The sequence below is a fragment of the Phlebotomus papatasi genome, chromosome 2 (assembly GCF_024763615.1).
Source record: "Phlebotomus papatasi isolate M1 chromosome 2, Ppap_2.1, whole genome shotgun sequence".
Taxonomy (NCBI): domain Eukaryota; kingdom Metazoa; phylum Arthropoda; class Insecta; order Diptera; family Psychodidae; genus Phlebotomus; species Phlebotomus papatasi.
Genome location: NC_077223.1, coordinates 44,015,712 through 44,154,623, shown reverse-complemented (window position 1 = coordinate 44,154,623; position 138,912 = coordinate 44,015,712). Strand labels below are relative to the sequence as shown.

Genomic DNA, 138,912 nt, shown 5'->3' with positions numbered 1-138,912 from the left:
CGAGTTGAACAATGGTAAAATTTGGACAGGGCTTTTTTTCTTGATAAATTTAGTACTTCATCTTTATTTGTATACTTTTAATGCTTTAGTTTTATAATTTGGTTCCTTGTGCTTAAAAACAAATTTTTTACTGTATTTATCAAGAAAAAGTCATGTCCAACTTGTACCGGCGATTTGATCAACTTGTAATACTATGTCCAACTTATATCACTTTACCCTAGCTGAAAGGGAAATCTTCTGTGTTTTAAGAAATTATTCTAAACATTTTCCTCCATATAATTTCATCCCTTTGAGGATTTTGAAAATTCGGGATTTTGGCTTTCGGGATTTTGGCCCTTTCGGGATTTTGGCGTTCGGGATTTTGGCTTAATTTAATAGGTAATTTAATGTAGGATTTAAATTTCATTTAAAAAAAATCTACCGTTAAAGTACGAGTTTAACTCATCAGCTAACAGGAAATATTTAGTTTTTTTGATTTAAGATGAATACACTCTAAGAAATCTTGTCCATAGAAAACATGCTTTTTTTCAAAATAAATTTCCGAAAATCAGGACCAGAAAATTTCAGAAAATATAGTTTAAATGTTGTAATTTTATATGATTAAAAACTTAAATTAAAATAAAAATCTTGTAAGGTGAGGTGGGGCTACTTTGAGCTTTGGAGCTAGATTGTTATATGATTTTTTTGCATATTTCTAAGTGAAGCTTTGCATTACAATTATTTTATTTAGATCCACAATTCTTTTGTCTATACAAATTATATCATTTTAAAACCCTGTTTTCTTCAGAAATATGAGAAAAATTGTATAACAATCTAGCCCCACAGCTCAAAGCAGCCCCACCTCCCCCTATGTCGAAAAAATATTAGAGAACACATGATATTTTGTAGTCTTTTTGACCCACACAACACCTTACTCTGAGAAGTTAGAAACCGTCCTCTAACGTTAGATTCTTCAGGTAACGTTAATCTAAAATCTAAAGTGATCTGTGTTACAAGTTAGCTAACGGATTATTAAATAATTCTAAGTTGGTAATAACATTCCTAAAGCTATCGAATATATAGTACAAAAGTAATACAATTCGTCTTTCTAACAAGTAAGAATTAGTATACTATAATGGCGTTAGGGTCGGAGGAACGTCTGTTCGACAGGGAACCCCTATTGACACTTTTGTCAAAATGTTGAAAATTATTTAATGTATCTAGTAAAATATAAGTAATATAACGTTTTTTCTGTAATATACCTTTTACTATAAGAAGAGATGTTCAAATTTCATATGCCAAATGGCATAGAGTAGGGTGTCAATAGGTGCTGACACGAGTTCTTAAAGTGTCAATAGATGTTCCTTTCACCCAAGGTATTATTTAAAAACAAAGAAACCATTTATGGATTTTTTTTAAATTCCTTAAATTAAGAAAATCTTGATTAATTACAGTCGAAAAACAAATAATAAAAAAATGACTTTTAAGTTTGAAAAACTCAAAAAAAAATAAATAGAAACTTTTAATGCATAGTGGACTGTCGCCAAAATAGGATAAAACATTTTTAGTAAGTACATTAATACATTTGGTAAGTTAAAAAATCAATTTTGGTAAGTAAAATATGAAAATGGATGATTAACTGCTTAGTTTTTTTGCCAATAACATGTATTAGGTGAGATTCTTAACAATCTCACCTACTATAATCCTAACAAAATTTCATGTCCTCCGATCGCGCTCAAACTTGGCCAAAATGTGTTTCGCCACTTCCTGATCACGAATATATGGGGGGCTAAGTTACGTTCCCGGCCGGCCGTCCGGCCGCTCTTTGGAGCTTAATAGCTCCTAAACTAAAAAAGATATCGACTTGCGGTTTTCGGCAAAGGTTAAATATCGTATGAAAATTGCAACATGGTGCATTGACCCCCCACCCCCCACCCCTCCTTCCGCCATTTTGAAGACCCCCCTTTTTTTGTTTTCTCAATAGCTCCGCCCCTATGGCATCGAGCGGGCTCAAATTTTAGTATGTTATAGCTGGGCCTTAGAGCTTTCCATCAATACCAAACTTAAGGTCCCCCGACCCCCCTGACCCGAGCTATAAGGGTCCAAAAAAAATTTCTTAAAATGGCCATAACTCCGGTTCTAATTGTCAGAATTTAAAAAATGAGGGCTTTTTGGAAAGCTCTCGTGAAATGCCACTTCCTCTTCTAACATCGCAAGTTCATAAAACCACCGCTAGGGGCGCTATTATTAAAAAGAAAATTTTTAAATCTTAAAAGTTAAATAACTCAAAAATTCCTTATGCAATCGGGCTGAAATTTTAGTATGTTGTAGCCCTTGATTATACCTATCAAACAAAAAAAACCTTAAGTCGATCCATAACCCCTGACCCGAGCTATAAGGGGTCAAAGTTCGAATATTGACCGGCCTCTATCTCCGGTTCTAATTAACATATCGACCTAAATTTTACCTTTTTGGTTTCGTCTCGATGAGCACTTTCAGATGGAAGTTCAAAAAGTCACCACAGGTGGCGCTGTGATAGCGTCAAAATTCATCGAAATTCAAAGACATTTTTCTCAAAAACGGCATTGTGCAAGTTAATGAAATTTTAGTATGTTGTAGTCTAGTCTAGGACGTTTCCAAAATGGTGCGTAAGTGCGCTGTGGTTAAAACAGAACCGGAGATATGAGGGGTCAAAGTTCACGAAATTCAAAAAATCATATCTCCGGTTTTATGTGACCGATTTTGATGAATGAGGGCTTAAACGAAAGGTCTCACCAAATGCTACAACTTTCTAGAATATTTGAACTTCGTGGGACCAACACCAGGGGCGCCACAGTCGAAAAACCAATTTCAATATCACATAACCTCAATTATCTCGACTGTCGCTGAACCGATTTTGATGATTACTTCGACATAATTGTAGAGGACATTTGTCTCTACATTTCGTCCATACATCATTTTCCACTCAGACTACGCTATCACTCCGATTTTGCCGTTTAAGTGTGAAAAAATTGATTTTCCCATAATAACGCTTTGAAATCACTCAGATGCCAATTTGACTGCCTCTACTCCACCAAGACACTTAAAATAGGGTTTTAAATTGAAAGTCCCACAAAATACAACAATTCTTTGATATAGTTGAAGTTCAACAAATGACTACTTGGGGCACTCTGGATGAAAAAACAAGTTAAGAAACAAAAAACCTCGATTATCTTGGCTTCTGAGTAATCGATGAGATCATGTTCTATGGAAAAATTATAGAGAACAGTCTGGTCTACATTTCACCCATATAACACTTTTCTGTCAGTTCATCCAAATCCTTGATATTTTGGTTTAAATACAAAATTTGTATAATTTCACGAATTTTATTCAAAATAACTGAATGGCGTCTCCCAACTTCAGCTCCAAATCGAATTTGCATGCACTCCGAGTTAGCTCACGTTAAGAATCTCACCTACATAAGCCGGTTAGGATTATCTGTCCCTTTCAAAACTTACTGACAATTGCTTTAATAACTTACTAATCCACTGGAGATAGTATGCATAGGCATAATTTGCCAAGAACTGGAAAATAAGTGAAGATCAGATTCAAAACCGTTCTTAATCCTGTTATTTTAAAGTGTCCCGAGTAGTACATATGTGCGATATTTCATTTATTTATGTTTATTATGAGTAAATTCAAAACATTTTAATTCAAAATATTCCTGTTTCGAAAAATTAAGTTAAAGATTAGATCGAATATCAACGAAGACTTATTTAAATACCTTTGATACGGGTTGATACCGTTGATACGGGTGACTGCAGTCCGGGGGCGACTTGCCACTCTACTGTTTGTAAGCTTTACTTTAATTCTAGCATTTAAGTATGGTCTTCACCGATCCAATGTACCAGAACCGAGTTACTTTTTAGCCGAGACAGAATATCAGATTTACAAAATTGTACAGGTCGACTAGCTATTGATGTTGATTCATTTTTAAATGAACGAACTCTACCTGGAAAGAAACATCCATAATCTTTCGAATTCGGTAATATAAATTTCGACACATCTTCAGGAATCTGACGATTTCTGCAAACCTTTCTATTGACTTTCGTATTTTGGTCAACAGCGTCGTGCTATGTTCTTAAAAGTTGTCTTGGCGGTTTATATACTACAATGCTCTTGAATTATTCCTACGGTTTTCAAGATATTTAAAACAACTTTAAAGAACGTTTTTCTTAACCGATATAAGTTAATATGGACTCATTTAAAAGTCGTCTCTGGCAAGTGTGAACTGGTTTAAACAAGTAATTGCCTGGTATTGGACCAGTTGTGATGCTATAATTACTTTTTCCTGAAATAAAATTATGTGTTAAATTTAAGTTTTAGTGGCCAGTTTTTTGGGTTAACTATAGGTTTAGGGTTAGGAACTTAAAAAAAAATATGGTTGAAGACTGTTTGAACCGGTAAAAACAGTCTTGATTTCTCGATTAATGGAAATTGTCAACACCAAGCACTTTTACTCATCAAGTACTTCCAGCTATCTCCTAAGCACTTAGTTTCTTCTAAATTTTTAATTTGCAAGATTTTGGAAAAAATCTTTTGTTAAAAACGGCTGGTGTATATTCGACATATTATATTTCTTCACTCCGAAAAATTTTACTATCAAATTGTGTATAATGAAATTATCCTTCATTTGTGTACCTTGGTGATTATACTTCGATTTATTTTTCCAATTTAAATTATCTTTTAATTAAATCAGTATTTATTTTATAAACTCCAAGTAAATAAATATATAAAATTACCTTATGATGTCTTAATTAAAATGTTATAATACATTGGTATGTTGTTTAAATTAGAAACAAAAATAATTCGTATGGCTTTTCGATTGTTCCATAAAAATCTTTTCTTGTGGATGCATGGGAAAAGCATTAAATCTTACATACAATGTTAATTCAATTTATCTTCTGTCACTTGGTCATCCACCTCTTTTAATTGCAGTGTATTTTTATACGAATGAAATAAATGCAAATTTTTCTGTGAATTTTCGTGAGGGCATCGTTATCATAAAAATTGAATTTTTCAGCAATAACTCGTGAGCGAGTGCATCTCAGAGGACACTCCCTTACTGCCCGTGTGTCCCCCTGGCCCCCAGGGTACGGGGTTCTGTGGTCATCCTTCTCGTGAATCGGACGCCTTCTGCAAATGGAGCAGCCGGCGGCGTTGGCGGTGCAAACAAGATTTTTCATTTCGCATCAGTCACTTCTTTCTCATTCGCCTCTGACCTCGAGCATTTCTCGTCCCAACCCAACTGACCAAAGGAGGGGGTTTTCTTGGTACCCAGCAGATGCACTTTTAGCCAAGGATGTTTACAACAAAGCGGTATGGGGTTCTCTTCCGAAGGAATATGTAACTCTTTTTTTGTGAAGGATTTTTCATGTGCAATTTTGAAAATTAGTTTTGTTCCTTTTTGCAAATTTCCCGCCAAATTTAGTACTTTTGAGATCCTGATTCGACTCTGATCGAGGAGCCTCTTACACATCATGGCAGCCAGGAGGGAAATTCATTTATCTGCAGAGCAGCATATAAACATGAAGCAACAGCATGAATATGTTGGGTATTAGCCCTGAAACCATGCACAAGATACTTTTTAATAAAATATATAGCAGTGCACACAATAAGAGATATTTTTATGAGATGCATCATCAAGTTCGCCTCAAGATGCTTTGGGGCGAACTCTCTCTCACAAACTCTCTCGATGAATCTTCAGTTAAATTCCTCATCTTTTCCTCGTTTTAGCCCACCATCGTCCGTCTGTTCCCAACCAACATCCAAATCTCCACAGCAAGTCAGAAAACAATATTCTCAAGTTAATGAAGGATTTTCCCTGACTCAAATAAACCCATAAAATCACCCACTTTCACCGCATCTTTGCACCTCGATTAACACCTTATGGTCAGAACGATCGCGATCGATATACCCATTTATTACTTCTCTTATATGATTTCCACAGGGCTTAGAAAGAGATCCCTTCATTATTCTAATTTCAATCTATTGTGCATTCCCATGGCAAATGCGATACTGTGGAGTGAGAGAGAATGTCCATAAAAATATGGAATTTACCCAAAAGAGCTCCAGGCCAATTCATGATTCAGTCTGATGCATCAGACTATTTGGCCAGAGGGTATTCCACTGAGCTTGGCAGGTGCCTCCAGCCAGAGACCAAATCGCATCCATACATCTTGGAAAATATCCATGCCTGAGAGTATCTTTCTCTCATTTCACTCCACTATAAACTTCTTCCTCAATTGTACATTATACTCTGTGTGCATCATTAATCAAAAATCGACACATAAAGCTTTTGAAGAATTCCAATTTATCGGCTCTCTCTGGACTGAAGTCTTTTTATCTATCCCTAACACACCTTACCGATGCAAAATATTCCCTCTTATTGTTCTTAACATAATGGTACATTTGAAGAAATTAGATCCACTTACGGATCTATTGAGGTATTTGCAAAAGATTTGCATATTGATAGGAAAGTGTATGATTGTACTGGGTACTCGTATATTTCCTATAACCAGATATTGAGCATACTTTCTTACAACATGTGCAAAATGTTTGATTTTACTGAAATGCGTAAGAATGGGAAAAAGGATATCTTAAAACTAAAAAAAAAACAAGTAATTAATTACTTTCTGTAGAAATATTGTATTTTTTAAAATAAAGATTCAAAAGATGTTTCATGTAAATAGACTTTATATATATGAAAGTTGAAAATCCGAAACTATAATTTTTGGAACTAATTCATAATCATCGGGACATCGATACTTTGATAGTAAGCTTACGTTCATTTTGATTTATACTATATATACATACTTCGACTCCTTATCCCCTAAGAGTCATATTTTAATAGAATTTTTAAAATATAATGTTTAGTTTTTTGCTGTTTGTCCATCTCTCCATTCGCTTTTCTGTTCGTCTATGGATGTCATCAGAAATAGAGGTCAAACTGTTAGGTAATTGGGACCTTCAGAGACCCCGCCATAAGTCGCCACAAGAACCCTTTACATACTACTCATTTTCAACTCACCCCCTCCCTTTCCCCTACAAAACCATGTTTTTTGGGATTTCTCGAAAGCGTGTAGTGCATTTTTTCACTTTTGGATTATTATTATATAGGGTGAATGGTGGAAAGCGAGACACTTAAGAAAAATTCAATTTCAAATGCATTTTTAAACTGACTAAATAATTATTTTTTAACTTTTTTTGTATCATGGGATTCTTTGACAAATGTTTTAAAAGAATATTAACAGTTTTTATTAGAATTTTCAATCAATTAATTAGAATATTCAATCAAATTATAAAACAACACATTTTGAAAAGATGGACAAAATTTTGGAAAGTTGGACAAAAACTTTTGGAAAATTGGACATAGTGATATTAGTGACAAAATATCATGCAAAATATGTAGAAAATCAAATGTTGAAGGTTTTCTCTGTATATACATGCACATTTGATGGTTATGCTAATCCTTCTTTTATGTCCAGGTAACAGTTGAGGAACGCTAATTACCAAAACTTCCTGGACGTCCAACCAAAAAGAGGTTCTGTAAATTTCACAGACGCCTCGCGCTGTCCAGCAGTTATAGCTTTCAAGCGGATGCAATTTTCTAGCACATTTAAATTCCCCATCCGCCCAAATCCTTTTCCACTTGCTTTGGAAGTTCTGTAGAAGCTCCTATTTGTCTTTCTCCAAGTGTTTTTGCGATATTTACTTCCCACTCTATCAGAAAAAATGGTCCTCGGAATCTGGAAATCCTAGCTGCCTTTTCCAGGAGATTTTCTCCTTATCAGCTGCTAACTGCTGTTGCAACTATTTCTCCGGATACTTAAGGATCTTTGACGTCCTTGTTATCATGATTTCACTGCACAGAACCACCAAATTCATTCACAAAATCAACGTGTCCAAGATTTCATAAAACTTGTTTTGAAAGTAACACGAAATGAAATCACTTTTCTATCCTTTTTAAATGTAATATTTCACAAATATTTTTTATTCACCTTTTAAATGGATGTATGTCCTTCGATTCTCACTACGGACTTAATAATATTTCACAAATTATGCCGAAAAATCAAACAAAACACTTTGATATTTTCCTAGCAACTTCCATAGGAAACAGAGAAAATGACAACTACCGTGTCAAGGTTATGAATATCACGCATGCAATAAATTTTTTTAATTTCTTCTTGCAAGTCAACCTTTGATTGTTTTATAACGATTTTTGCATTTTTAACTTCTGAGATAATCATAAAATTAAGTTTAATAATCTTTTTATCGAAAATTTAAATATTTAATTGATTTATTATCAAGTTTTTAAGGAGGTGTCTCACATTCCACACTGTTTTGTCCAACTTTCCAAACTGTCTCGCTTTAGGCACATGACCATATATCGGAATCAAGCGCCTGGCAAGTTGGCCTTTTTATATGGAGCTATTTGAAGCCAATTCCTAAATTAATCTCGGACTCAGCTCACAGTGCTCCAAGGAAAAAAATTATTTAAACAAAAATATAGTATATTTATCCCTCCATACGGAAAAGTATCTTATAATACGGAAAAACTTCTCACTTTTTAAATATTTAGCATAACGATCACAAGTGCAGAAAAATTCCCATACGCATTTGTATGTGAAAGTAAGAAATTGGCTTCAACTTTGAAGGCCACTCGCCGGGGACTAGATCGGGATATATTTTTTTTACAATTTAGTCATGCTGCAGAGTCGTACATCTCGTGTTGAAAGAATGTGTTAAGTCCATTGTAGACCGCCCAGGATCGTCTTCCCCGTGATGTGTATGCTTCTTCCGTGACCCCGGAGTTTTTAGTAGAGGTGGTGCACTCCATTACGCTTTATTCCATGTGAAAACGTCTTTTTCTAAACTTTTAGTTGTTTGCATCAGGCGGGACTCGAACTTACAACTGTGAGTTTATATATAATTATTTTCGGCCAATGAAATAGTTTTTAAGAAGTGAAAACACGGGATATTGACCTTTGATCAATTGATTGAGCTTTGGTTCAGAAGATCAAAGGTCAAAATCCTGTGTCTTCACTTCTTACAACTGTGAGAGTTGAGTCAGAGATCTCATCCGCCCAAGGCTCAACGGTCTTCCTTATTGCGCCACTGAGATCCCCTCACTTTTGGATATATTTTATAGACTGCATAGGCGGGCATTTCTTCCATATTCAGAAATACTGTTCAATCACTAGTATGAATTTTCTAGGTCAAAGGTCAGAATGGCTCTAGAAAATGTATAACTCAAATGTAGAGGTTCCTATGAAGGCCTGTTAGAAAAATTTTGAAATTTCTAACCAATCACTTCACAACTAAACTATTCCAAGCAATTCTGAACCAGTCATTAATCAGTTATGAACCAACATCTAATATTTATCCGAAAATCAATTGAATTACTCCTAAGCCATTTTGGTTCAAAAATCGATTGTGAACTAGAAAATGGTTAAATGGGGTAAATTATGCGAAAGTATTTTTCGAGTTCGTACTTTCGCAAATCATATGACGGTTTTTCAGCCCTTTCAAGATTGTTGGTTTTGATTAACCTTAGTTGAAAGGGCCAATACTGTGTCAGTTGACTGGTGCATAATAATAATAATAATGGTGGTGGACGACGTTCCATAGAAGAACTTAGACCTTTCAACGTTGACGGTTTTCTTCAATGATTATGTCAGGTATATTTGCGGCATAAGTCGCCGGGATCACATTACTCCATATAGAAATGTTTTCATTGGTTGTGATTTGATAGGGGAGACAGGGGTAGAATTAGCCAGCAAATGAAGCTTTTTTTTCGCGCATGATTTGTGAAAAAATGATAAAGTTTGTCTAATGTTTTTATGTTTCATAAGTAGCATTAAGATATTGGCTGTATAAAGCCGTATAGTTCAGAACTCTCAAATCCTTGGCTTTTTCTAGAGAGGATAATGAAAAAAGTATGACACATTGGCTACACCTGCCCCGGCCTGGGTAGATTTAGCCACTTTCGGGGTGCTATTTGCCACCAGTTTTCCAGACGAAATTTTAAAACTGGAAATACCAAGTGTTATTTCACTTGATCCACTGAAGCCCACTGATACTAAATATGTAACTTAAACCTAATGAAAAAGACTTTAGCCGACTTTTTTATGACATTTTTGTAATTGCGGCAAAATTGATGAAAATATCCTGAAAAAATCTATTTCACAAATTTTTCATCCGAATGGCAATATTGCTTGGAATATCAATAGTACCCTTTCATCTAACAATTATCCATGTATTAGTGAAAAATCATTGATAGTTTTATCCGGCCACGGAAGAGTGGCTACAACTGCCCCGAGGGCTGTTTTAGTGTTTTTCATCTTATATAAAAAATTGAATTAAATATTACCCAAGTGAAAAATATTTTTTAATTAGGTTTATGAAACCAGAAACGAGGTAAAACTATGAAATCTTGACTACAAACTCATAAAACCAAATGCTGGTCCAAAAACTGAAACATCAAAACTGCAGTTTTATACCCATTTTATAAAAATGCTTCTAAATTGTAAGATAACAGGATCAGACTTATAAATATTTCTGGGAATATGGGGATGTGTTCCTACTTTCATTAAAAAATACTTTGCTCAAGGTACATTTTAAGGGAATCGAGAAAAATCCACTGTCTACTTCTGCCCCTGGCTAATTGTACCCCGGTCTCCCCTATCCCTTTTGAAGATGAGAGCTGTTCTATTCTTGTTTCATCTGTTGATTTCTGGATGTTCCGAGTACCTGTTGAGTCTTCTGGTCAGTGGGAGCTCAGTCAGGGTTCGGAGACTACTGGTGCCTAAAGCAAACAGTGACTGTCTTTACAGGACTCTGTTCGTTAAGGGCGTTACTGCTTTTATTAGCGTTCCGAATGACAGTCTGTAGCTGCCATTCGAATTTTTTTTTCTCAAATTGAATCCCGAGAAGCTTAGGATTTTTTTCCTTTTATTTTTCATTATACTTTTAAATTTATGCTCTGTGTATTTATTAACTTTTTCTTTTTGAATTTCATTTCTTTTTTTTATTTTCACAAATAGTAAAAGGGATGACCTTATTTTTGTGAATAAATATATTATTATTATAATATTATTATTTATAAACTAATATTTATTATTATTATTATTATTTTTAGAGGAGAGTGGGGCAGTTTTACGCAGATGAACTTTTTTTCAGGATTCATTTGCTTCATTTTCCGCAACAATGTTCAAATTAACTATGTTTCGTTAGTTTCTCTTGAGTACACTGAGAGAAATTCGAAAAAGTCAAAATAACATTCCGGAAGTGTTAATTTTACCCTAGTAGTATTGATCTGAACACGGTGTAAATATTACCTTTTTTAGGTGTATTATGGGTTAAAGTAACCCTTTTTCATGTTGATCTTACCCTCAAAAGGTGTAAAATTAACATTAAAAAATGTTGATATATTTTTACACCCGGAAAGTGTTAAAATTATGATGAAAAAAAGTTAATCGTAGCCTCTTTTTTTCTCGGTGTATTAACTATGTGAAAATATACAGGGCAATTCCTAAATAATTATATTTCGTCCTAAAAATCTTTATTCTCGAAAGTAATGCATCAGCATCTGTAAATCTATTCCACTCCCCCTTTTAAGGTATAGCTCCTAAGTCAAAAGTTCGAGCATTTCGCAAAGTCTTTAGTATGATAGTCGTGATATGAGTGTGAAAACGTCATATGAAAAATTTGAGCCACATCTAACGATGTTGATTTTCAACTCAGACCACAAAAGCTGAAGTTGTAAAAATCTGCTCATTTCAACTTCAATCACTCTAAACACACCCGGTTGTAATTGATTGTTTTATTTTCTTTTAAACTTCTTTAATGGTGCTTTTAATGTGTTGTTGAGCTTTCAGAATGACCCTTTGTCGTTGTTTTACAGCACTGAAAACTTCTAAATGGTCAATTTCAATTTTTGTGCAAGAAATCAAAAGAGTGAAAGAGAAAGGGAGTGGAAAAGTGAATCAAAAGATGTGCCCAAGGGATTTGTGTATGTTGCTTGTAATATTACAAGCATGTACTGCAAAAATAGGGGGAAAGAGCCATGGAGTGTGCGGGGGAAACTGGCGAGCGGGTGAAAAGCAAAAGCTTTCCAACTGCCCCCAGCCATGACGAGATATGGCAACTCGTCGAGTGCCGGCAGGTGTTATTAACCCAACTTTGGCCTCGAAAAGCTCACACTGTGTGCGATTTTGCAGTCACACAAATGAGTGTACAACACAAAGCGCTATGCCTGGGGCTGAATTTTGGTCAACGTGGGATGAAAATTCGCCGACCCCCCCATTTCACTCCCGACCCCATAAACCGACCTGGAACCATGGCAAGTTGAGGGGGTTTTGGGAGACACTCCAGTGGCACGTTGAGTTGATTTTTAGTAGAGCTCTGTGTCACTGGATTACGTTGGCGAGAGCACAACTTTGCATATTTGCACCATGTCGCCATCCTCACGGTGTTTTTGCAGGAACAAAAGGCATGTGATGCAGTCATGGAAAGGGATCAATATCCACGCAATAGGAATCCTTATACGTTTTCAGTACTTGTATTATAATTTCTTTTTCTTAAATTCAAATTACACATGAATTTTGAATGAAACACTGCGTATTTGATACTCCTTGTTAATTATATAGAAATATTTAATTAATTTAATTATATTGCTTGAAATCTATCAATGAAAATTTGGAGACATTAACATTTCTTACAGAATTTGCAAAAACACCAGAAATACACTTCTAGGATTGAATAAAATAATTGGAGAGTCATCGAACTAAGTACAGTAGAGTCCCGCTATAGGCCATCGCTCTATAGTTTACAATTTATGGACCGTTGATTTCAAAACACTGATTTTAAGTTAGGTTATGTATTTTAGTACGCAATATGAAATGTTTTCATAATCATTTTAATATTTTTGGCAAACTTAATTGAGTATAGTTGTGATAATTGTGATCCAGAATGAAGAGAGCGAGGACAAGTACCACAATCGCAAAGAAAGTGGAAGCCGTCGAGCAATTTCAATACTAAAAGTCGTTGATCATGTTAACAAATAACATGGACTATAGTGCGGCCCAATTATTGTCAAATCTGGAGCCAAATATGGATATATTGAAGTTGAAGTAGAATTATTTTGAAGTAATATGCTAGATTCAAGAGGTCTAATTTTTGCCATTTTTTATTTCCAAAATTATTATTATTCATATTATTATTTATATATTTTGATGTGCCGGGCTCCTTTTGCCATTTTGTACAACAGAATAGTTTACAATTTTTTCAGTTTACAAAGAGAGTAGGGTAGAATAAGTACTTTTCGCCACCATTAAGCTTTAGGGGCCTCGTAAGGTGTGATATTTTTGTCAGACTAAAATAAATTTTTGTATAATGATACTTTGAAGCAATAACTATCTATATATCTAGGATACATCTCGAGAATTTTAGAGAATCTCATTGAAAAATATGCATTTTCCCCAATTATGCCTGTTTCAGTACTTTTCGCCACCTGTTTTAAAACGAATTTCAATTAATTAAGAGACGTAATAACGTATTGGGATATTAGAACAGAACATATTATGAGTGTTGAAATGCTACTTATTCTTAAATGTCTTAAATAAGTTGTTTTATATTAGGTGGCGAAATAGTGCTTACATGGCGAAAAGGGCTGACTCTACCCTATATAATAAATAATTATTATCTTTAAGGTGCTTCAAGCATTTGCACAGGGCGGCACTCGAACTAGCAACTGTGACAGTCACGTCGGCGGTCTCGTGGCCCAAGAGCCAAACGCTCTCATCAATTGCAACATTGATTTCCTGTGTACCTAAACTAGTTTCATAATATTCTTCTAAATTAATTATGTTATTTAGTGAAATTGAGAAAACCGGTATACGAGCTTGCAAATGTTTAAAAGTATCACTTACCAAATGAAATTCTAATTACTCCGAATGACAGAAAAACTTTCATTAGTATTGAACAGCTATTGACCTTGAAAACGCCTTATTAGCAATGATTCAACGACATGTCCATGTCCACCTAAGAAATCTTTAAAATCCCAAAAAAATGCGTTACTTATTTTCGAACTTTTCGAACAGTTATGAAAAATATTGTTTGGAAAAATATTGTTTTGGGAAGTTTTGTTACTTATGAAGGGGTCCTTCTAAAGTCCCAAGTTGTTATTTCTGATCCTCTGGCCTCTAGGTGTAGTAACGACCACGCGAACGGACAAATATTTAAACAGCGTAGCGTCTTTTCTCGGAAATCGTCTTAAATGCAATGACATAGGGGAGACTGGGGCAAAATTTGTCAAAACGAAAGTTTCAATATTCACTATTTTCTAAAATAAAAGAGGCTGAGGCTTGAAATTTTTATTATAGATAGCCTTCATGAACCTTCTTAAACTTACAAAGTTTCAAGGGTTTCCAGGAAGGATTATGTAAAATAAAAAAATAATGAAATTTTGAGCCATATTTTTGGAATATTTGGCTTACAGAAAATATCAATACTGATTAGCTCAATTTAAGTACATTTCTCGTTAGGATAGAGAAAAATTATCTTCGACAAAGTTGTAGATGAATAAATTTCCTATAAAAATATGACTATTTGATATTTTTAACGTTTGCGAGAGTAAAACGTCACAAATTATCCGAAGACTGACAAAATTTGCCCCAGCAATTTTGAGAATCTCCAGAAAATCGACTTTTAGAAGATGATTCGAAAATCGCATTTCTTTCGAGATAAAGGAAAATAGTCTTCTGCAATGTTGTAGAGCAGTAAATTTCCTATAAGAATATGCTGATTATAAAACGTTTAAGCTTTCTGAGAACTCGTGAAAGAATTAATTATGCGTTTTGAAAAGTTTTTCCCCAGTCTCCCCTACTCTTTATAAATATTTTCCTTGGGGGAGGGGGGGGGGGGCGTGCAAGATGGAAATGTTGCGAAGCCAAAACAACCATATTATTTGTATATCCGGCGCCCCGGTCTGTCAAACCCTGTCAGGTCTTAACCAGACCAAAAGTGGCCAAATTATTAAAGACAACGACTACTTACTTTTTCCCCGTTATAGGGGAAAGAGCCCTACCTTCGGACGACTCAAGCTTCGAACAATTCATTCTTTTGAATATGTTTTTAATGATATTCACCAATTATAATATTATATTGTAATAGTTAGTCTGATGCTTTAAATTTCCTGAAAAAGCCATGGGTCAAATCCATTAGGAACATAGAGAAGAGATTGAGTTGTTCGAAGCTTGAGTCATCCGAAGGTAGCGCGCTTTCCCCTACCCCTTTTATATTCCACTTATTATTTTTTGTTTGAAAAGTTGTTAGGGTTTTGAAAGCATATTTATCAAATGTAGAACATTTTCGGTAAGATATCCGTAACTTATGATAGGATAAATGTAATAATTTAAAACCATTTCTAGACGCTTTAACTTTGATAGAAGATTCTACACATTAAGATTAAGTATAAGTACATATTTTTTCTGAAGAAAATTACATGAATTTGCTCCTTGACTCTTCTAGAATGTTATTTTTTAGTAAAAATTCTTTAGATATAATTTGAAAACTTCTTAAATACAAGAAAAATACGCGAGCGTAAAAAAGCGACAAGGGAAAGTTTCTAATTGGAGACAAACAGTGTAAGTGAAACCGCGACGAAAGGCTTCCAAAACCTTGTTGAGTTGCTCTTGAGCGCAAGATTTGTTCTTATTCCTGGTCTTTTCTCCTTTCCCATCTAAAACAATAAGAAAATCTCTTAAAAGAATCATATTTCCGGGGTTTTCTATTGAAGCATTTGCACACACTTCAGAAAAACCCTTTTTGTCCACGAAATAGGTAATTATTTCATTTGAAAACTTCACGTACCGTTAACAATAAAGATTAGCACTTAAATTAACTACACAGAGAAAAATATGCCACTAAAAACAAGAAAAATCACTCTAAAAATAGGCTAAATTTTGCTCCAAGCAACTAACTTTCTTATTTTTAGAAATATTTCTCAAAATTTCCTAAAATGACACTACTTAATTTAAGAAAATATTTCTTAAAACTTTCTAAAACTACTTCCTGAATTCTAGTTCAATCGGGATTGATTTTAGAAATTTTTCGATTGATTTTAGAAGTTTTGTAAGATCAATTCTAGAAACTTTCTGGTTGACTTTAGAAACTAAATACTTACCTCTAGAAATTTTCAGATTGATTTTAGAAATGTTGTGAGATCAGTTATAGAAACCTTCTGGGTTGATTTTAGAAACTAAATACTTACTTTTAGAAATTTTCGGGTTGATTTTAGAAAATTCGTAGGATCAATTCCAGAAACCTCTTGGGTTGAATTTAGAAACTATATACTTACTTTAAGAAATTTTCAGGTTGATTTTAGAAAATTCGTAGGATCAATTCCAGAAACCTCTTGGGTTGAATTTAGAAACTATATACTTATTTTCAGAAATTTTCGGGTTGATTTTAGAAATTTCATGGGATCGATTCGAGAAACCTCCTGGGTTGAATTTAGAAACTAATACTTATTTTCAGAAATTTTTACATTGATTTTAGAAATTGCATGGGATCAATTTTAGAAATCTCCTGGGTTGTATTTAGAAACTATTATACTTATTTTTAGAAATTTTAGGATTGATTTTAGAAATAGCATGGGATCAATTCTAGAACCCTCTCGGGTTGAATTTAGAAACTACATACTTATTTTTAGAAATTTTCGGATTGATTTTAGAAATTACATAGGATCAATTCTAGAACTCTCTCGGGTTGAACTTAGAAACTACATACTTATTTTTAGAAATTTTCGGATTGATTTTAGAAATTACATAGGATCAATTCTAGAACTCTCTCGGGTTGAACTTAGAAACTACATACTTATTTTTAGAAATTTTAGGATTGATTTTAGAAAATACATAGAATCAATTCTAGAACTCTCTCGGGTTGAACTTAGAAACTACATACTTATTTTTAGAAATTTTCGGATTGATTTTAGAAATTACATAGGATCAATTCTAGAAGCCTCCCGGATTGAATATAGAAACTATATACTTATTTTCAGAAATTTTCGGATTGATTTTAGAAATTGTATAGGATCAATTTTAGAAACCTTTCGGGTTGAATTTAGAAACTATATACTTATTTTTAGAAATTTTCGGATTGATTTTAGAAATTATATGGAATCATTTCAAAAAGTTTTGAATTTAGAAACTGTTCACTTATTTTTAGAAATTTTCGGATTGATTTTATTAATTTATTTGGATCAATTTATAAATTTTCCAAAATCAATTCAAGATTGCTTTAAGTTGATTTTATTAACAGAATATTTAATTTTCATAATTCTCGGATTGATTTTAGAGATTTTGCAGTATCAATTCTTAGAAATCTGCTCGGTTTGTTTTAGAAACTGAAAACTAAATTTTAGGATTTTCTAGAATAATCACAAAACATTAAAGGATAAATTTTAGGGCATTGAATAAACGAGCAGTAAAAAGTCAAATATGGTCAGCAAAAAAATCGAAATGATATGTAAAATTTAAAGAAATCGTCAGTAAAAAATTAAAAAAAGGGCTGTAAAAAGTAAAAAAAGGCAGTGAAAAATTTAAAAAAGAGCAGTTTTATTAAAAGCGGTCAGCAAAAAATGAGAAAAGTGGTTAATAAAAAGTAAAACGTGATCAGTGAAATGTAAAAGATGATCAGTAAGAAATTAAAAAAAAAAACAGTAAAAAAATTAAAAACGAGCAGTAAAATATTAAAAATGAGCAGAAAAAATATTCAAATTGATCAGTAAAAAATTACAAATGAGCAACAAAAGACTTAAAAAAAATACAGCAAAAAATTAAAAATGAATAGTAGAAAATAAAAACTGATGAGAAAGAAATTCAAAATGAGCAGTAGAAATATTCTAGTTGATCAGTGAAAAATTAAAAAAAAGTTAATTAAAAATAGAAAATGAAAAGTTATTAGTAAAAACTAAAAACTGGCCAGTAAAAATGAAGTGGTCAGTAAAATAATTAAGTATGACCAGTAAAAAATAAGAAACGATCAACTAAAATTGAAAAATGAGCAGCAAATATTACAAATGGACAGAAAAAATATTCATTCTGGTCAGTAATAAATTAAACTGGTCAGTAAAAAAAATTGGTCAGTAAAAAAAAGCAAAAAAAAATAAAATGAGCAGTAGAAAATAAATGTCGTCAGTAAAAGGAGCCAATGATAAGCCTAATCAGCTTATTGAGGTGCGATTTCTTGATTACTGACCACTTTTAATTTTTTTTGCTGACCACTTTTTATTTGTTGCTGACCACATTTTATTTTTTACTGCACACTTTTATTTTTTTATTGACCACTTTTTATTTTCTAGTGCTCATTTTTGAATTTTCGCTGATCACTGTTTAGTTTTTCACTGATAATTTCGAATATTTCTACTGATCAGGTTTAATTTTTTGCTGAACACTTTTTAATTTTGACTGCTTAGTTTTAATTTTTTGCTGATCAACTCGGATATTTCTACTGCTCATTTTTATTTTTTTTTCTGATCATATTTTCTTTTCACTGACCACTTTTAAGTTTTTGCTAATCATTCAGTATTTTTTACTGTTTAACTCGAATATTTCTACTGATCGATCCGAAGATTTAACTGACCAAATTTAACTTTTTACTGACAAAATTTTACTTTTTATTGACAAAATTTTATATTTTTATTGATCATTTCGAATTTTTGTTTTGATTAAATTTAATTTTGTACTGATCACTTTCAACTTTTTACTGCTCATTTATTTTTTCTCAATTTTTAGTAGCAATATTAATTTGATCTCAGAAGTTTTGGTGGTAGGCGTCTGCCCTTTTCTATCAGTATCTTTCTTTGTAGCTTGTTTTTCTTCTTTTCGAACTTCAATTGATCAAAAGATTTAATTCTTTGGTAATGTATTGATATTATTTTTATTAATTCACTGTATTAATTCATGTAAGAACACAATATTTTCGCCGGAACATTTAACTCAATAACTGTCTATGATGATTACCATGCTTTCCTAACAGTCTTTGATTGTACATTTGAATAACTTGCCTTCCTCCATATCCTGGTCTGGTTTAAGCAATCCATGGAAAAGCAGTATGAAATTGCAGTTTTTCATATCTGGAATATATTGAGATAATGTCATAATAATATTTGACTTTTAGGGAAATGGGAATTATTTTGCACAGCTTTTTAACCCTTTAAGGACGATTGGGTCACCGGTGACCCAAAAATGAAATTTTTCCTACGGCCTTCTAAAGCTATGTTCTGCTCTAAAAAGTGGAAAAAGTGATTTTTCTGACCCCCGATTTTAAACGTTCTCGTCCTTAAAGGGTTAAAGCGAAATTTGATATTAAATTTACTAAAATTATATAATTATTTTAGAGTATTTGAATAATAATGCCAAAAATATTATACGTTTCCTATAGATTCGTTTTATTAAATATTCGGATCTATTATTAAAATAATAGCAGATTTTTATAGTGCAATTATACAAGGGGTAACTCATTTCGGGGAACTCGAGCCAATCTGGCTGGGGAACCCATGCATTTTTTTCAGGAAACCAGGGGAACCCATACATTTCTTTGGGAACTCGAGCCAATCTGATTGATTATGAGTTACCCCTTGCAATTATATCATAAAACTGCTCCACCTTATTCTATCAATATACTGTCCATGTCCACTTCCTAGAAATGCTGCTTGAAAATTTTAAAATTTTTTAACTTTGTCCCTTAAGGGGTAAGTGAGTCACGAAAATTCTAAAACAACAGATTTTCTCTAAATTACTTTTTTAACATAATAAAAAATTTATTTAATTGAAGATCTCAGACATATAAAAGTAAATCATTTAAACAATAGTTATTTTCTAAAAATGTCTTTTTAGCTTTGTTTTTTTTTTTAATTCATTTGATGGAACATGTTTTTCAGAGAACTTTTCTAATAAAACATTTTTTTCTTCAATATTTACTGGATCCTAAGTAATTTGAACTGATATAGCATTAAATACCCAAAATATTGCCAAGCATACTCCAAAATATTCCAAAATTTTTTTTTAGAAGTTACATAACTAAAGTTAAGATCATCTAGCTCCATGTTTGAATAAAAACCATTTGTAGCGTCTTAGATATTGCCTAAATATAAAATCAAAAGGCAATATATCAAAACAAAAGTTTGTGATAATGTAGTGGTATTATCGTACGTGGACGAAATATTCATCTACTCAACCTCACAACAACAACGTAAGAAACCACACAATGCGTTTCCGAACAAACCCAAAAAGCATAGTTTTGGGGATTACAGTGAGCCGGAAGGTGGGATTGAAGGTCATGTTAGCGATGTGAAGATCGACTAATCCAAAAGGGTCAAAGTCACTGTTTTACCGCTGTGAAGTGTTCAAGTTCAAGTGCAACTAGTAAAACTCTCCAGATATTTATACTAAGTTGTAAAAGGCTACTTACCAGGATACTCGTCTCTGCAATGCCACGATGTATTACGAGATAGTCACGGAAACTCTTTCTCCATAATTTTAATTCCATTTTAAATTGTATGCGCAATTTATTAGGTGCATTTATTAAGATAGCGCATCCAAATCATACATATGCAGTAGCTCGTCTATTTCGATGTCATTTTCTATAAACAAGTAAGTGGAATACTATATTATTAAATCTTAAATAATCATAAAATCATAAAATCATATTTAAAACAAATATTAAGGGAGTCATCTTAGTTAGAAAAAATGTATAAGTAAACGATACAAAATACAAAAAAATATTGAATTATTTCCGACTATTGAATTTATTTATAGCTTATATTTTATTTTTTTTTTTTCAAAAAAACTAATAACAGAAAATCTGAATAATTTTGAATACAGTTTGAATTAAAATCTTTTTACTCTACTAGAGTCTTTCAAATCTGAATCCTCAAATTCGAACGACGGCGGTTGAACTCAAAATCACAAATGCGAATTTAATTTGAAAAAACTTTTGTTGTGAATGATTGAGAACCATATTTCTTTCCTGGTTCCTTAATATATAACCATATTAATCGTATAAAATGAAAAAATAAATATATCTCTACGACGAATTTGGGAAGTGAGAAATGTCATTAATACTTCCCTCGTATATTGAAATTTGAAAGATTATACTATGTAGGGTACGTGTACCAAATTTCGGTCAGCTTGCAATTCCGGCCACTTTTTTGTTCCTCGAATTTCCATGAATTTTTAGTTTTTGCGTACTCTAGAGGTTATACAATTCAAAAAAATAACAAAAACTGTCGCTCCGACAAACGAGATAATATGAAAAAGACATTGGAAGAATTCTGGAAGAGCAAATAATTATAGGAATGAAGGTGGCCGAAATAGGCCGCGAAAGCTATGTCTACATTTTTATTCATTTTAAAAAGATAAAGAATGATTTTAGAGAAACTAAAGACGATAATTTGTCTACAAAGTTCCAAGCAACACTCCTTAAAAAGAAGTAATAAAAAATCAATTTCTATTAAAAATGTTACATTTCAAACTTGAGACTTTGGCGCCTGCATGCAAATATGCCGAAATTTGGCACACTTACCCTATGTAAAACAATGTCTGAAAAGAATTTCACAAAAGTGTAAAGAAAATAATTAGTATTGTTTACAACATTGTTTGGTTAAAGAGCAGCACATCAATTTTTTCTGATGTTTTGAAATAATATTAATAAATGTTTTCAGTAAAATCGCTTCTATAGATCAAAAAAGATTTTATAGTACAAAGCTTGCTGCAAAGTTCACCTAAAATTGGTCGGTTTTGTACAAAACTCCGCCAAAATTGAAATTTTGAATTCTTCAAAACTTTCTCATTAATTCCTGATCTATATTCACGCTGTTAAATAAAAATATTTGGATTCTAGATTTATGATGAACTTATCTATTTGACATTAATTTATTACAAATTCAAATGTACAGATAGGGGGAGGCTTTGATCGTTCGCACATACGCTACCTTCAGACACTTCATATTTCTCCCATATTCCTTTATGAATCTCACATATGGCTATATATTGTAATAGCTAACCTTAAATCCCATCTTTCCTGAAAAAATTGAGAGTCTAATCCTTTTTTCCTAGTTTCAGGAAACAAAAAATAAAAACAGGTCCAAAACTGTAATTTTGCTGTGCAATATTTCATACGATTGTGCAGAATTAATATCACTTTTCTGAAAAACTACTATCACAAAGGGTAGAAGGGTTATTAGGAATCAGATTTATGTAAAAATCTTTTAGGCTGAACAGGCACTTTTTGTGGGTGGAACAAAATTCACAAACTTGACTCAGATTCATCGATCGCACATAGAAGACTGCTTCTTTCAGATATTTTCCAGGAAACTTCATTTTAGATACGATCCCTCATATTCACATCTATTGTAATCTACCGATTTGATCCACCACTAAAAAGGAAAACTTAAAAATCGTAAAGTTGATAAACAAGAAGTAATTTGACTCAAATAGGCTGCAGTTGAGTAATTATTAAGCAATTTTGCATTTCTTTGATATAAAAATATTTTTCAAGCTTGCACAAACTGAATGTGCAATGAAAGAATCACATCTGCAATAAGCTCATACAGTTTACAACTGGTTTTTTGACAATCTTTGACATAACCTCACTATTGTGTTGTTTTGCATGACAAAGAAAAGAAATTGTCCGTGAGAAGATGTTTTGTGAAAATTTTAGCTTGTTCACCTGCTGAAGCTCAATATCTGTGCTAAATCCCGATTCCTGCAGCTGCAGGAACAGAGAAATCTTCAATGATGCGCATTCAAACGTTTTTGTGCATATCCGGCTCCGTGGAGGAATGGTGGAATCTTGTGTGGTCTTCTCGCTTGCAGAGTTTTAGTCAATTTTTAGCTTTAAAAACTTATTGATTCGTGTAAATTTGGTGATATTTGGACTTTTTAAGAAAGTATTCATCAGATTTAACCGTTTCCGGAGTGAAATTCTCGTAGAACCAATCAAAAAAATGGTTTTTAATGTCAATAAAACATCTCTCAGAAAAGTTCCAAAAAAGTGATATTAAAATGTTTTATTCTATATAAAAATGGTTTAATCAAGTAGATTAGAGTTCCCTTTAAACAATGATGTGCAACTTTTAGTGTCCGGTGCAAAATTTACGGTGAAAATGGGGTGTTCAATGATGGCGTGAATCGTGTGCGATAATAGAAACTTGATTCATCTATCGGATAAATCGCCATTAAATTTTCATTTTCCTCTGGAGGAAAATCTAAGGATTTCCTGGAATTTTGTTTGGTGGGATTATAAACCTTATAAGTAAGACATTTTTTTTGGCATAGTTGGAGAATCCATACAGTTTGCATGGTAATCAGAAAAAATCACTGAACTTGAACATCATTTTTGTATGCGAAAGTTCAAAGCCTCCCCCTATAGTTAAATAGATAATTAATAGATCAGCAAAAATACAAGAACCATTCCAAACAGTATTTTGAAACTAAAAATACTATTTCGACTAAATATGGAGCACATTTCTTAATATTTCGATCCGTGGTGCTCTTTCCTTACATTCACCTGTTAATTGATAATATTTGAGTTTTTGATTTAGGATGAATTTATCAAAAATTATACTAACTATCGCAAATTTAGATTTTTCAAAGAGGTTCATAAAAGTCAGGTCTCCGAAACGGAATTTTAAAAATGTTTTAACAAATATTTTAAAAAGATTTTTTTTTAATGTAGCTTACTTAAGAACATGAATGCAATAATTCTTATGACACTTTTAATAATAATAATAATAAATAATAATAATAATAATGTATTTATTCACAATAATAGGATCATCCCTTTTACAATTGTGAAAGAAAAAAAAAGATAATAATTAAAAAACTAAAATTTTTGAAAATCTTGGAAATTTGAAATCTTGAAATTTAAACTTTTGAAAATCATGGAAAACATTCTAAATTATTGCTTTCGAAACCCTTGTAATCTCGTAATGTATATATTTTCTATTATTTTTCAATGTTTAAGAAAAATTTTACAGAAAACAAAATCGAACCACGAATTTTTAAGGTTCCAAGCATTACTTGTAACAAGACATTGTTAAAACAAACTTTAATTTGCAATTAAAATATTTATTTTTGCAATTAAATATTTAGATTTTCAAGTCAATCTGTATCCAATTTTATCTTTTTACCATATTAAAAAATCTCTTTTTGTACATTACGTACCTGTCAAAAGGTCAATGAAAAAGATGTCCAACTTTGGGGGATTGCTTGTTCCACGGGCTGCTTGCTGTTGTCTGGAGCTCAAATGAGAGGCACTTCCACCACCTGCATCATCACCAGTGCTACCTACACTGATATTCCCGAATTTTGCAGGAAATCCTTGAAGAAACTGGCCCAAATTGTTCGATGAAGTTGTGCTGAAGGAGATTGTAGAAGGAGCTCCTGTGTTTGGAGGAAAAAAAATTTTTTAGTGCTTGGTGGGTCTGGTCAATTTCTTCAGGATGAATAATTATTTTCCGCGTTATTATTTATTTCCCAGAGCCTTACCAAATAAAAGATCCTAAAGCATTAATCTTAATAAGGAAAGAATTACTATTCTGGAAAACCAAAAAAAAATCTCTATTTGTCATATTTGCCCGCCAACTCCCCCTCCACGCCCCTTTTCACAGACGCCAAGAAGATTATAATTTATATTCTTTTTACGGACCTACTGCAACCCTCTCTGCCAAAAAATCTAGTCAACTATTAGAACAACCACCTTACATTTCTACGACAAGTCCTCCACATTCTCATATTACTGAAGCCCCCAAAAGAGCCCCACAATAGCCTCTACATTTGGAAAGATGGCGTCAAGCAATGCGCGTGAATTTTCATCCTCGCTCAATATACTAGACAAACATCAGATTTTTCACTTACCTAACGATAAAAAGAACATTTCCTCAGGATACACTCACTTCCTTACAAGAATCCTTGACGAAATCACTAGGGAAACCACTTTTTAAATAGATTTTCACTGAATTTAAGCTGATCGAGCACACTCTTTAATAGCTGAAAAAACTGGCACATCATGACATGACATGTCACAAAACTGGCACAACCCGGCTGTTCACACATTCACAGACTGTGTACATACGCTCGACCGAAAGTTATGCGTTTTTGGTGAATTGTGCCAGCATTTTATTGTGAAATAAATGTTTATTTTCAATGAAATATTCAATTGCAGGTTATAAAACATTTCATTATTAATGAAAAATGTGTTTTTTCCTTTGCGAGAAGCTTTTTTTTTCAATTTTTGGCTTTTAAGTGTTGAGATTTGAGAAAACATGTGCTGAGCCAGACAATTACGTAATTTCTCATAAAGCACGTCACAACTATTGTAATAGCTTTTGGAACAGGACTTTTCTAGTTTTTTTCTGCTTATTTATGTAAAATATCGGTGTAGATGCATTAAAAAAAATTATCTGTAAAAGTGTGGATCCCACCACTACCATTTATTGAGTTCACTGATGCTTATAAGAACATCACTAAAAATTTTGTCTAGTAAAATAGGGTCTCGGTCAAAATCCCGAATGTCATAATGCCGTACGTATGGGTCGAAATCTTGAATATCCAAAATCTCGGAAATCACGGAAAACTCGAAAAGATGACTATCTCAGGCATTTTTTTCTAGGTTTCATCCTTCACATTTGTTCAGGACCATGATAGAACTGATCAGATCCTACTTCCTCTGAGATATGAGATAACTGTCTCACTGGAGATGAATTTTATGAAATTTTCAAGAAATTATGGTTTTTCTGGTTTTACTCAACTTATCTGAAAACCGCCATCATCATAAAATCGACTTTAAATTTCAATAACATACTGATGAAAATTTCATGAAATTTTGGACATTTTGGAAATTTTCATGAAATTTTGCAAAATCACCTACGTCATTTGAAAAGTCGAAAAAAGACATTAAATTATATAAACATTAAAACAAACCTACAACATAAAATCGACTTCAAATTTCAAGAAAAGTATAATGAAATTTTCAAGAAATTTTGGAAATTTTCATGAAATTTTTCAAAATTACTTTTGTTGTTTGAAAAGTCGAAAAAAGACATTCACTATGTATTGAAAATTTCGTGAAATTCTCATCAAATTTTCATGAAATTTTAGATTTCCGTAATTCTCTCATATCACCCAAGTACAAACCTTTAACATAAAAGAGAATTTAAATTTCAATATAAAAACTGTTTTAAAATTTCATGAAATATTGGAAATTTTAGAAATTTTCATGACGTTATCCGAAATCGCCTCGAAATACGACATCGTATCGAATATTTCATGAAATTTTCATTAAGTTTCCATGAAATTTTGGATTTCCATGTTTCTCTCATCTCACCCAAAAACAACTGTGTACAACATTAAGTGGACTTTAACGTTTTTCAAATACTTCTATGCATTTCTTATTCATTTTTACTGATTCTCAAGTAAAATTTCGAACATCTCAAGCCTAAAGGAGGCTCTTAACGTATGTAAAGTTTGATGCCTCTATATCTCTTATTTTCTGAAATATTCTGCTTTAAAGTTTTCAGATATTCTTGTGCATTTCTCATACGATTTACAACATTTTCAAGTGAAATTCCGCACATCTTACGCTTAAAGAGAAACAATGAATTTCCTCAAAGCCAAATGAGTATTTAAAAAAAATTTCGATACTTTTTGAATGCTCTTTTTCGGTTTTTTAATGACATAGAGAATTTTGAAAATTTCATGAAAATTTCCAAAATTTCAGTGAATTTTTATTACACTTCTCCTCAAATTTGAAGTCGATTTTATGTTGTAGGTTTGTTTTAGGGTGAGATGAGAGAATTATGAAAATTCAAAACTTCATGAAAACTTAATGAAAATTTCACGAAATTTACAATACATCGTCGGTTGCATCGACCACTGTGGTCGATGCTTTTGTGTCAGCATTTCACGCATGAGGCGACGTCTGTATTGTAGCTTGGAGAAAATGCAGATTCAAAACAAACGCAGATACGACAACGGTCGATGCAACCGACGGCATATTGAATGGCTTTGTTCAACTATTTAAATGACATAAGTGATTTTGGAAAATTTCATGAAAATTCCCAAAATTTCCAAAATTTCATGAAATTTTCATTATACTTTTCTTGAATTTTAAAGTCGATTTCATATTGTAGCATTGTTTTAGGGTGAGATAAGAGAATTATGAAAATTCAAAACTTCATAAAAATTTGATGAGAATTTCACGAAATTTTCAATAAATATTGAATGACTTTGTTCAACTTTTCAAATGACAGGTGATTTTGAAAAATTTCATGAAAATTTCCAAAATTTCATGAAAGTTTCATCATACTTTTCTTGAAATTTGAATTCGATTTTATGTTGTAGGTTTGTTTTAGGATAAAATGAGACAGACATAGAGATTCAAAATTTCATGAAAACTGAAAATTTCACGAAATTTTTGATAGTTATTTAATGTTTTTTTTCGACTTTTCAAATGACGTAGGTGATTTTGCAAAATTTCATGAAAATTTCCAAAATGTCCAAAATTTCATGAAATTTTCATCAGTATGTTATTGAAATTTAAAGTCGATTTTATGATGATGGCGGTTTTCAGATAAGTTGAGTAAAACCAGAAAAACCATAATTTCTTGAAAATTTCATAAAATTCATCTCCAGTGAGACAGTTATCTCATATCTCAGAGGAAGTAGGATCTGATCAGTTCTATCATGGTCCTGAACAAATGTGAAGGATGAAACCTAGAAAAAAATGCCTGAGATAGTCATCTTTTCGAGTTTTCCGTGATTTCCGAGATTTTGGATATTCAAGATTTCGACCCATACGTACGGCATTATGACATTCGGGATTTTGACCGAGACCCTATTTTACTAGACAAAATTTTTAGTGATGTTCTTATAAGCATCAGTGAACTCAATAAATGGTAGTGGTGGGATCCACACTTTTACAGATAATTTTTTTTAATGCATCTACACCGATATTTTACATAAATAAGCAGAAAAAACTAGAAAAGTCCTGTTCCAAAAGCTATTACAATAGTTGTGACGTGCTTTATGAGAAATTACGTAATTGTCTGGCTCAGCACATGTTTTCTCAAATCTCAACACTTAAAAGCCAAAAATTGAAAAAAAAAATGCTTCTCGCAAAGGAAAAAACACATTTTTCATTAATAATGAAATGTTTTATAACCTGCAATTGAATATTTCATTGAAAATAAACATTTATTTCACAATAAAATGCTGGCACAATTCACCAAAAACGCATAACTTTCGGTCGAGCGTATGTACACAGTCTGTGAATGTGTGAACAGCCGGGTTGTGCCAGTTTTGTGACATGTCATGTCATGATGTGCCAGTTTTTTCAGCTAGTAAAGAGTGTGCTCGATCAGCTTAAATTCAGTGAAAATCTATTTAAAAAGTGGTTTCCCTAGTGATTTCGTCAAGGATTCTTGTAAGGAAGTGAGTGCATCCTGAGGAAATGTTCTTTTTTTTATCAAGCGGAGGTAAAAATTTACGAACATTGCTTGACGCCATCTTTCCAATTGCTTTAGAAAATAAAGGTTACTGCGGGACTTCACAGGAGTTCTTTTGGGAGCTTCAGGAATATGGGGAGCATGTGAACGATTTGCTGTACAAAATTAGAGTAGCTGTTTCAAGTAGTTACAATGCTGCAGGAGTTCCGCGAAAAGAATCCAAATCACAAACTTCTTGACGTCTGTGAAAAGGGATGGGGGAAAGGAATTCAGCTGGCGGTTTTTCAGAATGGTATCCTTCTCATCAAAATTAATGCTTTAGGATCTTTTGTTTGGTAAGGCTCTGGGAAATAAATAATAACGCGGAAAATAATTATTCATCCTGAAGAAATTGACCAGACCCACCAAGCACTAAAAAATTTTTTTTCCTCCAAACACAGGAGCTCCTTCTACAATCTCCTTCAGCACAACTTCATCGAACAATTTGGGCCAGTTTCTTCAAGGATTTCCTGCAAAATTCGGGAATATCAGTGTAGGTAGCACTGGTGATGATGCAGGTGGTGGAAGTGCCTCTCATTTGAGCTCCAGACAACAGCAAGCAGCCCGTGGAACAAGCAATCCCCCAAAGTTGGACATCTTTTTCATTGACCTTTTGGCAGGTACGTAGTTGCACAAAAGAAAGATATAAAATTTGAGACAGGATACATAATAAGGGCCATTTTCGGAACGCGCAATATTTCAACTGCAAGTTTAAATTTGTTAAAACAATTTCTTGGTACAAGTAATGTTTGGAACCTTAAAAATTTGTTTTTCGTCTTTGTTATTAAGTATAGCACATTTAAAAAAAATGCTGTTTAAAATACCTATTCATTAAAAGATTTTCAAAATTTTGTTTTGGAGACCTCATTTTTAAAAACTTTGGAAAATCTAATTTTGAGGTAATCAACATTAATTTTGATAAGATTATCCTAAATAAAAAATCTAAATATTTTCAGTTAACAGGTGAATTAGATCAAGAACGTAATTAATAAGATGAACAAGATGTGAATAAGTGATTATTGTACAAATCAAAATTTAGATTTTCGGTAGTATTATAGAATACAGTCCGATATTAGGTAAAGGTAATCTTCTTTAATCTATAGAAGCAATCATACTGAGAAATATTAATCAAAGTTATTTCAAAATATTAATAGAAGATTGTTTGTGCTCCTCTTGTGCTTAGCGCACAATAAATTTTATTTTGTAAACATGTTTTTGACATTTCAGTGAGAGTGAATGAGACCTAGATATAGTCGTCTCTCTCATTCTCATGGGAAATTTTGAAAACATGTTTACAAACAAAAGTTATTGTGAGTTGGGCATTAAACTAAATTATATTGAAAACAATACGTTTTCATTTCTTTACATTTTTCGTCAAACTTTTCAGAATGAGGTCTCATAAAACAAATTAAAATTCAAGCTGTATAGGATACAGTTAGTTGAAAAAGTTAGCGTTTTAGCATATTTTTGCTAAGTCGATTTGCAAAAATATGCTAAACAAAAAGTGCTAACCAAATATATGGAAATATATGGTAGCAGAATTCAGCTGAAAATATATATATTTTCAGCTCAATTGAAATAGATTAGCATTTGGTGCTGTCTGGGTATTTAATAAATATGTTAAAAATAATTCTAATTATATTTGAAATATTGAAAACAATCTATTTTTAAATTCCCTATTAAAAAAATATATTTTACCGTTGGTCAGTAAGATCGAATACTTTGTTCCCTGAAAAAGAGAGCTTCCGTATTTGCGTTTAATTTTCCTTAAAAATAATTACAATTTTATATCACTTTTTAATTAAATAAAACCAGTTAAACTTAAAGCTCTATTTTCATTCAAAGTTATTTCATAATACCTACATAGAGCAATTAAAAAATCAAATTTTTTGGAACTTGCGTTATTGTAAAAAAAAATGTTCTAATTAAAACGAAATGTGTTACTTAACTAAAATACAATTTTAAGACATATTTGTTAAAAATGTTTTTGTGTTATCCTTTCCTTTTTCAAAAACAAAAATTGATTTTTTTCTTGGAAAATCAAAGTTTTAATTAATTTTTAGAAAATGTTGTAAAATTTTATTAGTAAAAAAATTAAATAAAACAGTGGAAGCTGTCCTTTTCAGTGAATATAATACTCAAAGTTACTGAACAAGACTGTGGTTTTTAGAATTTCTCTTTTCATTTTCTCAAAAAAGTTCAGAAGACTGTTACAAAAAAGACTTGAGATTGAGATGGATTAGCGGTATTTGTAGAGAAACACGATTTATTAAATTTTCGTCGATATTTCAATTTTCTTATATAAATTTAATTACAATGTCTCCATGTCTCAATATATATATATATGCGGAAAATATTTTATGTTCTATATTTTGTCTCCCTGCTCACCAATTTAACTTTTAAAAATTTTAATCCTTCTAAGTCGTTAAAAAGTGACACAATTTTACCATTTATTTTCAGTTAGTAATATATTTTATGAAGATTTTTTGAGTAGTCATATTTTGATAGGTTTTAAAATTAACTTTTTTATATACTTACCTTTGTGATATTAATGGAACTTTTGTATAATCTAATCACTTTTATAAATGACTCGTGTTTTGTATTATTGACAGATATTGAAACAGAAGATGACACGGATCTACTAGTGGTTTCAGTAAAATGTTCAGGAAACAGGAAAAATCGCCACAGATACATAAAATATGTTTAATTTAGTATTCGACTTCTAGATTCCTACCGAAAAAAACAGCATGTAAGAGAAACTTGAGTAATATGTATAATTGTGAGGTAATTTCAATTTGCCACCAAAAAAAATTATTAACAGTGTTTGAAAAAAAACTTATTTAAAAACTGTTTTCGTTATAATATTTAAGAGCATAAATACACCAAACGGGGTAGGTCTGAAACGAGAAAATTATTTACGAGAATTGTTTTTTATAATAATTTTGCATAAGCTGCTGGTGAGGGTGGTTTAATTAAGTAATTTTGCTAGGAAATCTTGATCTATTGTCGGGAGGGGGGTTATAGAAGATCAAAAGATTATATCTTGTGTCGTTTTTAAGAATAAATTTTTAATTGCAGAAAATTTTCATGCAAGTTTGAATTACACAAGTATTTTTAGTCTTTAATGCCCAGCGCACAATAACTTTTGTTTGAAAAAAAATGTTTTCAAAATTGTCAATAAGAGTGAGCGGAATGACTAGATCTATGTTTCATTTACTCTTACTGAAAAGTTAGAAACATGTTTACAAAACAAAATTTATTGTGTGCTGGGTATAACTCAGAAACGTTAATCTTTAATTTTGATAATTATTATTTAACTTAAATCTTTAAGCGTTTTTACATCAGAAGTGAAAAATAAATTGACTAAAAGTGCTAATCTTCTACAAAAGAAATAGAAGAAATCACAGCTAAATCGAAAAAGGGGTGGTAATAGTGTTTCAGCTTTGTGAAGAGCTTGGAGAAAAACCATAATATTCGCGAGTTTATCGATCTTACAATTCTTTTTTCATTAATCACGATTTGTTTTTGGGTTCACCGGTTCACAACCAATTTTAACCAAGTTATAAAGAAAAATCGATTTGAAACCCATTTGTATTTGTTATGACTTCCAATACCTTTCTAACAAGTTTAAACTTGACACTATTCGGTTGACAAGTGATTACTTTTTCACTTAGGGTCTTGAGAGACCTGAGGATTAGCCGAGAGACGGCTTAGTGTAATTATATTAGAAATAATGGTCAAACAACATTTCCATCATTTTCCACTAAGTCGTCTCTCGGCTTAAGTCGTTAGTGTGTCTAGGGCATTAGTTTCCCTAAATATGAATTTTTAAAGTTTGTTTTCGAACTGATTTCATTTATATATTGTAATTATCTATAAATATTGCTTTACAGGAATTTGTGATACAATCCAAGTGTGGTTTATGTTCTTACAGATATTGAACAGCTGATGAACTAATTCAATCACTCTGATGCCCAAAACTTTTATGAGTACATACAGGAGAATTGCTTCAAAAAAATTTACAGCGTTGAGATAAAAAACACCAGAATAGCAACCACAGAAATGTTAATGACTGGAATCTGCCCTTTTATTCCTCAGCACTGCCTGAAGCAAAGCCTATGTGAAACTATTTACTAAAACTATTGAGATTCTGTTATAAAAATTCTTCACATTTGCATCAGATGTCATTTTTACTGGACCACGTCTTCGACAAATTTTCCTCGTTATACAAGTTTAGAAAAAATATGCAAGGAAAGCGTATTTTTGAAACCCCAAAATATTTCTCAATCAATAATGAGTTTGTTAATAAAAATAGGTGTTATAATGTCAATAATATTCTAACTAATTGAATATTTTGAGTTCCACAAGAAACCACTATTTTCACTGTATCGAGAGAAATATGGAGTCATTAATTAATTTCATTAATTTCATAAATTTTCCATCAAGCGAGTTGTGAAAAAAGAAGTTTAATCATCTTGGAGACTGAATTGTTTTTCCGATCTTTCTGTATTTTGACGACTTTGAGGTGAATAATCCGTTAGGGCCTTATTCGTCAAGCATGTGTATATCATATTGTCACATCCGTTTTACCCGAAGCGAATTTGTCTCAACTTCAGCACTTCAATCTGCAGCATTCTTTAAGGCAAGCGATCATAAGGATCACGGAAATGAATTTTGTTGTATGAGTTAATAGACGCATAAGACAATTTTTATAGATATAATTATATTAGATATAAAGTTACATTCAATTAATTGATGTCTTGATGTAGTTATAAAGACACAAACAAGAAAATTTTTAAGTATATATTCTGTGTTTTATTCCTTAACCTACAGCAATACACCCTAAGACAATTATTACTAAAAGACGACCTTTCCACCAATTGTATTCCAATTTCATCGCATCAAAAGAATTCCACAATGCTTACTGATTGATTCTAAAAAATTCTAAAATCAGGTTCGGAAACTTCTAATAGTAAGTTTTATGTTTCTAAAACAAGAAAAATCAAAAATAAGTATTTAGTTTCTAAATTCAACCCAGAGAGTTTCTACGAATAAACTTTAAGTAAACTTCTAAAATCAATCTGAAAAATTCTAAAATTAAGTATACTGTTTCTAAAATCCACCCACATGGTTTCTATAAATAATTAATCCTACAAAACTTCTAAATTAATCTGAAATTTTCTAAAATTAAGTATTTAGTTTCTAAAATCAACCCAGTGAGTTTCTAAGAATGGTCCTTTGAAATACTTCTAAAATCAATCTGAAAATTTCTAAAATTAAGTACTCAGTTTCTAAAATCAACCCAGATGGTTTCTATAATTAATTCTACAAATCTTATAAATCTAACTAAAAATTTCTAAAATTAAGTATTTAGTTTCTAAAATTAACCCAGAGAGTTTCTAGGAATGAATTTTTGGAACACTTCTAAAATCAACCTGAAAATTTCTAAAATTAAGTACTCAGTTTCTAAAATCAATCCAGATGGTTTCTATATTTAATCCTACAAATCTTCGAAATTAATCTGAAAATTTCTAGAATTAAGTATTTAATTTCTAAAATCAACCCAGATAGTTTCTAAGAAAGGTCTTTTGGAAAACTTCTAAAATCAATCTGAAAATTTCTAAAATTAAGTACTCGGTTTCTAAAATTAACCCAGATGGTTTCTATAATTAATCCTACAAATCTTCTAAATTAATCTGAAAATTTCTAGAATTAAGTATTTAGTTTCTAAAATCAACCCACAGAGTTTCTAAGAATGGATTTTTGAAAAACTTCTAAAATCAATCTGAAAATTTCTAAAATTAAGTACTTACGGTTTCTAAAATTAACCCAGATGGTTTCTATAATTAATCACGCAAAATTTCTAAATTAATCTGAAAATTTCTAAAATTAAGTATTTAGTTTCTAAAATCAACCCCGAAAGTTTCTAAGAATGGTCCTTTGAAAAACTTCTGAAATCAATCTAAATATTTCTAAAATTAAGTACTCAGTTTCTAAAATTAACCCAGATGGTTTCTATAATTAATCCCACAAATCTTCTAAATTAGACTGAAAATTTCTGGAATTAAGTATTTAGTTTCTAAAATCAACCCAGAAAGTTTCTAAGAAAGGTCTTTTGGAAAACTTCTAAAATCAATCTGAACATTTCTAAAATTAAGTACTCAGTTTCTAAAATTAACCCAGATGGTTTCTATAATTAATCCTACAAATCTTCTAAATTAATCTGAAAATTTCTAGAATTAAGTATTTAGTTTCTATAATCAACCCACAGAGTTTCTAAGAATGGATTTTTGGAAAACTTCTAAAATCAATTTAAAAGTATCTAAAATTAAGTACTGTGTTCTAAAATCAACCCAGATGATTTCTATATTTAATCCTGCAAAATTTCTAAGTCAATCTGAAAATTTCTAAAATTAAGTGTTTAGTTTCTAAAATCAATCCAGATAATTTCTAAGAATGGACTTTAGTAATATTTCTAAGATCAATCTGAAAATTTCTAAAATTAAGTACTGTGTTGCTAATAACAACCCAAATGGTTTCTATAATTAATCCTGCAAAATTTCTAAATCAGTCTGAAAATTTCCAAAATTAGGTATTTAGTTTCTAAAATCAACCCATAGAGTTTCTAGTAATGGTCTTTCGGAAAACTTCTAAAATCAATCTGAAAATTTCTAAAATCAAGTACTCTGTTTCTAATATCAACCTGAATGGTTTCTATAATTAATCCCATGAAAATTCTAAAATCAATCCGGAAATTCTAAAAATAAGATTAGAACTCTGTTATTGACCCTACTTGGAGATAAAATCAAGAATTAATTTCTAAAAACTCTTTTAAGAAATTTTTATCCTCATATTTTCTAAAATCAAACCCATAATTTTCTAAATTTAATCAATTTTGTTTCTATATTCAATCCTATTTAGGATAGATTTGGGGTTTTAGAAGTGAAAATTTCTAAAAATAAGTGAAATAGGGTAAATCTGCTCTTATCCACAGTAGGATTGATTTTAGAAACCATTTCTTGAATAAAAATTTTTCTCTGTGTAAAATTATCCAGAAATATGACATGAAATGTTAAACAAAACGAATCAACAACAGTCACCTCATTGTGTTTTTCATTGAAAAACATGGTCAATCGATGAAAAATTTGGTGGTGAAAAGGTACACTATTAATTTTTCTGAGAAATTAACAAATTAAAATTTTTTGAATATGAATGGATTTTTGCTTTATTTGGAGCAAAATTAACTAAATAATGAAACTGTGGTATAGAAAATTATATTAATAATAATTTAGTACTGTATTTATCATGGAAAAAATGACGTTTCCATTTGGAGTAGCGAAAAGTTTCCATTTGGAGCAGGTTTTGAATTAGCTTAATTTACCCTAGTTTTTTATATCGATTTCTTTTGAATTATTTTTGTTTCCAATTTTACGGATGGTAAATACGAAAAAAAAAAACGAAATAGACTTATTCTTCGAAAGAAATAATTTGAAACTATTTTAAAAGGCATGCATTTGAAAACGCTAACTCAAGCATTCTGCGAAATAGAAGAGTTTAGTTAACTGTTTGATGATTTTGCCAAATCTATATAATTGAAATTAGAGAATAAAAAGGAAAAATGTATTATTATTAGTTATCTCATAATTCCCTGAAAATATTTCTAGGACCCTCAAGAATTCTTAGATTATTTCCTAAATCTGCGAAAATTATCATAATGCCTTTTGTGAAATATATTCAATCGACCTAGAAGTACCTTTAGAATACGGCGAACTATCATACAAACTCCCATTTCTATGGAGGTTGAATTTTCAATTAAATGCCTCCTTTTCAATGTGGATGGAGAAGTCTCAGCGGAAAAGCCTCGGAGCTCCAAGACTTTCCCACCAAAATCCTTCGCATAGAGCTTTGTGATTATAATATTCTTTGACTGGGCTAAATAATACATTTAATATCCCAGCGCGCCGGTATCGGAAATGCCCGCCGGCTCCTTCTGCGTAGGTGGAAACTGGCGTTCCTAATGAATACCCCTCGAGCGTTCTTGGGGAAGAAATTGACTTGGGCGGATGGAGACCTCACTTCTTCCCCTTCGAGCGCTGTTATTTTGCGATTTACAAGGAAAAAGGAGTGAATTTGGCAGAAGGGGAAGGTGGACTGAGGTCGAGGGGGGAAATACACTCGAGGTTACCAATATCAGAGGAAATTAGAATAGCAAAAGAAGCTTTATAATTGATTGGTTAGCAGAGAAATATAAAGTGTATTCTTTAAAAGCATTCCCAAATATGTACTCAAACAAAATAAGAATTATTATAAGTTTGAAATAAGAGGAGAAGGTGGTAAATTGTTTGGAAATTCATTTTTCCGAAATATTTTTGTTCATTTATTTCAAATGCTATATTTATTTAATTACCACATAGATTGAAATAAATAAAAGATTTAATTCTACGTGAAAAGCTTATGGAAAATACAGAAAATACAATACTCCACTAACGTTAGGGGGCTATGGGGCAAAATTGCGACAAATAAATAATTTCAAAAATCAATATTTCTTATGTTAACGGAGCTCGAGACTTTTAATTTTGTCTAAAAGAACATCCATAAATGTCTTAAGAGTTTTGAAGAGTTCGATCAAGAAATATAGTATCGGCCAAAAGTTTCTTGACAAAGTTATATTCGAGAAATCAGGTGGAAAAATTATAGAAAAAAATAATTTTTCAAATTCTCTTTTTGCAAGTAAATTACCTGTAATCCATAGATGTTATTTATTTTTATTTTGTATCAAAAATAATTATTTTCCAAAGGTTGATAATGTTTTGTCAGTCAAAAGTTTCTTGATACATGTGAAAAATTCAAAATGTGACGGGATATTATAATTTTGGACGCACGTATTTGATAATTTGAGTAACTTTTTCAAATATGTCAAAAGGCTATTGACCAATAAAAATGATAAACCTTTGGAAAACAATTTTTTTTTATATGAAATATATATATTTTTTTTAAATACATAAATAACATCTTTGAATTACAAGCAACTAATTTGCAAAAAGAAAAAGTTAAAAAATAATTTTTTCTGCAATTTTCCATTCGATTTATCGAATATAACTTTCTCGAGAGAGTAGCTGTCTATACACTAGGAGAAAATTTCATCAATATTTTCAATCAATATTTAATATTGATGAAAATTGCCTACACATTAGTAAAACATATGGACATAAATTTGGATTATTGAAGAAAATTTGTCTAATGTGGAGGCAATTTCTTCAATATTCGTTTCAATATGGATGACTTTTCTTCCATATTGTCTTTCAATATTGTTTACCCCTCCACATTGAGACAAATATCATCAATATTATTCTTCCATAATATTATTGAAGTGGAATATGGAAGAAATGGTCGATATCAAATTCATTAGATATTTTCTTCAATATATTATTAATTTTCGTTTTCACGCAAGTTCGAATATTTTGTGTTGCAGAATATTCGAAAAATATTATTTGTCGATTTTGGTGCAAGTTAAAAAAGAAAAAAGTGTGTTTCAGGGAATGTAACTTCCTAGTGGAATTCACCCCAGTTTTAGTGAAAGTTTTTGTACAGATATAAATTGGGAGTAATTTGTGCATCTGGACATGGATTGAGGCTTCTGAGACAAAGCAGATCTCAATCCCAGCATCCAGCTGGAGAACAGATCAAGGTAAGGAATTGAATTGGGATGGAAGTGAGACATTCTATTGCATTAGCAGGTCCCGTGTTTTTTTTTAGTTGGAACACAACCCGTGGATCTCTTCAATATAAACCTAAACACTGGCTGACAGACAAGGAAAATATCAAGGAATAGATAAGGCGCGAGATCTTCTCAAGCAAAGACACTGGGAGCCACAGTTGAAGTGCCACAATATTGGCAAAAAGAAAGAGATTTTGTTGATTTTATTTTTTTTAAATAAAATTAAATAAAAAAAGTGTTTGCAATTTTATACATACATTAATTTTTTGTTTCTATATTTGATATTTTTCTTTACATCGGGAGCGGAATCGTATCCATAATCTGTCTGCAACTCCCTTCCTGTGAATCTCTGGAAGAGCTGCTGAGTGTATCCATGAACCTTTTGGCAGCAGAAGCACTTACAAGTCAGAACAGTCCCTGATGCTTGTGAATATCTGTAATCCAACAGCCGGATATGAGAGTCCCTCACCTTCTAAATGTAGAGGACTAGCTTATGGGAAGCCCCCTTTGCCATTTCCAGATTCTTGAACTCCATCATTTGCTCGTGGAATGTTTATTGGATGTGGATCTAAAGCCATCCGGATGTATTTAAACCACCAGCAGATTTTGCATCCCACTGGCATTTTCTATAGTGTTATCAGGGAAAACTTCGGAGTTTTTGCATAAACAGTGCGATCAGGCTAACTTCTCAGCCGAGGCTGGACTCACAGCAGCCACCTGTCCGACAGCTGCCTTATCAGGGAAAAACTTCGCGGTTTTTTCATCATCAGGGCGATGTGGGCTAACTTCTCAGCCGACACTGGACTCGCAGTATCCACCCGTCCGACTGCTGCCGTCAGATTGTTGCCCCCTTCGGTTTTCAGCACCACAATATGTACCTCCATCGAGGAAACTGAGCATAGCCAGCAAATCCCTCAGTCAGCGATTCAAAAGCCAGAGTTTTTGTATCACTGTGCTAGAACGACACATCCCACTGAGGGTTTTCACTCTTCTGGATAACAGGATTCTTCTGCTGCTGAACACTTTTCTGAAAACTATTTTTTTGCACAAACGCATCACAAATTATTTATCAAAGCAAATTTTGAGGTTATGTTTCAATGTTTTAAGTTCTGAAACACTTTATTATCGCCCGGATACGTGTCGGATCATTTTGGAAATTGAAATATGGTATTAAGCAACTTTTCAGTGATGCACAGAAGGGATTACTACCAATAATTAAAAAAAAAACGAGTGAAAACTTCTAGTAAAACTTGGTTGAATCCCACTACAAAAAACATCTCTAGAAAACACTTCTCCTTCGCACTTTTGGTAAATTTTCCACTAATATTCACTAAAAACTATCCTAATGAACTTCAATAAACACTTTCCACGCTTTTCCAGCAGCCAAATAATAAATTTTCACGAAAAATAATCTCAAGCCCCAAGAAAACTTGAGAGATGACACGAAGTGTCAATATTGAAACGTATTAGCTCCTGTGTGGAGGCATTTTCTTCAATAATTCTCTTCAATAATTGAAGCTTTTTATCAATAGTATTATTGAAGAGCCACTCATCCATATTTTTCCTAATGTATAGACAGCTTAATGTATAGACAGCTTTATGGACGATACTGTATGTAAAATAAAATGATATTGAAATTATAAATCTTCTTTTTAAAATACTTTTCTTTCGAATGGACCTTATCGCGGGTTGCATTGATGAATTAAAAAAAATTGTCAATACTTTCTGTTTTATAAAAAAAATCACGCTTGAATGGGAAAAAACCTTTTCAATATGGACATAAATTTCTTTGGTGTTGTATAAAGACCATAAACCAGGGAAAACCATGATTTTCAATATATTGGAAAACACACATTAAATCATATAATGTTCTATTCAGATGAGGAACACTTGGTTGAGAAATTATATAAAATTTGCGAATGAATCAAAACCTGAAGAAAGAGCTTAACTAATTTACATAAAATTATATTCAAAATTTTCACTGTATCCGAATTTTCAAAATAAATTTTCACATTATAATAATTTTGAAATTATCTCATAAGAAGCTGTTAAAAGAATTACTAAACGTACTAAACAATTTTGAGAGAAATTATTATGAATCGGGAATATTATGAGCGTCATTCCTATGTTTTCTCTTACAACTAAGAGAAGATTGAGCCTCGAAATACATCGAAATTCGAACAGGAAGTATTTCAGTCACATGCGAATTAAATGATAAATAAAAATATCTCTCGGCTTTCAAAGCCTATCTTTGAATTTTAAAATTAAAATTATGAATGAAGCAATTGACTCTGTTTTCATCCTTTCGAAAAGACAAAGCTACTCCAGCTCCAACGTCAAGCTAAACATATTCGAAAATCGACATGAAGTCTAAAGTGCAAGTTCACAAATTCGTTGCTTTAGTACCAGCTACAAAAGTGAATATTTGTGAAGATTTGTGGATATCAAGATGTTAGAACGTTTCAATTTCAATTTCCTTAAAACAATCCGTCGATTTAAATTTTCGAACTCTCAACAGGTTTTTAGATTTCAACTAGAGAAAGCTCTCAAATCTGAAAGGTTATTGTAATGTCTGAATCGAATGAATCTTGTGAATCGATAATAAAATTAAACTCCCAGGATCAAGAGCATTTAGCAAAATCTTTTTGACTCAAACACACATTTGTTAATTTAAAAGTGAATGATTCAAATTTTTTTTGAACCTTAAAAAATATTTTCGAAATACATTTTTGCAAGTTACCATAATAATAATTTTATATAATTTTCAGTGAATGGAAGAAGACGAAGTAGAAGCTTTCTGTCGACTTGTGGAAAAGCGAAAAAGCTCTAAAATTGAACCCACCCTCGCCTTAGGGGGAATGAGGTGAAAGATGTATGGCGTTGGTGTGTATTCACTAAGCTTGAGGCACTGTTAAGTTGTTTATAATGAAAAAAGGGGAAAGTGGAGGCAACTTTCTGTTCATAATTAGTGGTTTCTCCAGCAAAAAGCGCTGAATGTACGAAAGAGATGGGTGGTACTACGCCCCAAAAGATGGAAAATGAGTGGGAAAATTTTCGAGACGTGGTCCTAAGCCTTAGGCATCAAAGCTCGCTCTCTCTTTCATTTTCTCCCTCGAATTTGATTAATTAAAATTACATTTTATTTTTGTTTCATTTATTTTCGACATCGATGGTTGCCAATCGTTTTAATTAAACACAACTCAACCAAACCCCTGAACCTGTATGACGATTCTCTTTCATCGCGTGGGCGCGATATTTTGGGTGGTAGTTGCCTTTTAATTGCATTTTAAAAGCACATTTCGATAATCAGATGGTATTTTCTGGCCTATCCACGTCTATCCTCTTACCCTCTTACCCTCAGGATGCACCGAGAGGACAAACAGATCGACCATTCCCATCTAGCGGGTGGTATCAGCAAAAAGTCCACATGCAACCCCTAAAGCTTCCAGCTAAATATAAACTCAACTCCAGTAAATAACAATATAGGAATGCACCACTATTAAAATGAGCGCTCTCTCTGTAAGCTGGAGGCCCTTCATTTATTCCACCCAGTGCATAATAATTTCCATAAATGTGCCCCTGGCCACTTGCTCCAAAGCAAATAAATTTCTACCACTCATACAAATAATGTTTCTATATACATTTGAGTGTCTCCCACGCGGAGAATTAAATATTTTTTGGTAATATATATACATTTGCCAGCACAATGCATTTTACCCGGATGAAACGCAGATATTGGCGACGAAGAGTAAAAAATCCTTATAATTAACGAAATACTGAAAGAAAATTTTTCTGGTATAATGCTAAATGTTTGTTGAAGTTATTAATATGTAATAAATTAACTGGGAATAAGTTCGGTCAGTTAGTTCTACTGGATGAGGATTTAAACACTGATTATGACCTGCGTATGAAGTATAAATTGAATAAATCCAAACCCAGATCATGATCCGTGTTTAAATCCTCATCTAATAAATTAGCAAAAACAATTTTTTCCGCTATAATATCTTAGGCTACAGAAAAATAATAAAGCAACAGCAATTCTAAGTTAAATGCATGTCTCTTATTTCCGTGGTGTACAGTAAAGGAATTCAGTTTCTTTTGTAAGGCTTGTAAAATCAAATGAATACTGTTCCGTCGCAACAGAGTTCCTATCAGTTCATTATCAGTTTATAACTGGTTAGAAACGGTTTAGATTTGTTAGATATTTCGAGTCTTTTAGGGTACTATCACACTAAGATTTTCACAATTTAATTTTAAATTCAATTCAGCATTATAATATTTCTAGAATTTACCAACAACTTCGCACAGCCAGGACACATTTTGCAAGAAATTTGCTTCATTTTAAATAGTGCCGCTAGATTTTTGATTATGTATAACTCCGGAAAATGTGTTATTGAGCTTAGAATGTCTCATAACTCACTTATCTGTTATGAAGAAGGATCCCCAAAGCCAGAAGAAAGAGTTATGGGCAAAGGGGCTCACGAAGCGACTCTGATACAGTCTTGCGGAAAATCTGTATGAAGCTAGGATGATTAACTAACGGATGGAGCATTTTAATTCACAAATGGTATATTTTTCTTAAATTCTTTATAATTTTTAAGCTTTAGATCGTTTAGATCCCACAAAAATAAACATAACACGAAATGGTAGCCACATATACAGAAAATATATTTTTATTGAATTTAAAATTTTACTGGTGTTACAGATAAAAAAAATTTTCAGAAAAATTCAAAAAATTGCGAATTTTACGTCTTTTTCATAAAGGTTTTAGGGACTATTATCCTCGTGCAATCATTGTAAATTTAGTGCTAATAACATAACATTAGATACTCTTTCATTTGGTAAAAGTTTTAAAATAATTGCATTTGGTTTTATACCAAAACTAAAAAACACCTAAAAAAATATACCACATTTTTGTACGGAAAATGTATGAGAATGCTCTGCCCTGGTATGAAGTCATTCCAACTGAGGTTTCTTGACACAACAATTTCCTTCAAATGACTTTGAAGGAATTTACAAAATTACTCCCGAAGCTTCACTTCCTCTAAGTTTCTCACTGAATCACTATATTTATTTTAATTTTTGGCTACAAAATTATTGATTATGAGTGAGATAATTTATTAAGAACAATTTGATTCGAAAGAATACTTGTTTAAGTGCAATAAAATTGAAATTAATGAGCAATTTTAACATTTTAATTTGCTGAATTCAAATTTAATTGAGCAACCACATTTATGCTATTTTAGCATGTTTAAACATGTTTTGACGGGCCAAGTATTAGTCTAATCAATAAATAAGCGAAAATCTATCAATTCAAATGAAAACAATTCATCTTAAAATTAACTTGAATTTACAAATTGAAAAAAAATCCTAGTGTGATAGCATGATAACATATCCAAAAATTACCCTATTCTACTGAGAAATACGCTCTCTAGAAACTTTAATCCACGACCTTAAAAAATCGATATTGGAAACGATTCAACGATTCAAAAAGAAAGATTTAGGGTAAATTAAGGTAATTCAAAACCTGCTCCAAATGGAAATTTTTCGGTACTCCAAATGGAAACGTCACTGTTTTCACGATAAATACAGTACTAAATTATTATATTTATATATTTTCTATACCACAGTTTCATTATTTAATTAATTTTGCTCCAAATAAAGCGAAAAGCCAAAAACACAATAAGGTGACGGTTGTTTATTCATTTTGTTTAATATTTATGTCATATTTCTGGCTAATTTTAGTTAAATTAAGTGCTAATCTTTATTGTTAACTGTACGTGAAGTTTTCAAATGAAATAATTACCTATTTCGTGAACAAAAAGGGTTTTTCTGAAGTGTCTTCATATGTTTTAATAGGAAAGCCCGGAAATATGATTTTTTTGTAAAGATTTTCTTATTGTTTTAGATGGGAAAAGAGAAAAGACCAAGAATAAGAACAAATCCTGCACTCAGGAGCGACTCAGTTTTGGTCCTTTCGCTACGGTTTCATTTACACTCTTTGTCTCCAATTAGCAACTTTCCCTTGTCTCCATTTGGATTAATTTGTTTTCAATAGAAGCATTTTGCACTCGTGTATTTTTCTTGTATTTAAGAAGTTTTCAAATTATATTTTATGAATTTTTACTAAACAGTAACCTTCTATAGAAGAGCCAAGGAGTAAATTTATGTAATTCTCTTCAGAAAAAATATGAACTTAATGTGTTGAATCTTCTGTCAAAGTTAAAGCACCTGGAAATGGTTTTGAATTAGGACATTTACCTTATTTTCTGACAAACAAAAAAAAATGACTCTGAATATACCGAATTGCGTCAAGCAAACCCGATACCTCTTGGAAAGTATTTAAGCTACCATGTCGCATCTGAATTAATCACTTCCCACTGTTTATTTTGAATAGTTTGAGAAAGACAAAAATTAGAAAAAGTTCCTGGTTTTAAGAAACGAGACTGGCAGATCTAAGCGAAATCGACAGGAGATCCGTAGATCGGCGTAAGATCGGAAAATCGGAACAATTTATACAAAAGTTCTGCAGACTAGCGCTTAAGTGAACCATAACCGGTACAGTTATCAACCCCTTGAATCAAAGTCCTCGCATGAGTATAACCATGCACCAAAAGCTCGCACGCCTTGTTATTAGGTGAGATTCTTAACAATCTCACCTACTATAATCCTAACAAAATTTCATGTCGTCCGATCGACCTCAAATTTGGCCAAAATGTGTTTCGCCACTTCCTGATTCCGAATATATATGTGGCTAAGTTACGTTCCCGGCCGGCCGCTCTTTGGAGCTTAATAGCTCCTAAACTAAAAAAGATATCGACTTGCGGTTTTCGGCAAAGGTTATATATCGGGTGAAAATTGCAACTTGGTGCATAGACCCCCCACCCCCCACCCCTCCTTCCGCCATTTTGAAGACCCCCCTTTTTTTGTTTTCTCAATAGCTCCGCCCCTATGGCATTCAGCGGACTCAAATTTTAGTATGTTATAGCTGGGCCTTAGAGCTTTCCATAAATACCAAACTTAAGGTCCCCCGACCCCCCTGACCCGAGCTATAAGGGTCCAAAAAAAATTTCTTAAAATGGCCATAACTCCGGTTCTAATTGTCAGAATTTAAAAAGTGAGGGCTTTTTGGAAAGCTCTCGTGAAATGCCACTTCCCCTTCTAACATCGCAAGTTCATAAAACCACCGCTAGGGGCGCTTTTTTTAAAAAGAAAATTTTTAAATCTTAAAAGTTAAATAACTCAAAAATTCCATTGTGCATCGGGCTGAAAATTTAATATGTTGTAGCCGTTGATTATACCTATCAAACAAAAAAAACCTTAAGTCGATCCATAACCCCTGACCCGAGCTATAAGGGGTCAAAGTTCGAACATTGACCGGCCTCTATCTCCGGTTCTAATTAACATAGCGACCTAAATTTTACCTTTTTGGTTTCGTCTCGATGAGCACTTTCAGATGGAAGTTCAAAAAGTCACCACAGGTGGCGCTGTGATAGCGTCAAAATTCATCGAAATTCAAAGTCACTTTTCTCAAAAACGGCATTGTGCAAGTTAATGAAATTTTAGTATGTTGTAGTCCAGTCTAGGACGTTTCCAAAATGGTGCGTATGCGCGCTGTGGTTTTAATAGAACCGGAGATATGAGGGGTCAAAGTTCACGAAATTCAAAAAATCATATCTCCGGTTCTATGTGACCGATTTTGATGAATGAGGGCTTAAACGAAAGATCTCACCAAATGCTACAACTTTCTAGAATATTTGAACTTCGTGGGACCAACACCAGGGGCGCCACAGTCAAGAAACTAATTTCAATATCACATAACCTCAATTATCTCGAATGTCGCTGAACCGATTTTGATGATTACTTCAACATAATTGTAGAGCACATTTGTCTCTACATTTCGTCCATACATCATTTTCCACTCAGACTACGCTATCACTCCGATTTTGCCGTTTAAGTGTGAAAAAATTGATTTTTCCAATAATAACGCTTTGAAATCACTCAGATGCCAATTTGACTGCCTCTACTCCACCAAGACACTTAAAATAGGGGTTTAAATGGAAAGTCCCGCAAAATACAACAATTCTTTGATATAGTTGAAGTTCAACAAATGACTACTTGGGGCACTCTGGATGAAAAAACGAGTTAAGAAACAAAAAACCTCGCTTATCTTGGCTTCTGAGTAATCGATGAGTTCAAGTTCTACGGCAAAATTATAGAGAACATTCTGGTCTACATTTCACCCATATAACACTTTTCTGTCAGTTCATCCAAATCCTTGATATTTTGGTTTAAATACAAAATTTGTATAATTTCACGAATTTGATTCAAGATAACTGAATGGCGTCTCCCAACTTCAGCTCCAAATCGAATTTGCATGCACTCCGAGTTAGCTCACGTTAAGAATCTCACCTACATAAGCCGGTTAGGATTATCTGTCCCTTTACAAAATGTATAAAAAAAATGTAAACTAAACAGTTTAATTACTGTTTCTTAACATAAACTTACGTATAATGATCCGAATTTCAAAAATTACAATTTTAATTTCAATCCCGTTTATAGATTAATAGAAATTATTAGAATTTGGAATATCTATATGAAACTAAAATATGAAACATTTTATCAAAGTTTCCTTACGATATTTAGTCGTGTGATCCATAAAGTAATTTGCAATTCATGTCATCCAGAAAAGTTCCTAGAATTGCAAAAGTTGTGATTTATAATTGAAATCCACTGAGGATTTTATATGCATTCATCCGTGCTGAAAGAAATGAAGAAATCTTTCTTGAGAAGAACTATTTCCGAGAATGACAATTATGTTTTCATTGGAAAAGAAATTGTCCGCAAACACGGAGAAATCTTTGGGAGAGGATATGGAGTTGGATACAGTGGGGGTGTTGTAGACTACCTTTCAGTAGTCGATGAGTGTGCGAAAAATACAGTGAATCTCTGAGAAAAAAAATCTTGGAGTAAATACCTTTGGGGGATGTTGAGACTCATACTATAAGAGTTTCTCAGCTGCGAGATTCTTCGATTTCTTGGCTCCTTCTTTGTCACTTCTACTCCCACGACGTCGATGGAAACTTTGTCCACACTTTCAGCGCTTTTCCGTGCAATTATACCTCCTTGCCATCTATCCTGCAGATTTATTGCAAATCGGAGCTCTTTTTTTTTTGAAGGTTGGGTTTGTTGTTCCCATGCGATGAATTCCCTGTAGTCTTTTGGGAGATTAAAAAGTTGAACAATTTCATACAAAATGACGCTATAGAAGTTCTCCACCTTCTCTGGATTCATGATAAGAAAATTTGTTTTTCATGTGCCCAGAGAGAAACCGAGGCAGAGTGAGGGGGGTACAGAGGGTAGATGTGTGGGAGTGAGTGGAAATAATTCAAGGAGTGGATCCCCAAAGAGACGGCGCCCGAGGCCATCAGAACGATAGACTATATCCAAGAGAGAGAGCACGAATATTCTCGGTGACCCCAGAGGCAGTTACTCGCCGTGGGCAACATTTGGGATCTTGTGAGCTCAAGCAGAGTTTTCCTTCTCTCATATCAAAGCCTCAGGCACAGCAGTGGATGAAATGATAGAGAACGACTAACTTAGGGGGCTCTCATACGCTCCATTTTTTGCCCCATTTGCCTTCCAGTGGAATTTTCTTCAGCACAAGTTCAACAGTTCATGCTCTATGGGTGTGAGTCACTGGAGATAAGGAGATGCCGCACCAAATCAATCTTGTGCTCCCTACAACAATCTTATAATTCCAATTAATAATATCTTACATAATTCTCGGTGCATTCACTGATGAGATTGGATTTTTTTTAGCGAACTAATGCGCTGTTGTTTTGTGACAAGGCGATAACGATCTTTATACTTGGTGTACTGTCACTTTTTATTTTTTTGTTTAACTTTATTTGAACTGTTTTATTAATTGATTAAAAACACCTAAATATATACTTATTTCTTCAAATTTTTTTTAACTTGAATTTTCATTGAGTATATCCAAGTATTCTGATGATAGGGATTTATTACCACGAGCCTTCCTCATTCCCGCAATCAGAACCCACTTCCTTATGATAAGAGATTTTTACGTAGGGGAAGGCTTTCAGGCATAGCACACACTCTGGCTTCGAACACTTCATATTTTTCTCATATTCCTTCAATGAATCTAACCTAACTATTGCGATATATTTTAATAGCTAGACTTCTTAAGTCACATATATGTTCTGAAAAATCTTGAAATTTTCTGAAATATGGAAAAATATGACATGTTCGAAACCAGAGTGTGTGCGAAGCCTTTAAGCCTGTAACTGCATGAAATACAGAGCGCGTGATCTATTCGACAATCGTTAGCCCAGTCAAAAACTGAGCTTTTTAATCCTACTCTTTCGCTCATGACACAAATAATCCCTCTACCCTTAAGCGGGTGCTGAAGGTCGTTAATGTGTTTCTTATTGAAGAAACTGCTATGTACCTCAATGGATCCGTTCAGTAATAACCTTTCGAAGAGACAAAGCTAACCCAAAGCCAAGCCAAACCCATTCGAAAATCTACCGGAAGCCTAAAGTGCAAGTTCATGTACTCGCCGCTTTAGCGCTGATTGTTCTGCAATTTCGAATTTCGATATTTTTGACACTTCAATCATCAACAATGTCAACAACAGTGTACAAAAGTTTGCTGCAAAAAGTGAATTTTGTGTATTTTTGTGGAATTTCCGGATGGCAGAACATTTTAATTGCAATTTTATTAAGATAAACGTCCATTTCATGAACTTACTCACTTTTGTGTAACTCGTTGGTTTAAACATTCGAACTTCCAACGGGTTTTTAGGTAAGTTCTCTCTGATATACCTTCGAATTGGTAAAGGAAAAATCTCAACCGGAGAGAGTTTTCAAATCGGGAAGGTTATTACTGAACGAGAGGAATAAGTCCAATATATCAATCACCCTGGAGAGTTTAACTCTGACACAATTGAAAGATGGTTGTTATCTTAAGTTCCCTTCTCTTATAATTCTTATAACTTGTCAAACATTAAATGAATCCCATCAGGAATAATATTAGAATGGACATATTTTGACACTGAGATGATCTCTCTTATCATAATCAATAGAAGCTTTTTAAGCTGTAAAAAACACTCCATAAAACTTTTAATAAAAGTGCACCACATGCAGCGAATTAACCAACCTTGTCACTAAAATAATATGTGATAATATATGCTTTTCATTTTGCAATTTCTCGCGTGATAATTTTATTGAAAGTATAAAGTACAAATGACGAATTTCATAGGAATTGATAAAGTCAAAGGTGGCAAAGGGTAAAAATAGAATCCTTTTGCCCTCCTTTGGTAAAAGTCTTTGAGAGCAAGGGGTAAGGCAATGGGTGAATAATGTACATAAAGACGACAATGGTCGGTTGCCATAGGAAAATGAAGAATGATGGCTACATGCTGGCGGGTGTATTATGTATAAAACATACAAAACTCTATGGCTCAATAGACGGGAGTTGAAATCCCAGGCATAGCCCCTCTGAAAAGGAGTGTTGGAAGGCTTTTCTCTGTAAGAGGAAACGAACACTGCCGTTGGGCAATTGGAGTGCGGAATGAAATGAAAATGACGATAATGGATTGGGTTTGAATTCCCTTTCTTTACCACACATCAATTCTTCCCTTTCATTTTCCCAAAGACAGAATTTCCCACCAAAAAGTCCTTCCTTTTCTACTCTATCATACACATTTCAATACTCATGCGGAAGATGCTGTCCCTGCGGAGGAGAGGCACTGATTGACCCAAAATTAGCCTATTTGACGATAATTTCGCCATTTGGCGGCTGTCTTCGTCATTGCCCCAATTCAGTCACATTGAACTTGACATTCTCTCCTCTTTTGTCGTTGTTCTGTTTCCACAAAAGCCCAATTGAAATTATATTCTGGCATCAACGGGCATCTCACTAACAGAATATTTAAACATTTTGGGAATTTAAATAGAATTTTGAAGAATCTATTGGTATCCACACACTACATACCTAAAAGAAGAATCCTTTGAAAGATCGCTGTTTTGACACCTAATTAACTCCGGAATAAACGAATCAAAACAATGAAAAAAACCATTTTTGATTTTCGCTCAAATGAGATAAGTATGATACAAGAGATACGAATGAACTTTTCAAAGGATCAAATATGATCCATTTTTTCTAAAAAAAAAAAAAACAATTTCACTTTTTATATTTACCAGTGAAGAGAAATTAAACATAAACTTCTCATAATATGTAAAGGGTATAAGAGTCACTCACTCAGAGAATATAACATAACGTATTAAATTACATACGAAGGTCAACACATCCTAATGTTCCATACTTTCTTTTATCTCTTTCCCAAATGTTCAAATCAAACGGTAAAAGATATTTTTGTTTATTAAAAAATTTTAATTACCAGTAATTCAATTATTATTATTTACCGATGAGCATTTTAAAATTTCAAAACCTTTTAAAGATATTTAAGTTTGACCAAATCGACTGAGAATAACCCAATAGAAAAGTTTAATTTCGATCTTGAACAAACTAAATGACGCTTTTTCGTTTATTGAAATTCAAACAATGTCATATGAAAACTGTAAAAGTTTTTCAATGGTAAAATCGGCAAAAGTATTGGAAAATGGGATTCATATGAATCACTCAGAGCTTCATAGATTTCTTTGGAATGGCTATTCAATGCTGTAGACCTGCTTTCGAGTTTTACCACGAAAATTTGTCATATGATATTGTCATGCTGTTACAGAATTTTGCCTATACAGAACAAGATACTCAAGTTACTTTATATGTTTTCTTTCATGTCATAGATATTTCTAGACTTGCTCTGAATCTAGAAATAAGTGGAATCATTACAAATGCAAATTAATAGTAATAACACACTTATATGCTAAAAAGGCTCGTAAGCCTCTTCGTAACTCGTAAATATCTTTCTTTATAAATATAATAAACAAATTTCACAATAGTATTTTATTTAATTCAATGACAAATCGCTGAGAATAAGTTTCACATGAGTGGTCATTAAGAGGATTCAATTAAAAAAGAATAGTATTGAACACAAGAGTTGAACTCTTCAACACAAATATAGCTATATTTCGTCGGTTGCGGTTACCTCTGTCGTATCTGCATTTCATTTGTGTCAGCATTTCATGCAAGTGGGGACGTCTGTATTGTAGCTTACTCCGAATGCAGATACAAAACAAATGCAGATACGACAGAGGTAGACGCAACCGACGATTTTTCTTTTAAAAAGAGAGATGGCAAAGCGTTTCAGCTTTGCGGAGTGCTCAAACTCACGAGAAAGAGCTATCCATATATTATCTTTTCGCATGCTTTTAAGGTACATACCGCTTTACCACCGATTAAATTGATTGATAAATTAAGAAAATATGTTTCGAAATAAGAAAATGTTTAAGAAAAGTAGGTTTAAAATATTTTAGCAGGAGTGACAAGCATATGAACAAATGAAAAACTAAATCCAAGAAAATTAATCATTTACAAATTCACTGCCGATTAAGTTCAAGGCAGTCGGGTTGGAAATTTCAAGATCTTTCAAAAAAATCCAAATTTAAGCAAATCCGTTGAAAATAGGCCCTTCAAGGTGTTTAAACTTAGATGTTCGAAAATTCGATATCGAAATGTTTTTTCGAATATAGGTGTCCAAACAAGAAGAAAAAAGAAATAAAGACTGTCCTAGATAATGTTGACTTATGGGGGGGGGGGTCGTCGAAGACCGGAAGTCGATATATCTTCTCGTTTGGCCTCTAGCCGTGTCCCAAGTTGAAAAAAGTGGATTATATAACTGCTCTCTCTTTGAGTTCGAGCAGTAAAGTAGAGGAAAGATGTTTTTTGACCTCAGTAAGCCCTTAAATAAATATCTTTTCATATTTCTGTACAAAAAAATATTTGTTATTTGAATATTTCCTGTGTATTGAACAATGAAGTTGGAAAGTTGTACACGATGTATGATACGACAATAGCGTATTGTGGTTATTTTCGTCAAAATAAAGCATTTTGACATATTTTGACGTAATTTGATGATCGATTTTGTTGAAAATTGCAAATTATAGGACTTAACATTTTTTCTCGTATAGAGCTATCAGGTTTCCAAGCTATCAAGTTCGAATCAAGTATGAAGATTACTGAATATCCGAAATTGATATCTCTAACAATTTTTTTTCAGAATTCTGCACAATCTGATTAAAAGACTGATCGCACTTGTGTCATACGGAAACATGTCAAATTTGAATATATTTTTGGTTAAGTTTAAAGCTTAACGTTTTGTCTGTATTCCGTGTTACAAAAAACTAAAATTCTGGAACTTATTTGCCCCTTATATTACACCATTTAAGCCAATGTTGCGTCTAAATTTTTGAGAGGAATCAGCTGGTGAGGAGAAACGATCCAATGAAATGTACTGCCCTCTGACCTGGCGAAAAATTAAATCACAGTGTCACATTGAGGGGATTGCAAGTAGAGTCAGTTGACCAATTTGGCGTCAATTTTAATATAAAACCCATTCACTTAATTCAATTCATCTTTTGCGCGAATTTTCTTCCTCCTTATCAGAACCTCGTGATTGTCTCACTTGGAGAATTGTGTCAACAACTGCGTGTTTACAAACATTAAAACAATTTTGTTATTTATTAAAAAAAAATGTCACAGATAGTCGAAAATAGAAGGGGAAATCATACACAAATTTTGCAGATTCGCTATTGCCAAAATATTTTTTTGAAGACTTGCTCATGCCATCTTCTGTTGAAGTTATATATGCAAATATTTTTTAATGTTGATTACAAATAAAATGTAGCACAAAAAATTCCTCAGTTGACCTTCACATTTTAATCAATAGAGTTTGAACTTATGTGAATTCAGAGAATTCATTCGTCTCAAATTATAAAGTGAATTCGGAAGCTGGAATAAACATTCATCTAACAATTTATCAGTCACTGTACGAGTGAAAACATGAGAAATCACTAAATGATTATAACTTTAGTGTAAATTACTGGGTCAGTTGAATGTAAATAAAACGATCAAACGATATGGATTAAAATTTTTATGTACGTCCATCAATGTTGAGAAAGCAATAATTTCTCTTTAAATATTTTCTGGAAAATTAAAGATTCCTCATTCTGAAGTAGTTACAAATAATTTTTTTTAAAAGGTTATTTGTATAAATGAATATTTTAACTTGAGAAGACGAAATCCTTGACGAAATCCTTTGTCAAATATGAAGGTTTACATCATAGTTTTGGTCCAGATTTATTGAGACATTTTGGTTTTACAGTACAATCTAATCAATAAATTATGTAATAAATGTATAAAAGAGATTTAGTGCTGACATCCCTCGAATCGGCCCTCCGTTTTGTACTCGAAAGAATCATTCTGTGGATCACATTAGATCAGGACACAGCAGACCTGACCCGGACAGTCAGTTGATGTTCGTTGCAGGCTATGATGACATCGATCCATGCATTCGCCCAGATGATTCTTGCACGTTGTGATGCGGTATTTCACTATTCATTAATCGATTAGAAAGATCTTCAGTAATTTTATATTTTAAATTAAAATTTTCTTACATTTGTAGCAGCATTCGACGCCATAACGCTTGTTGGAAGGACATAGGCCTGTAGTTGATGTCACATGATCGCAATCATCCTTGTGAACGCAGAGTCCTCCAACCATGGCACATTCTCGTTCAATCTCCCAAAGTTTTATGTCTCCATCTTCTGCAATTTGCGAAATAAAATTTATATAAAATTTAATTGTATTATTTATGACGTTTTTTTTTTTATTATGAAATTCAGAAGTAATTCAGATTAATCTTAATATCATTACTAATTTTTGAATTTAACTTTTAAAGGGCCTCTACGCGTTGTGAGAAATTATAATTATACTATAATTCAATATTTTCTTTTAATATTTCAAAATATAATATTTTGACGTAAATTTCTTACAATGTATAGGCTTAGGCTCTTACCTTTTTAATCTCTTGCTTTAAAATAATTAAAGCTTAAGAAGATTTAGTATTTATGAATGATAAAATTTAAAATTTCTACTTAGCTAGGGATTAATAAATCGGCTTACCGCAAAATTCTGTATGACAATTTACAATATTTTAAAAATAATATGGGTGCCCAAGTGAATAGCACTTTACAAATTACCCGAACTCTTGAGGAAGATATATATGTCTTTACTATTGATATTGCATTAATTGTTTAGATGAACAAAGTTATTAAAGGATTCAAATCAAAGAGCAAAGTATCATGGTCGTAAGTTTTAAATTTCAACAATTTGTCAAGCGGTACTCTTTTATTCCTGAAAGTTAAATATAGTCGAATTAGGGTAAGTGTGCCAAATTCCGGCCAGCTTGCAATTCCGGCCACCTTTTTTGTTCCTCGAATTTCCATGATTTTTTTTGTTTTTACATACTCTATGGATTATACAATGCAAAAGAATAACAAAAAATGTAGGTTCGACAAACGAGATGACATGAAAAAGACATTGAAAGAATTCCCTAAGGGCAAAGAACTATGAGAATGAAGGTGGCCGAAATAGGGCACCAGAGCTATGTCTATATTTTTATTCATTTTAAAATGTATTAAGAATGATTTTAGAGTAAATAAAGATGATAAACGGTTAACAAGGTTCCAAGCAACACTCTTTAAGAAGAAGGAATAAAAAAAAATCAATTTTTATTAAAAATATTACATTTCAAACTTGAGACTTTGGCGCTTGCATGCAACTATGCCGAAATTTGGCACACTTACCCTATCATTTATTAAAAAATAAAAACTATAGAAGAGGAAATCATGGTTTTGAGGTTTCTTAACTCTATAACAAGTAAAATTTATCAAGTGTAAGACTAATCGGTTCCGCGGCTAAAGTCTCTGCCGTTATTCTGAATTCCCTAAAGACTGATTGGGTTCACAATGTGCATTGTCCCTCTGAGGTGAAGGGTGTAACATCTTTAGCACACAGAGAGAATGGGGCTTTCGATGGTATTATACTCTCTCTGAGCTGGCAGTTCATTCTGAGTTGTCTTATAAACTACTACCTTAACAAAAGTTACCTTGTTGGGCGTTGGGCCACCCCTACCAGTGTTACATTGCGCGATTTCCGAGTCTGCGGATTAATTCTTCTCACAAAAGAAATTTTGAATTAAAATAAAAAATTAAGCGACATTTTAAGATTATAATGTATTAACTTTCCTTCCATTCTTAAAAGGTAAAAATAATATTAATCGTGGTAAATCTCTACTCCAAAACTCGCATTTTAAACCTAGATTATCCTAAAGACTGTTCTAATCCATAACGATTGAACATATTTATCAGACTAAAGCCACGTCCCATATTATATTCAAACTAAGGCTTGTTTTAAGCCTCAAATAGGGTTTTCTTCACTTACTAAATAAATATTTTTTCATACATCTTAAATTACATTTTAATTTAAGTAGTTATAAAACTAGAACTCGTTATTGCCGCAATTAAAGCAATTTTAGAATAAGTTGTATGGAATATAAAAAACAACTTTAACAACTTTTACATTATAAAACATACACAATTTAAATGTGAATTTAGACTACATAGAAATGGTTTAAAATTGACACTTTAAAACTAAAACCATTTATCGAAGCATTTCATAAATCATTGACTCTTATAGACGTTTTATAAATTTTATATTTGGACTGAATATTTCAAATTCTATAATGTATTGTAATTTTTAGCACCATTTCATATTCAAATCATAATATCTCTTAAAAATTAAACAAAAAGTATTCAGAGTAATGACCAACGCACAATAACTTTTGTTTAGTAAAGATGTTATTGGCATTTCGATGAGAGTGAGCGAGATCTAGATCTAGTCATCTCGCTCATTCTCATGGGAAATTTTGAAAACATGTTTACAAACAAAAATTATTGTGCGTTGGGCATTATGATCAGCGCACAATAACTTTTGCTTGTAAACATGTTTTCGAAATTTCCCGTGAGAGTGAGCGACATGACTATAGATCTATGTTTCATTCACTCTCATTGAAATATCAAAACATGTTTACAAAACAAAAATTATTGTGCTTTGGGCATAATAGAGATAAAAATGAACTAGTACTTCATTTAGTAACAAATAAATAAAAAGCACAAATTTAAAGAATTAAAAAAAAGCTTTTAATTTCGCTCCCGTCCTTCTATTTATCAAAATTGCAAGTATGTTTTACTTGCTAGAACTTTAGACAATAGTGAACATTTTTAAGAGACACTTATTGAATTATTCCAATGTTTTAAAAAGATACCTTTCGAGAAGATTTAATTGGACTAATTTCCATTAAAAAATCAAATCAAATATCTTGACAGAAATAAATGAAATTTACAAATTATTTCATAGTCGAATTAAAAGCATAGAAGAAAGTTATAAATCTCTTATAGAAAGTTCTTTTGATTTTTTTTTTAAATTTCCACAGTAAGTGAATAATATCTAGTATACCGTAACCTAATAAGGGACATATAAATTCACTCATTTATTTTCAACAGCTTGTCGCTATCGACCCACGGGCTAGGAACATAAAATGGATATAGTTATATTTTTAATAAGTAAATAAATAAAATAAACATTTGTAATCAAAATTAAATATTTCCACATCAATGCCCAAGGATAATAAATGTTTCATGTTTTACAATCTCAATATTTTAATCTATTCACTAAATCCAAATTGTAAAATATCTTTGATTGGCATATTAAAAGTTTCAACTAATTTTATAAATGCTATAGCAGATTGGGTTGTTTTTTTTTTGGTAAAAATTGAACTTGATCAGTGGTAAACAAATAAAAAGAAAATCATAAATTGATAATGTCAAGAAATAGTCAAAAATTCTTGAGACATCTTGACATTTTCAGCATATTTTTCATTGTCCAAAATGGATTTTTTTAATAATCATTTTAAATTATTTATAAGCAAAAGTTTTATTATTTTATTAGCCAATCTGCTAATTTATTGACCAAAAACATATTATCTCATTTTATTTTGCGGTTTCGATGTAATAATATAGTAGTAATGGACGTTAACGTGAAGCGCGTTTTACCTTGAAGGCGTTAATAAATTTGACACTTAAATAAAAAAAAACTCACATATAAATTATGGGTATTCTTAAGTATTATCGGCATATAATTCAATACTTAAATTAAAAAGTTATTGTGTTAGTCGCATCATGTTCAATAAAATTAGCTACAGTAATGCATACCCAATTAGGGACAGTGACTCAGAATCTCTTATAGGCAATTAGGATTGCGTTTGCTATGTATATAGATATGTGTATTCTTCTTTGATAAAAATATGAATATATTAATAAATTGGTTTTAACCCAAAACTTTTTTTCAAAATCGATTCACTGAGAGAAATCCGAAAAAGTTGAAATAGGATTCCGGAAATGTTAATTTTATCCTGCATTATTGATCCGAAATCGGTGTAAATATTATGCCTTTTAGGTGTATTAGGGGTTAGAGTTACCTTTTTTCATGTTAATTTTACCCTTAAAAAGGTGTAATATTAACATTAAAAAATGTTGATATATTTTTACACCTAAAAAGTGTTAAAGCTACGACGAAAAAAGCTAATCGCACTCCCTTTTTTCTCAGTGTTATTTTATTATATGAAAAATTTTCATAACTTATTCGTATTACGCACAGCCAAACTTAAGGGGGCAGCCTGAATTAGAAGGCCAGAACCTAGCAGGTTTTCGCGACTCTTTTTCAATGAAAAGGAAAAGAGCAAGCTTCATCAAATTTTCGGTATATGTTTATATGGGTCCCGGTCAAAATCCCGAATGTCAAAATCACGAAAGCCAAAATCCCGACTGGGACTAAATCCCGAAAACCAAAATCCTGAATTCTTAAAAGTGTCATAGCTACTCCTACGATTGCACCCGCCCTTGCTGGAGGCAAAGAGAAATCTTCTGTGTCTTGGAAAATTATTATACTCATTATACTCCAAATAATTTCATTCCTTTCAGGTTTTTGGCGTTCCGAATTTTGGCTTTTGGGATTTTGGTTTTCAGGATTTCGGCTGCTTCCGATTTTGGCTGTACTCCCTAATTGGCGGGAAATCTACAGCTCGTAATTCTTGCCTCAGAAAAAAATCTAAAAATATTTTGAATTTTCATAAGTATATATTTCGTAGTTAAACTAAAAAAAAATACGGAGAAAATTTTTAAATATGAACTTTTTTAAAGGTTTTATTAAAAATCTGCATGTTTTAAGACGAAACATTGATTTTAACACTCTGTAAAAGATATTAAAAAATATTTTTTCAAATACCATTTAGGTTCAACTGGACAAAATTTATTACTGAAGATGATGAGTTTATATGTATTCTTTTTACTCGGTCCATAAATTTATTCTTTCCTATCATTTCGTAGGAATTGTCAAAAAGATAAGTGGAGAAAACGCGCTTTAAAGTTTTGAATGTTTGTCCGAATGCTTGCAAATCTGCTCGATGCTCTTTGCTTTCGTCCCTCTTCGAAAATATTTCGAATTAGCTTCTGAATTTTTTTATGGTATATTCTTAGGTAGTTGATCTATCAATTTAAACAATTAAAAATATAGACCGTTATTAACCTTGTAATTAGGGCTGCCACCTTAATTAGGGACAGAGAGAATTTTGATCAAAATCACAGGGTTTAAAGAAGGAAAACTTAAAAATTTGAAGGATAAGATAAAGTGCCCTCGAGTTGACCGGTTCCTCGACTCGACCGGTGGGTCAATATTTGAATGTTTGATGGTAAAATTCTATAAAGTTGTCACTAATTTGCACTAATTCGTATTTATTTATGGAATAATTGGCCTACAGTAGACACTCTCTCAAATGGGAATTTGGGGCGAAATGTCATCCGGTTTATCGATAGATTTGGGCGTCAAAGCCTTTGAAAATTCCACAAAAAGCGCTCAATTATAAAGAATCACGATAAAATAGAAAGAACTACAGCGAATTTGAGCAAATTAGCTTCACAAATAAATGTGAAAATTGTCAACAAAATTTTTCGCCCGATTGAAAAAGAGGCGATTGAGCAAGAGTCTACTGTATTAATGTTAGATCATACGCCAAATTAGTGCAAATATAAATAAATTGAAAAAGTAACTCTTCCTGTCGAATTGAGGAACCGGTCGACTTGAGGGCACTTTACCTTATTTGGCAATAAATGTTGATCAGTAATGAATTGAGGGTGTATTCGTGAATAGTTTCAATTTTAATCAAATAGAACTTAGAAAAATAATTTTTCTAACTTTTTAAAGGAAAACTTAACTTTAGATGGTTGTAGTCAAATTTCTTTCTTGGGCCATCGGTAACTCAAATGTCCTTAATGGGTTAAAGTGCCAATAGGTATTCCTTTCACCCTACAACAATTCATAACTTAAAAAGCTGCAGAAATATAAAAATTCAACGCGCCAAACCATTCGAGTCGGATTGTAAGAAATGAATTAACGAGTGAAAATCCGACCTTATTCACTAAAGAACCGAACTCGACAAAAAGTTTTTAGATTAAGACAACTGCAAATGCTCAGTGCAATTAAAACTTTAATTTGTTTCCTTAAAAATTATATTTTACCTGTCCTCAATTTGTAACTTTAGAAGGAGTGAAATTTTGATTCAAGTTCTGATTTAGATTTTTCACTGAACAAAATGGAACAAAATTTAATAGTTTATTGCTCATTTGTATTTGGTCTAAACTAAATTATATAATACCATAGTGTTCTTGAAGTCATATTTCAAAGCTAAAAGAATGTCATATTTGAGTAATAGCAGCCACCCCCGCCTTAGCGTCGATGATCAACCATGAAAATGAAAACGATAATGTGCTGGACACATTCACTACTTAAGCCCAGAGACGGCTTAACGTACTTATAATCAAAATAATGATTGGACTACATTTCCATGGGTCTCCGATTAAGCATTCTGTTGCATTAAGCCTTAAGTCTGTTTAAGGCATAAGTATCTAAGAACTTTACTTGAAAAATTAAATAATCTGTAATTTCACTTTGACAAAAGTTACATAAATATTTCAGTGCCATTCAAGCACAATTGAGAATTATTCAAATTATATTTTGCACTTGATTAGTAAATGAATATGACTGAAAATTGAAAGATTTATCGCAGAATTTAAGAAATGTAAATTAAAGATAAGACAATAGAAATTAGATTTATATCAATTTCTTTTTTGTTATTTATGTATATATTTCACTTTATTTTATATAAAATTAAAATAGTGGAAACGAATTTAAATTTAAGTGTTTTGATATTTATTATCTAACTACAATTCATAGAGCAAATTTGTATTCACACATTTATTACGTACTCGAAGTTTATCGTCTCATTATCAGAGTATTTAAAATTCAATTATTATAGTACTGCAATCAACTTAAATGAGCATAGTGTTTGATTCATTGAGTTGTTATACCACCAATGAAATATTTTGTTTTACTAATTAAAATTTCTCACATAATTTGCCACTTACTTAAAAATTATATTTATTTCGAAGCGAAGAAAAATAAACAAAAATGCTTCGAAGACTTAAAATGATTCAAATACCACAACATAAACCACTCCTGAGAAAGATATGATCCAACATTTTTGGAAATTTCGCAAACCAAAGCCATTCGAAGGAGAAGTGTTGAGCATTATGTAATGTAACGTCGAATTAGTTTATTCTGCAATATTTGTCCCCTTTTAATTCCCTGAATCGTGTTGGGCACGAGCTCTTGAATCTCTTGGAGTGGCAGATGCGCAACAGGTTGCACCATTAATTGCCACTTGTCGCGCCAAAAAGGGCATGAAGAACCCAGGTAAATGTTATACTGAGGTAACTTCTAGAAAAATAGTCCACAATTCCCTCCAAAAAAAAAAAGAGAAAAACTTACCTTCGAGAGTCTCATTGTTGTCAATTGGCGGATAAGCTGCCACGAAAATCACAAAAATTGACACGATAACAGCAACTTTGGCTATCTTGAGCATCTTCTTGCCTTTATGCACTTGCACCTCTTTGACTTCCGCACTTTTTTTTTTAATAATCTCACCAGCACCCAGAGTTCCTCTTTGCTTTCCACACTGTTTCCACTTGGGCTATTTCGCAACGACTGTTCGATTGTGTGGATCAATTGCTTTTATATGCCCTCAGTCGGACGGAATTTGAGGCATGAAGCGTCAGCAGTGGAGTCGGAAACAGAAGCAACTGTCTCGCACTCTTCCATTTATCCGCAAGCCAGAATCGCACGCTCCGTATATACAACTCCTCTATCACGTACAGTTTTCCACACAAAATTTAAATAGAGAAATTTTCCCGAAAATTGCGCTTATCGACAATGTTTCTAGTTAACTTTGATTCATTAATTAACACTGCAAGGCAGCAGCACTTTGCCTAATACTCAACTTAACAAGTTATTGCAACTATTATGATATGGTTGCAGTAGCGAAGTTCTAATTGAACTAGGGAATTAGCAGGGTGAACAATGGGCAAAGATGTGAACCATGAGCGGCAGATCGGCTGATCGATGCCGATCATACGCTCAAATCGGCAAATCGGCGCCAATCAGTCTCCAGGATCGGTTGATCGTCATTCATAGTAAACTGTGAGTGACAGACCTCTATCCCCTGAATCAAACAGAATTTATGCAAAAACCACTGAAATTAAGATAATACAGTGCCCGCTCTCTAATCCGGATCGCCGTAATCCGGACGAATTATGGACGGTTACATTTAAAATCATTTTGAGGTCATGTATGCATGTGTGTTCAGCAATGAAAATGTATTATCCTGTGATGTTTTTGTTTAATAAATGAAGTATAATAGCATAGAATTCTCTAATTATGTCTTTTTAAGCTTCTTTAAAACTTTTATTCTAATTCTAGAGAAAAAACTTGTATTATATTTTCGAGACGTTGAACAAAATCAAAAAATCCATCCGGATTGCGAAGCGGACATCTGTCATATTGTCCCCCAATCATCTGGATAACGAAGCGGGCACTGTACTTCTAGACTTCAAAGTTTAAAATTTAAATTATTTAATATTTATACATTGGCAACAAGATGAATACCACAGTTTCGGACACTGTAATGTATGCCTTATTTTTTCGGAAAATTGTGCTTTTAAATGATGAAACTAATAATAATAAATGAACTTGAGTATAATTACATTTTGAATATGAAGAAAAAACCTGAAAGTTCTATCAAGAAATTTAGTACGGTAAAAAAAATTCTTGAAATGGCACATATTAAGGGGACAATATAAATAGCACACTCTATAAGAAGTGATAGTTTTTGGCTTCTACTGCAATTAATAACTTACGAATTCTATTTAAAAATTAAATTTGGATTAATTAGTATTTATAGTTAATTAACTTTTGGAAAAAATAAGCGCTTGACAACGAAGGATCATTAAGGAAATCAGGATTTGACACTATTCTAATGTGATTGTATTTCATGTAGTGTGGATATCTGCTTAAAACTATTCCAAATTAGTCACATTCGAGAGATTTATCTTCTGGACAATCTTTTCCTTTAAATTCAACACACAGTAAAAAAAATGTGTAAAATTTTACTACTGTAATAGTGCAAAATCGATCATTTTTGTTGTTTAATTGAAAAATGTTTAAAAAATGCACAAAATTTTGATCATTTATTGTCACGTGATTGAAAATTGCCACTGTTATAGTTGAAAAATTTTTAACAACGTTGTTTAATTTGAAAATGTGTAAAATTTTAACACTATAATAGTGTGAAATCTGATAAAAAAATTTAATTGCGATCTGTGTAAAATTTCTCACTGTTATAATCATAAAAATTTTTCAACAATGTTTCGTGATTTAAAACTGTTTGACAAATTCTAAAAATTACCACTAGTATGATTACAGTTTTTCACATTATTATAGTGTGAAAAAATACACAACTTTATGGTATTTTTTGTCACATGATCAAAAATTAACACTATTATAGTTTGAAGCCTTGTGTATTTCAACCAAATTTGTTGAATTTTTCAACAGAAGTTGTTGAATTTTTAAACAAAAGTTGTTAAATTTTGAGACAAAAGTTGTTGAATTTTTAAACAAAAGTTATGTAAAAATTGTTGAATTTCCAATTAAGACTTATACTTCAGTCGAGATGCTTTTCATTGAGCAAAAGTCATATAGAACATCAAATATTTATATGAATAATAAGTATATCGTGAAGATCCGAGCATCAGATATAATCATTTCGCATTAGGGGAGATCCCGATTACAAGAAAAACCAATAAAAATGTCTAAAAAAGCAAAAAAATCAAAATCTTCGAAATTAAAAAAAAAATTCAACAATAAACAGAATTCAACAATTTTTGAATTTACACATAAAAATCCAACAATTTCTAAATTCAACAATACCAAATTCAACATCTTGAAATTCAACAACTTTAAATTAAATAATTTTAAATTAACATTTTTTCCAAATTTAACACTATAATAGTGATATGAAAGATTGCACACTATAATAGTGTTAATTTTTATTACTGTGCAGGATTGAGGTCCTTAGATCGTCCCGGCCATTCCAGAAGGTCAATTTCGTTCTGATTGAACAACTTTTTAAAATTCTTGGCAGTGTGTTTGGGATTATTAGCTTGGTTAAAACTTAAAAACCAAAAGCAAATTCTTTTCGATCTTGAGGTACATGTCTAGTCCAAAGATATCCTTGTAAACAAATTCGTTTATATTGCCTGATATTCCATATACAGGCCATAAGCCAGTTCGAAAAAAGTAATCCCATACTATAAAAATACCATCCGCTAAGTTTTACGTTCTTAGTTATTGGACAGGAATTCAGGATAATTACCTTTAAGTATATATGCAAGAAAGAGATGTGAGATGGAATGTATGCTGACGCTGACATGTGAATGAGACGTGAAATATACCTTTAAGTAAATGAGATGAATGCGAAATGTGTGTAAACGGCTACGGTCGCTCGATGAGATACAATGGTGCGTGCTGGACTGGCAGAGGACTTCTTTTCCAATGAACACAGCTTTTTCTCACTGTTCTCACTGATTAAGAACTCACGATATTTCAATAAAACTCAACAATTTACTGACTAATTAAATACTAAAATATGATACTGAATTAAATTAATTTTAGAGGAAATAGTTTGGCAATCTGCACTGATAGAAAAGCTACTTGATAAAATGCAAAGAAAAAAGAGTAGAGATCGAATTGGGTCAGTGCACTCTCTTATATACTTGATCAGCTGGTAGAAGATCATCCGTTAATGAGATTGATATGAGGAAAATCAAAAGTGATGGCTGCTGATCAATGAGATTGGTTGCTAATGGCCTCTACACACTAGAGAAATTTATGTCCATATTGAAGAGTTTTTACTACATAAGCGTAGGGAATTTGCTTCAATATGGACATAAATTCCTCTAGTGTGTAGAGGCCATAAGATACTAGACAAATTATTTCGCGCCAATATTAGGTGAGATTCTTAATAATCTCACCTACTATAATCCTAACATAATTTCATGTCGTCCGATCGAGCTCAAACTTGGCCAAAATGTGTTTCGCCACTTCCTGAATACGAATATATGGGGGGCTAAGTTACGTCCGTCCGCTCTTTGGAGCTTAATAGCTCCTAAACTAAAAGAGATATCGACTTGCGGTTTTCGGCAAAGGTTATATATCGGGTGAAAATTGCAACTTGGTGCATATACCCCCCACCCCCACCCCTCCTTCCGCCATTTTGAAGACCCCCTTTTTTGTTTTCTCAATAGCTCCGCCCCTATGGCATTCAGCGGGCTCAAATTTTAGTATGTTATAGCTGGGCCTTAGAGCTTTCCATCAATATCAAACTTAAGGTCCCCCGACCCCCCTGACCCGAGCTATAAGGGTCCAAAAAAAATTCTTAAAATGGCCATAACTCCTGTTCTAATTGTCAGAATTTAAAAAGTGAGGGCTTTTTGGAAAGCTCTCGTGAAATGCCACTTCCCCTTCTAACCTCGCAAGTTCATAAAACCACCGCTAGGGGCGCTATTATTAAAAAGAAAATTTTTAAATCTTATAAGTTAAATAACTCAAAAATTCCATTGTGCATCGGGCTGAAATTTTAGTATGTTGTAGCCGTTGATTATACCTATCAAACAAAAAAAACCTTAAGTCGATCCATAACCCCTGACCCGAGCTATACGGGGTCAAAGTTCGAACATTGACCGGCCTCTATCTCCGGTTCTAATTAACATAGCGGCCTAAATTTTACCTTTTTGGTTTCGTCTCAATGAGCACTTTCAGATGGAAGTTCAAAAAGTCACCACAGGTGGCGCTGCGATAGCGTCAAAATTCATCGAAATTCAAACTCATTTTTCTCAAAAATTCCTTTGTGCAAGTTAATGAATTTTAGTATGTTGTAGTGGTGTCGAGCCAATTTTATCCATTTCGACCGACAAAAACAGTTTACTCGACCCGATTCTTTACCCTCAAAATGCACCTCACAATCGAATTTTCACGTATTCCGAGTCGCAAACTTCCCGAGTTCCAAGCACTCCGAAGTTGACTGTAAAGAATCTCAGCTACCATAAGCTTATCTGAGCTTATCACTGGTTTTATATAGAACTACAGTAGTTTTGTCTATCCTAATTACATCATGTTAAAAGCCAGTTTCCTTTATAAATGTATGAAAAAGTCATAGGGGGAAGTGGGCCATCTTTGAAATTAGGATTTTTCTCCTATATTTAAGTGGAACTGAGCTATGTCGTGATGTAATTTAGTTTCTCAATCTGTGCAGCTAAATTATATCACGATTAGGTTCAATTTTATTTAATAATAGGTGAAAAGTCCCAATTTCAAGGGTACCCTACTTGCAAAGGTGCCCCACTTCCCCCCTATAAAAATGTATCCCCACAGCTCAAAGTAGCTCCACATCCCCCTACCAAATTGTTTAATCCTGCCCATTATATAACATTCTACAAAATTTCTTCTAATGGACAAACTCTTTTTTGCTCTTTCTTTGATTTGAAGCAAAAGTAAAAGAATTTCAGGTACTTCTCTATCTCATGACTTCGATATTAATGTAGGCAGTTATGTTTACAATATCAATATAATTAACGTAACTTACCTTGTGAAGAGCTTAATCAGAAGAGGTTTATTAAGGTGTGAGATCACAAAATTATGTGAAAATTTTACTAATACAGCCTTCAACTTAGACAGCTCTTATTTAAAAATTCATTCAATATTTCAGCTATCTTTATTTGATTATTCTTGTGACATTAGTCCTCTAGAATAGTGCTTTTATCCTAAGCGGGGTGCTCTACAATCCAAGTTGTATGTTCTTGGTCTATTTTACGCAAAAATTATACGAATATTTGCAAAAATATAAGTCACAGAAAAAAATCCTTTCCGTTAGCCTTGTTTCCAAACATTCACTGCATTAACTACTTCGATTCACCGGACATTAACATCGTTCCCTAAATCCTACTTAAGTTAAATCCTTGTAAAATAAAAATTAAACTCCTCATAGATTCATAAATTGCTCTATACTGACCTCTGAAAATCAACCGAGATCACTCGAATTGGTAAAAAAGTTTCACTTTTGACTCACATGATTCTAATTGCGTACATTTAAATTCATGGGGGCCCATAATTCTCCTTTGCAGTCTCCCAACTACGTCACTATTCTGCCATTTGTTCTTATCATTCGCCAGCATTCAGTAAGAAATATTCTCATTTTTTTTTAAATAAAAATGCGCTACATTTGAGTGAAAAATATTGTTTTATTTTCAAGAAATTATTTAACATTTTGAGGAAGATTTTAGCGTCTGTCAGTTCCACCAACACCGCGTTTTCCGGAGAAAAGATGCTTGGGCTTCTTGTCACCAATGAACCGATCAGCTTCGCCCTTGAGTCCCATCTTCTTGACCTTCAGAGAAATGGCCTTCCTGGCCATAAGCTCACCCTTCTTCTTCATCTGCGGAAGATTAAAAGAAAAATTGATGAAAAATGGAAAAAGAAATGCCAAAGTCTGTACTAACAATCTTATTTTTGACGCCCAATTCATTTCTCGACGGAGCCCTCTTGAGTGGCTTCCCTGTGGCCTTGCAGATGGCTGATTGTTCCTTGTCCAATTTGCCCTTTCTCCTCTCCCCAGACGCCGTCAGAGCCGAATGCCTCTTGAGACTGACGACGCTCTTGGTAAAGTTAGCATCTTCAGTCCCTGACATATCCACTCCCAGGCTCTCCATCTGATTCCTAAGTCCAGCCACGCTTCTTTCCCGGATTTTGGGCTGTTTATTCCTCGGAATTGTCGGTCGTTTCTTCTTCCCATCCAATCGTCGGGCATCCCTCAGGAGGAATTTCTTGTACCGAATCTGCTTAGCCAATTCCCTGATCTCCTTCAGAGTTGCATCCAAATTGAGCTGCGGTGGCTCATAGAATCCAGCCTCCATACGCAATCCCTCCTCACGCTCCAACTCTTCCAACTTCTCAAAGATATCCGGATCAATGTAATCGGCAATATTGTGTCCATCCCAGAATTCTGGAATATTATCATAACGCTCCTCTTCATCAATTTCCGCATAATTCTTCTTCAAATCCAACGTGTAATCCTCCTGAAGCTCCTCCTCGAGATCCTTCTCCAGTTTCCTCTTCCTCTTCTCCGCCGCAATAATCTTCTTCACTTGCACGGATTCTGGTATGAAAGGAGGCCGTTCCTTGGCATCACGTTCCTTGGGCATTGCCACATGCAGACGATTGAGAATTGTGTCAACTTTCTTGGAACGCACCTTATTCTCAACCCGATACGACAGCAAACGCTCACAAGCTTCATTCTTCACCTCAATCACTCCCTCCTCAGCCAATGTTGACATTTGCATCACTGGCACTTCCGGTGCCACTTCCTGCAGTCTCTTGAGCACATTCTGACGATCACCATCCAACTCCTCAGGCTTAACAATGTCCACTTTGTTAAGGACAACAATCAAGGGTTTATTGGTGAACAACGGTTTGATGCTCTCAAAGAGTTTCATCTGAAAGGAACATCAAGAAATCTCTACTCCACAAAGGTTCCAAAATAACCGAAAGATTCAATGAAAGAATGATTTTTTTTTGCAATAAATCTATAAGACAAACGACTGCAGATATTCATGAGAGACTTTCAATGGACCTCCTCCAAGTTCACTTTCTCTCTTTTGAAAGTTCACTCAGTCCCGGGATTATGCAAATTTTTGGGACCAAAAAAATACGGACCGAATCGGCCGTAGAACGAATTTCGCGCGGAGTAAAAGTACTCATAAAAATGACATTCAACTGTTTAGAAGAAACAAAGAGTACTTTTTGGTCAAAGTTCTTCAATAAATTGTTAGAAGAGGGTAAGTGTGAAAAATTCCGGCCAGTTTGCAATTTCGGCCACCTGTTTTGTTCCTCGAATTTCCATGAATTTTTAGTTTTTACGTACTCTAGAGATTATACAATGCAAAAGAATAACAAAAAATGTAGCTTCGACAAACGAAATGACGTGAAAAAGGCATTTAAAGAATTCCCTAAGGGCAAAGAGAATGAAGGTTACCGAAATAGGGCACCAAAGCTATGTCCACATTTTTATTAATTTTAAAATGTATTAAGAATGATTTTAAAGTAAATAAAGACGATAAATTGTCTACAACGTTCTAAGCAACACTCCTTAAGTAGAAGTAATAAAAAAGACAATTTCTATTAAAGATATTACATTTCAAACTTGAGACTTTGACGCTTGCATGCAACTATGCCGAAATTTGGCACACTTACCCTATTTAAAAATTTTTACCCTAATAAAAAAATTAAAATTTTATTCTGAAAAATAAGCATAGAGTGCTTTCAAATTTCCCGCCCCACAAAACAGTAGGGTAAGTATGCCAAATTTCGGCATAGTTGCATGCAAGCGTCAAAGTCTCAACTTTGAAATGTAATATCTTTAATAGAAATTGTTTTTCTTTTTATTACTTCTACTTAAGGATTGTTGCTTAGAACCTTGTAGACAGTTTATCGTCTTTATTTACTTTAAAATAATTCTTAATACATTTTAAAATTAATAAAAATGTGGACATAGCTTTGGTGCCCTATTTCGGCCACCTTCATTCTCATACAGTGGGTGTCAATAGTTTGTTGCCTAAAGCATGTTTGAGAAATCAAGTGAAAAAAATTATAGAAAAAAATACTTTTACAAATTTTGCTTTTTGCAGGTGAGTTCCCTGTATTCCGTAGATATTATTTATATTTTTCAAAAAAAATAATTAATTTTATTTCATATCAAAAATAATTGTTTTCCAAAAGTTGGTCATTTTTGAAAAATCAAAAGTTTGTTGCTTCATTTAAAAAACTAATTTGAAATGATCAAAACATGCAATCAACTTAATGCAAACCGGTTACATTTTGAGTTTATGTCATTTGAGAGGCAAATGGTGGGTTTATACATTTTTAAAGTTGTGAATGGTAAATATATGTATATGAAAGTGATTATAGAAAACAAGAAATAATCTGTTTTTCGATAATTTATAATTTAGGTTAAAAATGGCAAATTATAAAAAGTTAAAAGGTGGGAAATCATCCAGAGATACTGCCGGAATGAATCTGCGTCGTTAATTGCCAAATTTTATAGAAAATCACTAAAGGTTATACATAAAATATTCAAATATTATATTAATGAGGTACGAGTACATCTGAAAAACGCTACTGGCAGACCTAGGGTATCGACTCAGAGGGGTGATAACAGCATTGTAAGTATCTCTGATAGTGACCCAATGATGTTTGCTTTATAAATTAAAAGACAGTTGGTTACTGAAGGAATACAGGTCCCTGCAGTTACAAAAACCAGCACATTTTGAAAGAAAATGGTAAGAATGTTTGGGTGGCTCTCAATATTCCATTTGTTAGCTAGTTTAATCTGGATAAAATATTGTAGTTTTACTTGTTTAACATGTTTCAAGTAAATTTACAACTTTTTTATACACCTTTTAACTTTTTATAATTTGCCATTTTTAACCTAAATTATAAATTATCAAAAAACAGATTATTTCTTGTTATTTATTATCACTTTTAAACACATGTATTTATCATATACAACTTTAGAAATGTCCAAACGCACCATTGGCCTCTCAAATGACATAAACTCAAAATATGGTCGGTTTATTTTAAGTTAGTTGCAATTTTTTTGACCCTTTTGAGTAACTTTTTAAATGAGGCAACAAACTTTTGATTTTTCAAAAATGAACAACTTTTGTAAAACAATAATTTTTTATATGAAATAAAATGCAATATTTTTTCGAAATATATAAATAAGATCTATGGATAACAGGCTACAAATTTGCAAAACGAAAAATTTTAAAAAGTAATTTTTTCTATCATTTTTTGCACCTGGTTTCCCGAACATACATGAGGCAACAAACTTTTGACACCCACTGTAGTTCTTTGCCCTTAGGGAATTCTTTCAATGTCTTTCTCACGTCATCTCGTTTATCGAAGCTACATTTTTTGTTATTCTTTTGCATTATATAATCTCTAGAGTATGTAAAAACAAAAAAAAATCATGGAAATTCGAGGAACAAAAAAGATGGCCGAAATTGTAAGCTGGTCGGAATTTGGCACACTTACCCTATACATTCAGGCGTATTTCAAAAATGATTTCATAAATTGACTCCCAATGGTAGGCAAACTTGCATAATTGTATGTGCATAATCTCATCAGATGCATAATCCCGAAGTGCATAATGCCGGGACTGAGTGTATCGTACTTCAAAAAATATAGTCCAAGAACTAATTCGCCTTGGAATATTACATACAGGAAATTTTCTTTTGAGTGACAATTTTGGGGCCATTTGGGACCAAAAAAAAGCCCATGAATTAACCCGTGACACAGAAAAGTTGCATACCTGTACGAGATATCTTTGGAATAAGTTAGGAATACAAAATATGTATGCAAAATATTTTCGGCACCAATTTTTTGGCCATTTTTCTGCGCCAAACGATTCATAAGAAATGCATGTAAAATTTACCGTGTCAAATTTATTTGCATAGATTTAGAGGCATTTCAAAAATGGTTTTATAAATTAGCTCCCAATTGTAGGCAATTTATATAAAAAAAAGCAAAAAAGCGTTGGAAAAGCGTCCTAGTTTTGCGGAATGCTGACTTTTGTCAACAAATCTTCACGTTTCAGACGATTTCTGACGTCGGTTGCGTCCACCTCTGTCGTATCTGCATTTGTTTTGTATCTGCATTCGGTGCAAGATACAATACAGTCGTCCCCTCTTGCGTGAAATGCTGACACAAAAGAAATGCAGATACGACAGAGGTAGCCGCAACCGACGAAATGTCGTCACGCTGTTTGTCCGTCTGTCCGTCCAACTGTCGCCAGCTCTAGAGGCCAAACGGTTAGAGATAGCGACTTAGGACCTAAGGGGGCCCCCCATAAGTCGACCCAAGGATCGTTAACATGCCCCTCGTTTTCCCATCACCTCTCTCCTTCCCCACCAAAACCATGTTTTTTTGGGATTGCTCGAAAACGTGTCGTGCGATTTTTTTCATTTTTGGATTTGTTTTAGAGATTACCCAGGCGGACATTTCGCCCATATACGACAATACCGTTGAATCATTCCTAATAACAGTTTTTCAAGGTCAAAAGTTAAAAAGACACTAGAGAGTGCATTTATCAAGCGAATGGGGTCATGTTTGAGCTCGTTGGAAAGGTCTTGGAATTTCCTACAAAACTGAACCGGTTCCAATCGGTTCTGAACCGGTTCATAGCCGATAACTAATTTTTATCCGAAAATCGATACCTTCAAAACAATTTTAATGGATTTTTTTTATGATATATGAATCGGTTCAAATCGGTTGAAAACCGGTAAATGGTAAATGATGCAAAAGTATACTTCTGAGGTATATAGAATCTAAGTCACGAGTTCGAGCCTGGGAAGCTTTGCCATCCCTTTTTAGAGATAATCCAGCTGAACATTTCGGCCTTTGGCACCTTTCACCGGAAAAATCGCCATCTTGAATTCGTCAGTTAAATCAGCATTTGTCGTAACTTCATTTTTGCGATTTTGGGATATATACATATATATCCAGATCTATACATCGGCGTAATTTTGATTATTAAACGCACTTAAGAAAAAGAAACTTTTATAAGCCCATTAAAAATAATTTTAAACAAAAATTATCGTAAGTGCCCTTAATTAAGAAAAATTTATCAGAATTTGTCGTAACTTCCATTTTTGGTGAAGTTACGATAAATTTCCATACAAAATTTTCTCTAATCAGCATTTGCCGTAACTTCTTTTGCTCGTTTGCGTGGCTTGTAATTTGCACCAAAAATGTAATATTTCTCATTAAAACATTCACAACCTGTTCCAAATATCCAAAGACAGTGCGAATAATGCAACATTAAATCATTTTAATTCAATATTTGCTAGAAAAAAGTAAGAAAAAATCCCTACCCATCTGTCATTAATTAAAAACAAAACAAGCGACACGGCGCACAAAATTTATTCAATAAAATTTATGAAATAAAAGCTTATAAGGACAGGGATAAGAGTTTAATTAATTAATTTAGTCAAATAAAGGCGCTTATTATCACTAAAAGTTATTTAAATTGATATAATGCATTTTTGAAAATTGTCGTAACTTCCAGAATCTCCATACATTGGAAGTTACAGCTTTATAAACGATGGAAGTTACGACAAAATATTATTGTGTTTCTTCTAACATATTTCTTAATATTGCAGCTTTTAAATAATTTTATAAAAATTTTCTCGAGTCAACTTACAGTTTATTAGTGCCACTTTTATTATTTTGACTCAAAAGTATCGCATTCGGTGTTCATTTTTAAGAAAAATAAAGCTGAACTGAAAATTTCGTCTCCTGAAAAGTTGTCAAAAGGAAGTTACGACAAAGGCTGATTTAAATGACGAATTATTGAAGGTCCAAAGCCTAATTTTCACCCGATTTTGTCAATTTATTAATTAAAAGGTTAATGACTTCATGAAACCCTCTTCTTGAACAATTTTGAACTTCAAACTGGTTTTGAGGTGATTTATAGACAAATTTCGTTAATTCGAAAATAATTTTATGCACCAGAAAAATTTGTGAAAAGGAATATAAGGCAGAGCTCCTTCTCGGGAGTTCGAACAGATCGCAAAGCCTCGGACGATTTGCCACCCCCTTTTAAGTGCATTTCATTTGAATTCCTTTACGTTTTTGAAAATATTGTTTACATTCAGGATTGAGAACCTATTCAGCACAGATATTTTTACTAAATCGGGCAGCAAAAAAATGCTGACTGGTCAGCAGTTTTCGAACAAAAAGAGCACTGACAGAAATCCAAAAAAGTTAATATAACATTCCGGAAATGTTAATTTTACCCTGCAGTATTGATCCGAAATCGGTGTAAATATTACCCTTTTTAGGTGTATTGGGGGTTAAAGTTAACCTTTTTCATGTTAATTTTACCCTTAATAAGGTGTAAAATTAACATTAAGAAATTTTGATATATTTTTACACCTAAAAAAGGAGGAAAAACAGTTAATCGCACCCTCCTTTTTCTCAGTGTGCTAACCAAATGGAAATGACACTGCTTCGCGAATGTCGTTTTCAGCTGAATTGAAATCGGTTAGCATTGGTGCTCGCTGGAAAATGTCATCTATACCTTCCAAACGTTCCTATTTGAGGAACTTCACTGTAAATTATTGAAATATCTCGGCTTCAGAGCAACCGATAAAATCAAGTTCTTCGGCAAAATTATGGCGGACATTCCGGGCTACATTTTTCCATTATAAAAAATAAACAAATAAAAATACAAAATTGAAATTTATTCCGGGAATTTGACCCGAAATTACTGATATTACGTGCCCAAACTTCAGCTCTAAATCGAGTTTGCTTCTACATATTCCGAGTTTAGTTATCATTAAGAATCTTACATGCAAAAAAATAAATAAAAATCTTACCTGCTCAGCTAGAGTGTGGCCGCAGTCCTCGGAAATGTCCATGACGTAGAGAATGCAAGCCCTGAGATGCGCCAGGGCCGTGATGGCTTGCATCTCAATCACATTTCTCTCCTCCAGAGGATGATCGAGGATTCCGGGCGTGTCCAGAACCTGCCAGCGCAAGTATTTGTAATCCGTGTGACCAACGTACAAGCTTTTCGTGGTGAAGGCATAGGGCTGCACTTCTACATCCGCCCGGGTGATTTTGTTAATGAAGCTGCTCTTGCCGACATTTGGGAAGCCACAGAGGAGGATTGTGCGATTGTAGGGATCAATTGAGGGTAAACGAGAGAGATGCTGACGAACTTCCTCCAGATACGCCAAATTCGAAGCCTGACGCTTGATTATCGTTGCCATTCGCCCCAAAGCAGCCTTCTTCAGCTGCTTGCACCTGTACAGAGAATCTCCGTACTTCAGCAGTCTCACATAGTCCTTGGCCACGCTGGAAAAAGAAACACCCGGAACGTCAAACAAACCTTCCCGGAAAGCGACATTCTGACAAACTTACTTGTCCACGAGATGCCTGGCCATATTCAGCTGACCAAGAGCCAACTTGTAGTGATCCTTGTCGTACAGGACATTCATGAGATCAGCGTAGAAGGGATGGACGTCGTCCAATTTGGGGAAATCCTGGATGATTTGGGAGAGTCTGTCATGCATATTTTGCTGGGTGTATTTCACCTTTCGCATGTAGAAACTCCTTATCCGGGAGATTTTGTACCCCTTGTGGACTACCGTGGGGGTCTTTCGCTGTGTCTTGGACAGCATTATATCGATAAAGTCCTGAAAATCAAATCAAAGTTCCATTTTAGAGGTTATGTTTATCAAAACAAGGATTTCAGGGACATTTTAGCAGTGTTTTCACCAGAATTCTACTTACCTTTGCTGGCGGAACCACCATTATTTTCTTGAAATTGTACAAACTCATCTTGCAGGATGATTTTCACTCAATTTTCACAAAATACTAACAGTATTTACGTTTTCAGTGCTGCTGGTTGCACGTGCACTGAGAAAAAGAAATAACATAGAATTTCAACACTAGATGAAATTCATTTTGTTTCATCTATGTTTCATCCATGTTTCTTAGCATGTTGTATGAAAAACATAGATTTCTGCGTGATTTAAAAATAAACCGTTGAATTTCTTTCTGAAAGCTTGAAAAAAGCAAAATCTGGAATCAAAAAATTAATTAAACTTTAATAATATCACAATATTAGAGAATCGATGAAACATGCGCATGTTTTTAGTCTTTTCAATAATTTTATCGATTTATTGTCAGATTTTTTTTTGAACAATTCTTCTCGATTTCTGTGACAATTTTATTCTATTCAAAATGACGAATAAACATTTTTTAAAGTTAAAATAAGATGTGGATTTAATAAAAATAATGTTAGAATCATAGTTACACTGAATTGAGAAAAAATAAAATCATCTATAAAATGTGTGAATGATGACTATTCATAAATCATAAAAATAGACAATTATTGTGGTATAAATTCGAATAAAAATGAATTCTGTGTAAAAGTTGGGTGCAAATGAGGAAAAAAATTGTAAGTGAATTGAAATAATAATCCTCATTTTTTAAAAACAATTATATTCAATCCTTTAAAAGAGTCTCTCAAATCTGAATCTCTCAAATTCGAACGCCGTTTGGATTCAAAACGTCAATTGTGAGGTTATGTTAGAAAGTTCGTAGTCTTGGCGAATGAAAATCATATTTATGTGCTTCTTCCTGAATGTTTACATACATTATGGTCGTGTAAAATGAAAAGGAAGTATGTTACCACTAAGACTTGCGAGAAAGTACGGGAATTTGATTCAAAGTACAATTTAATCTTACACAAATTTCGTTAGTTTTGAAAAAATCGTTCGAATTTGGGAGGTGAGAAATGTCAAAAATACCCCCCGAGCGTTCGAATTTAGGAGACTCTACTGTAACTTAATTCATTGGCACATTGTATTGTAGTCTAAAAGGGGTGGCAAAGCGTCCGAGGCTTTGCGAGCTGCTCGAACTCCCAAAAAAAGAGCTCTGTCTTATATACCTTTTCGCAAGCTTTCTGATGTATAGAAAATTATTGTCGAATTAAAATTGTCTATAAATCACCATAAAACCATCTTGAAGTTGAAAATTGTTCAAGAAGAGGGTATCAAAAAATCATTAATCTTTTAATTAATTAATTGAACAAATCGGATGAAAATTAAGTTTTTACCTTCAATAATTCTAGATGGTGATTTTTCCGGTGATAGGTGTCTAAGGACGAAATGTTCAGCTAGACTACCTTCAAGACATATCCAAAAATGAACGAAATCGTCAGGGCCAATTTTTTGCAAAGTTCGAAAAACCTCATTTTTGACCTATTTTTGGAGGATAGGAAACGCATGAAGGGGGAGGAGGAAAACTAAAGAGGTTAGGTTCGAGATATGTAGCGTCATTTGAGGAGGGGTCATCGAAGACCGGAAGTTGATATGTATCTCTTACCGTTTGAATTTTATATGGGTCAAAAGACTGAAAAGTGCGAAAAATAGTATTTTTAAAATAGGACTTGTTATATCCATGAGGAAATGTGTAATGAAAGTTGAGCAGTCGGGTTTTAAGCGGGAAGTAGAAATAGCGGGAAAGAGTCATCATCAGATGATCTATTCCAGGAGAAGACAAAGAGGCGGATATGGTCATTCAGCCATTGGTGAATAAAGAGTGCAAACGCGGTTGGTTAGTTCCCCCAAATAAAGTCTATTAATTTCCCTCCTAACATTGTGTTTAACTGCGTGCGTGCGTGCAAGGGATACCTCGTCAAAGGACACTTCAACTGGCGACATCGGAAGAAAAATCGGTGCACATGGCTACAAAGGAGGAGTCTTCAGAGGGAACTTCGTCCACGAAGTCAACCACGTGTGGAAAATTTCCTTCAGTGGATCCGGACGATGATATCACGGGATTCCGTGACCGCGTAGAGCAGTTCTTTATTGCTCAAAGCACACCAGAGAACAAGCAGGTGGCAACGCTCATTGCAAATATCCCTCCGGATATGTATGCTAACCTCAAAAAGTTGTCATATCCGGAACTGCCCAGCAAGAAATCGCTGCAGGAGTTGCTCAAGATGCTGGAAAACCACTACAAGAAGAAAAGCAACATCAGGGCAGAGCGCTACAAGTTCCACAAGGCTGTGCAGGAAGAAGGCGAGTCAATCAGCGACTATATTCTCCGTCTTAGAGGGTTAGCCGAAACATGTGACTTCGGCCAGTACATTCCCACGAGCACAGGTGATGCCGGAAAGCTGAAACAACTGGCTTTTGAGGACAGCCTGTGTGACAGATTCACCAGTGGATTGCGCAGTGAGTACATCCAAACGCGCTTAATCGCAGAAGGTCACACATCATTCGCAAAAATGTGTGATTTTGCGCTGAATCTGGAAATGGCTTTCAATGAGGAAAAAGTCATCCACGGGAATGGGTCTGAGCAAAAAGTGTCACACGTAGGACGGTCCCGTGCACGTGGAAAGCAGCCAAAGAAGCCTGAAAAGAAAAGGAGCCAAAGTCGTCGTGAGGACAAACCACAGTGTCGTAGATGTGGAAGATATTCTCATGATCCTGAACAATGTCCTGCCAAAAACTGGACATGTTTCGTCTGCAACAAAAAAGGTCATACCTCGGTGGTTTGCCGCAACAAGGACAAGCAGAAGCCGATAAAGGAGCTCTCAGGAGGAAGTCCACCCACTATCACGGTGCCCATGAAGATTGAAGGTCAAGAAATCACCGTAGAAGTTGACAGTGGGGCTGGGCCATCTTTAATTTCATCGCGAGACTACAAGGGGAGGTTTGGGTATTTAGATTTGAAATCTTGTAACTTAAAATTACGTTCTTTCACAGCTCAATCCATCAAAGTCGTGGGAAAGATTGAGGTTCAAGTGGAAACTCCGGCGAAGACTGCGCGTTTGCCATTCATTGTCGTGGAGACTGCAGACAATTTTACTCCACTAGTCGGACGGAATTGGCTTGACACGATAAGCCCAAACTGGCGATTGAAATTTTTCGGAGATTTATCCGTCAGCCAGGGTGGTGCCATAAACGTCGCGACAGAGGATTTCTACAACGAAATCAAACGTAAGTTTCCCTTTGTTCTGTCTTCTGACCCAAATCAGGCGATTGTGGGGTTTAAGGCGGATGTGCGGCTAGAGCAATGTCACCCAATCTTTCACGGAGCTTATGAAGTACCCTTTAGACTCAAACCCGCCGCGGATAAAGAATTTGACCGTCTGGTCCAAGTAAAAACCCTTGAGAAAGTCGAATTTTCGCGCTGGGCTAGTCCAGTAGTCATAGTGCCAAAACCGAATGATGAAGTCCGAATTTGTCTTGACGGAAGTGTCACAATTAATCCTCATGTAAAAATGCAACACTATCCTCTTTCGAAAATTGAAGATATTTTCGCGTCACTTTCCAATTGTAGAATCTTCGTGATTCTTGATCTCAGATGGGCCTACCTTCAGTTAGAATTGGAAGAGCACTCCAGAGAGTATCTGACAATCAACACCCATCGTGGATTGTTCAGGTATAATCGTCTCCCTTTCGGGGTTTCGTCCGCAGTGGCGATTTTCCAGTCTGTTATGGAAAGAATGTTGGTAGGAATTGAAGGGGTTCGTGCCTTTTTGGATGACATCATCATAGGTGGCAAAAATGAAGAGGAATGTCGTCAAAGACTTTTCCAAGTGTTGGAGAAATTCAATACTCACCGTGTCCAAATTAATTTTGCCAAAAGTAATTTTTTCGCTGACTCAGTCGAGTACTTGGGACATATTTTGTCCTACAATCAGATCAAGCCCAATCCCAAGAAAATTGAGGCTATTGTCAAAGCACCAGCACCCACTAATGTCAAGGAATTGCAAGCCTTTCTAGGATTGCTGAATTATTACCGTCGATTCATCCCTGATTTGAGTGGGAAGCTCACATGTCTCTATCATCTCCTAAAACAAGGAGAAAAATTTGTCTGGTCTGACGAATGTCAGAAAGTCTTCGAAGAATCGAAAAAATTGCTCACAAAAGATACAGTCCTTGAGCTTTTCGATCCTGAAAAAGAAATTGTCCTTACCACAGATGCATCACCATACGGAGTCTCTGCTGTCTTGAGCCATGTCGTAGATGGTATCGAGAAACCCGTCATTTTCATCAGCAGTGTTCTCTCAGATGCAGAGAAGAATTATTCCCAATTACATAGGGAAGCTCTCGCTGTGGTTTTTGCTTGTAAAAAGCTGTTTAAATACCTTTACGGTAAACCTTTTACGATCCATACAGACTCTCAAGCCTTGAAAGAAATTTTCAACCCGTCTAAAGGAACACCACCAGTCGCAGCTGCGCGCTTGCAGCGGTGGGCAGTTCAATTGTCTGTCTTTAACTACAAGATAGTGCACAAGAGCGCCAAGAAAATCGAGAATGCCGATGCTCTATCACGTCTTCCTATCTCAGAGTCTACTGAAGTAGAAGAGTTTCACATAAATGTGATCAAAATTGTCGAGTCAGTCAGGCTAAAGTTTAGTACGGTCGTAGAAGCGTACAGAAATGATTCAGTCTTGAACAAACTGTACAAATTCGTCATGTGGGGTTGGCCTCAAGAGGTCCCTGAAGACCTGAAACCATTCTATCGAGTCAGGAACTCATTGTCTACCGAAAATGAAGCAGTATTTTACGGTAATCGTCTGGTCATTCCGTGTAAACTCAGACTAAAAGTTTTGCAAATTTTGCACGAAAATCACAATGGAATAGTATTGATGAAGAAGCAGGCTAGAGCATTTGTCTGGTGGCCAAAAATCGATGATAGTATCGAAGCTTTCGTGTCCGGCTGTGAAGCATGTCAGAAGACTCAAAATGTTCCGCGTGAGGTAGTCACCACAAAGTGGAAGGAAACACAAATCCCTTTCGAGAGAATCCACTTGGATTTCTTTCATTTTTCCGGGAAGGAATTCCTCATTCTTGTTGATTCGTTCAGCAAATATATAGATGTCTTCTACATGTCTTCAACCTCTGCTAAGGCAGTGTCCGATAAATTGGAAAATTTTTTCAAGATTTTTGGATTTCCAACCACCATTGTAACAGACAATGGTCCACCCTTCGGGTCAAATGGGTTTAAAAAATTCTGTGAGGAGAGGGACATTGCTTTGTTGCATAGCCCGGCTTACCATCCGCAGTCGAATGGATTGGCTGAGCGGGGAGTACAAACGGTGAAAAAAGTACTCAAAAAGTTCTTGTTGTGTCAGCCTGATTCCTCTGATATTAACAAACTTCTTCAAAAATTCCTTTTGCATTACAGAAATGCGCCGAATTCAGTCTCGCCGTCGAGCCCAAATGAACTCATTTTTTCCTACAAACCCAAGTCAAATATTGAAGTATTAAATAACAAGTCAAAGTCCAAGAAATCAGTCAGATTTGAAATCAATGAAGAAAATAAGGGTATTAAAAAGGATGAAAATTTTGAAGTTAGGATTGAGAAAAAATCAGATGAAATTGAATTTGTCAAGAATGAGAAAGTTTTGTATAAAAATCACAAGTTAGGGTTCGAAAAATTCATTCCATGTAATGTTGAGAAGAAAATTTCACCGACTTTATATCTAATCACTATTAATGATGAATTGCGAAGAGTTCATGTGGGACAGTTGAAGAAGTGGAAAAATAAGTTTGTCAATAATTTCGGGAATTATGATTCAGAAATTTCAGAAAAGTCAAAGGGGGATAAAAAGAAAATTTCAAAAAAGTCAAAGAAAACAAGGTTAGACCGAAGTCTAATTTTGACCCGCACTCGATCAAAAGCACTAGAGGAAGCTAAGAAACATATTTCAGAGATGGATTGAGACTGTTTTTCTTGTACATAGATTTTTTGCTTTATATAAGTTAGGGCTTAAGGTTAGGATTTTTTTAATTGTAATATTAGGTTAAGACAAAAAGATTAAAAAAATAGGGGGGCATTTGTTATATCCATGAGGAAATGTGTAATGAAAGTTGAGCAGTCGGGTTTTAAGCGGGAAGTAGAAATAGCGGGAAAGAGTCATCATCAGATGATCTATTCCAGGAGAAGACAAAGAGGCGGATATGGTCATTCAGCCATTGGTGAATAAAGAGTGCAAACGCGGTTGGTTAGTTCCCCCAAATAAAGTCTATTAATTTCCCTCCTAACATTGTGTTTAACTGCGTGCGTGCGTGCAAGGGATACCTCGTCAAAGGACACTTCAGGACTATTACCGTTACTTTCCCGATCCATCACCGATTGTGACCGATGCAGTCCGGTTCAGAATTAAAAGATCTTTTAAAAATGTCCAAATTTGTCCAAATCCGTTGAAAATTAGGCCCTCCAGGTTGGTTGACCTTTGACCTGCAATAATTCAAGATGGCGAATTTTCCGGTGATAGGTGTCTAAGGACGAAATATTCAGCTGGACTACCTCCGAAACATATCCAAAAATTAAGGAAATCGTCAGGGCCAATTTTTTGCAAAATTAGAAAAACCTCATTTTTTGCCTATTTTTGGGGGATAAGAAAAGCATTAAAGGGGAGGAGGAAAAACTAAAGAGGTTGGGTTCGAGATAATGTCATTTGAGGAGGGGTCACCGAAGACCGGAAGTTGATATCTCTTACCCTTCGAATTTTATATGGGTCAAAAGACTGAAAAAGTGCGAAAAACAGTATTTTTAAAATAGAACTATTACCATTACTTTCCCGATCCATCACCGATTATGACCGATGCAGTCCGATTCAGAATTAAAATATCTTTCAAAAACGTCCAAATTTGTCCAAATCCGTTGAAAATTATTACTTCCAGGTTGGTTGTCCTTTGACCTTGAATAATTCAAGATGGCGAATTTTCCGGTGATAGGTGTCTAAGGACGAAATGTTCAGCTGGACTACCTCCAAAATATATCCAAAAATGAACGAAATCGTCAGGGCCAATTTTTTACAAGGTCAAAAAGCATGTTGTTTGAAGTGGTTAGAAGGGGTGTGGGGAAATTTAGGTAAGTTAGTTAGATAGAATGTATTGACTTGTGGGGGGGGGGGTCACCGAAGACCGGAAGTCAATATCTCTTACCGTTTAGCAGCTAGGATGGTGAGAAGTTGGAAAAAAAAGTCGATTGTGAAAACTGCTCTCTCTTTAGAGTTCGAGCAGTTAAAAAATAAAATTGATAATATTAAGGGGTTATTATATCGACTTGATTATTATAATTTTTGACCGTTTATCCGTATTGGGGTCGTGGACCCATGGCATCCAATTTAACAGCCCACGCTTGTCGATCCTCCATCACTTCAGGAAGATGTTCGGGTTCGATCCCAAGGCGCTCCAAGGCAAGATCCTGAATTTGATTCAGCCACCTTGTCCTAGGTCTGCCTCGAGGTTAACGCCTCCTCACAATGGTTTTCATAGCTTTTCTGGCAAGGGGTAACTCATTTCCATTTTTTCTGACAAGGGTTTCTGGTTTCTCGGGTTTCGCGATGCAAAAAGTGGATTTCTCGGGTTTCGCGATGCAAAAAGTGGGTTTCTCGGGTTTCGCGATGCAATTTTTGGGTTTCTCGGGTTTCGCGATGCAGAAATTGGGTTTTTCGGGTTTCGCGATGCAATTTCTGGGTTTCTCGGGTTTCGCGATGCAATTCTTGGGTTTCTCGGGTTTCGCGATGCAAAAAGTGGGTTTCTCGGGTTTCGCGAAGCGTTTCTCGGACAATTGACGAGGGTTTCTCAATATGAGTTACCCCTTGTTTTCTGGGTAATCTTTTTCTATTCATGTGCTTAATATGCCCATACCATCAATGCAGTGATGTCACGAACGGTTACGTTCCTTACTCGATCTCAACGAGTGATTCCCTTAACCGCCCGGAGGTATCTCATGTTTGGCAGCTTGTACTCGCAATCTTATACTTTCGGTCATTACCCAAATCTTATGATCATAGGTGAGAATAAGAATGAACACAGCTTTGAAAACCGATAATTCAGCCGAACGACTAAGCTCGGCCTTCCTCATCATGCTTCCACCAAAAGCTCCCTTATTACTGCAGAAGCTTTGACCGATTGGCTACGATATCGATATTTCGGTCGGTGTGAAACCTACCATGACTTGTGAATAACACCCCGGGATACTTTAACTTCTCCACCTGTGTCAATAAGGGATTCCACTAACATGTAAAGTACATTTTACAGGCCGTCGAGATATCACCATTTACCTCCGACTTACGCTCGTTCAACTTACGCTCGTTCGACTTTATTATGGTCTTTTTTTTTTGTGCTAAAAATTATTTATTTATTTATTTTATTTATTTTTTTATTTATTTCGAATAGTGTTTTTGAGCTATAGCCGCTAGAGCTCTTGAAAGCAAAATTTTGTCCGATATAGGTGTACGAGGAATTCAATGTTTGTGTGAAAGCGGCCACCGTCGTCTTAGCGTTGGTAATCAACTTCCGGAGTAAAACGATGGAAACTGCAATTTACGAACAAATGACAAAATTTTACGAACATTTTTTGTGTGTTTACGAACATTTACGAGAAAATGTTTGTAAAAGTATAAAAAATGCTCATCAAGTGATCATGTTACGAACAATGTTTGTGGAAAAAGTACAAATTTTACGAACATGTTTGTGGGTTATCTCTTTCCGGATCGCAGCATATGCTGCAAGCCAATTTCACAATTTTTTAATCAAAAATATCTAAGCTCAGGAATTAATTGAGGTCCTACAAAAAATATCTTACATTTGGACATCCTTATAGTTTGTAATCATCCACAAGAATTGAATTTTTCTCAGTTCTGAATAATTAAAAAAAACACTATTTTTCACTGAATATTCATATGCTGCTTTGGGTACTCAGAGTCCCAAAAGAGACGAAAGAGTTATACGATTCACGAGCATTTCGTAACTCCCCCATAGGAATTCACAAACATTTACGAACATTTTTACAAAATATTTTTTTCTATGTATTAGATCTAATATATATGGCTTCAATAGGGCGAGGTGGGACTATTTTGAGCGGTGGGCGCGGTGGGGCTACCTTGACGATGTTCAGGCTTATCATCATTTAATTTAAGCTCCACAATTGTTCTTTAGAAATATGTGAATAAATCTTATATCTATGTTGTCCCACAGCTCAAAGTAGCCCTACCTCCCTCAACGGGTTCTACAATAAAGTTATTGTAGACTTCTCATTAACTTTTCTATCCTCATTACCTTTTTTGTCTCGCTCTTGGGCTCATTTTTGAACAACTGTCTTTGCAAACTCAAAATTTGAAGATCTTTACTGCAACGCAGTGCACAAAGTAAGAAAAGGCCGAAAAGGCAATGGTAATTTTTAAAATTATTAAAGTGTTTGTTTTATTTAATTATTGCATTATTTATCATTACAGTAATACAATGTCGTACATCTTACTGCATATAAATTAATTGACGAGAGTCGTTACAATTTTATACGTTGCCTTAAGTTAAGCTTAGCTTTAAGAACTACTTCGTACTCTCGGAGAGTCCGCGTGAAAAGTTCCAGAGAAGTGTTTTCATGCCCACACATGTAACAATTCTGTGAAACAATTCCATCCATCCGCAATTGAGAACTTCCAAGAAGTTGATTTAACTGGAAATCAACCTAAGAATATATTGGTCAGGGTGTGAGAGAAGGAAGATCCACCACCTATTAGTTACTAAAAAGAGATTCTTTTCTGTTTCTACATTGAAGTTCGGCTTTTCAGAGATTTTCTTTTTCTTTTCTGGAGAAAAAAAAGGAGGAGAAGAGTGTGGAAAAGATATCCCACTGTCTTCTCCCCAATGAAAATCTCTGCGACATTAGGGAGCAATTCCGTGGAGAAAAATCATCTGACTATTGGGAATTGCTCAGTAACATCTGGCCATATCTTTAAACGCCCTTATACACTATCCTAAGCGCTATGTGTTATCACTAAGTGACTCTTTTAGATCTACTCCTGATCGCTGATTTTGCGGCCAGGCACTAGAATTCGTTGCTGAGGAGTCTTTCGTGGCACCATGAAGGAATTTTTTTCTTAGCTACTGTGAGAGAAAGCAGTGTTGGTGTAGGGACCGCTGTAGATGGAGCTGCCCGAATTGGAAATGGTCTTTCCACGACGACGTGCCATGATGATCAGAACGGCTGCAATCACGGCCAGCATTAGGATTAGACCAGCTACAGCGATGGCAATGGCGAAGTTTCTCTGCGACACACAAATGGCATCTTCGGGCGTCTTTAAGGGAAGAAAATTAAAATTTAGTAAGAGCTTTGAAGATAGGTTTAGGGTATTTCAGTCTTACCTTCTCTTTGAGAACCTCATCATCACCATCAATCACCTCAGCATTCTCGTTCACATACAGCCCAGAGTACACTTCAATGGTGGCTGGATGGCCTTCGTCCTCCTCAACCTTTCCTTCAGCTTGTCGCTTAGGTCTCCGAGAGTCGCAAGTAGGGGCTCTCTGACACTCAGGATCTGCCAGGGCACAAAGGCGAACGTTGCACTGGTAGTAGACTGAAGCTGTGTAAGGGAATTTATGGGCCGGGAAGGTGACTTTGGCGCTGGCACGATCAGTTGAATAGTCGAAAGGGCCCATGATCTCACCGTCTGTCGGACATCCATCCGAACCGACTAAACGTTGTTCACCCCAACCCAGACCATCACGGACAAGGCAATCTGTCACATGGAGTCCGTAAATGTCTTGCCGATCAATGTTCACGACCAGGGTTAGAGGATCGCCAATCTTTACGTTTTCGGCGATATTTCCGCCAGAAAAGATCTTCATGTGGCATCCAGGCATAGGAATTTCATTCCTTGATCTGAATCAAAAAAATAAAAGATCATGAATCTCTGACATTTGAAATAGAGATTTCTTATTCAAATATTTTGCTGACTCTTTGGCAACAAAGACTCTGGAAAAAAATCACTTACTCATCCCCATTGTCGAGAGATCGTCCGTATTGACTGCGATCGGCAATCTCATCACTGGTGAATGCCTGAGGATTGGCCAATTTGGCTGCAATTGTGGGCTTCGTGGCAGCTTCTCTGCTCTTGTAGCGACAACGGACATGATAGCCTCGTCCCAGGTCGGTGACCAATTTCAAATGCGGCTGCAGTACAATGGTATTGAAGAACTCAATACCACCGTCGTCCTAAGAAGTCATAAGAGAAAGAGGAAGAGCAATGAGAACAAATGGATGAGGTATAGAGACGTGCCAAGTTCAAAGACACTTGAGAACTGTGCACAAAGGCGGAATATATATTGGGCCCCCTTCTTTGGGGAATACCTGCCCATTTGGGCTTCAAAGTTGCACGAATTTTTTCTTGGAAATATTGGCAAGAGTGGGAGTTGAAGAAATTTGACATAAAGCTAAGACCAAAGATTTTTACATTATAAATTTCATTTATTGAAGGAAGTTTGTTAAAAATCAATAAAATACGAAATTTTCAAAAAAGCATAATCAAAAATTTAAAAAGAAAACTCTGGCAATTAACGTTAAGGTCAATAAATTCTCAATTTTGAGATATTCTGTTTCTTTTTAAATTTTGAAATATTTTTTGGAGTTTCATTCCGGTAATATATATAGAAAAATCAAATAAAATTACATTTCAGTATTTTTACGTTTATAAAATTGATTTTATGTTGATATCAGTTCAGTATAATATATTAAGCTCTAGGGTAAATGTTCTAATTCAAAACCATTTCCAGACGCTTTAATTTTGACAGAAGATTCAACACATAAATTCTTTCTTTTTTTTTTAAGAGAGTTAAATAATTTGCTCCTTGACTCTTCTAGAATGTTACTGTTTAGTGAAAATTCTTTAGATATAATTTGAAAACTTCTTAAATACAAGAAAAATACACGAGCGTAAAATGCTTCTATTGGAAACATATTAATCCAAATGGAGACAAGGGAAAGTTTCTAATTGGAGACAAAGAGTGTAAGTGATACCGCGACGAAAGGCTTCTAAAACCTTGTTAAGTTGCTCTTGAGTGCAGATTTTGTTCTTATTCCTAGTCTTTTCTCCTTTCCCATCTAAACAATAAGAAAATCTCTCCGAAAAAATCATATTTCCGGTGTTTCCTGTTGAAGCATTTGTAGACACTTTAGAAAAACCCTTTTTGTTCACGAAATAGGTAATTATTTCATTTAAAAACTTCACGTACTATTAACAATAAAGATTAGTACTGAATTTAACTAAAATTATCCAGAAATATGACAAACATGTTAAACATTGTTAAACATAAACATGTTAAACAAAACGAATAAACATCAGCCACATTATTGCGTTTTTCATTGGAAAACATGATCGATCGATGAAAAATTCGATGGTGAAAAGGTACACTTTTATTTTTTTCTGTGAAATTCAAAAAATAAAATTTGTTAATATGAATGGATTTTCGCTTTATTTGGAGCAAAATTAACTAAATAATGAAACTGTGGTATAGATAATATATAAATATAGTAATTTAGTACTGTATTTATCATGAAAACAGTGACGTTTCCATTTGGAGCAACGAAAAATTTCCATTTGGAGCAGATTTTCAATTAGCTTAATTTACCTTATTCTTCAAATATATGTATATAGATAAAGAAATAGAAGAGATATAAAAAAAATAAAGATTTTGCATTCTTCAAAAGATGTTTTAATAAAGTAAAGAAAATAAATTAATTAATAAATAAAGTAAAGCAGATAAAAATATTTATGTTTCCTAGGCAGCATAAGGAATTAAATTGGTCACGAAACTATCTAATAATTGATTTTTTTTCAAGATATCTAATGAACGAGAAACTAACAAAATTGTCAGCAAAATTATCGCAAAATTATCTTGCCAGGCCAAATAAATGAGTTTACTTATACTTCTCATTTAAGTCATTAGAATATTTTGTAATATTAGGAGCTCTGATTTTCAGCTTAGTTCGATTATATGAGTTAGCTTATACGGTCTATTGAACCAAGATTTCTGCCATTTACCTGGGGAGACCGGTAATGGAAAGTCAGCGGCAGACGCAACCTAAGCACATTTTTTGGAAATAAATAAATAAAATAAATAAATTTGAGTCTTCCGGTTTTGCTTCCAAAACCGGAAATATTTCAATGCAATCGTAATTTTCGATTTGCAGAAGCTTTAAAGCTTTTAAAGCTTCAGTCAATCAGAATCAGAGAACGCGATGGGACTCCAAATTATTTATTGAATATAAATACGCATCGAACGAATTATGTTGAAACTTCAATAATTTAATTTTGTATTTCTTTCTAAATATTTTTTGGTATTTCAAAATCAAATAAACTTATCATAAATAAACTTAACGTCATAAAAAAAAGTTGTTCTTAGACCATTTTCATAAAATAATCCATTTGATGCTTCAATGAAATATTCGAATGAAGAATGCTTTTCCAAAATTTCCAATTTCTTTAAATCTTTAAGCAAGCAACGGCCAAAAAACACCCACGAACCCATTAATCAATCACTCAAAGAACTGTTATGTAAAATCTGGGAATATTTCGATGTAGGTGGATGCCACGATAAATTGTGCGAAGATCCACAAATGGATATTCTGCCAAAACAATTGACTCTCATCTTCGTGTCCAAGGCTGATTGGGAATTTGCATAAATTAATTATTCACTTTGGTCACATCACATGAGAGAATCTTCTCTCACCATCAAAATAACATGGACGTCAACCTTGACTTGATATCTTATTCACGCAGTTGATATAATTACATTTTCTAGCATTGTTCACTTTTTAACGCAGTTATACCTAAATGGTTGGAGATAATTAAATAACTCTGCTGTACAAATATAGTGATTTTTTTTATTGTGTTTCTCGGAGCTTAAACCTTTCAGTTCTGCATGAGAGATTTAGAGAACACTTTGTCGCCGGTGTTACTTGGGTATCTTTAGCACGTGAACTGAGAATTTCATGTATATGCAATTTAATGAATTTAAATGATTTGAGGTATGTTGGAAAAGTAATTGAAACGCTGTTTGAGTCGGCCGAAGGGTTTTCAAAGAAGAATTTAATTTATGCCATTGCTACTCTTAAACTAACTGTCTCAACTTCCTGAAATCGTAAAATGAGAGAATTTGCTCTTGAAAAAGTTCTAAGTTCTTTAGAGAGGTTTTCAAGTAATAAAAGAATCAAGTCAATGGACAAGATTTTTCAGCATTTCCATGAAGATCAGAGTTAAGAGAAATGCAATAAATGTTTTGTATTTGAAAATGTAACCATCACGATCATACTTCATTTCAAAGATATGCACCTCAGCTTTTATAATGATTGTCTTTCCGCGTGTAAGAGATCGCTCATGAAAATTTCACTTTCTTCTTATTGCCAAAGTGTCAGAGAAAGAGAGATAGATGGTCAGAAGGGAAATATAAAATTATCACTAAAACTGGCTTTTCTACAGCACAAACACCTTTCCATTTTGCACTATCAGATGATGATCATGGCATTGAAAATTGACCATTTCCATATACAAGACGATCAATTGAACTGAAGAAAAAATGAACAAAAAGTTGATCTTTTAGCATTTCCAGCTTCTTTAACACTTCTTTTTTTATAAGCCATTGGCTAGCAGAAAAACTTTGAATTCTCTTATAGGAATTCTCATGCCTTCAATAATTGTGAATTGCCGCAGAGTGTTGTAATTACAAATTTAACCGAAGCAAAATACAAATTTCTCAAGTGATCACTCATTGCCACGTAACACTTTCGGTTTTCTTCGTGTAGCCCATCTCTTATTATGATCACGACTACACTCACTGAGATAATTACAGTGGCTCCCTTAAAATTGTGCAAATCAGACAATTTATCGGGGCGAGTAGGATCCTAAATGATGGTTTAATAGTTGTTGTGCTATGAGTAGGGGAGACCGGGGAGGTTTGGGACACTTTTTCATGTTTTGACTTTAAGACACTATTCCAAAAAACCACAATAGTGTATTACAATTTTATGCGGTCTATAGGATACTTATGGGTATTGACTTTATAAAAAGTACTTGATAGAACTTGGAAAACAACTGAGTTTTCTTGGAGAAGATAAAAACATTTTACTTGACACTTTGTCCCAAACCTCCCCGATGTGGGGCAGTATGGGACGCAAAAGGGGATGTTTGGGACGCGTTTTTTCTCGCATAATTTGTATTACTGGAACACGTTAATTAATTTTAAATACCAGATTAAAAATATTTCTGATAGAAATAAAAATGTTTCATCTTTTATTTACACTTAGAAATTAATATCAATTTTATTTGTACAGTAGAGTCATTTATTGTCAATCAATTATTTAAAGTATTTTCTTCTTATTTTCCATCTACCTTTCTTTTCTTTTTTTATTCTAAATATTGCAATCATATTTATCAAATTCCTCAGGCGAATAGATTTTCTTGCAATTCTTAGTTTTGGACTCATTGATGGATTCCTGCTTGATTTTACGACAACTTCATGGTACCTGTTTTCTCATTATTTCTCTAAATTAGCTCTCGCCTTGCCTTTTCTGGAGAACTTGTTCGAGAAATTTTCGAAAAAATTGTTTCTAACTAGATTGGGCAAAGATCGAATATCCTCTGGAGAAGGAATTATTGATTCCCAAGACATTGATGGTTTAATTGCCACTGTAGTTAGAGAAATCTGCTCCACTGATAAACTTTGCACAAGAGGAAGATTTCCAGTAGAAACTGGACATGACTCTTCATTTTGACAATAAACAATTGCATACCACCTACAATCTTGTAGAAAATCAACGTCCCATTCATCCCCTTTCAGGTGTCCCAAACATCCCCACGTGTAGTTTTGGTATTTAAAACCTTTATGTAAAAAACAAGAGCGTATAATCTCTGAAACTTTTATAAAAATATGTTCCCAGAATATACTGCTACCTAATGAGATAAAAAAGTTTTGATTATATATCGCTGATATAAAATATAAAGAGGAAAACTGGGACGTCAAAATATACAATTTATATCAATTTTTAAAAAAATTTTCATAGAATTAAAACAATAAAACTGAGGATATCCATTCTTTTAGTCAAGATACATCTTAATATTGCCTACGATACAGTAATGGTTAAATCCCATTTATTTCAAAAATTAATTGAAAAAATCGCCTTGTACCACACTACCCCTGTCCCAAAACTCCCCGGTCTCCCCTATCTCTATTTTATAGAAAATTGCTGAGAAATTTGCGAGGGTACAACCTTCACTCCCATTTTGGTTCATTCTACTCTTAAAAATGCGAGAAAGCGGGGCTATAACGGACAGGGGCTACTTTATACTCCCTTTGTTCCGAGAAACTCGTACATTTTTCATATAAAATGTACTAGCAAACGTACGACTTTTGCGAAACGGTGGTGGGAGTACCCCCTATGATCTATTCCGATCGACCTAAACTTAAGCCACATTATTTAATTTCAATAAAATAATGGCTGATATACACTAACATACCTATAGCTGCTATACCTGTAAATGGGCTTCAAACATAAGGCTTAGCCATAATGGTTTAACTTCTCTAAAATCCATATAAATCATATTTTTTGGAATATTTTGACTTGAGATTGGATAGAAAAAAATATTTTTTTGTTATTTATAACTTTGAGACATTCAGAAATTATAGGCTAACCCTTTAGTCCGAATGACATGGAAGTATTTCCAGTTTACGAAATTAAACCTTACAAATCGTCGGTTGCGTCTACCTCTGTCGTATCTGCATTTCTTTTGTGTCAGTATTTCGCGCAAGAGGAGACGTTTGTATTGTAGCTTGCACAAATACAAATACAGTAGACTCTCTCAAATTTGGGCATTTGGGACCGAAATGTCAACAGAATCAGAGAGAAATTCGGGCAGCAAATTGTTTTAAATGAAACGATTTTTTGTTTATCTGCATACTCATATTGAGTTTATATGCTCATAGCTATTATAAATTTCATGAAAACCTCTTAATAATGCAAAATCACATCAAAGCCAAGACAAATCATGACAAATTTGAGCATATTTGCTTCATTTGATAACCATAATCGAACTTGAAAAATGTCAACAAACTTTTTTCGAATTTAACTGCCGCCCGAATTATAAAGTAACCCGATCTTAAAAGAGCCGAATTAACGAGAGTCTACTGTAAATGCAGATACGACGGAGGTAGACGCAACCAACGAAATATAATAAATATTTTATTTCTTAAAAAAAAATTTAATTTTAGAAGAAGCAATAACTGTAATTGTATTCTAATTAAACAACATTGATGAGCAATTTTTTAGAAATTTGAAACTGAATTGTATTTCATGATTTTAGTTTTTACGAAGTTGGATTTGGTTTATAAAACTCACGTCTAATATATAAAGTATGTAAAAATAGTAAAAATTTGAAAAAAAGATATTGGAAGGAAGTGTCGAACCCACCTCCATGGCAAGTTCTCTTTTTCGTATGGAGCTACTTGAAGCCTCAGCTTCACTCAGCTTCACTCAGCTCACAGAGCCGATCGGGAAAAGTTATTTAGACAGAAATCTAGTATATTTATCCCTCCAAAGGGATCAGTAACTTCCAAAAGGAGAACAATCCGTACTTTTAAGTTATTTAGCGTAATGATCGTAAATGCAGAGAAATTCCCATACGTGTTTGTATGCAAAATTGAGCTCTGGCTTCAAGTCCACAGGCCACACGCCGGGGGATGGTCGAACCCAATGCCAAGCCAAGATATTAATTCATTTTGCAACAATTTTAAGCTTTTTTATATTTGGGTTTTATACGGTTTTCTATTGATTATGTCAAATTATTTACGAAAACGTTTATTATTATTAATTTCAATTTGTTTTTAGGTCCATAATTTTTGCAAACCCGTTTTTGCTATTTTTTTTATACAGCGAATATACTTATATTTCCGATACTACCGAATCGAATGATTTTTTTCATTTATTTTTTGAAACTAATATGTGTCACTGTTTCTAAGGATCTGTTTTATGGGTATAATAGGAAATTTAATTATTTATTACATATGTAACTTTTAGTCAAATTATTTGAACATCATGTTATTTTTGTCAAATAAAAAAAAAAGAGAAAAGTAATTCATTTACCTTTCAATGCTATTTGTATAAATCGGACTAAACTTTTGGGAAAAAAGCTTTTACTGCTCGTATTCCACAGAGAGATTACCCAAGCGAACATTTCGTTCTTATACGAAAATACCGTTGAATCATTCCTAATAACGGGTGCTCAAGATCAAAGTTTAAAAAAGGCCTAGATAGGGTACTTCTTAATCGAATAGGGCATGTTTTGGGTTTGTTGGAAAGGTCTTGGAGTTTCTGACAAGACTGAATTAATTCCAATCAGTTATCAACCAGTAATAAACAGATTCATAACCGATTAATAATTTTTATAAGAAAACTAATTGTATTACTCCTAATCTATTTTGGGCTATGTTTTGAGTGATTCATAAATCGATTCAAATCGGTTATAAACCAGTTGTGAACCGATAAGTAATTTTTGTCAGAAAATCAAATTTATTAGTCTCAAAACTATTTTGTGGGATCTTTTGAGTGATTTACGAATCGGTTCAAATCAGTTGAGAATCGGTAAACAGTAAATGATTGATGTAAAAGTATAGCATCTAATGCCCTAGACACACTTACGACTTAAGCCGAGAGACGACTTAGTGGAAAATTATGGAAATGAAGTTTAACCATTATGTCGAATATAATTACGCTAAGCCGTCTCTCGGCTAATCCTCAGGTCTGTCAAGGCCCTAAGTCACGAGTTCGGGTAATTTTCAAAGCTTAGAATGCTTTGTTACCCATTTTTGCTTATCAAAAATTTAATATTTTACTGACAAAAGCCTCGGTTTCTCCTATATCTCTACATATTAAAATTTTGAATGTTTTTAACGTGCAATCATATAGTTTTAAGGTTGCAGGATAACACAAATTTAATTTATTATTATGCTTTTAGTTTCAATTGCAATTTCTTTTAATTCTATTTAAATTTTATGAATAATCAGCAGTAGATTTGAATGATGTTGTTAATAGATTTCAAAGCTTATCACGTTCTTGCACTTCAGTAATAGCAGTAATTTCCTTAGTAGAAAATTCTTCTTAAAATAAACAGTGCTTCTGTATTTATGAGATGACAAGATATGAACCCATCCCGCCAACTTTCGATATAATTGTGAATATCCGTCAGTTTTATCATTACATAAAATCTGAGAAAAGAGTGAACTCATGTAAGAAATTGTCAAATTTGGACATGCAAACTGTTAATTTAATAGTCTTTCTCCAAAAATATCCATTCAATTAATCTCGAAGAACATTTTCTCATGCAAATTTTTTTTATTATAAAAAATTCTTTATTTGGAAATTCATCACATAAAGTGAGATTATTTTCCCAGATGTGTTTATAAATGTTAGAACCACTGTACATTGGGCAGTCTCATGGTGAATACTGATGGTTATATGCAAATGTTATTGATGATCTGTAAATTCATCGACCTTGCTTAACAGAGGATTCAATTACCAACTAAATTACCATCCCACAGGGGAATTTTTATCAAGAAAAAGTCACCCACTTGACTCTTCTTTTATATATTTTATATTCACCTACACTCTTTTGCCAAAGTTACCGCGGTGTAAAGGTGACATCAAGCCTTAAAAACCCCGCCATAAAAAAAATGTCGTAATGCTAATAGACACATTTATGGGAAAATTAAATATATTTTAACATTGTGGAGGTGACAACTTTTGATTTCTTCACAAAAAACAAATAGTGAGACACAGAGAGAAAGACATTATGATTCAGAGATGATTTTCTGTATGGGGAACTTACATTTTCTTGAGGCATCGTATTGCAGCTTCGAAGTGGTAGTTTGTATTTTAATGGTCCATCGTGATTTCTGTAGAAAAAGAAATGAGCAGAGAATCTTAAATGTAATGGTAAATTTATGGTCTTAAAATGTGCGAAAAGGCAATTAAATTTTCAATTTTGCGTAAATTTTCACTTTTGTCGAAAGAAGTGCACGCCTACAGCCCGTATTTTTCGCATTAAAAAAAATCATTATTCAAAGTGCTTATCAGTTAGACAGGGAATTGCTTCAGAAAAGTGATTGATGGGTTGCCAACATACCTGTATTCCGATAAACACGATGAGTTCTTCGAGAGTCCCTTGGGGTAAATCATACCAGTGAAGAGTCCATCGACATACACAGGTGGATCCTTAACTGTGATGATCATTGAACCAGAGAGACACTGAATCCGGACCGATGGTTCCCTGTCCATCACGAGGGGTTCTGTGGACAAAGACAATTGCTCTTTTTTTATTAAAATCTCTGTAATGAAAGTCTCTTTAATCATCAATTAGTTCCGCAACGTCTCTATTTTACATTTTTATATTCTTCGTATTTCTTTTCTTTTTTTTAAGAAAAAGTTCCAGAGATGATTACATTAAGCCATATGGACAACAGTATGGATTTTTAGCTCTCTGACTCCATCGTGGTCACTGAGTTGGAGACGTGACTCAAGAAGTCAAAGCCCAACTCATGACTTTAACCACATGCAACTGCTAATTTTATGGAGACTGCAGAGCTTGCAGAAAATGTACAATTTGTATATATACTTATTACTTAGATGGAGTGGTAATTTAAAATGAGCGACTCAATATTTTCAAAGAAGAATATCAGGGGGTGTATAAATGCAGTCAAATCATTCAAATTAATGAGAGATGAATGAAGGTTTACGCAAGTGAGATAGCTTCAGTTTCGAGGATCAGATGAATCCATCACAAGCTCAAACTAAAGTCTTCAGACTAGAGGTTTAGCCTAGTTCCCGAAGATCTCAAAATCCTAAATAGCAACCAATTTTATTGCTTTTTCTGAATTTAATAGGTCATTTGTCCTTAATAATCCAATCCTACAAAGAAAAAAATATTTTGTAAAATTGTTCGTAAATGTTTGTAAAATCCTATGGCAGACTTACGAAATACTCGTGAATCGTATATAACCCACAAACAAGTTCGTAAAATTTTGTACGTTTTTCACAAACATTGTTCGTAAAATGATCATTTGACGAACATTTTTTGCACTTTTACAAACATTGTTCGTAAATACACAAAAAAATGTTTGTAAAATTTTGTCATTTGTTCGTAAATTTTTGCCAAACAAAAATTTACGAACAAATGACAAAATTTGACGAATTTTTTTGTGTGTTTACGAATATTTACGAACAAATGATTGTAAAAGTACAAAAAATGTTCGTCAAATGTATTTTTTAGGTACAATGTTTGTGAAAAAAGTACAAATTTTACGAACTTGTTTGTGGGTTATATACGATTCACGAGTATTTCGTAAGTCTGCCATAGGATTTTACAAACATTTACGAACAATTTTACAAAATAATTTTTTCTGTGTAGGGTAAATTTTTCCAAAAAAAATTGATTGTTGAAAAATTAGAGCAGTTAAGCCATATGGCTAAGTCTCAGGTCTGAAGCCCGTATAACTCTTTAGAAAACTCAAAGCTGATTTACTTCATTTACTCATGAAGTTTAGGAATAAAAGTAGATTTTTATAGGTTTCACTCAACCCATAACGAGCGCTGTGCAGAATCCCCTGGACAGGGTATGCTTAACACCAAACCCTTTAAGGTTATCGAATACTAAATGGGTCTTAGTGATCGATCATTCGATCTATCTATGATGTAAGTGTCCCGCGGTCGAATTCCCTTTCAGAATTAAAGGTATTCGAATTGGACCCATTGAGCTTCACTACACTATTATACGAAAATACCGTTTAATCATTCCTAATAATGGTTTTTCAAGGTCAAAAGTTTAAAAGGCTTTAGAGAGCGTATTTCTCAACCGAATGATATCATATTTAGGCTCGTTGGAAAGGTCTTGGAGTTCCTGACAAGCTTGAAACAATTTCAATCAGTTGTGAATAGTTAATAAACCGGTTCATAATCGATAACTAATTTTTATCCGTTATTCAAATTTTTTATGCCTAAGGTATTTTGAGCAATGTTGTAAGTGATTTATAAATCGGTTCAAATCGGTTGTGAACTGGTAACTGATGCGAATATACTTTTAAGGTATAGCATCTAAATCACGAATTCGAGCATTTCGCAAAGTTTGAGATGTTTTGCCACCCCTTATTTAATAATTCGAATATAAAGAAATGTGGAAATCTGATAGATTTACATTATATGACATTGTAAATTAATTTTATCTTGACTTTTATGACTTATACAGTGGTTCGCTACAGCCATTAAGACGGCGGTGAACGCAATAAGCAAATGTAATGCCATTGAATCATGCGAATTGGTTTCCCCTTGGTTATTTTGGCATCATACGAAGAAATTGATCTTTATAAGTGATTTTATATTGAATGCTTCAGTTTCAAATATAGTTCTAGCATCTGTGAAATGCATTTTGTAAATTGTCTGGATTTCCATACTGATTGTCGTGTGGTCAGACTTATGGAGTGCTCCCTAAAGTGCATAAAGCACTCTCAATTTTACGATTTTAATACTTACTTATTGTGGGTGGCAGTTGTGCTGTCTGTGTGAAAGTGGCGATTGTCTGGAAAGAAAGTTACACAAAAGGAGGTGATTAAATGACTTGAAGAAATTGCTGAAAAGCCTTAATGGGATTTCATATGATCACCAATTTCATCCATGCGGTTTTGCAGATATCTGTGTGACTTTTCAACACAATAACCGTGCCAGATGGACTTCGTGCGAGCAAAAGATGAGTGAAAGAGAATTTTTAATTGAGTGACAAAAAAAAAAGATTGTTCTCATGCAAATTTATTCATAATTCATCTTTCATTTGTATTTCAAATGGTTTGTCTGTATAATTTTAACCCCCCGAAAAAAATCCTAAATAATAGGTGTATTTGCGTTGGAAATGATAAATTATCTTATACGGAGCTGAAGAATTGCGAGCAATTGTGTGATAAAATGCCCCTATTTTGTCGTAGAAAAATTGTGTAAGTTTTTACTTTTCATTTTCATCAATTACAAGACCGAATTTGCCTACAACAAAAAGATCATTCACTAGTCACGACGTTTCATAAAAGAAGAGGGTTTAATAGGAAAAAGTGACCGGTCAGAAAAAAACGACCTAAATGTTACTCAACCAAAACTCTTTTTATTAACCTCCTCAATCGTGTGGAGAGCAAAAAAATAGGTACAAGTGAAAGAACAATTCATTGAAAATTTCCTATTGACTTCACGCGCGGCATCTTATAGAGTCAATATAAGGATATAATGTAAATTATGTGACAAATTGCAAGAGAGATGGTCAATTGTTTGTGTTTACAAGATAAATTAATGAAGAAACAAGTGAAATGCAGAAGGAGAAATTTGCAAAATCTCCCTCACGTCCACGTGATGATGGATCTTTTTGCACCTCATGACGACTTTAAATGTTATACAACCTGGCAAGAGCATTCAACAGTGAATTTTCATGCTGAGACGATTGGCCAGTAAGAAATCTCATGAAATCCAACATCTTGTGTTATTTCAATTTAATCGCAAATATGTACACATCATAATCATTGCGAATATTGCCACGGTAGCTCTAGAAAGATTTAGCAGTGAATGGGATAAATTGATGAAATCTTCACTTCTTGAACTCTTTTTGCAAAATTTGATGGTATAGTTTTTCAGTGATGCCTTCTTTTTTATTACGCAAAGCATTAGAAAAGGTGCAAACAAAACAGTAAATATTTTGAGTAATAAAATATGTTCATCAATTTTAAGGAAAATAGTAGCAATAAAGAAAAAAAATAAACTGAAGTAGTTTGGCACCAGTTAAAATTGAAATTGAGCAGTAATAAAGAATAAGTCGTAAAAATTATATTGAAAGTCTTGGCAAATTATTTTACCTACAAGTACATTAGATCAATTTTTACAGACACATTTTTTGATTTATTTAGATTTCTTTATTTTCCCAATAAGACATACCGCAAAAAGTAAGTCACGCCCTTTTCGAGAGTTATAGCACTCGTAAAGTCGATTTTTTGACTTTTTAAGATTTTGAGACACTTGCAAGACAGATCATTCTCACAAATGAAATTTCAAACAGGACACTGAAAAGCCCTCTCCAAAAACTAAATAAGCCACGCCCACTATAAGGCCTGTATTAAAAGAAACTTTTAATAAATTCTCTTAAGATAATAATTTTCTTGAAATTGGTTAACTTAAGGGGAAAATTTGCGCTGACACACCTAATGTCCTCTACAGACTAGTAGAAATTTCTTTAAAAAAATGCTTTTTTAAAGAAAATTTCAACTATCCTTGTAGGCAAAAATGTCAGAATTTTTTTTAAAAAAATGCAATTTTTGACGAAAATTGCTTCTAGTGTGTAGACACCATAAGTTACGCTCATTAAAAAATGAATTATTTCCGTATAAAACTCGTAGTTTATATATTTTGTCCCTAAAATTTTAAAGAAATGAAAAGGAAAATGCAAAAGCTTTCCATAACAATAGTGCAATATTTATTTAAAAATTCAACTAAAACAGGACATCTTTCACATAATCTTTCATATTATATAATATGAAAGATAAAAAAATAAATAAATAAAAATAAACAAATAAAGACTATGTGGGCGTGGTCTATTTATCAGGTATCCTAATAGGATCCGCCCACAGAGATTTCAAATGGTTAGCTATTGAATGGTATTATGATTCTTTTACTATCATTCAAATTCAAGGTTTGAAGTAAAAATTCAAAATGTTAAAAAAAATATCATACCTGGTATAAAGTGAAGCGACCTTATTTTTTTAGGTTTATTCAGGAAATCCTATACTAAATTCTAAATAAAATATGAGATACGGAGCATATTGTAAAATTATACCAAATCGTAACTCTCGAATGTAAATGTTTAAATTAAAAACTCTTTCTAACGGTTTTATAATGTGTTGGGAATTCACAGTCTTTCTGTGAACTTTAATTAACATAGCAATTAAACATAAATAAAAAAAAGTGTGGAGAGACAGAAACTAGAAGAGCATAGTTCCATGGTCAAACAGAGTCTTCAAAAAGAATTATTGGTCTTAAAATTTAGTGTCTACCTAAACATAATAAATCAAATTTTAATTTATACAGTATTTATTAGCCTATCAACCAAAGGTTTATATTAAAATTATTTGTAGTTCTCTTCAATTTAAAGTATTTAATATTTGAAACTTTTCTTCTTCAATAGTTAAAAATTCACAAAAATCTCTCATACTATTTCCATTGCAATCCAATGTTACATGTACAAACAAGTTATTCATGAGAATTAAATTGAGAAAATTTAATGAATAATTCGGCGGTGCATCATCTGCAAGAGTTACCAATTGAAAAGTCACACGTTTACTTGTGCAATTCAATCTTTCATCCATTAGTAATTAATCTCTTAAAGGCAATTTCAAGTGCTCCCATTGAATAATCCTTTCATAAAATGCGTGTGAATGATAGTTAAGTATTTTTAGCCATCATCGATATGATGGAAAACCCAGTGGGAGACACGGAAAATCTACTTACAATTAATTGAAATACTGCATAGTAACTAAAAGCCGTAAGCGCCATAATTGCTGAAAAGAGAAAAATAAACCAATATTAGTGCCAATTTGGTATTTGATCTGAAAAATAAGAGAAAAAAAGATTAAAGCTTGGAGGGTGTGGCGAATGGAAAACAAACACGTCGAGCTTTCATTTTGCATAACATTCTCTAAGCTCTAGTTGAAATGAGACATTTGGCCTTTCTGGCTCAGTCTACAATCTCTTTGAGAAAAATCCGCGCGTATGAAATTGGAGAATGAACTGCTTAAGCTTGAGCTTAGTGTTTCAGTTCTCTTTGACCACATGATACGAACACTGAGAATTGCATAAACAAATTCACAACAATTTAATCGATGCTAAATTATTATCTTTGACGACAAATTAAGAAGCTTATGTGTTGTTCATTTTGTCTATTATGTTAAATGTTAATTTTAAAATTACATTTCAAAAACAGAAGAAATATCAAAGATTCACTGTACTGGTCGAATATTTTCTTGGGATACAGAAGTACAATAAATAAAAAAAAACTGTGCAAATAACGCACCATGATTTCCACTCACGATTAGGGATGATTAAATAAATTATTTATTAAGCTGAGTGGTTCATATAATCAAAAGCTTAACTAAAAAAGTTCAGTATTTTAAGCTATGGTTCTCACGACCAGCTTTAAATTAAAAAAAAAAATTGGCATTTTTTCTTTAATTATCAGATAAAGAAAGCTTAAAGATTTGAGGTAAATATTTAATACCAAAATTAAAGATTTGTGATTCTGAGTGAAAGGGTAATGAAGTTTGATTTTTTTCAATCTTGCCTTAGAAATTTTCTGCATTTGAAGGTTTCAAAAGTTTTCCCAAATAACTTTGAAATAAAAAAAAAATCTTAAAGGAGCTTGATATTACACTTTCTGCTCCGTTATTGTAAAGTTATATTTTATCTCTAACGGCTCTAACACTTATTGAAAAGTGTTACTTCGGACGACTCAAACTTCGAATAACTGATTTTTTCGATATGTTTTTAATGAATTTTACCTATTACAATATTACCTATATTTTAATAACTATTTAGACCAATGCAATGCGTCAAATTTTCTGAAAAGACCCATAGGGGAAAGTGACCATGCTTGATACTGTAAAATGATGTCCAAGGTTTGTAATTATTTTCTGATTAACACACATACCGAAGCGATTCTTGCACTATGACAAAAAAATGTCTCACTTATTAGGTTCATAATCCAACCTCAAATAGTTCCTGGAAATCCTTAGATTTTCCTCAAGAAGAAAATGGAAATTCAGTAGCGATTTTTATACAAGTTGGGTCCGGGGCCTTCCTGTATAATAATTGATTCTACAATTCGGAGGCCCATTTTCACTGCAAAAAATTCACCGGATACAGAAAAATGCACATCAATATTTAGACGGAACTCTAATCTATCTGCTTAAATCGTTTATATGACTGGTTATTAGTTTTAAAATCACTTTTATGTAATTTTACTAAGCCATGTTTTTATGACATTATGGCGCTAGCGAAAACCATTTTTTCAATTTGAGTCCATGAAAATGTCATTCTGCAACCTTAAAATTCAGGCAACAGGGTTGAAGATTATGTCAATTGTCGATAAAATTGGCGGATTGCAATATGTGTAATTATGAAATAATCACATCTAATGATATAGTTGCCACATTAAAATTATCATTCATGGACCCTTCTTAAAATATAGGATGGACACAAGTAGAATTTATGAATTTGTTACCACCCACAAAAACAGTGTCCACTAAGTAAAAATATTTTTACATAAATATTAGTACTGATGACCCCTCTATGTGCCTATGATAGTAGTTTTTGTGAACAGCGACATTAATTAAGAAATACTCATGAAATATCATGTATCGAAATAACAGTTTTGGGCCTATTTTTGATTTTTGCTTCCTGAAACTAGGAAAAAAGAGCTAGGATCCTAATTTTTTTTTAGGAAATGTGAGGCTCAGCACCAGCTATTGAAATATATTGCGATGAGTCATAACTATTGATTAACATAGGAAAAAATAGTTATTATCAAGCTTGGATCATATCAAGCATGGTCACTTTCCCCTAGGTGTCGTCCATAACCATTAAGAATATAGAAAAAAAAGTTGTCCGAAGCTCTAAACGTCTGAAGGTAGCACGCTTTCCCCTATAGAAATTTGACATTTTAAAATTAATAATCTTTATCGGAGAATATGAATCTACCTTTAAAATCCGATTTAAAAATTTCACTATTAAAAGTTTATATCAGAATTGTTAGGTTTGTTTCGATATAGAGTGTGTTACAAGTTATCCTTTAAACAAGGGGTAACTCATTCCCAGTTTTTTTGACAAGGGTTTCTGGTTTCTCAGGTTTCGCGATGCAATTTTTGGGTTTCTCGGGTTTCGCGATGCAGAAATTGGGTTTCTCGGGTTTCGCGATGCAGAAATTGGGTTTCTCGGGTTTCGCGATGCAGACACTGGGTTTCTCTGGTTTCGCGATGCAATTTTTGGGTTTCTCGAGTTTCGCGATGCAATTCTTGGGTTTCTCGGGTTTCGCGATGCAAAAAGTGGGTTTCTCGGGTTTCGCGAAGCGTTTCTCGGACAATTGACGAGGGTTTCTCAATATGAGTTACCCCTTGCCTTAAAATCTTTTCAGGGTGATCGTTTCACATTAAATCCCAAAGTAATATAACACCTAAATTAAAATTTTATTTTTGTAAAACACCTAAATTAAAAATTTATTATTTTCCTCTTTATTATTTCTTTATAATTTTTTCACTTTAAATTTAATTTTATTATTTACTTGATTATTTTTTTCTAAAACTTAACTTATCTAAATCTTCTAAAATTTATTATCCTTTACTCACATTTTTTAGCGCCTAATCCATAGACAATAATTTCCAGGGAAAGAATAAATCGGATTAGCAAATAAACATAGTCTAAAGCCCAAAATAGATACAGGAATAGGCTTAGGGATCAGCTTGAAAAATGAGGATTGGTGTTAAAATATTCAGAGATCATTTTTGATCTTTTGATTTTTTGATCAGAGATCAAAATTTGAAGGATCAGGGGATCAGACTGAGTCTTTTCGAAATTACAGGTTTTGTGAAAAAAAAAAAACATGGAGAGTATTGGGACGCAATGTAGCAAAATCTTAAAATGTTATTAAGATTGGAGTCATGAGAAGCTCAGAGTGCTTCTATCTGTATGAAAAATGCATTGATTGGCATTAATATTGTACTTAAGAAGTCTTTCAGCAAAGTGTGCACATTTAACAGAAATTTAGGCAGAAACGCTGATCCATGATCTTAAATCCTCAGTGTATGATAGTTTGGGCTGATCTTTTGCCTCCGAATTTTTCGAGGAGGATCAGCCTGATAGATCATCTAATCGGCACCGATATAGTGTCCAGACCAGTATTTCACCGATTATTACAATATTCGAACAGATTTTTTAAAATTATAAAACAATATTGAAGCAATTATTTATTTTAAATTATTTTATTTTCACATTAGATGATGTTCCACTTTAGTGAAACATATTTGTTTTAAATTTATGGCATTGTAAAATTAAAATTAAATATTAAAGAAATTTTAGCTGAGATTCTTTTCATATTATTTAAAATGTATTTCCAATTTCAATTGTTTTTTATTTTCTATTGCTCCTTTAAAAAATCGTTACTATTGTTTAAGATTGTTGTGGATTTTGATGAAAGCTATTAAAAAAAATTAAGAATTTTGCTATTTTAGAGACTTGTGCAATACGCAAAACATCGACATTCGTGCAATTTTCTTTTTCAAATGATAACTGACAGCACTAGGACGGTTGATTAATTCAATATTTTAAGGTCAAATGGGGTATAATTATGAATCATTTTTATTTTGGAATTTTAAGATCTCCTCACTCTTAGATATCTTTGATATTCACGATATTCAAAAGAAAAAAAATACGAAGAAAAGCTGTTTCTCTTTTCTTACTCGTCTTTTTCTTCTATTTCGTGATCTTTGATTCTATTTCTTTGCCCATCTTAAACAGCGAGGAAATTGTTCTAAATTAGCCAATTATTAAAAAAAAAAGTTTAACTGAGATTGTAAATTCTATAAAAATATGTTTTTTTGTATTTTACTACAATGGATCTTTCGCACGATATCTGACTTTAATTCACTGCACAGAATAAAAAAATCATTTTACGAATTCAAAAACTCCATTCTGGTAACATTTAAGTGACAGATATCAGTCTTACCATCTGCCATCGGGATAGCGATAAGTTATAGTGAAATTAAATTGAGATTGAGGCCACTTAATAATAATAATAAATTAAATCAGAAGCTTGAGATTAAATAGTTCAAATATCTGATTTTTGGACAATTCAATATCAATCCATTGTGGCGGTATAAATGGCTCCATTGATTGTTTGAAAAATCTTAGCTAAGAAGTGTTAAATCTTTGCCTTCATTGAAATATTTGCTCTCTGTCAATAAATACGAAGGTCTGAGAATATTGAAATGGATTTTTTGCTCAATATGCAGGCAATTTACTTTACTATTTCGATTCAATAAAAAATGGATTTTAGACCAACAATGTTTATCAATATTATTGTTATATATTTTTGTTTAAAACTTCAGATATACTGATCAGATACATGATATTCTCATTTCCACTATGAGTTAAAAGGATTGCAATTTCCCACATTTGCGGTTGAAAGGCAAGAATTGAAGTTGAGTTTTGTGGTTAATAAGTTTCCTAAAGAGAATCTATTTTTCTCAATCTCCCAAGAACATTAACGGAATTCCTGGGTATAATCTCTTTGTTCTCCACATCTGTGCCACGCAATTGCTCTCCGGATAATTAGAATTAAACATGAAAATTAAAGTGGAAAATATATAGGGACCTCTTATGCATTGGGAAAATGATTCTAACGATTGTCTGAGGCTATGAGAACATGCTTCTCATGTGGCCTCCTCGTAAATCTGCTGTCGTAAAAGAAAGAAAAGAACATCTAGAGATCTTTGGCTCAATGAAGATTCTTCGCGACGATACTTTGACTATGGAAAGGTGTTGGAGGCACCAGAGACGAAGGGGCTATGTAAGAAGTTCTCTGGAATGAAAGAGTTTCGCTTTGAGACTTCCAGCATTTACTTCGCCATAACAATATACGTGAACTGTCAATGACTCGTGGAGGCCTCTTCCACAAGAGTCCCGTTAGCTTCCAGGTGAGTCGCCGCCAAGCAACTTCTTGGACTTGAGATTCCACAGGCAATTATTCTCTCAAGAATTCTCAATCGCGTAGAAAGATGTGGAGGAAGCGCTTGGTTGATTGTCTTATTGTTTAATCAATTATCTATTCCTCATAGAGTCCTTGTGAGAATCTGATATAAAAGACTCAGAAATAATTAACTAGCTAAATTATCTGAAATCACGTCAATTACCTCCACAATATTCTTCAATATTTCTTCTAAAATCAAAAATTCCTTTGCAATATGTTGCATTTATTTTCTCGATGATATCTCTCGTTTCGGTGACTGATTTCTTGATGAATTTCTTTCGTGTTTTAATACTGAAATACCGCAACTCTCTTAAAGTCCAAATATAGAAGTGGTCAGTGCCTCCCACAACAAGATTTACTTGCTGAACAACTTTTAATTGACAGTCATAAAGAAGTATACCACAAATCAATCGACTCGGGGATAATTCTTTTTCTAGATTTCATTATTTAAATTTTCTAATATATCAACCGCCTTCTCTTTAACGTTATTTATGAAAATTTACCAAAAAAAAATCACAGTCGGTTTAGAATATTTCACTTTATACTTTTATCAATTTCAAATTTTTACAGCCTTATTCGAAAAGCTTATTTAAAATCTGTAAAACACCGTAAGCAATATAAAATTTAATCTTCAGATATTGTTCTCGATTATCATTCTTTTGTAGTTTTTTTTTTATGTAAAACAAAAAAAATTACCCACTCTTCCAAATAGCCTTTGGCTCGGAAGTGGTCTTTTCCTCTCTCAATTCTGTCTGGCCTATTCCCAATGCAAATGTAACGATGATATTGTAACAAACAACATACAGCCTGCAAAGGGACATTTCCATCGTTTAGTCCTGGAGGCTAGAATCAACGCTAAGACGGCGATGGACGCATGGGAAGGGGGTAAAAAAGACAAAATGAAATGAAAATATATTGAATTGAATTGAATTATCTGCTGATTAATCTTTGTATATATTACTTGAAGAAATTTGTCTAGCTCAAAAAAATGCAAAATTTATATACAATAAAAATAGTTTATAAAACAAAAAAATAACGATAATTTTAAAATATCACAATAAAAAAGTCATTGTGTTTATATGTTATCATTGATATAATTTACCCAATACGATACTTATCTTCAGTAAGCTAAAAAAATTACCAATTTCTTCGATAAAAACTTATTTATTAAGAATATGAAGGCCTTCTCAATTGATCCGATTCCTCTAAAATTGTTTAAAAAATTCAACCTTATGGGAATAAAAAAAATATTGTGGTGCCATTATTCACACAAAAAGTTAAAATGGACTCAAATAAAGACTCAAATAAATTCTACATTCTTGATGCCCAAGGTTTCATGATACTTGGAATATAATGTGATCAGTAGGGGAATTCTGTAACGATATGACAATGTCATATGACAAATTTTCATGGTAAATTCTGGCGCTGAGTAACATTTAAGCCCAGTAATCAACGAATGGCTCTTGGAAATGGCTCTATGAAGCTCTTAGTAACTGATATGAATCGAATATTCGATTAGTTCTTCCGAATTTACTATACGAAAAGTTTTAAATTTGCCATGTGACATTGCCATACAGCTACAGAATTCCCCTACAGAATAAGACAGAGTTTAGTAAAACTTCCCTACGGAATAAGAGAGTTTCGTAGAAATTATCACAAAAATTTTATTGAAATTGAGCTATAAAGTTCTATGCAAACATCTGCTTAATGTGACCATAGGTCATGTCTCCATTGACGCAATATAAGCCTGGACTATCTCAAAAATGTCTCCTAAAATTAAGGAAAAATATAGCAGGGTGGAGTCATTAGTTATAGACATTATACACTTATGGACAACTTACAAAAATTTTAAATTTTTGCCTAAACAGCTTTTGAAAAATCATAATATTAGCAGTTTATGTGATTACTAATTTTATGATTTCTCGAAATTTGTTTTTAGTAAAAATTTAAGATTTTTGCGAACTGTCAATAAGTGTATAAAGTCATTAAGTGATGACTCTATCTTATATTCGACTTGTTTTTAAGTTCTTCGAATAATAAACGTTTTTTGTAGAGGAAAATAGGGATGGTGGAAATATAAAACTTGAGTATCTTTAGGAAAAATTGATTTATCAGAGGATCCCCGAAGATGTAATCGCCGTTTAGGTTCTAGGCCAGTAGCATACAGACAGATAAATACGAATAAAAGAGCAATTACATTCATTACATTTTTTCCTCTAAACATGAGTTAAATATTAACAAAACTCTTGGCCTTTAAGATGATGGAGATAAGTAAGCATAATAAAAGTAAGGTTTATTGCAGTCTCTGTAATTTTTAACAATAAAATACTCTTTTCTCAGAACAAGAATATCAATTCAGAATTTTATCGTCTGTTGGAAATTGCTCTTGAGAAAAGGTCTCTCACGACATTACGTTGTAGTCTTTGTGCCAACGTCCTTGATTCAGCACCAAATATGCTTAAGTTAAACCTTTTCGTCACAGTGACAATCCAGAAGCGACATATGGTGCGTCTTTTGCGTAACTTTTGCGAAATGAACTGCACAAATGACTTGACTGTGGTTGGAAAATGAGGACTTTTGCTGAGTGTTGCATAAAAAAATCCAATATTGCTACAAAGCACCAAACAGTCAATAGAGTTCAATAATGATGAAAAATCTTTGAAACGTTCCATGAATCATTAATCGCCTTCAAAGTGACGATGAGCTTTTTAGCACGACGAAAAAAAAATCAAAAGACATCAATGCGCGCAGAGATTTGAGACGACGAACCCACGCCTTTGCTCGATTTGTCTCACTTTGTCATTTGAATATATTGCATTAGATGAATATTTGAGGTGATTGTTTATCAGGCGAGGCCTTATTTGTTATTCAATTGAGATCAAGTGATGGAGAAATTATTTTTATTGTCACAGCTGCGTGTTTGGAGAGCTTTTCACAAAACTTCAAACATCTTGAGCCACGTTACGTAATATACAGAGAAGACTCATTTTTCCAACGAAAAACAGTGTCTGTGTGGAAGCTCAAGTCAATTACATTGAGTTTTGCAGTTTATTTAAAGTTAAAAAAAAATAAGAGAATTATGTTAAATGCGAGAGAGGTAGATTGAGTTTAACTGGCAGAAAATTCCATTCAATGCCAAATTCGACATCATCTCACCAGATATTTTCAAGGTGTACACGCTTTATCTTATTCTCAATTTTTTCCAAGCTACTTCACTACATGCTTAAGCTGTTTGCTCGCTGAGGTAATAGCTTGAGGAGGAATAAGAATTTTTATTGACCCGAATTGTGTGTTGATTCCCAATTCCAAGCGGTTAATTGCTTCGAAGACGATCGTATATAAGAAATGCTTTTAAATAAAAGAAACTCTAATAAGAAACGATAATCCAAGGTTTAATTACCATACAATTGATCAAGTGTCTAATACATAATTGCAAGCCAAAGATTCACTCACGATAGTCACGAAAAAAATACAATAAAGGTAAGAAGCGCCAAGAAGAAGTTAAATCTATCGATGACGACACCATTTATCTTCCTGCAAATTGAATTTTCAAAGCGACAAAAACTAATGCCGTGTATTAATTTAAAATTTCAATTAACAAGGAAGAATTCTTTTTTTCATTTTACCTCCGTGAATACAAATTTTTACGAGACTGTGGCATTTTTCAGTGGGTGTGCAAATCTTATGTCCGTTCCACGCAATTAAATGCTTAAAGAGAGTGAATACGCGAAAAAATCCGCTTGTGGCTCTTTTGAAGGTTACTTGACTATTTTAAATGTGACTCTTTTAGATGAAACAGAAAACATACCAACATTTGTGACATTCTTTTTAAGAGTATTTTGTGATAAATGAGGCGAGTTTTTTTTTCATTGTGGAAGCAAATGTCACTCTTTCACAATTTCTCGCGACGAAACAGTTTCAGTGGTGTCTTACAGAAATATTTAGAAATGATATACAAATGTGTCTAAATAAATGAATGGGACTTTAAACATGGGAAAAACGTTAAAATTCAAAATCCATACGTCATATTTGACACCTGTCATTCTTCTCAAAAAATTCAGCCTACAATTTCTCATGAAAATTAAACCCTATATTATTTAAAAAAAATATTATTTGAATTTTCAAAATAAAGATAGAAATTTGTCGAGAAATTAAAAATAAATGCGAGTTTAAACATGGGAAAAAATTGTGATTTAATATTTAATCTTTATTTGACAGCTGTCATCTTTGACTACATAACCTCGTGAACATTTTAACTGAATCTTACTTAGTGAATCTGAATGCCGAAACATAAAACAGAAAATGAAGAAGAACATTTCAATCCTAAATTTCTCATGAATAGGTATATAAGCAAAAATTATTTAAATGTAAATATTAAAGACTTATTTACAAAAAAAAGACTGAAGTAATTATTGAAGTTTTATGACATAAAACGATTAATTTGTTAAACATGGGAAAAACGTTTAAATTTTAAATAAAATCGTAATATATGCCATCATAATCTCGTGAAAATTTCACATGAAACTAGAAGAAAAAATTATCGAAAAGTATATATTTTTTATTAAAGGAAAAACATTTATTTTATGTAAAAACTAAGAAATTATAAAAGTTTTATGACATAATAAAAGTCTGAACCTAAGAAAAATTTTTAAAATCAAAATCGGTCTCTCATATTTGACAGCTGTCATTTTTGACAACAGAGTTTCGTGAATAATTCAAACTGAATTTCTCCATAAAAACTGAAGAATTAATTGTCATTATTAATTTTTCAAATAAAACGAAGAACAATCTTTTAATTTTTTATGGAAAAATAAATGTATTGGAATTTTAATGTAGAAAAACTCAGAAATTTAAAAGTCATATTTTATATTTGACAGCTGTTATTTTCTTGTCAAAACTTCCCATAAAGCCTAAAATATCTAAACAAAGTAAAATACTAAATTATCCGAAGTCAAAATTAGTTACGTTAAAAAATACAAAAGCAAGATAATATTCTTTAACTTTTTATGTTTTTTTTTATAAAATATTCCCTGTCATAATTCTGCTTCCAATCTCATTTCAACTGAGCTGTAAAATTTGAGCCTTCGTGAGAGTTTTATTGAAAGCGAGGCATTAGCGGCAGGGTGCTAATGAATTACCTTAATTTTTGTATCCAACAGTAATCCTAAGAGATGATTAAAATGGACAAATCATAGGGTGGGTATCACAGATTATTAAGAACTAGCACTTTAATCCACACACACACACTCACAATCTCTTCTTGAGAGAGCACTCAAAACTCCACTGAGATTAATCTTGTGAGGAAAAAGGTCGAATTCAATTTAAATTTCTTTAGCAGTGTCGATGTCGAAAGAGCCAGAGATGAGACTGCCAGCTATTTGACCACCCCAAGCGTCATTCTTTCACCAGGCAAAAGTCACAGGATTAAGCGCCACACCCTCCCGATCGTGGATCTACACTCGCGCATCTGGACACAGGATTCACGGGGTCTATTTCACTTGCACTGGAGGTTCTTTTGTTGCTGCAATGGCTCCAAATCCACTCTCGCGCGCGTTCACGTTGGGCGCAACCGTCTCAGACTCTGGCTGCAACAGTACTAAAAGATCAACTGGAAAGACACTCGCGATCGCGCATACAGGTACACAGCGGGAATCAACAAACTAATACATACTACCAGCATTAGGTATCATCTGTGGGTGGAATGTTTCATGAAATCTTTCTAGATCTAAAGAATAATTTGAAGAAAAAAAAGTGTATTTATTAGGGTAAGTGTGCCAAATTTCGGCATAGTTGCATGCAAGCGCCAAAGTCTCAAGTTTGAAATGTAATATCTTTAATAGAAATTGATTTTTTTTAATTCATTTTACTTAAGGAGTGTTTCTTAGAACCTTGTAGACAGTTTAGCGTCTTTATTTACTCCAAAATCATTCTTAATATATTTTAAAATTAATAAAAATGTAGACATAGCTTTGGTGCCCTATTTCGGCCACCTTCATTCTCATACTTCCTTGCCCTTCAGGAATACTTCCAATACCTTTTCACGTCATCTCGTTTGTCGAAGCTACATTTTTTGTTATTCTTTTGCATTGTATAATCCCTAGAGTATGTAAAAACTAAAAATTCATGGAAATTCAAGGAACAAAAAAGGTGGCCGAAATTGCAAGCTGACCGGAATTTGGCACACTTACCCTATTTGTTTGAATTCCACACCCCACCGTCTTCCGTCACTTCTGGGAAGTTTCTGCCCTCATTTTTTTGACAGTCCCAGGAAATATCCTGAATGTGATGCAGTCATCCAATCCTAAATTTGCCCTGAGATCCCTGGTTTTCTATAGCTGCGTGTCAAACTTTACTGACATAGTCTTTCCTTCTATACGTTGACCGTAAGTTAAAGTTGCGATTTGTTTGGAGTTTATTGCCCCAAATAGAGTCAAACTGATCTTCGATTTAGCCATTAAAATTTGATGGTTAAAATCATCTCAAACTATCATAGTTACACTGAGAGTTTAGGATTAAGTAGAGATTTTTATGTGTTTTTGCTTTATATATCTCTTTACGAGATTCTTCACCGTCATGTTTTACTGACTAACTAAATATACTCGAGGATCAGCCTGAGACTATTAAGGTCTTTAGTAGCTCCCTCACACTATTTAAACATTATTAACCAAATCTTATTACCGTTTGTGAGGATAGAGATCATCCTGTTATCAGTTGTTCAGCTACTCGTTGAAGCTCTACTCTTCTCAGCACGCCTTTTTTGAAGATTCTCATTACTGTATTGCAGAAGCCAATTTAAAATGAAAAAAGATCGTGCATCCTACTGACCCATTCATAAAAATTTAAAATACTTGAACTTCTTTATCGGGATTCCAAAAGTATATAGATTATCCCTCTGGTTACTTGTTCATGCTCAGCTTTATCCTAAACCTTGCTTAGAGTAATCATCATCATCATCATCATAATTTTCAACTGCTTATCCCTTTTGGGGTGGCGGGCATACTTGAATAATTTATGAATTTGCTTCAATATGGCCATAAATTTCTCTAGTCCATTAGTCGAGTATACTAAAGGCCACTATGGCCTCTACACACTAGAAAAATTTATGTCCATATTGAAGCAATTTCCTTACGCTCGTGTAGGAAAAATTCTTCAATATGGACATATATTTGTCTAATGTAGAGACCATAAAAAGTATATATATTTTAAAGGTATCTACACATTGAAGCTGATTTCATCAAGAATTATTTAAAAAATTCATGAAAGAAAAATTACTATTTTTGAAATATTTTTGAAGAAAAATTCCTTTTTATTTTTGATCAAAAATTTTTGACAGATTTGTTGTTTCTCTGCTGAAAAAAAGCGAGAAAAATGTTTGTGAATGTTTCTTGGGATAGTATTTAGTGAATTTATGTGGAAAATTTCCCAAAAATGTGAAGGAAGAGAATAGTGTTTTCCTGAAGATGTCCTTCCTGGTGGACACCAACTCTGATTTTTTTCTCCAGAAATTGTCTGAAGTTAAAGCATCAGTGTATTCCTGAGGTATTCTTCAGTACGCTACGTACTCCATGGATTACAAAAGTGATGAAAGAGAGAAAATTAATGGACTCTTTGGCATCTCTTTTGACTTTAACAAAGCTTTAACTTTATTTTCATCTACAAATATTGTGTGATATTCACAGTTTGATATGAAAAAAATGTTTTTTTTTCGCGATAATCTCAAACACACTTTTAACAGAAGAATCTCAGAATCCCCGGAGAAGTGAATTTGTAACTAAAAGCTTCGTAATGGAATGAAATGTTCCTTCAAAGCTAGATTGGATTCTACCAGAAACAACATCTCTAAAAAAACAGTCTTTTGCATTTTTAGAAAATTTGTCACAAAAATTCACTAAATACTATCCCAAGGAACTTCATCAAACGTTTTTCTCACTTTTTCCAGAAAAAAACAACAAATTTTCATGAAAAACAATCTTGAATCATAATAGTTCATTCAAGAATTCTATCAAAAATGTTTTTGATGAATTTTGTGCCAATGTGGAGCAAGTAATTTCTTTCAAAAATTTTTCATGGATATTGCCTTGAATTGGATATGATTTTTGAAAGAAATTGCATACGCATTAGACAAATTTTCATTAAAGGCGTCTACACATTGGGAGCAATTTTCGTCAAAAATTGCGTTTTTGACAGAAATTTGACGTTTCCCCCTACAACGCTGCAGGGAATTTCCTTCAAAAAAGCAATTTTTGACAAAAATTGCTCCCAATGTGTAGAGGCCATAAAACACACATTTTTGTCAAAAATTCATATCAATGTCTAGGCAAATTTTTTGATGCACACTTCTTGAAGATCACCCTTGACAAAAAATTTTCTCATAATGTATAGACACCTTTAGTTCAAAAATGTATTGTTTACGAATTTCTAAGCTCAAAAACAAACTTAAAAATTAAACTATCTAATTTCAAGATATTTATTAGAAAATTATGACCTGGCAAAAACAAACGAGTAATAAAAAATTCAAAATGGGCAGTAAAAAATTAAAAATGAACAGTAAATTATCTAATTATGGTCAGTACAAAACTTAAATCTTTCAAAAATGGGTCTAATTTAGCATTTAAATTTCTTGCAGATAGAATGAAAAGCCCTTTATTTTCCCTTTGTCAAAATTTTGACGATAATATCACTGTTTCAAATTTTTTTGTTACTGCTCAATTTTAACTTTTTACTGCGCATTTATACAATGCCGTAGATTTTGGAAGTTCGATAAAATTGATTGTTATTTAGATTTTCGAGATTACCGAGAACTCGGTTTAACCTTCAGTCTAAATTTCTTTAAAAAATGCCTTTTTAAAGAAAATTTCCCCTATTCTTGTAGGCAGAAACGTCAGAATTTTTAAAAAAAGGCAATTTTTGACGAAAATTGCTTCTAGTGTGTAGACACGATTATACCAGAATTAATCTTATCACGATTAATAAGTACTCCCTCTGTCCCGAAATAAGTCGTACGTTTGCTATAGTACACTTTATATGAAAGAATGTACGACTTATTTCGGGATAGAGGGAGTATAATATTTCATGAAATTTTTCGTATCAGTAGATTATTTTCGAAATGTTTCACCTTTATTGTGGCGATCGCGTCACGAAAGGTGGGCAGACAGGAATACCTTGAGAGCTGAGAGAGCTGTGAAATTCAAGACGATGTCCATGGGTTAGAAAAGAACGAAAATACCTCGATCTCGGCATCAAGCGCCAAACTTGAGAGCCCAAACCATGGTAATTCTCTGCCTTTTCTTCGCGAGTGATCAAAAGAAAACAAAAGTTATACAAAAACCTGTTCCAAACTCGCAATCGTGAATGTCTGCGTCTCAAGTGCCCACACACAACTTCATATGTATGTTTTGCTAAGAATTGTTGGATGAAGAAGCAAATTAAAGGTGCTGTTGTCACAAGATGCTGTGATCTTGAAGAATTCTTACATCTGGCTAGAATGCCATATGGTAGAAGAAAATTAAATTTATCGGATTCTATTGAGGACCCAAAAGGATATTTTGTGAATTAAAAGTCAAATCTTCAAAGTATTAAGTCATATTACAGTATGATCTCTATGCACGTGACGTGGTGAATAAATAAATGAACAAAAACTATCATAAACAACTAACACAACTATTGAGAATAACAAAATAGGGTTGAGGGGTAAACAAACCTAATATATCGAAAATCTTCAAGATCTATAATTAGTTTAATAGGTTTTTTTCTTAAAACTGTATACACAAAATAAAATAATAAAACGATATTTCTTACCGTTTTAATAAACGGGTAGATAAGACGGATATCAAAATTTTAAATTGACAAAATTATGTCAAAATATAATATCTTAGAGGAGTGCTCGAAATTATGAATTCACATTGCAAGTTTAGTGATAAATCACATGTTTGTTGGGTTCCAAAATTACTTTTAGAAAGCCATATCTTATCAAATGTAAAATCGCATTGACAATTCAATTTATTTTTATTCAATTCTAAGAAAAGATGATTATATAAGTTTTCACAATTTTAATCTTGATGTATTTTTAAGTTTATAGAGTTTAAACAAGGTTGACCTCGAAATAAAGTTTTAGTTCTAATTCAAGTAGTGCAAAAGCACCACAATGTGCATTAATGCTAATAACCCCTCGAAGTTTCTGCCATTGAGGTGCATGTAAACGGATGTCGAGGTTTTGAATTTTAACTCACGGAGACACAAATAAAAAGATGATCTCATCGGAGACATTGTGACTTCATTGTTGGGACATTCTTCACTTGCCCCAATCGAGAATCTTGGTGAACTCCTTCTCTGCAAAATCAATCATCTTAGCCTCCTCCAGGCACACGATTTGCCTCTTGAGATTGTCCAGGAGCAGAAGTTGTTGCTTATAAGCCCCGATTAAATTGAGTCTTTGCTTCCTCAATTGCCGAACTTGTTTCTCATACGCGTCCTTCTCCATTCGAGTGCGCTCCCTCATTTCCTTTTCTCTTTCATAAGCACTGGCGAGACTCTGCTTTGTGCTCTCATGATCTTCCTGACTCTTGAGGAGTTTTCGTTCTAGAGTACTTTTCTCCTGGGCCAGAGTTTTTGATTCCCTCCTAGCAGCTTCCAAATCTCGACTTTGTTTTGTTAGATCAACATCTCTGTTTTTCAGTTTTAGTTCCAGTTCCTCATTCCTCGCCTCCAGCTTTTTCTGCTGACTATGCAAAGCATTAAGTTTATTTGTCAATTGATCCCTGACACTTTCTAAATTCTTCTGTGATTCTTGCAAAGCCTGCAACTGCTCAGAATTCTTAAGGCTATCTTTTTGATGGGTATCCACTTCGTCCTGAAGGATAGAGACCTTCGCTTTGAGGAACTTGATTAGTCCTTCGGAACTGACATTTTTCCTGGCCATGCGTTCAGGAATGGCATCAGAACATGATTTCTTTGGGACAATAATTTCTGCAGATGAAATCTCACTCTCAACAGTTTCCTCAGTTACACTCGTGCTAGGGACATTCACCTCCTTAGCGGATTTCTTTGTCTCTCTATCTTCGGATTTCTTTCTACTGACTGTTTTTCGAACTCCTCCTCTACTCACATTCTTTTCTGTCTTCTGCAGCACGGTTTTTGTCTTCACATTGATCTCTTCATTAAGTTTAAGGAGTTCCTGCTCCTTCTGCAGAAATAAGTCACTCATCTTTTGTAAACAGCTCTGACTGAATGATACTCCCCTAACAATTTGAATTTTAGTATTGGCAATTGCAGCGTGGCTAGTAAAATTGGAAAGGAATTGTTGGTAAACAACCAAAGTCGTTGGTATGGTAACTTAACACTTTTATTATTTCACTGGTGTTAGATGAATGTGGTGCTCTTACGACTTTTTTATGGGTTTGTGAGTATGACTTTCATTACTAAGCCTCATTGGTATTTTAAAATAAACCATCATAAACTATACTCAACTCAAGTATAGAATATTACATTCTGTAACAGGTTGACTGACATCTTATACATATTCACTCATCTGTTTGGTCATTATTGGAGTTATAGACCAAATAATTAGAGTTACACTTGACATTTCCAGAGGACCTCTATAGTCAATAAGTCGATTTTTACATAATCACAATAACCTTCACTTTCCCAGCCCTTTTAAGATTTAATTTTTAATTAATTTTAGAATAATTTAAAAAAAAATATATCACACTCGATAGATCAAGTGGTGAAGTACTTTCACTCTAATGCAAGTATCCCGGGGTCGAATTTCCTTATGGTCATCAAAAACAAACCGCATCCAATGAACTTCAGTGCACCTTATTGACCTGATTGTACGAGGCATGGGACTATATAAGAATAATAGTAGGACTTGTTAGCTGTCCAAACATATCACTTCCAAGAAGATCTAGTTCCTCGATGGAACATTGTATTGTGCCTTCTTAAAACCTGTACAGAATTTTGAATTGATTATTCGTCAGTTTTTGATAGCTATTACCTGAATATTGAAGAGTCGAATATCGAATTTAGTGTAAGCCTATCGAAACATTCTAAAATGCGCATTTCCTGCAACCAATTTCCAAAAGACAGTTCATTCCGGAACTGTCTTACCAATCAATTAAATCGGTAGTAATTAGAATGCACATAAATATTATACGGATTTTTCGAATAGTAATTTCGTGAATTCGAGTACTCGGAGTTCGATTTCGTTGGAAAGGTGTTTGAATCCCTGGTAAGTCCAAAATAATCTGAACTATTTTAGACGATCTTTTTGTCTGCAAATCCTGAAAATTGGTGGTAGCCAAAATCCTGAAAGCCAAAATCCCGAACGCTAAAATCCCGAAAAAGCCAAAATCCCGAATGTTCAAAATCCTGAAAGGGATGAAACTATGTGGAGGAAAATAAGAATAATTTCCCAAGACACAGAAGATTTCCCTTTGCCTCCAGCAAGCGCTGGTGCAATCATGGAAATAGCTATGACACTTTTAAGAATTCGGGATTTTGGCCCATTCGGGATTTTGGCTTTCGGGATTTTGGCTTTCGGGATTTTGGCTTTCGGGATTTTGGCCTTCGGGATTTTAGCGTTCGGGATTTTGACCGGGACCACCGGGACCCCCTGAAAATATCTACAGGCACGCATCGGCATCTCTGCGTCTACGATAAGTTCTTGAATACTAAATCGCGGACCGCTCCAAAACTCGTGTCTCCTGGGTAAGGAGATCTGTGACTTCAGGCTTGCACCCTTTTGCAGTATTCTGCTGGCAAAACAAGTTTGGCAAATCAAGTTTGGCAAACATACCACGACGGCAACGGCATTTCAACACTAGTAAAAATAAAACGATGATCGGTCATCTTTTGAAAAAACTGATCGAAATTCGCCTATTTTTTATTGATTTGAAAAGCTGATTTTCAGTGTTTCCCAATTGATGATATGTCATTTATTCAAAAAGCTGAAAAGTGTTTTCAGATTTAACAATAAGTTCTATCAGATGTCTGTGGAAAACTTTTTGCTCAGATCTAAAGAGTATTCTGAGAACAAAATCTTGCAACTTTTCACGATTTTCCACAAGAAAATCGAGTAAAAAGTCTTCGTCATTTCATCTATTAGAAACACTGAAAAAAAACGTCACTTATTTTACATACATTCAAACCATCTTTCAAATCACTGAAAATTACTAATATTTTCAGACGGGTTTTTCTTGGGGAAAAATTGGTGGGACTGAGCAGGTTACACATTTTTTGCCTTTGCTCTGTCCCAAAAAGTAGGTTAAGCATGAATTATTTATTCAATTTGCTCTATTTTTTTTGTAAAACGGGTAATATTTTTCGTGCAACTTCATTTATTGAAACACTGAAAAACATCGCTTACAAATATCAGTGGTTGACACATCACAAACATGTCAGTTGTCAAAGAAAATGGCGTCAGTGCGGTGACGTCTTTCTTTTGTCTGTGCAATTTGTCGCAGAAAAATAAAGAAATGGGCACAATTTCTCCACCAAAAGTTGTTTGGAGATGCCCTACGTTCGTGAAGTGCGTTGGAAGTGGTAGTGATGGTGTGAAAGGGATGTTGGTGTTCAGTGAAAAGTGAAAGACATCCCTTGACTCTTGTGGCTGTCAAAAATGCATCAAAAGACTCCAATATGAGGCTGGTTGACTTCTCCGGATCCTGCGTCATCTCGATCTCAGGACAAATTGTGTCATCTTGTAACTGGTGCCAAGACAATCAGAAAATGCATGTGTGCTGGTGAAATTGCTCCTCCAGGGAGGAATTTTGTCAAGTAAGATACTCTGTCCTCATCCCTATCCTCCTCTGTCTGGTTCTCTAGGGAGTCTCTTGACCCTCTTGGAGTCATGTGATAAGCGTATCACAAGTACCCGCAGAGCCTAGGTTTTTGGGCTGAGGGTGGGAAAAATAGTTCCCGGAAAGCCCAAAGTGAGGTTATATTAACTTATAGATGTATTTTATTGGATCTAGTTTGGATGCCAGACAAAATCTACAAATGAAGACACCCTACTAAGGAATCTACTACAAAGGAAGACACTCTAGGTGCTGGAGGTAAGCTGCTCAAGCTGCAGAGAGCTGAAAGTTATGTGATCTCATACGACAAGATGCCACAAGAGAGAGAGGGGAGGATTGGAGATCAGCATTCCCCGTCAGAAATCATCAAGAAGATTACATTGATCATCGACGTAGTATATCGAGGTGACCATTGCTGGGATTGAAGGTGGTTTCCAGACCACTACCGGAAAGAGATAAATAAATTCGCGGATGATGGTGTGGTTTCAGGTGATTGAGGTGGTTCTGATGGTTCAGGTGAGCTTAATATAAAATTTTATAGGTTAACCCTTTAAGGACAAGAAGGTCGAAAATTGGGGGTGCAGAAAAAATAATTTTTAGTGACTTCTGCGAGCGAAACATAACTTTAGACGGGCGTAGGAAAGATATCTCTTTTTGGGTAACCGGAGTCACCGGTAATCCCATCGTCCTTAGAGGGTTAAAAGTTTATACAGAAAATTTTATATTCGCGTCTGATCAGTCCAGCCACATAATTCAAAATGGTCAGTAAGAAAAAGGTCAGTAAAAAAAGGGCACAAAAAAGTTTAAAAAGATCAGTAAAAAAAATCAGTAAAAAGAAATTAAATTGAAAATCAGTGAAAAATAAAATACGGTCAGTAAAAAATTTAAAATGAGCAGTAAAAAATAAAATTTTATCAGTTTAAAATGCAAAGCGGTCAGCGAAAATTAAAAAGTGGTCAGTAAAAAATTAAAATTGGTCAGTAAGAAATTAAATATGAGAAGTAAAAAAAATAAACTGTGGGCAATAAAAAATAAAAATTGGTTAATTTTTTACTGATCACTTTTTATTTTTTACTGACCACATTTTATTTTATACTGACCATTTTTTATTTTTTTACTGCTCATTTTTAATTTTTCACTGATCATTTTTTAATTTTTCACTGATCAACTCAAATATTTCTAATGCCGGCATTGAATAAACGAGCAGTAAAAAGTCAAATTTGGTCAGAAAAAAATTCGAAATGATCAGTAAAAAATAAAAAAATGGTCAGTAAAAAATAAAAAAGGGGCAGCAAAAAGTTTAAAAAGACCAGTAAAAAAATAAAAAAGAGCAGTACTTTATTAAAAGCAGTCAGTAAAAAAAGAAAAGTGGTCAGCAAAAAATTAAACATGATCAGTAAAAAATAAAAAGTGATCAGTAAAAATAAAACATGATCAGTAAAAAGTAAAAGATGATCAGTAAAAAACAAAAAGTGGTCAGTAAAAAATAAAAAGTGGTTAGTGTAAAAATAAAAAGTGGATTACTGCTCATTTTTAATTTTTTGCTGATTTTTCAATTTTTTTTACTGATAATTTTTAATTTTTTGCTCATCACTTTTAATACTTTACTGATCACATTTAATGTTTTACTGACCATTTTTAATTTTTTATTGACTACATTTAATTTTTGACTGTCCACTTTTAATTTTTTACTGACCAATTTTTATCTTTTTCATGACCACTTTTAATTTTTTACTATACGCTTTTAATTTTTTACTGACCAATTTGTTTTTTTTACTAGCCACTTTTAATCTTATATGTCGTCTACACATTTGTAGAATTTTTTTTTAAATGCCTTTTTTAAAAAATTTCTACTAGTGTGTAGACGCCATTACTGACCAATTTTTATTTTTTACTGCTAGTTTTTAATTTTTTACTGACCGATTTTTATTTTTTACTGACTACTTTGATTATTTTACTGACCTCTTTGAATTTTCTGCTGACCAATTTTTATTTTTTACTGCTCCTTTTTAATTTTTTGCTGACCACTTTTTAATATTTCACTGATCAATACGAATATTTCTACTGATCATTTTTAATTTTTTGCTGATCACTTTTTATTTTTTACTGACAAAATTTTACTTTTTACTGACAAAATTGAAAATTTTTGTTGATTATTTAGAATTATTTGCTGATCCAATTTGATTTTATGCTCACCACTTTTGACTTTTTACTGACCACTTGTTTTTTGCCTTAAATTAATATTTATAAAATAAAATGGCAGAAAACAAATGGTAAATAAAAAGTCAAAAGTGGTCAGCAGAAAATCAAATTTGATCAGCAAATAATTCGAAATAATCAGCAAAAGTTTCAATTTTGTCATTAAAAAGTAAAATTTTGTCAGTAAGAAGTTAAATTTGGTCAGTAAAAACTTCGAATTGATCAGTAGATATATTCGAGTTGATCAGTAAAAAAATAAAAATTAATCAGCAAAAAATTAAATATGGTCAGTAAAAAATTAAAAATGAGGACTAAAAAATAAAAAGTGGTCAGCAAAAAAATTAAAAATGATCAGTAAAAATATTCGTATTGATCAGTGAAATATTAAAAAGTGGTCAGCAAAAAATTAAAAAGGAGCAGTAAAAAATAAAAATTGCTGAACAAAAAATTAAAAGAGGTCAATAAAAAACAAAAAGTGGTCAGTAAAAAATAAAAATCGGTCAGTAAAAAATTAAAAACGAGCAGTAAAAAATAAAAATTGGTCAGTAAAAAATTAAAAGTGGTCAGTATAAAATTCAAAGTGGTCAGTAAAATATTAAAAGTGGTCAGTAAAAAATACAAATTGGTCAGCAAAAAGTTAAAAACGAGCAGTAGAAAATAAAAATTGGCCAGTAAAAAATAAAATATGATCAGTAGAAAATCAAAATTGGTCAGCAAAAAATAAAAAGCGATCAGTAAAAGTAAAAAGTGATCAGCAAAAAATTAAAGGTGATCAGTGAAAAATAAAAAGTAGGTGAGATTATAAAAACTCTCACCTAATATGGTCAGTAAAAAAATTAAAATTGAGCAGTACAAAATAAAATTTGATCAGTAGAAAATCAAAAGTGGTCAGTAGAAAATAAAAATTGATCAGTAAAAAATTAAAAGTAAACAATAAAAAATATAAATTGTGGCCAGTAAAAAATTAAGAGTGATCAGTAAAAAATTAAAGGCGGCCAGCAAAAAATTAAAAGAGGTCAGTAAAATATTAAGAGTGGACAGTAAAAAATTAAAAGTGGTCAGTAAAAAATTAAAATTGGTCAGTAAAAAATATAAATTTATCAACGAAGAATTAAGCCAGTGATAATCCTAAATCAGCTTATAGAGGTACATTTCCTTCGGGATCGGGAATCTTCGCTTTTTCCATTTTGTTTTTTTACACTTTTATTTTTCCCAGTTTTTTTTCTTTGGAATCTTTCTCTTCGGTAACTTTTGTTTTTTGAAAACTTTGTCTTTGGCAATCTTGTCTTTCATACATTTTTCACAATTTTCATAAATTTTGTCTGTAACACATTTTGCACATTTTATAACTTTACAAAAATTTCCTTTTTCTCAAATTTGCCCCAAACGACGAAACTAAAAGCTTCCCAAACCACAGAGAATTTCCCTTTGCCCCAAAGTACGAAACCAAAAATCTCCAAAAAAAAACAGAAAATTTCCCTTTGCCCCGACAGACGATACTGTTAACTTCCCAAAACACCCTTGTCCCAAAGGACGAAACTAAAAATTTCCCAAAATACAGAAAATTTCCCTTTGCCCCAAAAGACGAAACTAAAAATTTCCCTTTGCCCCAAAGGACGACATTAAAAATTTCCCAAAACACAAAATTTCCCTTTGCCCAAAATGACGAAACTAAAAATTTGCCAAAACAAAATTTCCCTTTGCCCCAAAAGACGAAACTAAAAATTTCCCAAAACACAGAAAATTTCCCTTTGCCCTGAAGGTCGTATCTAAAAACTTCAAAAAACACCATTGTAATATCATAATTTTATTTAATAAAATATATTTGTTTAAAATATATAAAAGACAAGATTTCCAAAGACAAAGTTTCTAAAAAACAAAGATTACTGAAGACAAAGATTCCAAAGACAAATTGGAAAAAAACAAAATGGAAAAAGGCAAAGATTCCGCAAACCCTTGGAAACTATGAGAGATAGAGGCGTAATACTTTACACCCTCTTAAAGTCTGCTTTAGGCTCAAGATGTGCGAAATTTCACTTGAAAATGAAGAAAATTACTGCTCATTTTTAATTTTTTACTGACCACTTTTTATTTTTTATTGTCAATTTTTTATTTTTTCTGGCCACATTTTATTTTTTACTGCACATTTTTAATTTTTCCTGACCAATTTTTTACTGATTTGAATATTTTCAATTTCTTGTTTTTTATTGAACTTTTTACTGACCACTTTATTTTCTACTAATCAAATTTTATTTTCTACTGCTCATTTTAAATTTTTAACTGACCACTTATTTTTTACTGATCACTTTTTATTTTTTACTGACCAATTTTGATTTTCTACTGATCAAATTTTATTTTTTACTGCTCATTTTTATTTTTTACTGACCATATTTTATTTTTCACTGATCACTTTTAATTTTTTGCTGATCACTTTTATTTTTTGCTACTTTTTTGAATATTTTTACTGATCATTTTCAATTTTTTGCTGACCAAATTCAATATTTTTATTGCTTATTTTTATTTTTTTTTACTAACCACTTTTTATTTTTTACTGACCACTTTTTGTTTTTTACTGATCATCTTTTACTTTTTACTGATCATGTTTTATTTTTACTGATCACTTTTTTTTTACTGATCATGTTTAATTTTTTGCTGACCAAATTCAATATTTTTACTGCTCATTTTAAATTTTTTACTGACCACTTTTTATTTTTTACTGACCACTTTTTGTTTTTTACTGATCATCTTTTACTTTTTACTGATCATGTTTAATTTTTTGCTGACCACTTTTCATTTTTCACTGACCGCTTTTAATAAAGTACTGCTCTTTTAATTTGTTACTGATCTTTTTAAACTTTTTGTTGCCCTTTTTTATTTTTTACTGATCATTTCGATTTTTTTGCTGAGCAAATTTGACTTTTTACTGCTCGTTTATTCAATGCCGAATAAAATTAAGTATAAAAGTGAGAGCTCCAAATATCCTTTTTTGTCTGGCAAATTTAAAACTTTTTTATATTCCAAAAAAATAGAAGGGTATTACAAAAAATAAAATAAATATCGTTGCATGAATGAGCGATTGTCGTAACTTACTGATCACTTAACCAGCAATTCTTGTATAGTCTGTGTATTTCGATATTGTTGTAATAATTGCGTATTAAGTAATGAGAAAGTTAGGATAGCTAATGCAAGCGATGATATTGAAAATCAAAAATATAGTCTTGAATATAGTAAAATTATCTCTTAAAAAAGAACAAAACAATAAAAAAAACCTCAACATGTTCCGAAGATATAGCATTTTTAACATTTGGAAAACTTTAAGTGCGAGATACCATCCTATACGCCCATTATGTCCGAAATATTTTTGAGCAAAGCAAATAAAATATATTTAAGGGTAGTTTGGGACAGCTTGCATGTAAGTACCAAGTTTGAAGCGCAATATTTTATATACAAAAGGAGGTAAAAAATACAACGAATAACAAATTTTTTTTTATAGAACCCTTGTGACTATGAAATTTAAAAATAAATATTTTCTATTGAAAAGCGAGGAAACAGCGTCTCATAATCAAATAAATTTCTAAGACGTTGAAAAACGGTGTTCCAGTAAATTAAATGCAATATTTTCATCGTGTAAAACGGTGAAAAGCATAGTTTAGAAACACTGAAAAACAGTGTTTCGAACAATGAAGTGCAAAATTTTCATGGTATAAAACACCGAAAAACATTGTTCTGAAACACTGAAAAACAGTGTTTCGAACAATGAAGTTCAATATTTTCATCGTGTAAAACACTAAAAATCATTGTTCAGAAACGCTGAAAAACAGTGTTTCGATCAATGAAATGCAAAATTTTGATCCTATAAAACACCGAAAATCATTGTTGCCAAACGCTGAAAATCAGTGTTTCAAAAGATGCTATATATTCCATTGTTTCCAAAAGATGATTTTCAGTGTTTGAAAAAAGATGGTTGGTCATCTATTGACAAAAGATGAAAATCATTGTTTCAAAATGATGGAGTATATATCATCTTTTGAAACACTGAAATTTTTGTCATTTCATCGTTTTATTTTTACTAGTGAAAATGACTAATTACAATGAAATTTAAAAGAGCTATGCTATTTTAAAGAGGACGCGACCTTGGGGCACGCCTAGGACAAACTTGCTGAAACAAATTCAGGATCCTGCCCTTGGTATCGACTCCGAACACCCTTCCTAAGTTGGTTTAGGATCGACAGGTGGGAACTACCTAACTAACTTAGATGTCCTAAACCTAAGATCCCGATAAGGATAAGCAGTTCAAAATGAATTCATGTAAAAAAATGTGTAAAGAATACTTTCTATTTTTTTCTTAAAATTTTGATAAATTTAATATATATATGTTAGTTTAAAAAAAAAGATTGGTATGTTTTTTTTTTAAATAATTCATTTTAAAGATCTATTTATGGGTTTATAAGAATTTGAATAAAATTATCTTTTATTTAACAAAAGTTTTTTCCACTGTAACAATCCAAAGTTTTAATTTCTTCATGAGGAACTTCCATACTTGTTTGATTTCCATTTTCATCTGTACAAAAGCACAATCCTCTTCTGCAGGAGACTTTTGGATAATTACCATTGGAACAACAAACAGGTATCTCATAGGCTTCCTTTTCCTTTAGTAGCAGTTCAACTCTAGCACAATCTGTCAAGATAATGGTAAGATGGAAAATTAATGAACTCATTTTATTTTCCTGAAATATTATGTCTTACTGCAAGTCATTGTATCAGCTTCAGGGCTTCCTAGAATAGCAGCGTAATTTGCAATTCGATTTCCAAATTTATCAGAGCAAAATTTATGAGTGTCATTTTGTTGAATTCTAGCGTAGTATCCATCAGGTTGACAGAATTCATAAATTTCAGTATCATTAGAAGCATACAGTCCTATTCTGGCTCTATTGTACAATGTTTGCACTAAGATTGATTTCTTTTCTTCACATTCCCGATGGTAAGAATCATTGTTGTATCCTGATTCATTAACTGTAAATACGAATATTTTTTCAAAGATATTTAAGAAAGATCCATCATATTCTTACAGCACGGAAGAGTCTGCAATCCTTGAGATGTTATATTAACTACATCTGATGTTGGGAATCCTGAATGAATGTCCACGCAGAGGCACTGATCTTTGATACATTGAAGTTGATCGAAAGATCCCATCTCGTTGCATCGAACAAAAGGTACCCTCATGTCAGTCTCTAAAACTCTTCCTAAGGAGGATTCTTGGCGAGAACATTCACATTTCATAAGAATCCCAATCCCACGAATATTCAAAGCTTCGCCGAATATTCGACGACCTTCGGTATCTACACAATAGCATCTACAAAGTAAATACATTTGCACTCCTGTATCAACTTAAATGAGATTCTTAATGCGAACTACACAAATGTTCTCAGAAAATTCGATTCGGTTCTTAAATTGAACACCTTAGACAAGTCTAAATTGGTTCATTATAAATAAAGATATTTGATGGCCGAAAACAAAATTAAGGAGTAAGTTTAATCTATTGCTTCATTGCAAACCTCCTTGACTTTGTTCTTAATACGTTTCAGATAATATGGCTATAGAGAATTTTAAATTTCTTACATTTGTCCAGGGATACATTTTATCGGTGAATAGTCTCCATCAGCATCGCAAAGAGTTCTCTGAGCCAAATGACCGGCAGTTCCCTTATCCTTATCAGTATCATAAGATTCTTGGTCTTTTAAACAATTAGTTCCAGACACTGAAAATAAATCGGTTAAAGATAAATGATAACACGAAAAAGTATCATATTAAACTAACTCAATTGACAAATTGTATGCTCATCATCTTCCTGAGCTGCACAAGTCAATCCATCCCCGCATCTTCCATGAGGAATTGGAGATCCTGGAGATCCAACAGTACAGTCATCCTCCAATTCTGACACCCAAAAATTAAATTAAAAAATAATAATAATTCTAAAGCAAAGTTCTCGAAGTTCAATACCAAAATTTTCTATGCAAGTTTCACAGCAATTGCAAGGTACTGGGGATGGGAAGATACGTCCATTGTGTGTGGAATTCTGTATTCTACATGGCAAAGAAATTACGGGGCATCCTGTCTGCTCTTTGAATCGCTAAATTGGGTAAAAAAGCCGAGAATAAAATTGAGTTGGTGTTCACTTTAGCCTAGAAAAAGTTCCATTACCTGACAAAAGGCATCTGTGCAAACTAAATTATCCGCCACCACAGACACTCCACAGAAAAATAGGGCAATCGCGGGAAATATTGACTTTATAGGCATTTTAGCGTCTCACCGACTATGTCTCAATCATCACTGGAATAATTACAGAATAACTGTCACTTCCATGCAATTGTTTTACGTCTTATCACAGTAATTCGTGAAATTGCGAGGAAGTGATAAGATCAACTCACTACATCATTCACAAATTGATATCTCTATTAGCACCAAGAAGAGGAATTCAAGGTGGTTTGAAATTACACAAAATCAATCAATATTTTGAGAATATCGTATTGACATTCTTAATAGGGGGAGGTGGGGCTGTATTGATATACGAGTTTTTTTTGCATATTTCTACACAAGATTTAGATACACAATTGCTTTGCCTATCTAAATTACATTACGTTAAAACCCAGTTTCGTTTAGAAATATGCGGAAAATCGTATATCATGTAACCCCACTACTCAAAGTAGCCCCACCTTCCCCTATATTTTGTAAGGTTAATTTTTATCAGGTGTTTGTCCGTATGTCCGTCCGGCTGTCATCAGCTCTAGAGGCCAAACGGTTAGAGATAGAGACTTGGGACGTTCGGGGGAACCCCCATAAGTCGACCCAAGGATCGTTCACATGCCCGTCATTTTCCCCCCACCCCTCCGCTTCCCCTCCAAAACCATGTTTTTTTGGATTACTCGAAAACGCGTCGTGCAATTTTCTTCATTTTTGGATATGTTTTAGAGATTACTAGACATTTGACCATATACGAAAATACCGTTGAATCATTCCTAATAACAGTTTTTCAAGGTTAAAGATTAAAAAGACACTAGAGAACGTATTTATCAAGCAAATGGGGTCATGTTTGGGCTCGTTGGAAAGGTCTTGGAATTTCCTATAAAACTGAATCAGTTCCAATCGGTTTTGAATCGGTAATGGACAGGTTCATAAGCGATAAAAAATTTTTATCTGAAAATCAATCCTATTACTTTTAAAACTATTTTGGGGGATCTTTTGAGAGATTTATGAATCGATTAAAATCGGTTGAAAACCGGTAAACGGTAAATGATGCGAAAGCACATTTGCGGTATAGCATCATTTTATTATTTAAATCGATAGATAAACTAACAAAGAATACCATAAAGATTTCAGAAGCTTATCCGAAGTATTTTCAAAGATACAGAGCCGAATGCAAATGAGCGCCGAGTAGATTTGCATGCGGTCAAGTGCATATTCAAGATTTTGAGGCATGTTTTCTCCACTTCTCATTTTTAAAATTTTGTTGAATTTGTGGGAAAAATTAATGAAGAACTTATAGACCGAATGAAATGAATAAAGACTTATTCTCTTCAGCATTACATTCTCTTCTAGTTGAACTAAAAGAATTATTGGAAACATATTTTTCGATTTTTTACAGCATGTGAAAATCGAAATTTTGTCCCAAAAATGCATATTTTTTCACAAAACCTTGAAAAAAGTTCCGATTTTACAATTTTCTTCGGGTTTATGAAATACACTAACGAAAATTGAATTTTCTTTTAAATGTTGTTTCTCAGACAAAAATGACGTACTGCAGATTTCCCGCAAATAAGTGAGTACTGCGACGAGGTGCCCCATTGGACTACGCATTAGTCTGCCATTTTGTGATATTTTTTCTTGAAAAAAAATTTATTTACGTACTCTAAATATATAATAAACATATACTAAAAAATTCAAGAAGCTTGGTCGATTCCTTCTCAAAAAATGTTGCAAAAAACAGCTAAGTTTTAGCCTTCTAATTGACACTCCCCTCTTAAGCGGATTTTTAATGATCAGTAAAATATTTTCAGTAAAAAAAAACAAATTTGATCGGTCAAAAAACATTTCCAATTAAAAAATATAGCAAACAAAGATAAAAAGAAATTGGTAAGTTTAACCCTTAAAGGATGATTAGGTCACCAGTGACCCAAAAAAGAAAATTTTTGTTACGGCTATCTAAAATTGTGTTTTACTCTAATAAATAATTAAAAAATAGTTTTTTTTCTGACCCCGAATTTTTGACCTTCTCGTCCTTAAAGGGTTAGGGTTTAATTTGATCAGTAGAAATAAGTAAGAACTTATATCAGTTGTAGTAGATGTGACAGCGTTTTAATAAAAATGGTTAGACAAAATTAAATTTGTTCAGTATCAAAAAGGCAATAATAAAATGTTAATGTCAATATAAAGGGACAGATAATCCTAACCGGCTTATGTAGGTGAGATTCTTAACGTGAGCTAACTCGGAGTGCATGCAAATTCGATTTAGAGCTGAAATTGTGAGTCGCCATTCAGTTATCTTGAATCAAATTCGTGAAATTATACAAATTTTGTATTTAAACCAAAATATCAAGGATTGGGATGAACTGACAGAAAAGTGATATATGGGTGAAATGTAGACCAGAATGTTCTCTATAATTTTCCCATAGAACATGATCTCATCGATTACTCAGAAGTCAAGATGAGCGAGGTTTTTTGTTTCTTAACTCGTTTTTTCATCCAGAGTTCCCCAAGTAGTCATTTGTTGAACTTCAACTATATCAAAGAATTGTTGCATTTTGCGGGACTTTCCATTTAAACCCCTATTTTAAGTGTCTCGGTGGAGTAGAGGCAGTCAAATTGGCATCTGAGTGATTTCAAAGCGTTATTATGGGAAAAATCAATTTTTTCACACTTAAACGGCAAAATCGGAGTGATAGCGTATTCTGAGCGGAAAATGATGTATGGACGAAATGTAGAGACAAATGTCCTATACAATTATGTCGAAGTAATCATCAAAATCGGTTCAGCGACAGTCGAGATAATTGAGGTTATGTGATATTGAAATTGGTTTTTCGACTGTGGCGCCTCTGGTGTTGGTCCCACGAAGTTCAAATATTCTAGAAAGTTGTAGCATTTGGTGAGATCTTTCGTTTAAGCCCTCACTCATCAAAATCGGTCACATAGAACCGGAGATATGATTTTTTGAATTTCGTGAACTTTGACCCCTCATATCTCCGGTTCTTTTGAAACCACAGCGCGCATACGCACCATTTTGGAAACGTCCTAGACTGGACTACAACATACTAAAATTTCATTAACTTGCACAATGCCGTTTTTGAGAAAAGTGACTTTGAATTTCGATGAATTTTGACGCTATCACAGCGCCACCTATGGTGACTTTTTGAACTTCCATTTGAAAGTGCTCATCGAGACGAAACCAAAAAGGTAAAATTTAGGTCGCTATGTTAATTAGAACCGGAGATAGAGGCCGGTCAATGTTCGAACTTTGACCCCTTATAGCTCGGGTCAGGGGTTTTAGATCGACTTAAGGTTTTTTTTGTTTGATAGGTATAATCAAAGGCTACAACATACTAAATTTTCAGCCCGATGCACAATGGAATTTTTGAGTTATTTAACTTTTAAGATTTAAAAATTTTCTTTTTAATAATAGCGCCCCTAGCGGTGGTTTTATGAACTTGCGATGTTAGAAGGAGAAGTGGCATTTCATGAGAGCTTTCCAAAAAGCCCTCACTTTTTAAATTCTGACAATTAGAACCGGAGTTATGACCATTTTAAGAATTTTTTTTTGGACCCTTATAGCTCGGGTCAGGGGGGTCGGGGGACCTTAAGTTTGGTATTGATGGAAAGCTCTAAGGCCCAGCTATAACATACTAAAATTTGAGCCCGCTCGATGCCATAGGGGCTGAGCTATTGAGAAAACAAAAAAAGGGGGGTCTTCAAAATGGCGGAAGGAGGGGTGGGGGGTGGGGGGTCAATGCACCAAGTTGCAATTTTCACCCGATATATAACCTTTGCCGAAAACCGCAAGTCGATATCTTTTTTAGTTTAGGAGCTATTAAGCTCCAAAGAGCGGCCGGCCGGCCGGCCGGCCGGCCAGCCGGCCGGCCGGCCGGGAACGTAAATTAGCCACATATATATTCGTGATCAGGAAGTGCTGAAACACATTTTGGCCAAGTTTGAGGTCGATCGGACGACATGAAATTTTGTTAGGATTATAGTAGGTGAGATTGTTAAGAATCTCACCTAATATTTAGAGATTGAATTAAATAGGTATTTTTGACTATTTTATAGATTATTACTGAAAAAACCTACATTATTTCCAAATGGTCAAATTTCTTTTTTTTACCAAATTTGAAACTTTTGCTGACAAATTTTAATAAAATGCTGCCTTTTCTGCTGCAATAGTTGATTATTGTTTTACTAAAAATACAGGTTAAATTTTACTCCAAATGAGAAAAATTTTGGTACACGGTACACCGATTTAAATCGCTATTTAACCGCAAATAAAAAAAAAACTTTTAACAATATAAAAAAGCCGAGATTGTAAAGAATCCCAGCTAATATTGAATTCAAAATTTTTTCTATTACTTTGTGTATTTTATTTAATATATTTTATTCCTTAATGTATAGTTAAATGGACAGCGACTCTGACATTTTTTTATAGGCTGAGACGTAATATTATTAAACTAATTTTCATTTCATTTTATTAAGGGATTTTCGTCATTGTTGGCGATTCCCCTTATTATTAAACTAATAAATTAATATATAACTAAAATTAGCATGCAGTCAAAGAAAATGCTTTAGCAATTTTTGGGCTTTCTTGAATTCAATGAACTGAAAGAAATGCCCCTTGAGAATCATCTGGATCTTGAACAAAAGACTGAATGCGACTTTTTAAAGAGGGTGGAATTTTATCAATTAAACGTCTAAATCAGGGAGAATTTGCGTGGGGTGTCTGCGGAAGACACTATGGTACCATTATTAAATTCCTCGTGATTGGAAAACTGTGTATGTCAACATGTGACAAGGGAAGGAGGCTGGCCCAAAAGAAAGAGACGTGACCTTTCTGCAAATACTCTCAAAATGTGAATTTTTGATTATTATTTAAAGTGGCACCTCCCCATTATCACCTTTTATACCTTCGCTTGTGATTCAATTATTACAACGCAGCGTAAACAATCATGCCAGGAGTTGGACTCTTTTGGGGAGGATGGTGTATTATTTCCCGAGGGCTGCGTTCCTTAAAGTTGGCCTCTATTTCTGCATGAATGAGGCAAGGATTAAGTCGCTATATTTGTCTGAAGAATTTTCTTCAACTAACTCAATAATTTAGAAACCTTTTAGAAACACTCTATTGACCACATAATTGAGTTTCTTTCTCATCCGACCGGTTTATGGCGTATTAATAGGAAAAATAATTGCTCTTGAGATTCAATTTTCTCCCACCAAAGGGCAATGGGGTAAACATTTGACCGAATCTTTTCAATAATCCTGATTTTCAGCCAAATTTCCAAAAAAGTTTTTTTTTTTTAATTTATAAGTTCCTTTGTGAATTTATTTAAATATTATAATACCCAGTTGTGAATTGTCAGAATATTCTTTGATAAAGAATTACTCTACAAAGAACCACTAGTAATTTGTAAAAATACAGAGAGAGAAGATTGAAATGAAACTTCTGAAATTTTATGCAATTGAACGACACACTGCGAAATTTAAATAAATTAAAGTCAATCAATACAACAAGCTACTAAAACAAATACTGGATAGAGTTTAAACTTAATGAAATTGTGACACTGAATCAATCGCAGAAAATTGATTGAATTTAAATGAGTTTAAACCGTTGCAATTTACAAAATTTGAGTATAAAAAGAATCACAATATTGACTACAATCACATCTACATTAAACAGTCTCAACTACAGCATTTTTAAGCAAATTCACTCACTAAAAAAATTATCTAAGATATTCAAAGTGGTAATTGGGTAATATTCATTATTTTTAGTGTTATTCAATTTGTTGCACAAATAAATTTTAATTTTTAGGATGTTTTAGTCATTTTCAACATCTTTTGAATTTACTAAAACACACAATTCAATTGCTTTATTCTGTATCTGAGGACATTTCACCACGCAGATGATCCATTGCGCATTTCACCATCGCGAAAAATAGGATATAAAGCCGGGAAAATGCTGCAAGAAGCAACAGTTCACTTCAACTCAGCTAAAGGTTGAGATCAAACATACAAGAGGACTTATTTTGTGGATTTTGAAAACCAATAAAATATAGTGTCTGGTGCTTCTCTAAGAATTCAACGATACACCATTAATCTTTACCTAGAACAAAGACAGAAATCGTCCAGAAGCCACAGTACTGAACGTCCAGAAGATGACAAGCCAGAGACTTCTCACACTAGTCCTTTTAATCTGTGTATTTTGCTTTGCGATGCACTCTGCAGAAGGAACATACCGGAAGCCACCATTCAATGGGAGCATTTTTGGTAAAAGGAACAGCGTTGTGGACTATGATTCCGGAGGCAAAGCCTTGTCGGCTATGTGTGAAATTGCCCTGGAAGCCTGTGGAGCGTGGTTTCCTCAGGATAAGAAGTAAAAGTCCAACTTAAATCACCCAAAAAGGAGTCTACCGCAATGCAACAATGGCTTTCTCACTTGTTCAAAAAATAAATATAATAAATTAACATACAAGATATTGTTGAATAATAAAAAAAAGAAAACAATTTTATTGTCATACATTTCCAAAATTAGAAAAAAAAAACATTCAAGGGTAGACCTTGAATTCTAGAAAATTAAAACAAAAATCCATACCCAGTGCATTTTGTATCACATTCACTGAAATTAAATAAAACTCTCTACATTTTCCACTATTTTGTCTTTTAAATATCTGAACTCTGTTGCTTCAGGTGTAAGTATAGCTCAATATAAAACGAAAAAAAATCTATATAAAAATTAAGGCTTTTGGACCTTGTTTTGGATCACTAATTTTGGTCTTAAAGTTATAAGATATAAGTATCCGATTTAAAAAAAAAATTGAGAACTAGTGTTCTTTTCGTCGATAAGATTATACTCATATAGTAATACATGTTGATCTATTTCTCACTTATCACCTATAAAATAGTCTAGGGAGGAAGTGAAGCACCTTTGAATTGGGGCAGCTTTGAAATTAGGATTTTTTGTCCTATTTGTAAGTGAAATTAGATATTATCATGATAGGGGAGACAGGGGTAGAATTAGCCAGCAAATGAAGCTTTTTTTTTCGCGAGTGGCTTGTGAAAAAATGATAAGTTTTGTCTAATATTTTTATGTTTCATAAGTAGCATTAGGATATTGGCTATATGAAACAGTGTAGTTCAAAGTTCTAAAATCCTTGGCTTTTTCTTGAGAGGATAATGAAAAAAGTACTGCACATTGGCTACACTTACCCCTGCCTGGGTAGAAATAGCCACTTTTGGGGTACTAATTGCCACTAGTTTCCCAGATGAAATTTTAAACTGGAGATACCAAATATTGTTTCACTTGATACACTGAAGCCCACTGATGCTAAATATGTTACTTAAACCTAAAGAAAAGGGCTTTAGCCAACTTTTTTATGACATTTTTGTAATTGAGGCAAAATTAATGCAAACATTCTGAAAAAATCTATTTCTCAAGTTGCTCATACAAATGGCAATATTGCTTGGAATATCAATAGTACTTTTTCATCTAACAATTATCCATCTATTAGTGAAAAATCATTGATAGTTTTAGCCCGCCACGGAAGAGTGACTACAACTGCCCCGAGGGCTGTTTCGGTGTTTATCATCTTATATAAAAAAGTGGATAATTATTATCCAAGTGAAAAATATTTTTTAATTAGGTTTATTAAACCAGAAACGAGGTAAAATTATGAAATCTTGACTAGAAACTCAGACAACCAAATGCTGGTCCAAAAACTGTAACATCAAAACTACAATTTTATACCCATTTTATAAAAATGCTTCTAAATTGTAGGATAACAGGATCAGACTTATAAATATTTCTGGGAATATGGGGATGTGTTCCTACTTCCATTAAAAAATACTTTGCTCGATGTACATTTTAAGAAAAACGAGAAAAATCCACTGTCTATTTTTACCCCTGGCTATAGGTACCCCGGTCTCCCCTATACATATTAGCTCCACAAACCAATTGCGAAGCTGAATTACTTTATGATAAAGCTCAATTCAATTTACAAAGAAGACGAAAAAACCAATTTCAAAGCTACACCAATTCATTGATGCCCCACTTCTATCTAATTTTCTATTATAAGACTGCTAGACCCCATCAATTAAATCTATCCGTAGTTTAAATTACGACAAGATTTTTTACGCATCTTCAGCAAAAATTTGGATAAAAAGGGGATTTTGGTTAGTTTTTTTTTTAATTTTTGCATTTTTAACCATCCATTTGATTCTTTTACTACCAGTATATGAATTATGAAAGTGACACCAATTTTCCAAATTAGGTTTAACGGCTACAATCTAGCCATAACTAATTTTTAGAGATTAATTAGAGATTAATTATGGAATAAACAATTCTGTAGGAGAATTCTGTAATTTTCATGGCATTGTCACGCGTGAGTTCGAAACCTGACAATGCCAATCGAGCTTTTTTGTCATATCATATGAGTTCGAAAATGCAATTTACTGATTTTTTAATGAAATGCCTTTACTCAGTGATATTATGCAAATACAGTCTGTCTTGGTTGATTTATTTAACAAAATTCATTGTCATTTTAATTGCCAGAAATCTCAAATATGTGACTTCTGACAATGTCACGTGAGCTGAAATGGCAATGCCACAGCTACAGAATCACATTTTCGAAAAAGCTCTCCTGAGAGTCGAACCCAATTTGTCATATGGCATTGTTAGAGCGTTACAGAATTCCCCTTCTGGTCTATCAATCAGATACTTGCCAATTAAAAACATCTAAATTTTGAATAAGGACAGAATCACATTGACAGTAAAATGCTCACCGTATTTTGTTAATTTACGCATTTTCATTGCAATTCTTACGCAAATTCTCGATTACCGTATTACCTTATCTCATACTCGGTGGCACTATAGGTGGAAATATTATAAGAAAATTGAAGAAATAAAACGAAAATTCGATAAACGGTGAGCAAAAAAAACTATACGATTAATTTCTCGTATAGTTTTTTTTGCTCACCGTTTATGGCATTTTCGTTTTGTGTCCTCAATTTTCTTATAATATTTCCACCTTGTGCCACCGAGTATGAGATAAGGTAATACGGTAATGGAAAATTTGCGTAAGAATTGCAATGAAAATGCGTAAATTAACGAAATATGGTGAGGCTACGGCGAACATTTTATCAATCAATCAATCAATTTATTTTGTCAATGTGATTCTGCCCTAACAAACAGGAAGCAATTTGTGGTCAGCACTTTGATTAAAAAAAAAGTTAGTAAAAATTCACTAGGTCAGTCAAATAAAAAAATAAAAAGATAATTAAAAAATCATTTCTAGCTAGATTTTATTCGTTAAGATCCTGACTAATGTAAAATCATATTAGGCCAATAAAAAGGTTAGAATGGCTAGAAATGCATAATATTAGTCTGTAAAAATCTAAATTTTTGCAAATTATTAATGGGTAAAATAGGTAAAGCATTTTTATGGTAAGTAAATTCGTAAACTTTGGTAAGTAAATTGATAAATTTGGTAAGTAAAGCATGAAAATGGTTTGCAACATCTTAGTTTTCTCTTTGAAAATTATATTTCACTAAGGTAAAGTACCTTCACTCGACTCAACCGAGTTCCTCAACGCGACCGGTGGGTCAATTTTTGAGTGTTTTATGGACAATTTCTATGAAATTGTCACTGATTCGTATTATTTATGGAATAATTGACCTATTAATGTTAGATCATACGCTAAATATTATAGTAAATATAAATTGAAAAAACAAATCTACCGGTCAAATCGACGAACCAGTAAACTGAGGGCACTTTACCTTATTTACCAATTTTCGTTATATAGAATTTAGTATAGTTGGTAAGGGAAGAGCACCAGCGATCGGCAGTGTTCCTCGGATCGTCAAGTTATTGTCATATTATTGCACTAATTAAAATGAACTTTTAAAAATTATTAGCTACTTTTTACCATTTAATTCTCACAAGAATACAGTGCATTAGTGGAAATTTAATTTATAAAACCAATTTTCCGTGAAACACTTGATTAAATTCGTGACGATCAGAGGTACAGAGTACATAGTAGCAATTACATCTATTTTTTTTATTATTTTTCGTAAAATTTTAAAGTTCACAGAGATAGTTAAATGAATCACTAATATACCGATTAGCATACACAAAAAATACCAAATAGTATTTTGAGGCTTATAATTTCAACTAAATATCGAACATGTCTCCTAACATTCCGATCCGGGGTACTTTCCCCTTTGGTCAGTAAAAATATAAAATTTTAATTTATATTATAATTATTATACTATATATAATTATAAATATAAATTACACAATTAGTATTTATCTTATTAAATGCTCTATTTTGCTTTTTTATTATAATTTTTTTTTAAGTACTTTTATTAGTTTATCTTTGCCGTAGCTGCTTCCAAAAAAAAGGTTTGTAAGGTGGACAATTGGGTAACTTAATATTGTTAAAATGATATTTTTTTCAATTTGACCAAATTTTCTTTTTAAGATAATTTGCTTATCTTCGAAAGTTTTAACTTGACCACTAAATAGATATTTCTACAGGTTTGCTGACATAATAATAATTAAATTTGAATTAAAATTATTATTTTTTTCAGTTTACTGATTGATTT

The 138,912-nt window shown here is 33.2% G+C and overlaps 7 protein-coding genes and 1 long non-coding RNA gene across 9 annotated transcripts; 2 read left to right on the top strand and 6 right to left on the bottom strand.

Annotated features, from left to right (window-relative positions):
• Positions 1-16,418: 16,418 nt before the first annotated feature.
• Positions 16,419-25,148, bottom strand: LOC129801222 (uncharacterized). The gene is made up of 4 exons (XR_008751678.1): positions 24,942-25,148; positions 24,249-24,467; positions 20,494-20,665; positions 16,419-19,156 (listed from the first exon to the last, which is right to left on the bottom strand). It is a non-coding gene; the product is annotated as an uncharacterized LOC129801222 (long non-coding RNA).
• Positions 25,149-28,307: 3,159 nt separating this feature from the next.
• On the top strand, positions 28,308-32,912 carry LOC129801221 (uncharacterized). 2 transcript variants are annotated; one of them, XR_008751677.1, is made up of 4 exons: positions 28,308-28,514; positions 28,607-28,863; positions 28,969-29,187; positions 32,502-32,912. XR_008751677.1 is itself a non-coding variant. In XM_055846055.1 (4 exons), the coding sequence occupies exons 2-4, from the start codon at positions 28,721-28,723 to the stop codon at positions 32,522-32,524; spliced, it is 342 nt and encodes a 113-aa protein (XP_055702030.1). In that variant the 5' UTR covers positions 28,312-28,514; positions 28,607-28,720; the 3' UTR covers positions 32,525-32,912. The 2 variants fall into 2 exon arrangements, 1 of the variants encoding a protein (XP_055702030.1); XM_055846055.1 differs by having other exon boundaries at positions 28,312-28,514; positions 28,607-28,820.
• Positions 32,913-53,551: 20,639 nt separating this feature from the next.
• Positions 53,552-61,511, bottom strand: LOC129801220 (U-scoloptoxin(19)-Tl1a). The gene is made up of 3 exons (XM_055846054.1): positions 61,212-61,511; positions 53,885-54,034; positions 53,552-53,821 (listed from the first exon to the last, which is right to left on the bottom strand). Exons 1-3 carry the CDS (start codon positions 61,303-61,305, stop codon positions 53,703-53,705), a joined length of 363 nt encoding a protein of 120 aa, XP_055702029.1. The 5' UTR covers positions 61,306-61,511; the 3' UTR covers positions 53,552-53,702.
• Positions 61,512-67,052: 5,541 nt separating this feature from the next.
• LOC129801218 (nucleolar GTP-binding protein 1) lies at positions 67,053-75,345 on the bottom strand. The gene is made up of 5 exons (XM_055846053.1): positions 75,186-75,345; positions 74,814-75,088; positions 74,267-74,747; positions 67,331-68,323; positions 67,053-67,266 (listed from the first exon to the last, which is right to left on the bottom strand). Exons 1-5 carry the CDS (start codon positions 75,231-75,233, stop codon positions 67,111-67,113), a joined length of 1,953 nt encoding a protein of 650 aa, XP_055702028.1. The 5' UTR covers positions 75,234-75,345; the 3' UTR covers positions 67,053-67,110.
• A 1,529-nt stretch (positions 75,346-76,874) lies between these two features.
• Positions 76,875-85,170, top strand: LOC129800969 (uncharacterized protein K02A2.6-like). Its single transcript, XM_055845717.1, has 3 exons — positions 76,875-76,989; positions 77,087-80,514; positions 85,036-85,170. Exons 1-3 carry the CDS (start codon positions 76,875-76,877, stop codon positions 85,168-85,170), a joined length of 3,678 nt encoding a protein of 1,225 aa, XP_055701692.1.
• On the bottom strand, positions 84,609-111,667 carry LOC129801217 (cuticlin-4). The gene is made up of 8 exons (XM_055846052.1): positions 111,207-111,667; positions 100,782-100,831; positions 97,782-97,827; positions 95,383-95,545; positions 95,086-95,152; positions 86,206-86,426; positions 85,577-86,093; positions 84,609-85,509 (listed from the first exon to the last, which is right to left on the bottom strand). Exons 2-8 carry the CDS (start codon positions 100,824-100,826, stop codon positions 85,312-85,314), a joined length of 1,257 nt encoding a protein of 418 aa, XP_055702027.1. The 5' UTR covers positions 100,827-100,831; positions 111,207-111,667; the 3' UTR covers positions 84,609-85,311.
• A 4,553-nt stretch (positions 111,668-116,220) lies between these two features.
• LOC129801216 (testis-expressed protein 9) lies at positions 116,221-117,325 on the bottom strand. Its single transcript, XM_055846051.1, has one exon. It carries the CDS (start codon positions 117,269-117,271, stop codon positions 116,360-116,362), a length of 912 nt encoding a protein of 303 aa, XP_055702026.1. The 5' UTR covers positions 117,272-117,325; the 3' UTR covers positions 116,221-116,359.
• A 9,170-nt stretch (positions 117,326-126,495) lies between these two features.
• On the bottom strand, positions 126,496-128,449 carry LOC129801215 (thyroglobulin-like). Its single transcript, XM_055846050.1, has 7 exons — positions 128,262-128,449; positions 128,061-128,190; positions 127,878-127,994; positions 127,680-127,818; positions 127,130-127,413; positions 126,807-127,073; positions 126,496-126,738 (listed from the first exon to the last, which is right to left on the bottom strand). The coding sequence occupies exons 1-7, from the start codon at positions 128,355-128,357 to the stop codon at positions 126,536-126,538; spliced, it is 1,236 nt and encodes a 411-aa protein (XP_055702025.1). The 5' UTR covers positions 128,358-128,449; the 3' UTR covers positions 126,496-126,535.
• Between the last annotated feature and the right edge of the window lie 10,463 nt (positions 128,450-138,912).

What these genes read in the sequence shown, in the direction of transcription:
- LOC129801216 (XM_055846051.1), bottom strand. Translation starts at nt 117,271, where the DNA reads ATGAGTGACTTATTTCTGCAGAAGGAGCAGGAACTCCTTAAACTTAAT.
- LOC129801220 (XM_055846054.1), bottom strand. Translation starts at nt 61,305, where the DNA reads ATGCTCAAGATAGCCAAAGTTGCTGTTATCGTGTCAATTTTTGTGATT. An exon ending in CAACAATGAGACTCTCGAAG is followed by an intron (nt 54,035 to 61,211) that starts GTAAGTTTTTCT and finishes CGCAAATTGCAG; the next exon opens with AAGATGGAGACATAAAACTT. An exon ending in CGTCGAATGCTGCTACAAAT is followed by an intron (nt 53,822 to 53,884) that starts GTAAGAAAATTT and finishes ATTAATGAATAG; the next exon opens with TGAAATACCGCATCACAACG.
- LOC129801217 (XM_055846052.1), bottom strand. Translation starts at nt 100,826, where the DNA reads ATGGCGCTTACGGCTTTTAGTTACTATGCAGTATTTCAATTAATT. An exon ending in ATGCAGTATTTCAATTAATT is followed by an intron (nt 97,828 to 100,781) that starts GTAAGTAGATTT and finishes CTTTCTTTCCAG; the next exon opens with ACAATCGCCACTTTCACACA. An exon ending in ATGAGGTTCTCAAAGAGAAG is followed by an intron (nt 85,510 to 85,576) that starts GTAAGACTGAAA and finishes CTTCCCTTAAAG; the next exon opens with ACGCCCGAAGATGCCATTTG.
- LOC129801215 (XM_055846050.1), bottom strand. Translation starts at nt 128,357, where the DNA reads ATGCCTATAAAGTCAATATTTCCCGCGATTGCCCTATTTTTCTGTGGA. An exon ending in GCATACAATTTGTCAATTGA is followed by an intron (nt 127,819 to 127,877) that starts GTTAGTTTAATA and finishes ATTTATTTTCAG; the next exon opens with TGTCTGGAACTAATTGTTTA. An exon ending in AAATGTATCCCTGGACAAAT is followed by an intron (nt 127,414 to 127,679) that starts GTAAGAAATTTA and finishes TTTACTTTGTAG; the next exon opens with ATGCTATTGTGTAGATACCG.
- LOC129800969 (XM_055845717.1), top strand. Translation starts at nt 76,875, where the DNA reads ATGAAAGTTGAGCAGTCGGGTTTTAAGCGGGAAGTAGAAATAGCGGGA. An exon ending in ATATGGTCATTCAGCCATTG is followed by an intron (nt 76,990 to 77,086) that starts GTGAATAAAGAG and finishes CGTGCGTGCAAG; the next exon opens with GGATACCTCGTCAAAGGACA. An exon ending in CTGAGCGGGGAGTACAAACG is followed by an intron (nt 80,515 to 85,035) that starts GTGAAAAAAGTA and finishes GAGAAAAAAAAG; the next exon opens with GAGGAGAAGAGTGTGGAAAA.
- LOC129801218 (XM_055846053.1), bottom strand. Translation starts at nt 75,233, where the DNA reads ATGAGTTTGTACAATTTCAAGAAAATAATGGTGGTTCCGCCAGCAAAG. An exon ending in TGGTGGTTCCGCCAGCAAAG is followed by an intron (nt 75,089 to 75,185) that starts GTAAGTAGAATT and finishes TTTGATTTTCAG; the next exon opens with GACTTTATCGATATAATGCT. An exon ending in TGGGCGTCAAAAATAAGATT is followed by an intron (nt 67,267 to 67,330) that starts GTTAGTACAGAC and finishes AATCTTCCGCAG; the next exon opens with ATGAAGAAGAAGGGTGAGCT.
- LOC129801221 (XM_055846055.1), top strand. Translation starts at nt 28,721, where the DNA reads ATGCTGCAGGAGTTCCGCGAAAAGAATCCAAATCACAAACTTCTTGAC. An exon ending in GCTGGCGGTTTTTCAGAATG is followed by an intron (nt 28,821 to 28,968) that starts GTATCCTTCTCA and finishes CTCCAAACACAG; the next exon opens with GAGCTCCTTCTACAATCTCC. An exon ending in TTTCATTGACCTTTTGGCAG is followed by an intron (nt 29,188 to 32,501) that starts GTACGTAGTTGC and finishes ATGTTCTTACAG; the next exon opens with ATATTGAACAGCTGATGAAC.